This window comes from Thermobia domestica, chromosome 7 (assembly GCF_964235325.1).
Source record: "Thermobia domestica chromosome 7, izTheDome1.hap1.1, whole genome shotgun sequence".
Taxonomy (NCBI): Eukaryota; Metazoa; Arthropoda; class Insecta; order Zygentoma; family Lepismatidae; genus Thermobia; species Thermobia domestica.
Window position 1 is genome coordinate 145,759,014 of NC_137460.1, and position 144,179 is coordinate 145,903,192.

Genomic DNA, 144,179 nt, shown 5'->3' on the forward strand with positions numbered 1-144,179 from the left:
TACCCTGCAAAATCATTATCAAATTATATTCTTAGAAGATGACAGTTATAGATATACAAAAATCATGTTGGACATGAGTGTACATATGGGAGAGCCTTTTGTCATTTAATTCAGAGGAAAGAGAATATCGATTAGAGTTGTGTCGGCGTGTATCGTGTCTTACGTATTTGAGAACACTGCCTATGAAATTACGAAAGTGCCCTTTTGCCTCTTCAGGAGTACCATTTGGTCGTGAGTCATGTTACAAAATATTATTAAAAATAATTATTAAGCGGAATATCAGTTACCTGTACAATCTTCTCTCACTTTCGATAATTGTTTACTTCTTGCTGTTTCATTTCCCATTGTCGCTGCAGCAAATACAAGGTCGTTTGCATCAAGAGTAGGAAGAGTAGAATGCGGCAAGAACATATCAGGTTCTTGCACGCTAAAATCGTTACTTCCAATTTTTGATACGATATGCGTGACAAGTTTTGTGGACTTCTAAACTTCCCACAACTCTGCATTTTTTCAGAAAGTCGAATGACTTTTCGAGCCTTATAACGTTAACGTTATATATACTCTTCAAACAACTCTCGTATACGCAACAGGATTTCTTAGAATCAACACGCAGCAAGACAGAATTCTTGGAAATCAAAAAGCTGTTAAGTCTCTCGCTCACAAGTTTTTCTGTGTGTGTGGTTGCTCATCCACTTCTCTCATCGTATGATCTAATTTGGAAGAAAAATTCATCTCAGCTTAGCTTTCTCCCCACCTCTGTGCAAGCTAAATTGTGAGGCAAAAAGGCAGCACCGGACTATATGTTGTAATTTGCAAATTTTGTGATAAATATTGATTCATATTACCATTTGTTTAAAAGTTGTTAATACACTCTAAGTAGTGCAATTTCTAATCAATCAGTTCCTAGTAGAGGAGCAACTACCTAAAGACTAAGTGCTTTGTGGGAACCATCTTTCGTTCTAATAGTGTATTCATACGCGTCCATTGTGTGAGAAAAGAGTAGCATTCACTGCGCGCGGTGAGTGGGATTCCAGCAAAGAGAACGGGTTATACCACTTCGTTTACACTTCAGTTTTCCTTTATAATTTATTTCGTGATCATAGTGACATGGAAATTTTCAACTTAGTAGATGAAATCTACGTAACCATTAATTCCTTAATATAAAAAATGATTTACAAAAAGTTTTTAACGTTAAAGTGCTTCGAAAGTTCCAATTGTCTATAAAAATGTACCAAACGACGAAATACAGTAGTCTATGTTAACTAGAATTGATAATGGAACCAGCATGCGGGAGGAGTGAAAATATTTTTAACAAACAGTGCAAAAATTTTTCATCTCCAGTGAACAGTGTTTATGCCTACGTCCTCGATTATTCGACTTTTGTTGCCGTAAATACGCGCGCAGATACGTCTATATTCGGTTGTCAGCGCTATACGGGGCCAAATTACTACACCCTGAAAAGTAGTTTAGTGTTTGTAAAATGTGAAGTGTTATAATAATTAAAAAGCTTGAAATATACGTATCAAATATATGTTTTGTGGGTGATACTCCAAATAATCACAATAAATATGTGAAATTGTGCATGTTACATAATAGTATTTTGTGTCAGGGGATAAGTATTGTGCATGTATATATTTCATTACGTTTACAGTTCCACAGTGTTACAGGGAATTACCACGAACACGATATAAAGTTAATGGCAATGGTCTATGGTTCGAATCCCGACTTTCACACTTTTGTTCTTAGTTGGTTAATGTTTACTTGTGGGTTGGTATCATCTAGTCCAAGAGTCTGTTTTCTTTCATGAACCAGTACAAGGACGTTCAGGGATCAAACCCGATACTATTAAATCTGTTTACACAAACAGTAACCCACAGGGAACGAACCCGGATACACTTATAGCCTTCATAAATGGCGATAACTCACTTTTTACAAGAAACAGTCACAGCATGCACCCACAGAATTGAGGACATACTTTAAGTTGTAAAAATGAAAAGTTGAAGTTGCTTATTTTATCCATTTATATGAATCAGAATTTCGATTATAATATTCAACGAGGTATCGTTTAGTGTTTTATGTAAGTTTGATTGCAATTTGCACCAAGGATATCAAGAAATAATAATAATAATAATAATAATAATAATATATCAATACGAAAGAAAACTACTTCGTTAAATGAGTTGTATTTTACCCTACTTTGGATCTTTTTTTATTGGTTTTTAAAACAGGACTATTCAAATGAAGATATGAGCGTCACTTGTTCTCCCTGTGACAGTACAAAGCGGCTAACTCTTTGTAATAATGTCAACATCCGACTCATCGATAGACCGCGCCTACCCGCTAATGCCCTTTTGATAGTTTTATTCCTGATAAAAAAAAAAAGGCGTTAGCTCGCCCAGTATACCTTTAAAGGTACAGTTATATTTTGGTTGAAAGAGTGCTCCATTTATGTCGCTGCCTTGCAAAATCTCGTAAATGAGATCACTGTGGTCTTATTGTTAAACTTAAATGATTTCAGTTTTAAACTTCGGGACGAAAAGGATGCAGACGACACTTTTTCCTTAACAGTCAATCTTTTTCAATTTCACAACTTGTTTTAAAAGTTTTACAATAATTTCGTAGAAAGATAAGAACAATTGTTTTTAATAATAATGATATGTTTGTAATGTCTCTGTAGTGGTGTTCGTTGTGTTAGAACAGTATTCACTTGTGTTGTATGCAAGTGGGATAGTGAGAAATAAAGGAGTGTCTCGAAAGGTACACTAGTCACTAACGATATCAGTTTGAGGCTCCCTTCTTGGTAGTATATATGTGAGAGAATATTTTGCACACTATTACTAGCACTAACAATAACTTTCATATCACATTCGGTGATGTTTTATGATGCCTAGCACAAGCCGAGTTTCTCATCAGCGTCACCTCCTGTCATTGCAAGAAGTTCATTTCAGGTGAAGCTGAAAATCATGGTCTAGAAGGTACCGAGGATAATGATTTCAAGAATGAAGAGGATGTTCTTAAACCTAAGAAGAATAAAACTTCCCAAAGTGAACGTCTCCCGAAGTGTAAGAAAGGAGATACTGAATATGTGACTAATTGGGAAGGTAAATGTAGAAATGAAGTTGAAGAAAGTTTTCAGAAAATGAAGGAAGAAATTGAAAATCTTTCGCCCATGATATATTTTGTTTGCTTATGTCCGATGAAGTATTTGAACAAATTGCCGAGTAGACAAAACTATACGCTCAGCAGAAAAACAATAATGAGTTCAGTGTTACTGCTGACTTGATTAAGAATTTCATTTTTATTTTACGCTTATCGGGATATCGCACATTGAGAGGGAAAGGCAATATCTGTCTCCGATATGAGTATCTTCATGTAAAAATAAACAAAACAAAAACGGCAAGTAATCTGGAGGTGGGCGGAACAAATTTCCAGAAATATCCCAGAATCTGTGCACTTTAGCCCATTTGGACACTTTGCCGCCAAATTAGCAAATCGTTCCAAGTGCATCATGTGTTATGTGAGAACTCCTAGGAATGCAAAAAAAGTTATGTGTAACTGTGTCAGGAAAGACACTGTTTCGAAGAATTTTACACAAAGTAGAAAGTCCTTTCGAAAGTATGTAATGTTAAAAATGTCACCTTAAAAGCCCAGTGTACCTTTTAAGGTACATATCTCTATCTCCGGAAGGATATAATATATTATCCTGAATAAATGCGTACATTCAAATTATAGTGTTCTTAGTATACATATAAAGTTCCATTAAAATATCGAAAGTATATTGTTACCTTATACTTTGGTATAATGTAACATGGTCCGAGAATTTGGAATATCCTACATATATATTTGCAAGATTTCTATTAGTTGAGATTTCAAAAAAATATATATATATCTTTCGACTTGTCGTGGATTTATAGGAGTGAATCACAAACTTTGCATGTGAGTTCATCAGTCAAAATTAATCCGAAAAATAATGAGGCTATCCGTCACTTTCCTCTTCCACGGACCAAGAAAGCTTTACTAAGATTTCTCGGTTTCGTAGGATGGCGAAAGCGACATTTTCCTTACTGCTGGTTTAATAGCTCCATTCTATGATCTTAAGAAGGACCGAAAGAATCAATACTCTCCGGAGTTACTTCAGAAATTTGATCATTTACGAGAGCTTTTAAGCAGTCCTCCCGCACTTGCGCAACCGGACTTTAATCTTGATTTTCATATGTTCAGTGATGCCTCTGCGGAGTCATTCTCTGGTTACGCGGCGCAATATCCACCAGGACAGGATGATCCGGAGGTTATTACGCATGCGAGTCGACGAATAAAACCACACGAGGCTTCCTTGTCAGTTTTTAAACTAGAATTGGCAGCTGTCCTTTTCCTTTGGGAGAAGTTTTCATATTTCATTTTGGGTCAACGGACTACGGTCCATTGCGACAATGCCGCAGTTACATATGCTTTCAGTCTTCGAAATTTTGATGCTAAAACCACTCGTCTTCTACTAAAGGTACAGCGTTATGATCTCCAATTTGAACACATCCGAAGCTCCGACAATTGCAGATGTATGGAGTCTTTATCCTCCAGAAATTCCGCAAGCAGAAGAGGATCATTTTATAAATTTCATGACTGCGGAGGACGCTGATTTTTTGAATGTCGCGAAACTGAGGTGAGAACAGCGGAAAGATTCGTATTGCAGAAAGCTACACACTATTTGGAAGGGTTCTCAAAACAATAATAGGGTACGTGTGGAGAATAGTTTGGTTTATGTTAGAAATTCACAAAATTCCCTCGGGTTGCTCGTTATTCCTGCCAGCTTAGTGGAAAACGTTATTTCGGCAATTCATAACAAAGGTCATTTTGGGGTGAAGCGATGACTGTCGTTCGCTAAGGCCATGTTTCAATGGAAGGGCATGCGTAAGACATTTACTAAGTATATACAAGAATGTCTTCTTTGTGCGCGTACTAGGTACTCCTACAGGGTGATTAGAAAGGAGCCCTGTCATATTGAGGCGTCTTCTTGCTTTGAGAAACAATGCTTACATCTGGTAGGACCTCTTCCTATGAGCCAAAGATATAAATATATCTTGTCTATCTTGGACGTCTACAGTCACTTTGTGTGTTTCTTCCCATTACGGACGGCACACACAAGGGAGATTGTGACAGTTCTTGAGAAAAGATATTATTATAATTTGCCATATCCTAAGTATTTGGTGAGTGACCAAGGTCCACAGCTCTTATCGGGAGTTTGGCGACAATTTTGTCAAGAACGCTGTATCAAACATATACTTACTTCACCAAACCACCCTGCCTCTCATGGCATTATTGAACGAAGACATCGTGACATTCATCGTATTCTCTTCCTTTACTGCAGTGAGAACCAGTCCAGATGCAGTAACTTTCTGAAAACAGCGCAAGATCTATGTAATCATTCTTGGTGTGATGCACTTGGATGTACTCCAGTGGAACGTTTTTTTTATCGTGTTTAGCATCCAAACACTTCAAGGATAATTTCATCTGGCCAAAGGGATCTTCACAGGTAAATAAAGAGAAGAAATTTGTAAAATCAGTTCCAGCAGTAGTACCGAAGAAGGAAAGAAAGCAACCTAAACAGCAGGATACAATTACCGAAGAATCGTTGGTCATGGTGAAAACGCATCACATCTCCTCAATACCCAAAAAAGTATTCGCTAGGTTCATGAACACCTATGTTGGGTCATATTTGGTAACTTCGTTATCTAGAAATTCAGCTAAACTACGTACGTTGAAATGCGAAGAAATTGGAATCCAGAGTTTTGACAATTTGAAACTATTTCGACGCTCCGATCAAAAAAGACAAGAACTATTAAAAGAATAGATAGAAGAAAGTTCTCTTGAGAAAAAAGCTAGAACCAAAGACGAAACTTCTTGTTGCAGATTAGGTTAAGGTTAAGATGATAGCATGTTAGTATATAGAGTATTCATATATTCATGTTTAGGATTAAGTCACATTTAATATTTAGTTTTTATTCTTTGTTTCTTTTCTTCACTTTATATCTTGTATAATACCTAATATATTTTGTAATGGTGATGTTATCGACGAAAAAAATCAAATTATCGAGAACTCATTAGTGCAGATTTTTCCCCGAAGCTCACGGAGGATGTTACCATATACTTTCGTATAATGTAACATGGTCCGAGAATTTGGAAAATTCTATATATATATTCGCAAGATTTCTATTAGTAGAGATTTCAAAAAAATATGTTTCGATTTATCGTAGAATTATAGAAGTGAGTCGAGAAATTTGCATAAATTTTGCCCCAAAAAAATAATATTAATTTATATGCCATAAAAATATATATGTAGTATTATGATTTTTGAATTTCGTTTATTTAATCGAAAATATTGCATTATTTTAGGAAATAAGAGTATATTTGTTAGTTTTAGTAGATTTTTAGTTTATTTTCAATGATATCTTGAAGTAAGGAATCTTCCAAAGAAAATCAAAATTTTTATTTCGTATATTCTTCGAAACTTTTAGTTCAGAAAAGTCAACCATAATGTCTTCTTGACACATCTCTTTGTTTCAGTCTGAATTATCTTTCATTGGATCATCCGCAATCACAGCTGCGTTTGAGATTCTGCGATTCTTTTGATGTCTAGTAGAAAAATTAGCGTCCTATAGTTACGTCGTCAAAATATCCAATTAGAAACCTTCTTCCTATTATCTTTGTCTTTTACCAGAAGCAGTGTTGAAAGTTGGGCGTAATGTTATCTTCGTCTGTATAAAACGTGAGAGAATAAAAAAAATTTGAAGAGTGACAACAAGGAAAAATAAGTTGTAGGCTTTTACATCTTTGAACAGTGAAATAATGCAGTGAAAAGTTGCTCTGCTCAATGGACATTGGATTTTCTGTAGTGAGAGCAAATCTTTCACGTCAGGACGCGAGTGGTTGGGGTAAGCTATCTTGCGCATATCCGAATTGTATGGCATAGAAGCAACGGCCAGGAAAATTTATTTTTTGTGTGCAACGTAATATCCATGTTTTTCTTAGTTTGACCGGAGACGAAAGTAACCGAATTCTGAAGAAATTAATTATTTCGGTGTATAATCATTTTCCTTTTTTCAAAATTTCAGTTTGGAATATTTTTTTCGTTGCGCTAAATTCAGTTTGGATTGTATTGAAAGTATTTTATTTTGTCTGGTAGGGCCATTAAGACTAATTCAAGATTTCCATAATCCTCATTGCCAACTCTACTGGGAGATCGACTTCCTGTATCGGTGGTTTGTGGTTTTCAACCTTTTGCTCGAGGGGTCGCGGATGACAGACTGCAGGCCTGGAGGCCGAGCTGCGAGTTGAGATGGAAGAGGACCTGAAATCGTATTCTTAGGGGCAAATTTGAATTCTTTTTTCCGGAGACAACTGGGTTGGAGAATGGATCGTTGATTCTTGGTGGCACACCTGTACCGGGCCCAGTATTTCGCGACCACTTTCAGTCATATATTTACGTATTCCACAGTCCGAAGGAAAGTGATCATCATCATACACAGAATACTCATTATTTTTATCATTATTTTCATTATTTTATTTTTCATTTATTTATTATTCTATTTATTTTTATATCAAAAACATTTCCCTTGGGCGTTATGAATAGCGCAAGTTGAACAAGCATTCGATAAGAAAAAATCATTGCTAACATCAATAAACGTGTCATTGGGCTTTAGAAAAGGATTTGTTAAGACTCTGGTATGGAGCGTGGCACTTTACGGATCAGAGACCAGGACATTGAGAAAAGCTGAAGTATCCAAGCTCAAGGCATCTGAAATGTGATGTTAACGCAGAATGCTGCCCATATCATGGATCGAGAGGAAAAGAAATGAAGACATACTAGAGTAAGCTAATGAAGAACGACAGATCATGAAGATAATAGAAAAAGGAAGAAACAGCATGATTTGCCATCTTATTCGACACTGTGATTGGATAACTGTGTTCTTAGAGGGAAATGCAGAAGGAAACTTAGGAAGAGGGAGACCAAGGAAGAATATCTAGATGCAGTTACGAGAAAGAGGCCTTATCAAAGCATAAACAGCTCTCCAAAGGGAGACAAAAGTTTTAAAATTTCCATGTTGCCCACCAAGCTATGGTGCAGGAGAGAAAGAAGAGTCCTGATAAGAGAAATTCTGCAAATTATAAACTGTGAATAGACTATATTTGTTAGTGTATTGTTAGTATTAGTGTTTACCCATGTGTTAGTAACTAACTAGGAAGGTGTATGATGCAATAGGTGAAAGAAATACATAAATATAGAGCGAAAGCACATAAATCCAAAGTTCCATGTATAGCAAGTAGGTTTAGATTTACTTTATCAGTGCAATGGTATATGCCTCTCGTGGGACAATGTTTGGATACACAAAAGCCATCCTTTGATTATCGCACAAACAACCAAGAAATATCCCCCAGGAATCACAGTAAAGTCATATTACCCACACCTAACCGGACCTATATATTAGTTCAAGATGTCTAGTGGAGGGAATAGACGTCCCAATCGTTCATTCAACAGACCACTACCATCTTATTGTTTCAGGAATCAGTAGAGTTCACTGATGAGGCCATGATTGGACGGGATGGTATCGTCAACATGCGTAACACACACTCTTGGCAGATGCATATTATTACCCCATGCGTCAATAGACCATCGATGGACAACTAGCGAAATCTAGCCAAAAATTGGCGGTACCGCAGCGACGATCCGCAGTGACCCCATTTCCTTTTGGAAATTTTACCACCAGAGGGCCACCAACGACAGAGACGAAACGGAACGCCAATAAACGAAAAAATTACTACCACAAAATATGTTAAATCACCTATATGCGTGATTTGTTTACATGAAGGTGAGGCTAATACACACGATAAGAAAAATGAAAAGTACACCGGCTGGGCACGAACCATCAACCTTATGAACACTAGGCATGTGTTCTTCTGATTTTGCCACAGAGGCGATGGAGAAAGCCTGGAATGTAGAGGAGTAAATCATGGAGGTGTTTTTCGCTAATAAAAGTGCTATTTTAGCATGTATATTCGACAACTACCGTTTGGGATCAGATAAAACGCGTTCACCATATAATTCTATATTTAAAAAATGACGAGCTTCTATTTCCTATATTTCATAGTTCTCCCATATTCACTTTCCAATGATCGGCGACAGTTGACATCTAAATTCATACAATTATGCACACTCATCTCAAGATTCTTCAATTCATGATGTAGAGGCAGGGGTCGTTCTTGACACCCGGAGCTCGTTAAGAAAACATGATATATAATAATAACAGCATGCACATGATTGGAGACAGTTCGTTTCGGGCCCTTTCCGATTCTCCGCGACTAATCGAAGGAGCGTAGACCTAAATGAAGTCCTCGCTGCTACGCGGTGGTAACTTCAACACCCCGACTCAAGATATCTGTTTCGACCTGACGAAACCCGCCGCCAGTGGCATAGTAGGGGAATTTCTTCGACGCATCGCTATACGGGCGATCGATATTTACCGGCAAGTGGGACACTAGTTGTTGGTGACTCTTACGGCATGGGATATGGTACGGTTGTTACTCAACACCAACACCAATTTCAACTCAAATATGCTGTCGTATTGGTCATGATCAATTGATTAGCCCAAACATGCTACCCCAAAAATTGAATGGAGGGTGTCCAATGTACAATGCAACCCGGAATTAGGGATTGTAGAACTTTTGAACGTGAAGTGATACACGAATAATGGTTATACCAAAATAAAGCCTTGTTCATGGATATATTTTAAACTAGAAAGCAACGATTGTAGTACACAAGGAACCACACAGTGTTGCCAGATGTAACCGAAGGTGTAAATCAATTTTTTTGCAAAACATGTAAATTGACTCATAACTCATACGTATGGATGTTCTGTCGTATAGCTTGGAGACTATGGAGCAGAAAAAGAATTTTTCATTTCCACCGATACCTAATCGGATGAAGCCTCTGTAATGAAGAACTAGGGAATAGTAGTTTTCATAAATTAACACTTTGAATTGGAAACTTTGCTTATGTTTCAGTGCATCAAAATGTGTGTTAAGAATCAGTCTACATTATGCAATTCCTGAAAAGGATGAAAAACAAGAAATCAGAAATGAGTTACCAGCTCTACAGTAGATGCTGGGAGTGTCCCCTGGTTTGATTCAAACACTGGTTCACACGTTTCACCAGGTTGGCAGCTACTTTATGAAGATTAGAAGTGTTAATGTTCTTAATGGCACTGTGAACGTTCGTTTCCAGGTCTTGAATAGTTATAGAAGGTAGGTCTAGAATTGTTAGACGTCTAGAATTATTCTTGTATACCTCTTGCTTTAATTAGCCCCATAGAAATGTGTAGCAGTTTTGCCGGGTGCATGTAAGTAAACATTTTATCATTATAATTTCAAAGTTCGTTTCTCATTGTTTCCAGGAATTGCATAATGTAGACAGATCCTTAACACACCTTTTGATGTACTGAAACATCAGCAGAGTTTCCAATTCAGAGTGTTAATTTATGAAAACTACAATTTCCCTAGTTCCTCCTTACAGAAGCCTCGTCCGATTAGTTATCGGTGGAAATGAAACATTTTTTTCTGCTCCATAGTTTCCAAGCTACTGCAGCTAAACAAACTGAAAATTAAAGACAGAACATCCATACAAATGAGTTATGAGTCAATTTACATGTTTTGCAAAAAAAAAAAAAAAAAAGATTTACACCTTCGGTTACATCTAGCAACACTGTGTGGTTCCTTGTGTACTTAAATCGTTGCTTCCTAGTTTAAAAACATATGCATGAACATGGCTTCATGTTGGTATAACTATTACTTGTGTATCACTTCAGGTTCAAAAGTTCTACTATCTCAAACTCCTGGTTGCATTGTATATTGGACACCCCGTATTTGAGATTCCTGTAAAATACAGTGCCCAAATTATTGGAAAATTTTCAACTGGCCATCCGCCATATGTATACATCCCGCACACTTCAGTGTGAATCTTCGCTACTGATGGTTCAACAAGAACATCTCAACACGTTGGATCGGACGTGACAGACGAGTGCACGGCCTTCCCGGTCTCCGGAGCTGAATCCACAGGATTTTTATCTGGAGATACACTATAATTGTGGTATATATTACTCTAGTCAACGATATTAACGACTTGGAACAGCGTATCCATAACTGTTTCCCATGACAGAGGTATATTCGAACGGGTTCACCCATCTATGAACTGCCATTGTTTTATATGCATTGCTGTCCATCGCGGACACTTTGACATCTCTTGTGATGTGCCCGGTGAATGTATATATGTATGTATGTATGTATTATGTGTGTTTTATGCATATATTTAAAGCACTTTTTGTTTATTATCAATTTTATTCAATTTTTTTTAGCGGAATTCAAATTAAATCAAAGTATTTTATTGAAATCCATGATCAGTCGGTTGGCTGAAAATACGTGTAGCACGCAGTTTTTTCCTTCATCTATCGTACAGTTTGTTATACTTCAGCATTATAGTTCTGGTGTTCACTTTTAACGTTCTGTTTGTTAACTTTATATTTACTTTAATTTACTATTGTTTGTTTCTGTTGTCTATGTATTTCTTAGAGGAACATCAATTTTGAACTATTTTCAAATGAATCATCAGTTTATGAATATAAATTTTGATGTTGAAACATATCAATGATTTCAACGGCATATTATATAGCTGCACCGAAAGTAACTCTAATGAAATATACTAGAGGAACTTGATCTTTGGTCTGTACCGGATAGAAAACAAACACAAGAAAATCGATTTAGAGATATAACACTGCTGACCGTAAGATTAAAGAGTCGGTAAAATTCTCTTTTAAAAAGTTGTGATTAGTGGTCTTTTCAAGGTAGTATTAATTTTATTTCATTTTCGTTTTCTGAAAACTGTCTTAATCATGAAGATATTAGACATGTAGAGTTAAGTCTTGAGAAAGGTTTGCTTTCTTCTTTTCCTATACACTTGCATAGCCATGAAACTAATTACATCTAAAATACATAACTACTAATTCGAAATATTTCTCAATAATCGAAATTGCCACTTTCTTGTTTCTCTGTTTTATTCCTATTCGACTTGTTTCATGTCAAAACAGATTCTTGTTATTCTATACATGACGACACGGGACGAGCCAAAAGAAAATACTAAAAATAACTTCAAAGGTAATACTTTACAATGCTGATGTGGCTATTGTTGTATATCTGGATATCACATATCGTTATGGTATAAGTAAGCAAACCATACTTTTTTTCATGTGAATACAGGATACCTTTGAAGCCGTCCCCTGTCCCGAAAATTTTTCATTACAATATGAACTTTGCTCTGGTTATGAACAACAGTATGACAAGTGAAAGCTCCCTCAGCTGCAGCTAATTTTCTCTCTTCGTTCCCTTCAATTAATTGTATGGAGTGAAAATATTTACAATGTTACTACAAAAGAATAACTTTAAAAACTCAAAAGACGTCTTATAAAATTGCTTTACGAGCAAACATGCATATAATCTCGTTTTATTTAAATCAGTGATACTAATTACCTTCGGCGTTCTTAGCTTGTTTAGCCTGTTTATGTTTTCCATGAAAGTATTCGCCAAAATTTTTGAGTTACGTTTGTGAGTTTAATCTGATGAAAACTTACTTGATCTTTTCCTTGCGTCTTGTGTAATTGTCAGGGCTGAATTTACACATTTCTAAGCACTATACCAAAGCACAATTCTGTGTTCCTAGCCGCTCAAAAGGATCATTTATAATTTCTGTTAACTTACCTAATGTTTTGCTGGAGAAAAAGTCACTTATCTTCTCTGTGCTTGTAGATGTAGAAAAGCACTAGAAACCTATATCTGCATGTTTTTGGTGTTGAAGTATGTCCAAGTTTCCATCATGGAAAGAGTAGCATTACAAATTTGGCAGTCAACTTCATAGTTCAGATTCGTTGTTTTCAGAAAAGGTACTTTTCCTTCACGTTGGAAGAAAACTTACATTTCGGTTTAGGCATTCTCTTGGATACAAAATTGGGATACTTGATTTGTAATGTATTATCAACAGCAGCTCTGCTCGCCCACTTTACCAAAAATTGCAAATCTCCTTGACTGCAAAGGGCAAACACAATTCTGCGCTGCGAGTCTATTGGCTTGCTTGCTAAAAAAATCGGAGAGGGTGGTGTGATAACTTGCTCCAAAGTCTTTCATGTGACAGCTTATTATTCATTCACTAATAACAGAGTAAACAGCCAATGTCAACATTTTTGGTTTTTCACTTTTCGACAAGCTAATATTGAGAGCAGAAATGGGATGGAATTGAAATACGGGACTTTTGCCTGTCCCCACTAATTTTATGGGGACGCAAGGCATTCGGGTACAAAAGCAGGACTGTCCTGTTTTAAACGGGATGTATGATAGGCTTAGGTATAAGTATTATCGGTTCCTTATTATGAAAAAATGGTAACATGACATGTTGGCAATCAACAATGAACCAAGTTACCACCCCATAGAAAATAAGGAACCATGAATACAAATAGCACAACGATATGGAATCTCCATGCGTACATCATCATAATCATACTGCACACATCCTGCACAAGTGATTTACACCTACAACACAGGTGATTTACACGTAGCACGTATTCGATTTACATGTAGTACACAGGTGATTTACATGTAGGACAGAGGTTATTTACACTTTGCACACAGCTAATTTACATGTAAGACAGAGGTGATTTACACGTAGCACATAGGTGATTTCCTAGTAGTGTAGAGGTGATGTAAAAGGCATATTCGAGATCCAACGAAAATAAGTTTATATATTTGGTGCCTTACGCTGTAACACCACAGATTTTCTTTGTCTGTCGTCCCGATTAAAGGGTTTTGCCCTTCCTTCGGGAAAGTGCTTCAAATATAAAAGTTGGATTGAACTTTAATATGGTTGGTCTAAGAGGTATACATATATTTAATATTTATTCATTCATTAAGCACATACAGAGCCGTGTTGGCAAAATCAACTGAAATCAATTGCAGTTGATCAATCAATTGAAAGTAATTGCTCTGAAAATTAATTTCAATTGCAATTGAATTCAATCATAAAATTTGCAATTAAATTCTCGTCAAGTGTTAATAGTTCATTGGTCACCAGGCAATTGAAACATTTAATTGTTAATTGTCAATCGCAAAGGGTGCAATTGAAACATTTAATTGTTAATTGCAATTGACAATTGAAACTTGTAATTGTTAATTGCAATTGAAATCTGCAATTAAAACTGAAGATAAAAAGATGTGTTTATAGTGTTGTAAATAGAAAAAAAACAGTTCGTATTTTTTCAGAAATGTACGTTTTTTTTAGAAAAAAAACATTGCCTCTCGTTTTTTTTCTAAATTTCGTTTTTTTTCAAATAGTCATTTGTAATGCATCTTACGTCTATTTAAGTATGAGATATTTTTATGTAGGTGTAATCACCGTAAAATGCAACATAAATTAAACGCTAGATACTGATACGCTACAAATATTTTACAATTTACATGAATACCATACCTATTAACAATTCGGGTTTCAGCAGTTTTCATCAATCTATATATATAAAAGAGAACGCACAAAATCCTTTGTCCGCTCATCACGCTAATACGGCTGAACCGATTTCTTTCATTTTTGGGGGGTTGTTAGGATTTGGACCCTAGATGGTTTTTATCATATCACTTTAATTTTCAATTACCAGTGTCTTGAGATAATTGACCAATCAGGTGTCAATACGTACAAAAAATCCTTTGTTCGCTCATCACGCTAATACGGCTGAACCGATTTCTTTCATTTTTGGGGGGTTGTTAGGATGTGGACCCTAGATGGTTTTTATCATATCACTTTAATTTTCAATTACCAGTGTCTTGAGATAATTGACCATTCAGGTGTCCATACGTACAAATCCTTTGTTATTAGTTCATCATAGGTATAAAAATAAACGTATTTATATGCAACCCGCATGACCCTGTGACTCGGCGGGTTAACATAACTGACAGGCGCTATAAATCACTTGAAAGCGAAAAAGTAAAAATTATCTAAGTAACAAAGTTTATTGCGTTCCGGGATGACCGCAGCGAAGCGGGGCGGGTTGGGGTGACCGCAGCGAAGCGGGGCGGGTTGGGGTGACCGCAGCGAAGCGGGGCGGGTTAACATAAATGACAGGCGATATAATGTTAACATTTACTGCAATCTACTATGGTTTTTATCATATCACTTGAAAGCGAAAAAGTAAAAATTATCTAATTAACAAGGTTTATTGCGTTCCGGGGTGACCCCAGCGAAGCGGGGTGAACGCTGCTAGTATCAACTAAGAAATAAAAGTAGAAATGGAATTTTGTTTTTTCGTGAATGCAGGCCTTTAATAAGTACGAAAATAATGTTACGAACAGTATAAAATTCCAATAATTTGACTAAAGATAGAAACTAATACTAATTTGCCTAATAGTATTTTTCTAAATGTCATATATAAATAATTTGTCGACTAGATATATATGATATGCAGAGCCTGCTCTACCACATATGCAGTGGCGTATTTACGATTTTGTTTCGGGAGAGGCTTTGCTAACTTTCGGGGGCATTTGCCTGAAAATGTGAAAATTCTGCAAAATATTTCATATACTTTACTATAGTAAGATTTCGGGGGGGGGGGCTTAAGCCCGGAAGCCTCCCTAAATACGCCACTGTATATATGCAATACGTGCATTTGCGTGGAACGGCAAGCTTGGATGGTACGACAAATTCTGTCATAAGTATATTATTTAAATTAATTATTTCTTGTTGGAAACAGACTTCATGATGATGATAGTTACATTTACTAAACTGACCTTCTATTTGAATACAACATTCATAAATTATGTTTAGGTTGCATTAGTTTAAGGCCACATGGACAATGCTAAAACAAATGGTCGAATAAATCCGAGCACAAATTGCTTGATTGTTGTCAACTTCAAAAATTCAATTCTCAAATAGTAGCGAATATCTGTTCCATTTAGTAAGTTATCACAGTTTTGATATGAAAGTAATCTTGTTTTTGTCAGAAGCAAGTTCCTTATCATTGAAGATAGAAACAAGTTTTTCTTTAAATGTTAGAAGATGTAGAAGAAAAATCAAGAAATAAAGATAAAAGAGCTAGTTGCACTGGAATTGCAAACTGATACATTGAGATTGAAGCTCGATAGTGAATTCTATAAAAAGGATTACCATTTTTTTTTTCTGCTTTATCTTTCACTATCATAATAGATTAACATTTAAAGAAAAAAAAACAGACACAACGGAATTGCATTTTTAGTAAGTATTTAAGCCTTTCTGAGTGCGACTGCACTTACCCTCACCTTTGTTGTTCATGCTGGAGTAGCATACTTAAAATCATGACTTCTAAGATTTGTTGTTTCTGGAGAAAGGGGGAGGCGACAAATTATGCCATTGCACGAGGCGACAAATTGACTAGGACCTGAATATAGGATGACTCAATTTGAAGTAATGCAGGGTGTTTCAAAATTAATATTAGGGTTTTGAAACTTTGTAGTATCTATTACAATTAACTTACAATTATAAATATTATATCAAATGAAAGAGCAACTCAAACAGTTTTGTACGCACGCATGTACATGCGTTGTTTCTTCTATCTGCCGTTAGAAAGAGCAAGTAGCAAAGATGAAGACTAGAGAGCAGAAAGCTTTTTGTTTTAATAAAGACAGAACCTGTACAGTGCAACCGTCTGTGTGAAGAATATTAAGGAGACGCTTGCAACTACGTCTTTATTGTTTGCAGTTGCTACAGGTCTAAAGCCTACAGAGTACGGTTTACGTGCCAATTTTGCAAGTGAAATATTATTGCATAACAATGAAGATTTTCTGGATCGTGTCGTCTTCAGTGATAAATCGACTTTTCACCTAAGAGCTAATGTGAACACTCATAATGTTTGCATCTGACCGTCAGCAAATCCTCAGGAGATGGTCAAGGTGACCAGAATTTTTACTTGCAAAAACGGGACGCATACGAATCGGCGACGGGGGGTAAATATCTGAGTTCCAGGTTGCATTTTGGGACTCACTAGTGTTTTCAATTATAAAATACACAAGTACGGGTATCGTTTCTAACTTAAGTACTATCCAACAGTACTTGCAACTACTAATAAACTACTTACCTAATTATTGAACATCCGTTATTCTTTACTCTTTACTATCGTAACTTTCACTTGTATTTTGGGGGAGGGGCACAAACATTCATGTGCAAGAATACACGTTCAGTTGGATCATTAGTCCCGGGTAAACAGAGAAGGAACTCCACAACTTTTAGAAGATTTGAGTACGGTACGTTAGAACAGAAATGGGAAAATACTTCTACCCAGAACTTGTGAGAGCATACTCTATTTGAGTTCCACTTAGTCAATAATTCTGGTGTCAAGTATTCTTTTAAATACATGCAGTCGTCGTAAAGAGCAGTAGCATCATTCTGAACGAAAGGACTATTTTACTGAATAAAGTCTACAGTTTTTGTATATCCTGCTAACATGGTACACCTTAAAGCGTAATCTAACTAAATTGCTTCAAAAGTTTCATGGGCTTTTTATTCACTTATGTAAATATTCCACTGCAGTTTGATAGAAAGTGTGAACATACTGGCGAATCTTAGCTCCTTCAGAAATAAAACTTCCCCTATCCAAATTCTCAGAAGTTTTCCTCGCAGCTACCGAAATGAAGCAATCTAGAGATTTTGAAGCTAAATTTTTCTTTAAATCATATAAAACAAAAATTACCTCAAAAACTGTAAATGTTTGACCTCGCATTTTGTCTACTGCGGAATGGAAAGTTGATGGCTGATGAAGTAAAGCCATGCTTGGAACATTCAGAAATTCCAGACACAGCTGAACCTTCCCAATGAGTGTTGGTACGAAAGGGTGTAGAATTTGCATTGACCATTTATATTTTGAATAATAATTACGGGACACCTGGATCACTTTTGCTTAGAAACGGGACATTTAGGCGTCCCGTTTGAGAATCAGAAAAAAACGGGACAGCGGTTGAGAAAAAGGGACTGTCCCGGCTAATACGGGACGTCTGGTCACCTTGGAGATGGTACAATTGAAACGAAACTCCCCTAAATTGAATGTGTTTTGTGCCATATGGCGGAAAGTTTATGGGCCTTTCTCGCCTATCGACTAGATGTGTGCCGTGTGACGAATGAATCTCACATTGAACACTTGTAGCAAAAACTGTTTGAGGTGCTCTTTTACTTGATGCATTGCTTATAATTGTACGCAAAATGCAATAAGTACTACTAAGACTTAAAACCCCAAAATTTATTTTGAAACACCCTACATTTCTCACCAACAGTGTTGGAACTAAGATGTAAAAAGGAGAGAAAATTTTCCTTATAAAGTTATTGTTTACAACGATATTATTATTAGTCGAGACTATAACTACAACAACAACACGAGTTAGTAGTCAAAAAATGTAATCAAATGTATACTCGGTGGCCCAGGTGGCCAAAGTGGCACACACAGGTGTGTCACTTGTTTAATCCGCTCAAGTGTGGACACTAATTAAGATATCGGGATATTATTCTTGCAAAATGTGGTTGGTTTATAGTTTATCATATTAATTTCTTTTTCTTCTGGTGTCGAATTTCTTTCTCAAATTTCACCCCAGTAAAAAATTCGAGAATTTTCTAATTTCGAATTTCCTTTACTTTTTTTCCTGTAGCTTCCTTCGTTGTACAAAGACATCCTTAAGACTTGCCAGGTAGATACCTCGGATGGATACCTAACTGTTGACATCAATTGGACGGGCCTGCGCGCAGTGTTGCCATTTAGGAAAATTAAAATTCTCCTATATTTGGACAAAAAATTAGAAATTTTTGTTTATAAATCCGTACCTGTACGTCCGAGTGCAAGTCAACTTACGCCAATCGAACATTTGTCCTTACTTAACAAACCAAAGTACAGATCGTTACAATGGCGTAATTAGGGGGCGCACGTAAAATTCGTATTTAGGTTCTAGCCCTTGATTTTTCTAGTTTTCCCTTACTTTTTTGTTTACCGTAATATATTTTTGGTAATTAGAAGCTTTATTCCTTAAATATCGCCATAATAGTTGTAGGATATATCAGTGGTGTACCAATGTTTGATTTAAGATAGTTTGCGTCTGTTTGGTAGCAGTGTTGCCAGCTACAGAATATTTTAATTCCAGATTTTAGGGGGAAATTTTGAAAAAATTATATGTTTTGTCTCTATTATTTCCCTCTTGTTGGCTATATCGGAACAAACGTACCAGTGTCTGGAAGTCTCGTCTTTGCTCTACACAATGCACTATAGAATGTTTCAATAGAATAATTAGGGGAAATACGGTTGAGGTTTACAGTGGACCTTGTCCTCTAATTGGAAAGATAACTGTGATTTTTTTAAAGGTAGAATGAAATATTTTTAATTGACATGCTTACTTTATTAGATATCGTCACAATACTTGTAGGATATATTAGAGGGATACCAAAGCTTATTTTAAGATAGTTTGTGTGTGTCTGATAATAGTGTTGCTAACTACAACAAATTTTAATTCCAGATTTTAGGGGCAAATTTTGGGAAAAATTCCCTTTTTTATTTCTATTATTTCCTTCTTGCTGGCTACATTCGAACAAATGTACGAGTGTGTAACAGCCTCACTCTTAGCCTACACTGCACACCATAAAAACTTTTACTAGAATAATTAGGGGAAGTACAGTTGACGTTTATAATAAACCATGTTCTGGAAATGGTAAGAAAATGGTGAATTTCTGAGGTAGAATGAGATTTTTCTTTTAATTTCATGCTTACTTTGTTATATATTGCCATGATACTTGTAGGATATATTCTTGGTGCAATAAGGTTTATTTTCAGATAGTTTTCGTCTGTCTGATGGCAGTGTTTCCAGCCAAAACAATTAATTTCCGCTATTAGGTAAAAAATTCGGAAAATTTCCCTTTTCCCCTCTATTATTACCCTCTTACTGGCTACATTGGAACAAACGTACCACTACCTGAAAGCTTCCTCTTTGCCCTATAGAACGCACCACAAAAAGTTTCAATAGGGTAATTAGAGAAGCTGTACCCCGGCATATTTGATTTTTGCTTCTGAGGCGTAAAAAGTGTCAAAATTTCATGTGTATGACAGAATTTTTTCTTTCCCTCTTTGAATGGAAGCCAGCGACTTCAGGACTTCACTGTACCTTGTCAACACACCAAATATTTGTTTAGGTGACTTGAACCCATATAGCAGCAGTGGTACTAGATACAAAAAATTTTTGAAATTCGGTTAGGGATTTTTTGTAAATTTTCACCCCTATATTTCCCTCAATAATTTCCCACCCGTTGGCAACACTGTAATACAACTTACACCAAAAAATAGCCACATCCATTTTCTTAAAAACAAGGCCTTAACCATATCAATGGAATGAATAGTTTTTGAGCAATAAGTGACTAACTGGGAATGTAGGAAAACGCCAAAAATGACCTGGGGCCGAAAGGAATAATCACACAATTTTGCTCGTATAGGTTCAAAGAAACAAACGATTTGTAAGTTACGAGGGCTTCGACTCAAGTTCTGTTGATTATTTCAATAATCTGCAACATAAATCAATAAATAATAGTTGCCAGAAAAAAAACAGACTTTTGAAAAAAAACATGAAAAAGAACGATGTTTTTTATTGAAAAAAAACTTCACAGAAAAAAAACCGTTTTTTTACAACACTATGTGTTTATATTGTGTTGTCCACTTGTTACTGTTTTATATATTTCAAATAAGGTACTTATAAGAAATGCTGGGTAACTACCATGTTTTCACCCCTCTGGGAAGAAAGCCGTGAAACTAAGTATTTTTTAAAAATATATTATGTTTATGGTTCTATCCCCCTCGAAAAAACTCTGTGTGCCCGTCGTGCTTACAATATGGATGGGCACGAGCGAGTTCGAGCGATTCGACTCGAAACAGACATCTTTGAGCTCGACTCGAGAACACGGCTCGAAAAATCCCCCCCACTCGACTCGAATTCGCATCAAGTTTCGAGTCGAGTCGAGCCAAAACGAGCCAATTCGAGCTAAATTCTTTGCGTAGTTTCAAGTACTACTCTCTTCAAGAATCTTACATAGACAATATAATTATCAATGATACTACTACTCCTCCTATAACTAATTATTATTATAACACCGTGTATAAACATGTAATATAGGCTATTTGTATCTGAATACTAAAATTTAGTCGTCTGTCGATCTCGGTCGTCAAGAAATCTTCAGGAGGCAAGGACAACGGTCACGAGGTTCTAGGTTTGAGTTCAGGAAGAGCAAATATTTGAGCTCGAGCCAAAAAATGTTAAAATTATAGGACTCCAGCCAAACATGTTCAAAACTGCTCGACCCGGGATTAGGGTTGTCAACAACGCAAGCATCTCGCTCACAGCTCATTCACTTATCGAGCCGAACCGAGAAGTGAGCCGAGCCAACAGCTCACCCAACCGAACCAGCTCGAGCATATGGCTCACACGAGCCCAACCGAACCGAGCTGTTTGCTTACCCCAACCGAGCCAGTTCGAGCCATCGGCTCAGTTGAGCTCACTCGAACCCAGCCAATGGACTCGTTTCAACAGAGCTGGTTGGAGCCATTGGCTCCAATCAAGCAGAGTCGATGACGTCCCTACCGAGCAGGCTCAAGCCATCGGCTCAATTGAGCCCAGTCGATGGGTTATACCAACCAAGCCAGCTCAAGCTGTTCGCTCAGTTGGACCGAGCCGAGCCGGTTGACATTATTATCCCGGTTGGGCTTCTGCTTTGGCTAAAAAATTGTACCATGAAGTTCTTAGCCTTGATGGTAGGACCTACAGTATATATTGGTGCTCATGGCGTCAGTAACTTGTTCTGCCACCAACGAATTTCGAGGTACTTTGTTTTGCATCTTTTGTGTGTTGTGTCGCTTTGTGCTCCTATTCCCACATTTTTTGCGTCACCGGAAGTGGGTCAAAATGGGTCTACAAATGTGGCGGAACAAGCTATTGCTGTTCCGCCACCAATGAATTTCAAGGTCGTTTCCTTCACATCGTTTTGTACCGTTTTGTGCATTCACTTCCACGTTTTGTGTGTCATGGGAAGTGGGTTAAAACAAGTCTCCAAGGTGAGACGAAAATGACCCACTGTTCTGCCACCACCGAATTTTGAGGTCACTACTTTCGCATCGTTTAATGCCAGTTTCATGCCGTTTTGAGCGCGTATTTTCACGTTTGTGCGTCACCACAAGTGTGTCAAAATGGGTCTCCAAATTCTGACGAAAATGACCCACTGTTCCGCCACTATCGAATTTCTAGGTCGTTTCTTTCGCATCGTGCCTATCCTTTTAAAGTTTTCTGCGCCTACCTCCTCGTCTTGTGCGTCACCGGAAGTGAGTTAAACGGGCCTTCAAAGTGGGAGTTAAATGACTCACTGCTCCGCCACTACCGAATTTGGAGGTCGCTTCTTTCGCATACTGGTGGGACAGTGGGTCATTTGTCTTCCCACATTGAATGCCCGTTTTGACCCACTACTATTGATTCACAAAACGTGGAAATAGGCTTACAAAACGGTAAAAAAAAGCACGCATAAGACGATGTAAAGGAAACGACCTCGAAATCGTTCTTGACGGAACAGCATTCACTTGTTCCGCCATATTTGTAGGATAGCATTGATCCATTTCCCGTGATGCACAAAACGTGGAAATAGGCGCACAAAACGACACAAAAATGGCACTAAACGTTGCGCAAAAACGATCTCGAAATTCGATAGTGGCGCAACAATGGGTCATTTTCGTCCCACCTTGGAGGCCCATTTTGATCCTCTTCCAGTGACTCAAAACTTCGAAATAGGCGCACAAAACGGAACAAAACAAGCATGAAAGGATATGAAATTAAATTAACGACATCGAAATTCGAAAGTGGCGGAACTTTTGGTCATTTTCGTCCCATCTTGAATGCCCGTTTTGACCCACTTCCGGTAACGCACAAAACGTGGAAATAGACGCACAAAACCGCACAAAACAGGCACTATGCGATCTGAAGGAAACGACCTCGAAATTCTTTGGCGGCGGAAGAGCATTAACTTGTTCCGAAATATTTGTAGGCCCATTTTGACTCATTTCCGATGACGCACAAAACGTAGGAATAGGCGCACAAAACGGCAGAAGGCACGCACAAAACGAAGCGAAAGAATGCAGATTGAATTTCGTTGGTGGAGGAACAGTGGGTCATTATTCTTCCACCATGGTGCCCCATTTTGATCCTCTTACGATGGCACAGAAAACGTGGAAATAGGCGCACAAAAGAGCACAAAACACGCACAATACGATGTGATGGAAACGACCTCAAAATTCGTTGGTGGCAGAACAGCATTAGTTTGTTCCATTACATTTGTAGGCCCATTTTGACCCACTTCCGGTGACCCACAAAACGTACAAAACAGGCACTAAACGATGTGAAAGAAACGACTTCGAAATTCGATAGTGGCGGAACTGTGAGTCATTTAACTCCCACTTTGAAGGCACAATTAACTCACTTCCGGTGACGCACAAGACAAGGAAATAGGCGCAGATAACTTAAAAAATAGGCACTACACGATGCGAAAGAAACGACCTCAAAATTAGTTGGAGGCGGAACAGTGGGTTATTTTCGTCCCACCTTGGAGACCCATTTTAACCCACTTCCCATGACACACAAAACGTGGAAGTAGGCGCACAAAACGACACAAGACGATGTGAAGGAAACGACCTTGAACTTCGGCGGAGGCTGAACAGCAATAACTTGTTCCGCCATATTTGTAGGCCTATTTTTACCCACTTGCGGTGACCCACAAAAAGTGAGAATAGGCGTACAAAATAGCACAAAACGATGCAAAAGGAACCAGCTCGAAATTCGTTGGTGGCGGAACAAGTTAATGACGCCGGTGCTCCGGCATTTAGCGCTGTCTCATAAAAATCTATAGTCGTTTCGCTATCGAGACGAGACGAGATGCACTAAAAGTATCTCTCGAGATGCACTAAAATACGAGACAAAATGCAACTCTGTCGTGAGCAGCATTAAAAGTATTGCACATTACTGCTTACATTTCTCATGGCTTTCGCTTTCCAGTATAATCAGATCATGATTTCAAAACGAGTTAAAACGAGCTGAACGAGGGAGCTGTTTGCCAAACTCGGCTCGACATGAAACTCGACATCAAGTTATGGAGGTAAAAATAAACAGAACGTGTTCTTGCATTTTTTAAGAATCTCTTTTATGGAAGGGTGACTTTCTACATATGGGAAATTGGTAGTGGATTGACTTGTAAAAAATAATTGAAAACGATTGACATTAGTTGAGAAACAAATTAAGAAACAAAAAATACAGTGCTTCGCATTATATATCCATTGCTTTCTATTATAATAATTGCTGAAGCATGTGTTTAGCGATCAGAGCTCAAAGAAATCAAGTTGTGAGAAAAGGGGACATAAAATTTGAACCGTAAGCTCAATTACATGGAAATTTTAAGTTTGTACGCACGCTTAATTATATGGAAAATTTTATACTATTTTCCCTTTACGTTGGTCTACTTTAACTAGATTTCGGACTTTCTAATTTTATTCTTTTTCCACTAAAAAGTATCTATAATTCAACAAGAAAATACTTATCAATGATAGTTATAATAATTATCTATATAATTTAATTCATTGTAATTTGGTCCATGACAAACACTTTACCATTTCGTACTAGCTGTTATGCCGGTTCTTCGCACGGATCAGTTAAAATATCAATGTAAACAAACTGAACAATGGGAGAACAATTAAGAAACATTTCTAAAATTGTATATATTTTGTGTAAATATATATCCAACAACGTACTTGTGTTTTCAGTGGGAAGGCGTATGGGAACTGAATTTGAACGTAAACACTATCGGGAGTGTCACTATACATCTGAGCAACCCCGACAAATATGGATTCGACACAAATATTGGTTATTTTCAACTACTTTTACATGTCCCGGTAAACGCCCCCTGAGACCCCCTTGGTTCGAATTGTGAAAAAAATATCCTCTAGCCCCAGCCGATACCACGAAAACTATGAATGTGACACTAACTTGGTAACTTCGTTATCTAGAAATTCAGCTAAACTACGTACGTTGAAATGCGAAGACATTGATTTCCAGATTTTTGACAATTTGAAACTATTTCGATGCTCCGATCAAAAAGACAAGAACTATTAAAAGAATAGATAGAAGAAAGTTCTCTTGAGAGAAAAGCTAGAACCAAAGACGAAACTTCGTGTTGCATATTAGATTAAGGTTAAGATGATAGCACGTTAGTATATAGAGTATTCATATATTCATGTTTAGGATTAAGTCACATTTAATATTTAGTTTTTATTCTTTGTTTCTTTTCTTCACTTTATATCTTGTATAACACCTAATATATTTTGTAATGGTGATGTTATCGACGAAAAAAATCAAATTATCGAGAACTCATTAGTGCAGATTTTTTCCCCGAAGCTCACGGAGGATGTTAACCATATACTTTCGTATAATGTAACATGGTCCGAGAATTTGGAACATTCTATATATATATATTCGCAAGATTTCTATTAGTAGAGATTTCAAAAACAATATGTTTTGATTTATCGTAGAATTATAGGAGTGAGTCGAGAAATTTGCATTAATTTTGCCCCAAAAATAATAATATTAATGTATATTCCATAAAAATATATATGTAGTATTATGATTTTTGAATTTCGTTTATTTAATCGAAAATATTGCATTATTTTAGGAAATAAGAGTATATTTGTTAGTTTTAGTAGATTTTTAGTTTATTTTCAATGATATCTTGAAGTAAGGAAACTTCCAAAGAAAATCAAAATTTTTAATTCGTATATTCTTCGAAACTTTTAGTTCAGAAAAGTCAACCATAATGTCTTCTTGACACATCTCTTTGTTTCAGTCTGAATTATCTTTCATTGGATCATCCGCAATCACAGCTGCGTTTGAGATTGTGCGATTCTTTTGATGTCTAGTAGAAAAATTAGCGTCCTATAGTTACGTCATCAAAATATCCAATTAGGGACCTTCTTCCTATTATCTTTGTCTTTTACCAAAAGCAGTGTTGAAAGTTGGACGTAATGTTATCTTCGTCTGTATAAAACGTGAGAGAATAAAAAAATTTGAAGAGTGACAACAAGGAAAAATAAGTTGTAGGCTTTTACATCTTTGAACAGTGAAATAATGCAGTGAAAAGTTGCTCTGCTCAATGGACATTGGATTTTCTGTAGTGAGAGCAAATCTTTCACGTCAGGACGCGAGTGGTTGGGGTAAGCCATCTTGCGCATATCCGAATTGTATGGCATAGAAGCAACGGCCAGGAAAATTTATTTTTTGTGTGCAACGTAATATCCATGTTTTTCTTAGTTTGACCGGAGACGAAAATAACCGAATTCTGAAGAAATTAATTATTTCAGTTTATATAATCATTTTCCTTTTTTCAAAATTTCAGTTTGGAATATTATTTTCGTTGCGCTAAATTCAGTTTAGGATTGTATTGAAAGTATTTTATTTTGTCTGGTAGGGCCATTAAGACTAATTCAAGATTTCCATAATCCTCATTGCCAACTCTACTGCGAGGTCGACTTCCTGTGTCTGTGGTTTGTGGTTCTCAACCTTTTACTCGAGGAGTCGCGGATGACAGACTGCAGGCCTGGATGCCGAGCTGCGAGTTGAGATGGAAGAGGACCTGAAATCGTATTCTTTGGGCAAATTTGAGCTCTTTTTTCCGGAGACAACTGGATTAGAGAATGGATTGGTGATTCCTGGGCATACCTGTACCGGGCCCAGTAGTTTCGCGACCACTTTCAGTGATACATTTACGTATTCCACAGTCCGAAGGAAAGTGAACATCATCATACACAGAATACTCATTATTTTCATCATTATTTTCATTATTTTATTTTTCATTTATTTATTATTCTATTTATTTTTTATAGTAAAAACATTTCCCTTGGGCGTTAAGAATAGCGCAAGTTGAACAAGCATTCGATAAGAAAAAATCATTACAAACATCAAGAAACGTGGCATTGGGCTTTAGAAAACGATTTGTTAAGACTCTGGTATGGAGCGTGGCGCTTTCAGAGACAGCTGAAAAGCTGAACTTTGGGAAAAGCTGAAGTATCCAAGCTCAAGGCATCTGGAATATGATGTTAACGCAGGATGCTGCTCATATCATGGATCGAGAGGAAAAGGAATGAAGACCTACTAGAGTAAGCTAATGAAGGACGACAGATCATGAAGATAATAGAAAAAAGAAGAAACCGCATGATTTGCCATCTTATTCGACACTGTGATTGGGTAACCATGTTGATAGAGAGAAATGCAGAAGAAAACTTAGGAAGAGGAAAATCAAGGAAGAATATCTAGATGCAGTTACAAAGAAGAAGCCTTATCAAAACATAAAACAGCTCTCCAAAAGGAAACAAAAGTTTTAAAATTTCCATGTTGCCCACCAACCTATGGTGCAGGAGAGAAAGAAGAGTCCTAATAAGATAAATTCTGCAAATTATAAACTGTGAATAGACTATATTTGCTAGTGTGTTGTTAGTATTAGTGTTTACCCATGTGTTAGTAACTAACTAGGAAGGTGTATGATGCAATAGGTGAAAGAAATATATAAATATAGAGCGAAAGCACATAAAACCAAAGTTACATGTATAGGAAGTATGGTTTAGATTTACTTTATCAGTGCAATGGTATATGCCTCTCGTGGGACAATGTTTGGATACACTAAAGCCATCCTTTGATTATCGCACAAACAACCAAGAAATGTCCCCCAGGAATCACACTAAAGTCATATTACCCACACCTAACCGGACCTATATATTAGTTCAAGATGTCTAGTGCAGGGAATAGACGTCCCAATTGTTCATTCAACAGACCACTACGATCTTATTGTTTCAGGGATCAATAGAGTTCACTGATGAGGCCATGATTGGACGGGATGGTATCGTCAACATGCATAACACACACTCTTGGCAGATGCATATTATTACCCCATGCGTCAGTAGACCATCGATGGACAACTAGCGAAATCTAGCCAAAAATTGGCGGTACCGCAGCGACGATCCCCAGTGACCCCACTTCCTTTTTGAAAATTTTACCACCAGAGGGCCACCAATGACCGAGACGAAACGGAACGCCAATAAACGAAAAAATTACTACCACAAAATATGTTAAATCACCTATATGCGTGATTTGTTTACATGAAGGTGAGGCTAATACACACGACTTTCAAATTTTATTCTTTTTTCCACTAAAAAGTATCTATAATTCAACAAGAAAATACTTATCAATGATAATTATAATAATTATCTATATAATTTAATTCATTGTAATTTGGTCCATGACAAACACTTTACCATTTCGTACTAGCTGTTATGCCGGTTCTTCGCACGGATCAGTTAAAATATCAATGTAAACAAACTGAACAATGGGAGAACAATTAAGAAACATTTCTAAAATTGTATATATTTTGTGTAAATATATATCCAACAACGTACTTGTGTTTTCAGTGGGAAGGCGTATGGGAACTGAATTTGAACGTAAACACTACCAGGAGTGTCACTATACATCTGAGCAACCCCGACAAATATGGATTCGACACAAATATTGGTTATTTTCAACTACTTTTACATGTCCCGGTAAACGCCCCCTGAGACCCCCTTGGTTCGAATTGTGAAAAAAATAACCTCTAGCCCCAGCCGATACCACGAAAACTATGAATGTGACACTAACATCTGTAATTTTCGACTACTTTTTACATATCCCGGTGAAAGCCCCTATGATCCTCTGGTTCCAATTAAAAAAAAAAAAACGCCTCTGGCCCGCAGCCGATGGGGAATGTATTTGGAAGTCAACGCCTGTGGAAGTATCACCATTCATCTCAGCGACAGCGAAAACTATGGTTTTGACACTAATATCGGTCATTTTCCCTTATTTTTACATGTTTCGCAATTCTCCACCCCCGGTGGATACCGGTCCGCATACATTAGTGGCTAAATTTGAAAATAATCGCTAATGAAAGTATTACCATTGATCTCAGCGACCGTGAAAACTACTTATTTGACACTAATATCGGTCATTGTGAATTATTTTTACATGTCTCGTCATCCCTTTTATAGCTGATGGGAGTTAAATGTGAAAGTAAACGCGGTGTTGAGTTTCAGCATTGGACTCAGCGACACCGAAATCTATGGATTTCACATTAATATCGATCATTTTTGATTACTTTTACATGTCTCGGAATTCCCCCCTCTGGTGACCCAAAGCCCGGATACAAGGGTGGATGAATTTCAAAGTCATTGCTAATGGTAGTGTCACCATTGATCTCAGCAACCGCGAAAACTATGTATTTTACACTAATATCGATCATTTTGGATTACTTTTACGTTTCGGTATCCCTCCCTCCCCGTTGAGCCCCAGCCTGCATACGAATAGGGTGAATTTCGAAGTTAATGCAATCGGAGTTTCACCATTGATCTCAGCGACCGCGAAAACTGAAATCGACACTAATATCGGTCATTTTCTACTACTTTTACATGTCCCGGTAAACGCCCCCTGAGACCCCCTGGTTCGAATTTTGACAAAAACGCTTCGCCTTGGTGTGGGACCTGAACCAAAGTATACGTGACCAAAATTTGGTAACTCTCGGTCAACTTATCTGGTCCCCAGGTCGGTCCCGGTAAACGTCCCCCTGAGACCCTCTAGTTCGAAATTTGAAAAAAAAAACTTCATCTTGATCTGGGGCCTAGACGAAGCTACCCGTGACCAAATTTTGAAAACTTTTGGTCCACTCCTCTGGTCCACAGGCCACAGATAAATGCAAACAAACTCTTTATTTTATTTATATGTATTAGAAAGGTCTGATCCACCGTTATTGTAATGGAGCGGTGCTTGAGAGATTGATCGTAGAAATTCAAACTCCTATTAGTGATAATTTCATAGGCCTGTCTTTAGTCAGTAGAGAAGAGGGCGTGAATCATGGGTCAGAGTCGATGACAATTAGTGATGAGCGCAAGAGTCTTGGTCTTGCAGTTTTTGCAAGAGTCTTGCATGCAAGACCAAGACCAACACCAAGACCAAGACCAGGAATACCGATGCAAGACCAAGATCAAGACCAAGGGGTGCAAGACCAAGACCAAGACATTGCGCCAGAGTCTTGCACAAGTACCAGCACTACTTGCATTTTTATATAGAATGCAAAAAAGAAGGAGATGAATTTCTTGGCTTCAGTAAAAATGCTGCTGGAGTAGATGTGTTCCCAGTAGGTTATGCAATCCGTGTGAGTCGATATGCCCCTGTAGCATATAGCTACAGTATATCGTTTTCTGAATTTGTTTTTCGCGTTTTCTGTAGATATTGCTCGTTTTAAAGCCACACAGGTGTCATCTTGCGCCATGTGAGCTTTTTTGGTGGACAAACACTGTGTACGTGGATTTTATCGGAGTTTTTCCGTTTCCTCCCACTTGCTTCATTCTACCATTTCAGTCATATATCATCATTACCGTCTCCCTTAGCCTTGGTGCATAATCGTAGAACGTTAAACTAGATACTTCATTTTATTTCAAAGCATATTAGTGGTGTTCTTCTTCCAAAACTAAAGAGAAATGTAATAATGAACATCGGTAATACCGTACACCATAGGTGTCGACTACATGGGTATGGTCTTGGTTCCGAGGCTCAAGCATCCGTTGGAAATCTTTAATGTGTGCTCCTCATAAAATTAATATCAAAATAACATTTTCATGACATTGGCAAAAACTTAGTGCATATGACCGCAAGTTTGATTTCATGGGAGGATGCTCATAGGTTGAATAATTGTTTATTAATATAACTTTTAGCCTCCTTAGGTACACGGCACATCGAGGATTGAACGATATAACCAGACCCGCAACCAGAGGGTAAGGGCGCCGATTTCTATGTAAATTTGGGGGGACCCATTCAGATGCAGAAGCCATATATGAGGATCTTAAGACAAATTGCATTCAAATTATGCCAAATATTGTATATTCTTAAATAAAATAAGGGGGACCACATCAGCTTTCGGGGCCTTGGGCCTCCTTAGTCCCCAATGATCGGCGTCCTTGCCAGAGGGGGCTAGGAGGCCTGGCCCCCCTAAACTTTTCGTGACATAAGTACAAAAATCACAAGATATTTTTAAGGAAAATTTTAATGACTTTTCCCCCTAACATATTGGTGCCCCCCACAAACCTCTGTGGCCACGGGCCAGGATATAACATTATACTATCTATATTATAAAATTGAAAGTGACTATTTTTGTGACTCGATCAAATTTTCAACATAGATGAGGTTTGCGCCTGAAAGTGTTTTCATCATTTCACTTTGACCGTAAAACTTAGGGGAGGGGAGAAGGGGGAGTTATAAAATAATATATAAAACTTAATAACTCTTGAACCAAATGACCAAACTCGATCAAATTTTTAACATAGATAAGGTTCAAGCCTGGAATGTTATTGTTCAGTTCACTTTGACGGAACAACGTAAGGGCGAAGGAGGAGGGGTAGATGTACAAAAATCAATATAAATAAAAATAAAAGTGACTAAGTTTGTAACTTTATAACTCTTGAACCGATCTCAATCAAATTTTTAACATGTATGAGGTTCAGTCCTGGAAAGTGTTTTAGAGTTTGTTTCAATTTGATGGTAGAATCTAGGGGAGAAGGAGGGGAGGGGGAGGTATATATAAAATAAATAAAACTTAATAACTTTTGGAACACCCGACCGATCTTAATAAAATCTTCAACATAGATGAAGTTCAGGCCTGGAACGATTTTTATCATTTTACTTTGACGGTGCAATGTAGTGGAGTTAGAGGGAGAACATATATGTAAAAATAAATAAATAAATCTATATATATAAAAGAGAACGTACAAATCCTTTGTTCCCTCATCACGCTAATACGGCTGAACCAATTTCTTTTATTTTTGGGGGGTTATTAGGATTTGGACCCTAGATGGTTTTTATCATATCACTTTAATTTTTAATTACCAGTGTCTTGAGATAATTGACCATTCAAGTGTCCATAACGTACAAATCCTTTGTTAGATCATCATAGGTAAAAATAAACGTATTTATATGCAACCCGCATGACCGTGTCACTCGGCGGGTTAACATAAATGACAGGCGCTATAATGTTAACATTTACTGCAATCACTTGAAAGCGAAAAAGTAAAAATTATCTAAGTAACAAAGTTTATTGCGTTCCGGGGTGACCGCAGCGAAGCGGGGCGGGTTAACATAAATGACAGGCGATATAATGTTAACATTTACTGCAATCTTCTATGGTTTTTATCATATCACTTGAAAGCGAAAAAGTAAAAATTATCTAAGTAACAACGTTTATTGCGTTCCGGGGTGACCGCAGCGAAGCGGGGTGAACGCTGCTAGTAAATAAATAAATAAAAATATAAGACTGTCTTTGTGACTTCATCACTCTTGAACCAACTGACCGATCTCAATCAAATTTTCAACATAGATGAGGATCGGACCTGCGATGGTTTCTGTCATATCACTTTGACGGTGCAATTTAGGAGAGGGGGAGGGGAAATATATTTAAAAATGATCGAAAATGACCGATATTAAAATGGAATCTATAGTTTTGGGGTCGCTGAGATAAACAGTGACACTTCTGATGCTGTTTAAATCCAAATTCAGCCCAGGAGCTTGGCGTTGGGAAGGGAAGACATATAAAAATTATCGAAAATGACATATAATACGTAGGTAGTGATAAAAAAAATAACCAAATATTAGTGTCGAATCCATAGTTTTCGGCGTCGCTAAGGTGAACAGTGATACTTCCGATCCCGTTTAAATGTAAATTCAATACCACAACTTGAGGAAGGAACGAGATATATAAAAATGATCAAAAATGACCATTATCAATGTCGAACTTATAATTTTCGAGGTAATTGAGATGAACAATGACATTTCCAATGCCGTGCCTCGCAACATGGGGGAGGAGGAAATATATAAGTGTATTCAAAATGACCGATATTAGTGACAAATGCATAGTTTTCGGGGTCTCTGAGACGAAGATTGAAACTTCTGATGCCGTTTAATTAAATCCAAATTCAGCCCCGCAACTTGGGTAGAAGGACGGGATAGAAATATAAAAATAATCGAAAATAACCGATATCAGACAGCGCTTTACTAATAGTAAAAAGTGACTAACGAAATATATTATTATTATTATTATTATTATTATTATTATTATTATTATTATTATTATTATTATTATTATTATTATTATTATTATTATTATTATTATTAGTTTAACCCAACGAAGTGGGTAATTGATGCTAGTAATCCATATTCAGAAGTAAGACTTCAAATAACTTGGGGTTTGATACTGTTATTATGTATTTCTAATATAGGGCAAAAGTATTTATATAAATTGAGTTTACACAAAAGACAGACAATTGAGTCGTTTTCAGTTTTCACTCAAATTATTCTAAAATATTAAGAGTTTTTATTATAATCATTATTATAATCATGGGCGGCGATTAGGGGGGCAAAGGGGGGCAGTTGCCCCCCACTTTTTTGAAATAACCCATTAATGTATATAGTTTCATTTGGAAATATTAAGTTTTTATATGTATTAATGGTTCATAGAATAACAATTGTGCCATAAAATGTTTGCCGTCTCGTGAGTACGTATTGGTTGTCTTTCGGTTCAGTTAAGAAAGCTACAGGAATTGCGTTTTAATTATCACGAAAAATGGCCCAAAAATTAAACTATTGGAGCGCCATAATTCAAGTATATTTTCATTCTTGTTACAAGGGCTCAATATGTTAGTCAGCCGTTTTGGTACAAATTGAGGTAACATTTCGTACAAAAAAGAAGTCCTTCACAACTTGTGAATCACAAGTTATTCTTTAATTGCACAAAAATCGAAAATTCCTAAAATGTCTTTCCATCTTTCTAATACTAAGGAATGTTTTGATTTGATTTGATTTTTTTTGAGTTTAACATCCCGTTCAGCAGTGAGGCTATATGAGACGAGGACCTACTGATTAACGTGGAATACGAACCACATGAGCTCCCGCCAGGAATCGAACCCGGGTTTCCTCGTCAAAGGCAATGTTTGCAGTGTAATATACGAGTTTAGGGGTGTACATATACAATTTTGTATATACGATTAAATTTAGTGAATTCAACATTAATTCTATGTTTTAGGATTATTTTGTATAACTGGAGTGATTCTAAGTATTGTTGAGTTTTGATGTATGCATTCCAAGAAAGTGAAAATTGTACATGCAACAAATATGCTACGGGAAGCTGCAAAAGTACTTCTTTAAATGTCGCAGCATACGTTTGTAGTATTTACTATCTTTCTAAGAGTAATAACATACAGTTAATAGCATGTGTGGAATTAAAAATATAAGTTGTTCATTAATTCCCGGTTTCAATGTAACTTTTGCAAAACAAGCCTCATTTTTCATTACTATTCGATTAATATTATTTTTTCTGTTTATTTGTGTTGCAAATTTATTAAATAGGCCCCTAATCTGATCACACAATTTTCTAGACAGTTCTTGAGCAAGGAATCAAATCTCTTCTTACACCTTCGTTGTTTAAGAGTAAAAAGGGCTAGTATTTACTTGTGTTGCTCTTGCCAATTTACTTTAAAAAATATGAAACATGATATATGGTATTTTAACTGGAAAAGAGGGTATCCTAATAGTTATACAACGTTTCGTCAAACAAAATGTTAGAAGAAACCAGGAAAACTAACATTGATATACAAATATTGAGATCATGTCTTGCCCCCCCACTTTTAACGTCCAACCGCCGCCACTGATTATAATCATTAAATTTACCCAACACTGATACAGAGGGGGTGATTGAAGGGTGAGAAATAACATAATGAGATACAGGCATAATATAATGGGAGGCCAAGTGTGCAACAGTAATATTGTAGAAAAAAATACATTTATCAGCACGCCGTGCTGAGTTATGACGAATGTAAAACTGGAATGAATATAGTGCAGGGTGCAGTGGGCAGAAAAATAGATAAAGATGAAATGTAGTGCTCTGAAAGCCACACCACAGGGATTTGTTAGTACTCACGAATGCAAGTTATCTTCTGTTCCTGGAGCGATTCAGGAACTGATGAAGACTGAGGAAGCCCATGTTAATAGGTAGTTACGGTGCACATGATGGGTAGATGAATTATGAAAGCTCACGTGGTTCGTAGGTGTGAAAGATTTCCGGATTCACTATAGCATCATGGAGTTGCAAATGATAAAGAGTCATGAAGTGCTGTCCAATGTTCTCGGGATTGCTGCCAGAGTGAGTGTTGCTGGGCTGAGCTTTCGTTACCATACAGCGGCAACATCTTCAGAGGTATGTGTTGAAGTGTGCTGGTCGTACACTTGCTTTTGTCAAAATAACACGAAAATACCGGTACACATTTTCTTTGTAGCAAGAATTGACAACAAAGAACTAATTCTAAATTTGTAGAAAAATAACATTAAAAAATTTATTAAGAAGTCGTGTGATTTCTTACCTTACAACAATAGCTTTGCTGCGTTGCCAATCATTAGCTACCGTAATTGATTCCTGGAAAAATGCTGTTTCACAAACAGTTTCCGCGTGCACAAATTACGCGAAGAAAATGAAATATACAGAAAATTTCCTTCAAAAATTGGGATGCGAAAATTATGCGAGGGCGAAAATTACGCGCGTATTTACGGTAGTTCTACAATCCTCGCATCTCTCTGGGTTCGATTTCTTAGCCATCGGTAAATCGGTCGAAGTCTTTTGGCCACTCTCCTGTTTCATATATTTCATTGTATAGTCGGAACAATTCTTTTCTCCCTTGTCTCCCATATTTTTAATGAATTCGGTTGGTATGTTATCTATTCCGGTTGCCTTGGTTACATTAGTTATATACATAAAACTGTGTGTGTAAGTGAATAATTCATTCCTTTGTAAATATGGCCCAGTAAAATATTAAGTATAAACTTTGAAAATCGATGAATCGAAGTAATGTGTGTCCCAATTAGTACCCTGTCGGGTCGCGGGACAAGTAAGGGATTTTTATATGATGCATATATTCATGAAAAAAATAGTTTCTACTTGTTAGGTATTCATTTAGTGTTCCCCTAGGGTTACTAGGAATTGAAATCAGGATCTCTAACTCCGCGGTCCAGTATGCTAACCGTATGAGCACAGAGCACGGTTCTGGCAAACCACATTTTCATAGCGATTTGGTAGCCCTCCTTTTCCCGTATCGATTAAAGTGCCATCCGTGCAGGAATTGTTTCAATTCTGGGTGAAATCAGTCACTTTTTCTGGAGAATCCAAATGTACCATAAGAAATGGGAGTCCCACTTTAAAATTTTAGAGTTACCCCCTATCGCTGAAGTGGTGAGGATAGGGGGTTGTATTTGGTATCATTGAACTATACATATAAAGCACAAAACATGTATTCTCATTTGGGGTGTGTAGTTTCAATTTGATATTAACTTAGAAATCTATTTGAACTTCGGTAGTGCTAGGACATTCATAGTGTCATCTTCGTATACAAACATATGGTGATTAAAGTGACAGAGATACAACTATGAGCAAAATAAATGACGCGTCTCTTTATTTTGAAGTTTTTTGAAAGTATCTCCGTTTCCTTTATATGTTCCAAATTTCGGAAGGTTTCCTCAGCAGGCTTTTGTGAATGTCCAAGAGGTTTCACGTCGAAAATGGCCTGAAACAAGGAGATGCGTTGTCGCCATTATTATTTAACTTTGTTCTGGAATACGCTATAAGGAAAATCAAAGATAGCAACCAGGGCCTAAAGTTGAACGGTATTAACCAGGTTATGGCATATGCTGATGATGTAAATTTAATAGGGGATGATAGGAGAACAATAGAAAGAAAAGCAGAGATCTTATTAAACGCTTGCAGGGACATGGTTTTAGAAGTAAATGCAGAGAAAACTAAATACATGGAAGTCCGTGGGGACCGTAGTACAGCAAATTGTGGATGCGTTAAAATATTAAATAATACTTTTGATAAAGGGGATACTTTTAAATATTTAGGATCGATATTAACACACGAAAAACATATTCACGAAGAAATTAAATGTCGACTAAAAGCAGGGAATTCGTGTTACTATTTGGTTCAAAATCTCTTGTCGTCGTGAATTCTGTCGAAGAATTTGAAGCTAAAAATATATAAAACGATAATCATGCCTGTTGTTCTGTACGGTTGCGAAACATGGTCGCTTACTCTGAGGGAAGAACATACACTAAAAGTATTTGAGAACAAGATCCTGAGAAGAATATTCGGACCCAAGAGGAACGGGAATGAGGAATGGTGGAAACTTCATAACGAGGAACTACATAATTTATACGGTTTACCCAACATTTTTACGGTCGTCAAGTCTAGGAGGCTTAGGTGGGCGGGTGATGTATCTAGAATGGAAGAAAGTAGAAACGTTTTCAAAGTCTTCACTGGAAGACCCATCGGAAAACGACCATTAGGAAGACTTAGGCGCAGATGGGAGGACAATATTAAGATGGATCTCTCAGAGATAGGAATACAAAGTAGAAACTGGATCCAATTAGCTAAGGATAGAAGTCAGTGGAGAGCTTTTGTGAACGCGGCATTGAATCTTCGGGTTCCATAGGCCATAGAGTTAGTTAGTTCCTCAGCAGGAAGCGTTAATTACAAACCCGTTTTTAATATTTGTGTTGGATATTAGCTTAAAATAAATAAGTTAGAAGCAAAAAACTTTAAATCGACCGAAATTACGAGAATTACCAACTCTGCTAAAGTGGGAAATTTTCAAGAACGCGAGGGAATTGTGCAGTTCAACACGAAGCAGCGACATCTATGTCATTGAGAGAAATGTGGATTAAATCTACAAACGAAAATTTTAAGGAAATATTTCTAATATGTCTTATGACATGCATTCTGCGAACTCCAAATATATGAATCTATACTAAGTATCAACGTATAGATAGAGCAAAAAAGTGGAAATTACCTATGGAAAAGGACGAATTGGTAGCACGATCGTAATGAAAAATCATCTTTACCGTAGAACAGGTTTAGTTGACGTAAGAAAGCAAATAGCTCAGTTAGTTAAAGTTACAAGTCTGTCTGCTGGAGTTAGTTGGTTCGACTCCCATAGAAGTACAATTATCATTTTTATTACTATGGTTATTTTATTTATTTTTTTATGTGAGAAAGAATCAAATTGTAGCATATGTGTAAAAGTCATGACAATACCAAAAAAAGAAAAAAGTGTCGTTGTCGCACTTGCATTAGTGTCCGTAATTTTTGTTTCCAAACAGTTACGTAATAATTTCCCCTGTGCTTACTGCTCACTACATGCTCACTCGTGCATAACGAATGTGTTTCCAGTAAATGTTACTTCTAATTTGGAGAATTTTATAAAGTTTCACAATGTTTATCACTAGATAGTCTTCTGTCTACTTTTTTGGACACTTTGATAACAGATTTTAATTTTCATATATATATATATATATATATATATATATATATATATATATATATATATATATATATAATTACGGAAAAGTTTTACAATGTATTTGTTTTAAATTGAAATTGTTTTGAATTTACCACATGAGGTAAGTAGCCCGAAGGAGGAGAACTCAAGTAACTGATATTCTACGTAAAAGCAACCAATTATAGATTGATAATGCTTCTTACCTTCAACACATAATCTTTACGTTAGAGAGTCAGACAGAAAAATCCTGTTTTTTCCTCCCCTATGACCACTCATCTTAACGCTCTACATGTAATGATTCGTGTCACATAATTTCGGGTCTTCAAAGACATTCATATTTAATAATAATAATAATAATAATAATAATAATAATAATAATAATAATAATAATAATAATAATAATAATAATAATAATAATAATAATAATTACTATTATTATTATTATTCCTGAATATGCCACCCTTACACAATGTAGTAACCTTAAACATCTTAGTTTAAAGTGCTTCCTTTAGTAATAATTTGAGCAACCACGTAACAAAATTTAAAATGTAGGAGGGGCACGACGTTTTATTTTGCCCCTCTATTTTCAGCACCCTCCAGAAAAGAAATAATTTAATTTCTGATGGTTAAGTAACAAAAGAAATACGTAATATATTTATAGCGCCCCTTGTCTGTAATATTACCGCTTCTTTATTTGTTCGAGGGCGCCCTACACAACCAAGGTTGAAGAAAAGAATAGGAAAAAGATTACAAAACACTTTATATTTTGTCAGAAGCATGGCAGTGTATACACAGCATTGCTTTCGTTGACAAATGTTTCACCCTTGAGTCGCTTATAAAATTAGCCAGAATAAACTTTTGCCGATCGTTGCTCTAGACAAATTTGTCCAGGATGGTTTGGTGTCGGGCTAATAACGATGAGTATGTTTATTTACAACACCGTTAAAGAAATAGCAAACTTTCTGAAAGGAACTTACTTAGATCTAATCAGATCCTCCTTATACGTAGCCAGAGCCCATTCTGAAATATTGCATCTGGTGTTCTGGGTGAAAGTTCTATGGGACTATTAGAAATATATATATACCCATTTCCACGCTAATGGTAGGATTTCTGAAACAGTTATTGAATTACGTTCGAAGCATTGGCGTAAATAGCGCCCCCACAACCCTGTGGCGTGGGGACCGCATAAGCTGCAAAGCCAAAAAATATAGAGAAAGTACGCAGGGGCGGACCAGGCCAAATTTTCACCTGGGCAAAGTGACTTTTTGGTGCCCTCCCCTCCAGTACTGGCCTATATTTTACATTTTATCCTAGTGTTTTTAATAGTTTAAACCCATTTTTCAAAAAGACATTCATTACCTAGGAAAACTTCACAAAGAATATGGCTTGCTATAAACAATACGAACACCACCCTCTAGCTTGGTCTAGTGGCTAGCACGCCTGCCTTCTGTGGTCCCGGGTCCAATTCCCGGTGGGTAACTGTTGAACGATAAACTTGGTTCGCATTTCACTATAATCAGTATCTACACCTCATTTGGCCATCAAGGCATAACCGTGGAACGCTAAACTCAAGCAAACAAACAAACAATACTTACTCCCCCTCCACTCTTTATTCTACATGCCATCTTCCCATTTGTCGATACAGTTCCCTTAGTGCTATGAAACTTTCTTCTTCCATGGTGAAATGGAAAAAGATTATATAATTGCCGCTACTTTACAAGAATATAAACCAAAAAAGTCATTAGGAAACACATTATAAAATTTACTTTTTGAATCTCGTTTTGGCGCCCTTCTGAATCTGTCGCCCCAGGCAGTTGCCCGGGTTGCCCGGCCCTTGGTCCGCCCCTGAAAGTATGGACTCATAACTAAGGGCTGCGGACGTGAGGTTAACCTTCATGTTATGCTACTGGTTTGACGTGTTTGAGATGTTCAGTAAATGGTTAGTGAAATAATTTCGACGGTTACTGATATTTAAAGTTTAGCTAAGACAAATTTACCTAACCAAATACATTTGATATCGCGATGTCACCATTTGATCTTTCCTCACATAAAAAAAGAGAAAAACAATAGTAATAAAAACTCTTACTCGTATTAGGCTCGAACTAACAACCTAATTCGTACAGACTAGTTGCTCTCACCAACTGAGTTTCGATTTCTTACGCAAAAGAAGTCTGTTATATTACGAGGCATGCTTTTCATTATGATCGTGCTGTTAATTTATTCTTTCGATAGGTAATTTCCACTGTTTGCTTTATCTATATAAATAAATTTATAAATTCATATATTAAGAGTCTTTGCGTAATATGTGTAATAATTTCGCGACAAATATACTTGCTTAAATCATTGTATGCTATGATTTGCCCTGATTGTCTGTTCATATGGTGGTTGGTAAACACACGTCAGAACTGTTCGAAGTAATACGAACACGGCTTAAGAACAGGGACTGAACTGAGTTATCACTCGACTGACCTTGAGAGCAAAAAACACCAAAGAGTAGCTATAAACGAAAGTTCAGCATGCATTTCTGTGGAGCTCTGTTCAGTATCACAGTTCTCTGGCAAACACGTTTGATCTTAGGAATATATTTTACAAACCTAACCTATCGATAGAGCGCAATGGCAGAGAACCACAGGGAAGGGATTCTTGCCCTTGTTAAGGTGGGGTACCATGTGCCATAAAAATGTCACGTCTCCTTGAAGTGATACTTTATCAAAAATAACTCGTTTTCCTTTATATATTCGAAGTTTCTGAGGGTTTCAAAATGAGGAAACAAGGACGCATTTAGGGGTGGTTTCAGGGGGCCCGGACCCCCTCTGAAATCCCAACTTTTCTGTAAATTTAACCTAATTTTGGGTATTATTTTTAAAAATTTTATTACAATTTATCCTAATATTGAAGTCGGACCCCCCAGATAGCTTTGGACCCCTCCCGAAATAAATTCCTGCATATGTGCCTGCTGACAAATGTATTTTCAATATATTCTTTAAATAATAAAGTAAAATAACTAAATTAGGACCAAAAAGCTTCAACACGCTCTAACCTTTGTCCACTGCTAATATTGTTAGGAGGGATATTAATAGCAAAAACTCCTAGTCAATGCTGAACCTTGGAACTTCATCCCGAACACAAGCATATTTTCGAAACACTCTAAGGCCTAGCCAGAAGGCATTGTAAGCGAGTTACGTTTGGCAATATCACACGGAAACAAATGAATGCTGGATTGCATTCTAACCCGTTCCTACTACTACTACTTTTACTACTAACTTCTGTATAGTACAAGGGCAATCTTATTTTAATGAAAATTTTAAAACTAATCGTTAAATCACTTTTTGAATATTATTTTAATCTTTTTTAACGAAAGAAGTGTTATAAACTTTTTAAAAATATTAAAAATAACTCTCCTTATGCAGGGTTTTAACCCACGCCAAAACCAATCTTCCTTACTAGCATGTTGCGTTAGCTCACTTAGCTACGAGAGAAGACAGCACTTGGCGTTTACTTTGTGCTATATTTACGTCATGACTCGTGATGTCACCAACAGGATCACGATATAGACGGCATTATTTTTCCTACATTGCAGAGTCCCTCGAGATTTGATCATTGTCTACTCGGACTGGAATTGTCATTTGGAACAAACATTTTAATATGAAGCCAAAAATTCTTTTAAAATAGACGAAAACTTCGAAAGTTTTAAGAATTTTAATATTTTTGCCTTTTCCCATAAGGGGGTCATAGCCTCTACACCGAAGACTCCCCCGAGATTTGATCATTGACCACTCGGACTGAAATTCTCATTTGGAACAAACCTTTAAGTAAAAACTTAAACTTTTACATCAATTTGCATCAATTTGAACTGACTGGATTCCGGTTAACCACACTATTATGTTTAGTTTAGTTAAGTGGTAATTTGTGACAGCTTCACATCATCAAAAGAATCATTCACTTCATTGCCCCCCCCCCAGGAGTCCGTGCTGGATCAGCCACTAGAATCAATAGACGCTTTTCCTATTCTTTTTGTCACCCTTGGTTGTGTAGGAGCTCCCTCGAACAAATAAAGAAGTGGTAATATTACAATCAAGGGGCGCTATGTATTAGGTATCTCTTTAGTTACCTACCCCAAACCGCACAGGGCCATCTTCGGTAGAATAAAAATGCTACGTGATATTCCAATCATGATGGGGGAGAGCATGCTATAAATATATTTCTTATTCATTTTGTCTGCCCTGCTTATCAGAAATTACGTAACGTTGTCCTTGTTTGTCAGTAACGTTGTCCTTGTCTGTTGGGAGGGTACTGAAATGAGAGGGGCAAAAAAACATCGTGCCGCCTTCCACATGGTTGCTCAAATTATTACTAAAGAAAGCATTTTAAACTAAGATGTCTAAGGTTACTACATTAGGTAAGGATGGCATATTCAGGATTATTATTATTATTATTATTATTATTATTATTATTATTATTATATGAATGTCTTTGGAGCACCGAAATTGTGTAAGACGAACCATGGTATGTAGAGGTTTAAGATGGGTGGTCATATGGGAAGAAAAATCATAATTTTTCTCCATCTGACTCTCTAACGTAAAGATTATGTGCTGAAGGTAAGAAGCATCATCATTCAACAATAGGTTGTTTTACGTAGAATATCAGCTACTTCAGTTCTCCTCCTTCGGGCTACTTACCTCATGTGGTAAATTCAAAACAATTTCAATTTAAAACAAATACACTGTAAAACTTTTCCGTAATTAAACATCTAGGGAAAATTAAACATTTAAAAGGGAAATTTATCAAAATGTCCAAAAAAGTAGACAGAAAACTATCTAGTGATAAACATTGTGAAACTTTATAAAATTCTCCAAATTAGAATTAACGTTTACTGGAAAACATTCGTTATACACACAGGGAAAATAATTACGAAACTGTTTGGAAACAAAAATTACGGACACTAATGCAAGTGCGACAACGACATTTTTTCTTTTTTGGTATTGTCATGAGTTTTACACATATGTTACAATTTGATTCTTTCCCGCATAAAAAAATAAATCAAATAACCATAGTAATAAAAGTGACAATTGCACTTCTATGGGGTTCGAACCAGCTACCGGTGGTTTATAGGCTTATTGCTTTAAATAACCTTTTTTAAAAAAACTTCCTGACTTATTTTCTACTTTCACCACTTTTCAGGACTACTAAACTCGACAGGGACACGAACACAGAAATATCGAGGACAGTTAAAATTCCACCCTTGCTCTTCAGAGGGACTCGAACCCCCAATTGGCTTCACCTTACGATCATCAGTCTAACGCCTCAGACCGCTCGGCTACACCCATCGGCTAAATAACTGAGCTATTTGTTTCCTTAGGTCAACTAAGCCTGCCCTACGGTAAAGATGATTTTTCGTTAGGATCGTGCTACCAATTCGTCCTTTTCCATAGATAATTTCAACTATTTGCTCTCTCTATACGTTAATACTTGGCATAGATTCATATATTTGGAGTTTGCATATAATGCACGTAATAAGACATATTAGAAATGTTTCGTTAAAAGTTTCGTTTGTAGATTTAATCCACATTTCTCTCAATGACATAGATGTCGTTGCTTCGTGTTGAACTACACAATTCCCTCGCGTTCTTGAAAATTTCCCACTTTAGCAGAGTTGGTAATTCTCGTAATTTTGGTCGATTTAATGTTTTTGCTTCTAATTTATTTATTTTAAGCTAATGTCCAACACAAATATTAAAAACGGGTTTGTTATTAACGTTTTCCTGGGGAAACCTTCCGAAATTTCGAACATATAAAGAAAACGGAGATAGTTTGAAAAAACTTCTAAATAAAGAGACGCATCATTTATTTTCCTCGTAGTAGTAGTACTATGCTTGAAAATGCAAATACATTTTTCGCTACGGTGTCCAGAAATACTATTTTAACTAATCGTAAAACAGAAATCTTTCGGTGAAGTAATAGGGGTAATGTGTGGTATTCTAGTTTCATACCGAGTTCCTTCGTAGCTAAGCGGTTAGCATACGCACCTTTGCCGGTTCGATTCCCAGTGTGAGTTCATGTGATTCGGATTCAACGCTAGGTAAACGCTTCATATAGCGTTGCTGCTGAAAGGGATGTTAAAATCAACTCAATATTATTTTTATACCATCAATAGAAGCAAAAGGTAAACGATACTATCCTGCTAAAAACATGCATTTATTTCTTTGGCACATATTACATAGCATCGGACTATTTGCGACATTAATAACAGAAACTTCAAGAGAAAGAAGCTTTATGAACATTAAGTCGCTTCAAGCGTTCAAATCGCTTTGTAGAATCAAGATTATGAAATACAATAACTTTTTACGTTGTAATTAAAAATACAAGCATTTATTGTTTTCTATCTCTTTCACATACTCTCTCTCTCCCTTTCTTTCTCTACATATACACCTGTATATTACAATAGGTATCTGGAACATGAATAATTTTCAGTTTGGACGTGTGATTTAAGGTTGGTATTCAAATTAGAAATCTGTTCCCATTATAGCAATGTTAACGTTCCTCATTGTAGCGTCTTTGTATATAATTGATGACAGGGTGGATAAATGTAACTGGACTTTGAAACGTGATAGTTCATCCGATTTTGTGTTTTTTCAAGCACTTAAAAACAGAACTTTACATTTAAAGAAATATTTCCATATATTGAATAAAACTTCCGGGACACAGATTTGAACTGCCGCCCTCCAATGCCACATTTTCAAGAGCAATACTAAACACGTTTGACCACCGCAGGGACGGCGCCAGGAACGCTTGATGGGGTGGGCGGAAAGAGGCGGACCTAGTTGCTGGGTGGGCGGACAATGAAAATGAGAACTGGACAATGTAGACATTTTTTTACAATGATTAAATTTCAATTTTTATACTGTTTAGTTAGCTAAGGCTTAGACCGAAATAGGGGAGAACAAGGATGTGAAAAACAGTTGTCTTGGACTTATAGAAGGTACAATTCCAGCATTCGCCTGGTGGGACTGAAGAAATGCAGGACGTAGGATGGACTGCGGGAGTTTGTGGCTATATGCTCGACCTACCGAATTCCGCGTGGCAGACACACTACCTCTATGAAGTTCAAGACAGCTTTACCTCCTCTCCCTCCAAGAATGCACATGAATGCATAGAAATAAAAGAAGGTTCGAACAACACAGACTAACAGATAATTCTCTACTTTTCGTTAATAACATAAAATACTCAACAAGTAGGTAAAGTAAAACAAGGATAAAATAGGCTACTGGAAACATTTTTACCTTTGAAGGATTTATTACAAGAAAGCAAGAGACAAAAAATATAAACCAGTATCTTCAGAAGCAATGCTGTCGTCTTCGCTCTCTCCAGCGCACAGTGGGCCAGAATCAGAATCTGACTGGAAAAAATTAGTTTTGGCAACTACGTCTAATCTACATTCGAACACCACAGTTGTGTTAAGTAATAAATAAGGTTTCTTGCTGCGTATCAGTAAACACGGATAACAGCATATAGTGGCGGCAGCAGCACTTCAAAATTGATAGTTCATTATCTGTTTTATAGCGCGCTGAATTGGGGTAGTATGAACGTAAGGTTTGCGGTTTAATTGCGCATGTGAAAAGGCAACGAACGATCGCAAAATAAGCTATGAGTAAACGTATGTATATGTACTTGCTGTTTGACTAAAGTTTTGATTGATTGGTTTACGTTGCTGTTCTGTAGAAGCATTTCTAGAGAGTCGAAGTATTCATGTATTGAAGAACTGCTATTGGAAATTGAAATTGAGATTTAAAAATGTACGTTCATGTCTGTATTGAGATCTTTCGTCATGGTGTAGTTTGATATATGTATTTCGAAATACAGTTGTAGTCTACTGCCCGTTCTTGCCCGATTTTTATATTTATCGTCTTTTCAAAGTTAGGTGTAGCGAGCCGGATACGCTCTTCGTTACGTGAAGAACCTGTACTGGATAGCGGGATACTAGGGGATAATTTGGGATAGCGGATACTGGATACTTTAGGCAGTGTTATGAGAAGTCATATAGTTTCACACTTGTTTAGTCGTATTTCTGGTCATTCTAAGCTATGTTGTCGGGTGCCTGCTTGTTTATCTGAAACCGTAATAATGCGACTAATCGAATGAATCGCTGATTAAAATATTTGAGGTCTATTAGTCTACTGGTACTCATAGCGAAAATACCTGCAATAAAGCTAGTCTTAACACTGCAACAGAATATCGATTTATGAATATCTTAAAAGGACATGGATGTTTGTTCCAACTACATCTTCAAAGCGTGCGAAAACTCAGCTATAAAATTCAAGAAGTAGTTTTTTTTTTTTTTTTTTTTGTAATATCGAATCCTCTTCTGGTGTTTTGTTCAATACATGACAAAATTGGTAATTGGGTCAATATATATTGCCCAGCAAGAATTATTTACTGGATCTAGCAAGAGGGCATGCTGGACCGGCAAGGACCTCTAAATAGTGAATCGGTGTGGTAATTACCTTAAATCTTGTACGGTAATAACACACCTGTGCTCTTTTTTAAAAAACCGACCTCTAAATATTACGGTAAATTACCGTAAAATATACGAAATTTGTTTCCAAACACGGTCAATATTATTTTGCTTCTAAATATACGGTCTGCCGTTTTTATGAAAAAACGGTGGTCCGTAAAATTTAGGGTAATCGGATGGCAGCGAGAGTTGACGGTAATCGGTCAGTAAATTTAAGGCGAAATTTTTACAGTGTACGGGAAATAACTCGTATTCCTGTTGAGGAAATAGTGTGGGTTGATGAAACATGGGTGAATGCAGGACACGCTAGGTCTATAGGTTGGATAGACAACTCAATTCGTGGTACTTCTAAAACCCCAATAGGAAAAGGCGGTCGTCTCATTCTTTTACATGCAGGGTCAATAAATGGGTTTGTTCCACATTGCATGCTTCTTTTCCAGTCGAAAAAAACAGTGGACTACCACGAGGAAATGACATCCGAAAAATTTAAGTCGTGGTTTCAAGACTCTCTTCTGGCGAATAGTCCTCCTCACTCCACTATTGTTTTGGACAATGCATCGTTTCACAATACAAAGGTACATAAATAAAGCGCCTGCCACGTCTACAAGGAAAGAAGCGGTGTTAAAATGGCTTGAAGAAAATCGAATTCCTGGTTTTTGTTCTTCAATGAACAAAGCTGAATTATTTCAGATTGTTCGACGTTACAAAGACACGGTAGAACGTTTTGAGATCGACGAATTAGCCAAGACAGCAGGAGGCAATAAAGTTATCAGGTTGCCCCCTTATCATTGCCATTACAACCCAATTGAGTTGATTTGGGTTCAATTAAAAGGTTACGTTGCGAAAAACAACAAGACATTCACCATGCAAAGTGTTCGCGGTTTAATATTGGAAGCGATTAAAGAAATTACTCCAGCAAAGTGGAAAAAGGTCGTGGATCATACTTGGCAAATAATTTTGAACTCCAAGGAGGAAGAAGGTTTACTTGAAAACACTGTAGAAGAACTGGTGATCTCGTTGCAAAACAGCTATAACAGCAGTGACGAAGACGCAACAGATGATGAAACAATGAGTGATAATTCAGAGACATCATACGGAAGATCTGATGTACAGGCTTTGATGGACTATTGCAAAGTAGGATTTCTACAGTAAATGGCATTAAACTGTCTACAATTGAATGTCGTTCTATAACGTAAGTAGTTTTCAGTTGTTTTTTTTTTTTTTTTGTTTTTTTTTTAAGATATAACATTATGTGTTTAGAAGTAGTGATAAGTGTATTTATGATTTTGTAAACAATCTTAACACAATGCTTTCTGTTTGTTTCTTTTGACTGATAGTTTCGTCAGTTATGATGCTAAACAACATTTTTGCTGTAACACATAGGTGATTATTCTCCCAAAAAAAAAATTCCCTTGTATTGATTTTTTTTAAAGTTAGTTAGTTTATGGTGTAGCTAGCACCCATTGCGAGGGCTACACCCTATAGTAGGGAAAGAGATTTGATATTATTATGGGGGAAAAAAGAAATTTCTGTTGTGCAAAGAAATTCTATGGTTACGGAAGGTAAATGTGGCAACCGCGCTAGATCGTACGTGAGAGTTGTCAGAGCTCTTTTTAGCGCGGCCTCACTCTAGTTGGCTGTTGCTCTCTCCACCCACTTTTTGTTGCGCGCGCAACCCGCCTATATTTTTGGCGTTTGCTTTAGTTACTACATAGCAAGGTAAAGTACCAACATCTTTTCACGTCGCAGTAAAAAGATGCTGCCTACATTTATAGGTCTTATAATAATTTTATTGCAACAGTTAGGTTTTTCAACGATACTTTTATGATTTTCAGCCAGAGACCGGAGTGGTCCAATCCCCCAGTTTTTTGCATGACAAAAATAATTGAAGCCATTACTTACATACTTTTGGAAGTTTATAGTAAACTCACGATATATCTATCATAATCTGGGTTTTAGTTGCCCTCCTCCAGTTTTAACCTTCTAGATTCGCCTCTGCTTCCAGCGTATTTATGTCTATTACACCTTGTGTAATCTTCGAGAATTGCTTGCATTCCATTTTGAGTTACTCTAGTAACCTGACCTGGAAAAAGTTCACACGATTAGTTGAGCTTCAGGCAGTAATTACAAACCCTGGATGATATTCAGATTGTATTTACTTACATCGGATCCCTGGGAACATTTCAAACTTTACCCAACTGAATACAAACAACTAGAAATGAGAAATGATGCGGCCTCCACATATTGTAGAAGCATGGCGTGGAGCGTTGACCATAGTTAGTGCAAAAAGAAAACAGAGAAGATCGGCAAGGGGCTTTATTGGGATCAAATTAAACTATCGTTAATTCATAAATTTTACAGTTTTTCTGTAATGTCTTCAAAACATTAAGTTAACGAATTATATACGAAAACGTATTTAGATATGCATTAGATCCATAAATTACCATATAGCATACGTATATTCAAACAAAAAAGGGCGAAATATTGTCGCTCAAAAAGAAAGCTAGAAATACAAAGAGCCCCATTATCTTCAATAGCTTAGGGCCCCTTCTAACCTAAATCCGGCACTGGTCACCTTCATTATTTTACTTCTGTTGGGGTGGGCGGATGGGTGGGCGAGGACGGGTGTTTCTCGGTGTCTTCCATGTCGGCTTGTTTTCTGCTAGGTTGTTTATAATCATTACCAAGTGTAGAGCTGACACGTGCGTCTGTTGTGATGTGGGGATCCTTGCAATATTGACTGATTTTGCATATTGGAACTGTGTATGAAGTGTGAATTACATATTCAAGGCAGAAATACGTAGTTAACTGCTTAGTTCATATTTCTGTTCAATAGCTTCACATGTTAGTGAGTGTTCTTAAAGCCTGTGCACTGTGTCGTCATTTTCCCTGTAATTTCCCTCGGGATGTTCTTCGCGTAATTATTTGACAGAATAAGGTTTCATAACAATAAAGGTTTTTTGCTTATAATTTTCTTAATTTGTTTTATTTTTTATCCAAAATAATAAGTAATTATTCATTATTACACCTCTTTGTTAAGGAAAGCACAAAGAAGCGATAATATAGTAAGAAAACTGAGTTATTAATCAAAATGTGGAACTTACAGTATATCTGAACTTTTTATTGCAGATGACGATGCATAGAAACATAGTTGATCAACCGCGCTACACGTCTCTTTACTTCCCTTAGTGTGTGTTGTTGCAATTTCTTCAAATATTGGTGTGTTACTGCTTTCACTTTCCTTTTCCTAAGTTCGACAATGAACGTATCAATGACAACAGTTTTCTTAATAAGTTTATCTTTCATATTGCATATGTAACCTTAGAAGAATCAACTGCTATGATTTCCAGACCAAGTGTCTATAAGGCAAGATTTCCCTTCCCAGGGCAGTCACTACATTACTGAAATAAACAGGTTTCTCATTGCATATCACAGACTTCAGACGTCCAATCAAGATGTCATATTACTCGCCTTCAAGTAAGTTCTTCAAAGGTACACAGAAAGTTTAAAATTGGCACAATATATATATATATATATATATATATATATATATATATATATATATATATATATATATATATATATATATATATATATATATATATATATATATATATATATATATAGAGAGAGAGAGAGAGAGAGAGAGAGAGAGAGAGATGGATAGATGTGTGGGGAACCACCCACTTAGATCGTAGTGTATAAGATTTTGATCTTCCAATATAAAATAAAGAATGTTCCTTTTTATACCTTCATGTTACGTATCTTTTCAGTCAACACATTCTCCTGCAGCTGTTTTAGTGTTAGTATCTTTTCTTGTTGGGCCTCTGTCGAGAACAGTTCATTTATCTTCCAGATAATATAGCTATGAAATTTGAACATGTTCTCCATTCACAGTAATGGGGATTCGGTTTTCCAAACACTACTCTTCTAGATCCCACATTTCTTGTTTTGTCTATCATGTATTTTGTTGCAGGCGGAATATGATGCAAAATTTATATCTTTGAACACTCAGTGTTGAATTCAGGCATTTCAAGGGGGGACGAGCCCCCGAAGAATATATATGTGCCACCCAAGAATATCTATACACATGCATTGAAATATACTCTCTTTGTATTTTTCTGTTTATTTTTTTTCGGAAATTAAACTCTTAAAGGTAAAAGAATTTGTTTTTTTGAAAAAACTAGATTCTATTTTTGCCCAACCTAATTGTTCTAATCACCAAACTCCGTTCTCGTATAAAGTCGAAGTGAAATAAGAACTTGGAAGTTAGATACTGACTCACACAAATGCTTTACAACGTTAACTTGGGGAAAAACCGACCAGACAATAACAAGTCGCGAGTTTTGTTGCGCCAGATTCCTGCTGCTCTATTACAATCTATAGAACAGAGATCCCCTTAAATGTTTATTGCCCTTGTCAAAAGTCTGAATTCAACACTGGGGGCACTGGGATAATTGATAGACCGTGCATGTTTTCATTATAGGATCCACACGATTCTACAGCTGAATTTATGTTTGATATAAATTCCCGACAAGTTTCACTAGATTCCTTTGGTTCATTTTTTTCTGAGGATGTCTCTTCTACTTTGAAGAGATTGATCAGCTTTGATTTGGTGTCCTCACCCACAGCTGCAGTAATTTCGCTATGCTTTTTCGATGGTATACACTTATGACCTGACTGCACTGACCACCTATCTATCTATCTATCTATCTATTAAAATGCTGGAATAGCAATTAAAAGCGTTTTTTATGACGAAGACTTTTTTGTTAGCCCAAGGCTAGCTCCCTTGCGAGGGCTACGCCCTCTATCCGGGGTGAGTGGTGAAATTATTGGGGTAGTAAGGGGATTGGAGCTGGTCTATGGGATGTAGGAAAACTGGAACATCATTTATTTAAGTAGCACTTTATTATATTTCAACTTTATCTCATTTTATTATAGTATCCATTGGACACTGTGATATTGTGATCATAATCATTTGGTCAGAAGAGATGAGGCTGAGGTGCACTTGACAGGACAAACACAAACAAGTTGTTAAAAACACGAATGCTGGTTATTTTCTGTCCAGGGACTACTCTGGACAGTGATGAAGACGAGTGAAGCCCTGTTAGTATAATGAGTTTACAGTGCAACATATGTGGGTGAAACGTGATGGCGAAGAATGTCGGAAGAGTAGGCAGAAGCGGCAAAATGATCGGGGTGGTCAGGTGAAAAAGTTTTCAGATAGAGGGAGAAAAGCAGAGATAGGGGGCAGGTGACGAAATTATATCCCTGATCGTACTGACGGTTGATGTCCATTGTGTCCAGAAGTAAAGGATGTCTTTGCTGAAATAGGGTGGTAATGAATTTGAGCCGTAGCTTTTCTATGTGATGAGGTATGGTAGGAAAAGTTATGCGGTCATACAACCCCTGCGTTTGACTCGGAAGCTTGATTCGGTAAGCTAAGCGGAAAGTATGACGTTCGAGTGCTTTCAATATGTCATAGAAGAAAAGCAAAGCACTAACCCAAGCAGGATCGCCATACGTCAAGATGGGGCGCAAAAATACCTTATAGATATTCAGGACTGTAGTAGGCTGTAATCCCCATGTGGTGCCAGTAAGACATTTAAGTAGATTTAGACGTTTGCGAATAATTGCTTTCAAATATGGCCGTCAAGTTAGATGATGATAGATAGTGAGACCTAGGTAAGTGACCTGTTTGGTGGGTTGAGTTCGTGTGCCGTCGACACGGCTGTTAAGAAGATTCGAATTTTTTGTACACGAGAGCGTTTGCGAGGTGGAATAAAGAATATTGCCTGCGTCTTGGTGGAGTTGATGTGGAGTCGCCACTTATTACACCATCGAAAGAAGGAGTCAATCGCTATGCTGAGAGAAGAGTTAATCTGTTGAATGGTCCGGGCTGTACAGAGACAAGCAGTGTCATTGGCATATTGAAAAGTGTGCACATTGAGAGGAAGTGCCGGCATGTCAGCTACAAACAGAAGATAGAGTAGGGGCGAGAAAGCGGAGCCTTGGGGTACACCAGAGTGAATAAAAATCGGATGAGAGAAGGAGCTATTGATGGTTACATAAGAGAGGCGGTTAGAAAGAAAATGAAATATGAATCGGAGATAAAAAAAAAAGCGAAAGTTGGAAGCGGTGTACTTTGAACAGGAGAGCTAAATGCCAAACTTTATCAAAAGCTTTTTCGAGATCGAAAAGGATGAGATAAGACGGACGAGCAGTATTATAATGATTCGTAATGAGATTTAAGAGTCTGAACAGTTGGTCATTAATTCTAAAATTAGGTCTAAATCCAGCCTGATGCACAGGTAGCAAATTAGGGATGAGAGATGGAGATTAAGTCTGGCGACAATGATGCGCTCGAGAATTTTACTAAATACGGAGGTTAGCTGTATTGGTCGATAAGATGCAACAGCATCTGGAGATTTGTTAGGCCTTAGAAACATTAGAGTAGAGGATGTTTTCCAGTCTGGGGGGAAGTAGCCGGTGCGAAGAATAAATGTATAGATATAAGAAAGAAAAAGAAGAAGACAGTAAGGTGCTTCTTTGATGTGGCGGTAAGTTATCTTATCCAAACCAGGAGCTGTATTACGCTTGCGATTCACAACAGATGAGATATCATCAGTAGAGATAGCAGCGGTGAGAGGATTATTGTCAGGAAGACTGTGAGTTTCACTCGGTTGTTGGTAAGGTGCTGATAGGTTTAAGATGTCCGTAGGATGACTCCGGGGAACGTCTGGTGAAAAGGGGGTGAATGTAGTTTGCAGGTGGTCGGCAAAAGCGTTGGCTTTCTCTTCATCGGTATGTAGCGGACAATCATTGATAAGCAATGGATAACGCGTCCGGGTAAGCTTGCCCGTCAGCAGATTAAAGCGCTCCCAGCACTTAGTTGGGTGCGAAGTTTCTGCTAAGGTGTTGCAATTCTTTACCCAGTTCCGAAGTTTATATGCCTTAACATAGTTTCGGACTGTGCGCTGGAGTTTGAAAAGATGTTGCAGAACTTCCAAGTTCCCAGTGCGCTGAAACTAGCGGAAAAATTCACGGGAGCGGTGTATAAGAGGTAAATAACTTGGTGGTAGGCGTGGTTGGTAACGTGATATTTCAGTGATTGGGATATGAAGCTCAGGTGCGTGACGGATAGAGTAGGTGATGTCAGAAATACAATTATACAGATCATCTTCTGTGGTAGGCGGCTCAAAATTAGCTTAATCGGCAGTGATTGTTGAGCGATAATTATCCAATTTTGCTTGATCAAAACTTGTAATTCGACGAGATTCTGGTAAGATTCGAGGAGTGTGAGCCTGTGGTTGATCAATATGTAGTATGATGGGTAGATGAATCCTTGACCTTTGACCCCCAAAGTTATGTACTCATGCCAAAATTTGCCATGAGTAAAGGGTGTGTTGACCTGGGCCAAGGTCCTCTGATTCATTCATACCATATAGGAGTCACTCTTTCGTGCCAAAGCCGATTCCTACTACTACTTTCTTCTTTCAACTCATAGTGCATATCTCAGTCAACAGAGTTTATTCATGGTATTAAGAGACATAATTCAGTAGTTGTTTGTATAGTCATGTCTGAGAAAATAGGAGATGGCACGGTGACTTAGTGGCAGAAAACTTACTTCTGGTGCGTGGGATCCTTGGTTCGATTTCTTGCCAAATAAGTTTATGATGGATAACATCATGTCCGTGAGTTTTCTCTGCGTACTCCCGTTTCCTCACACTTTCTCAATCCACCGGTTCTTCCGTCACCATTAATTAGCCTTAATAATCTTCTCCCTGAGCCTAAAGGACATTTACGTGGGATGGTAAACTGAAAGATGAAAGAAAAGATTGAGAAAGTTAGTTTTTCTTCCACTTAGTAGAAGCAGACAAAGTATTCTACAGGTACCGTTAGGTACTATAATTAATATAGAAAGTACTGGGCTGTGTTGGCAGCCGGTTGGGTTAGGTTATTAGGGTTTGTTGACCTGTTTACGTGTATTGGAAAGTTGTTATATTTCTGTTTTTAGTTGTGCTGACATGGAAAGGTCTTTTTTGAGTTTGTATACGTGTCTTTCTATACTGGTTATTTTTAAAAATAATAATAATAATGGAAAATTGAATTAAATCTGTTGATACGTCATTCTGAGAGAATATTTTATTCGTTCACATGTATAACATGTTGAACAATATGTGAGAGAGAGAGAATAAAAGATTACACGAACAATATGTGAGAGAGAGAATAAAAGATTACACGAACAATATGTGAGAGAGAGAATAAAAGATTACACGAACAATATGTGAGAGAGAGAATAAAAGATTACACGAACAATATGTGAGAGAGAGAGAATAAAAGATTACACGAACAATATGTGAGAGAGAGAGAATAAAAGATTACACGAACAATATGTGAGAGAGAGAATAAAAGATTACACGAACAATATGTGAGAGAGAATGTGTGATACGCACTGGGATTGAACCCAGAACCCTTAGCAACAGTGGTGAACACTGTATTGTACTGTGAATAAACCTGGTACCCTTAGCACAAGAGATGAACGTTGCATTGTACGGGGAATGAATATGAGACCCTTAGCACAAGAGATGAACGTTGCATTGTACGGGGAATGAATATGAGACCCTTAGCACAAGAGGTGAACGCTGTATTGTACTGGAATTGAACCCAGAACCCTTAGCAACAGTGGTGAACAATACATTGTATTGAGAATGAGCCTGGAACCCCCAAGCACCAGAGATGAACGTTGCATTGTATGGGGACCCTTAACACCTGTGGTGAACGCTGTATTGTACGGGAATTGAACCCATGGTTCTTAGCAACAGAGGTGAATGCTGTATTGTACGGGGACTGAACCCGGGACCCCCAAGCACCGGCGATGTATATTGTATTGTACTGAGAATTATTGCAATTCTCACATGTAAATTGGCGAGAAAAAAAAAAAAATATGGGAAATACGAAGTGTGTATGTATGTATGATTTATTCATCGTTTTTTATTCCTTATAGTTAACTCCGTGTTTACAGCCAAGTTTGAAATACGGAGCGAGTGAATTGTTCTTCCGTCTCTTACAGAAGACTAGCTTAGAATGCCATTACTTCCGGGTCGTTGCCTCACACGCTTTCACCTTGCTCCCGATAGAACTATGAATTGTGACACGCATGTATAGAGTGTCAATGCACTTTCTAATTTTTATTTCCGCTTGTACTGGAATAACCTTAGACACTTTCTCCCTTGACCATGAGAAAACTGTTTGGCAACATACTGAAATATTTTTCCATTAACGATGGTTGTTACAGCGATAGTTATCGGCAGTGATGAAGAAGACAGATAGAAATTTTATGTTTCTTCCCCCTTTAAAAGATGTTTTGGGACAAACACGTAAATGTATTTTTGTGGCAATATCTGATTTTGGCAGAATATCTGATGAACATGTAAGCATTTTTCCTTAATTAGATGAAAACCGTACATAGACTGTCCTGAATGTCGATACCCTGTCTGAATGAGATTTCTCCAGCGGTTGACGAACTTGAAAATAAGAAATTTTTAGATTTCTCGCTGTGGCAATGAATAAACAATGTTAGCGGACCTTATTTATTTATTTATAATTAATGAAATCGGGTTGAAAACCCGCTGAAAAAACATGATGCTTGGGGGAGGGACATAATGAAATCCTTATATATATATAGTATTGAAATAAAGTTTGTTATTATTGTTTTTACAGAGTTCCATAGTGTGTGTGTGTTGAACTTTTTTGTGAGTGATTTTAACAGAGCGAAGTCTGATTTTTTAAGGTGAGAACTTTTTAAATGTCATGTATTATTCACTTCATTATAATTAAGTAAATAATACACGATTTGCTTCTGAGAAACATTATTGGGGGAATAAACCTACGACCATTTTTTTGTAATTATGCAAGAGGATAAGCTTTGCGATATACTGAAAACGCTTGAAATGTAATTGCGATTTTCGATTACTAAAGTTATTATTATTATTATTATTATTATTGCATTCTTTTATGCTTCTTATTTTTATATTCTCCTTTCTTATAGAAAGTCGTAAGACCAGCTACGGTGCGAACTATTAAAATATTTTATTGGATCATTTGCTTTTTTTTTTGTTCAATCACTTCATATTTTTACGGATCGTATGTTATACATACTCTGCTTATGTATTGGATCGTTTGCGGTGCAAACTAATTGTTAAAATAGATTGTGAACGTTTTAAAATTGGTGTTATTTATTGGGTCGTTTGCGAAGCAAGCTCAGAACACTTGTAGAGTTTTATTTGCTTAATTATAGGATGCTTAATTATAATATGTTTGATTCATTTGTTACAATTTTTAACTGTTATACCGATAACTTTAAATCAGTTATACCTAATATATATATATATATATATATATATATATATATATATATATATATATATATATATATATATATATATATATGTACGTTGTACAGATGGGACTTGAACTGTTTAAGTAAGCTCATTTACCAATAGATGGCATAAAAGTACGCTTTGGTAATATAGCTGATAATCTTTTAGGAACGCAAATATTTGAACTAAGACTAGTATTTGCAGAAAGAAAGAAAGAAATGTTTTAGTTTTGGGGGGGGAGCGCTTTTCCCCATAACATTATTGTGTTTTAATAGTAAATATTACTGAATGTTAGTTATTTGCGTTGGGTGGTAGTTACATAACGCATAGAATAGCTTTAATGTCAAGAAAGAAAATTTTACGGAACCCCCTAAATACATTGGTTATTGAACACTGTCTTTTGACTTGAAAACCTGTTGTGTATCCGCGAAGCAAAATGAAATGATGTACTCCTATTTGTACCATGATCCTCAATGAAGGGGGCTTTGCCTGCCAAATAGATTGCCTAAATTTTAACAGTATTATCTTATAGCAAAAAAAAGAGAATTATGTATGACTATTTGTAGTATATTTTACAAGTAACGGGGGCCCTTCCCCCCATTAGTTATGGGTTCCTCTAGATTTTAGGAGTATTGTATTATAATGAAGCGAATTGAAATTATGTATGGGTATTCCTATTTCTACCATGTCCCTCAACGAGGGGCTTTTGCCTGCAAGATAGATTGCCTAGATTTACCAGTATTATCTTATAGCAAAAGAGAATTACGTACGAGTATTGTAACACATAGCTATAACTGTCGGAGGCCCTACCCCTTAGTTAGGGGTTCTTCTAGATTTAAACAGTATTGTATTACAAGGAAATTATGTATGCCTAGTGTAGTATAACCGTATAATTGGCGGGCGACATTCCCCCCATTAGTTATAGGTGCCCCATAGATTTAAACAGTATTGTATTACAAGGAAATGATGTAGTCCTATTTGTAGTATAACTGGCGGGTCCCAGTCACAGGATTATTTAGAAATTTTTGAGTCCCCACGGTTATGCCGGTTTTTTTTTTTTTATATTGCTTCGCTTTACAAAGAAATCTCTGAACACTTACAGTGTGATTATTTATTCTTTCGTTTGTTTCTACAAACTTGAACTAAATATGGGAGCTAAAATAAACTCTTAAAAGTATATAGGAAGTGGGAGGAAACCCACGCACACTGTGTTTGTCCACCACAAACTCACTTGACCAACCAGAGGTGAACGCTTTACCACCGAGCCACCGCGGCCCCCAGGCTTACTTAGATTTTTTAACAGTATTATATTATAGCAAAAGGAAAATCACGTAACTATAACTGGCGGGACCCATTAATTATAGGCGATCCTAGATTTTAACAGTATTATAGCAAAAAGAGAATTATGTGTTTTACCATATACATTGACATGTGTTAAAGTTCCCCATTAGTTAATTCCTACAATTGCGGTTTTTTTTTTCTGAATAGGTAATAACATAATGATGATAATTATGTTCAACTGAAGGGTCCCCCTTAGGGATTTGTAATATAATGAACGTATGGTGGTTTTACTGATAGAACAAGAATCAACTATGCCCTCACAAATTATGTTTTATTAACAGAACACAACTGCGAGAAGGGTACTTATTTAATGCTATCAGTAGTATTTAATGGCTAAAAAGAAATATATATCATACTGTACCTTTAAAATATAAATATATATATTCAGGACTAATAATAAATACGTCAACACGGCTTAAACTAAACTAAAGTTAATTTAAAATTTTTCCGACAGATGGCATAGAACTACAATTTTCTATTATAGGTAATTTTGTATTAAAGTAATGAAAACAAATGATTGAAGAGAATTATATATAATGATTAGTACGGGGTTATTCGATGAAAGAAAGAAAAAAAAATAAGTATAGAAGAAGAAGAAATGTAATTTTACTGTTTTAATATGGTTATTGAAAACACATACACAATCTTATTTTTTGTTTCTTGTTGAAAGAATATTTATAAGTTTAAAAATTGATATAGAGATGCATAAGAAAACTGATACACATTTCGTTTGTTCATTTATGACCGACTCATGGTTTGAACTAGAGACAATGCTTATATGAAGCGAACGTATTTTATTTTTAATAATCACTTTGTTTGAGTTTGTCCGGGTGGAAATATGATTTATATACAGTGAAAAAATAAAATAATAACTTAATTTGTTTAGTCCGTCATATTTTGAGGGAAATGGCGTGAAAGATATATATTTAAATATCGCAGAATACATTTGAATGTGGGAGAATATTTTATAGCTAACTGGATTGGAGTAACATTGAATAAAACCCGAGATTAAATATAATACTTATTATTGAAAATTAATTTCCAAACCTTTGCAGTGTTGTTGTTGTTGTAGGGCATTTAAGGCTAATTGCTTATACGAGTAAGCGCACCTGGGATTTGAACCCGAATACCGCTGTTAAGGTGACTTTGCTTATATGCGTATGCCCGCTCGGAATTTGAACCCACGTACCAGTGTTAAATTTATGCGGAAATTAAATGGGCATTTTTAATGTTAAGATGCCTTTGTTTATGCCCGTAGGCTTGCCCGGAAATTAAAATTGTACGCCTTAGCACGAAAGGCAATAACATTAAAAATTATGACATGCGAAATTTGTACTTGAGAACGGAAATATGTTTGCAGTAAAGATGGTAGCCTTAGTGAATACGGCACCATGGTTTTGTTTGCACCAATGGCAGAAGCATTAAGGGGTTAGAACATGTTGAACCATTACAAATTAAAGTGTGATTCATTTTAACAAAATGCACCATCCTTAACGTGAAACTTTTAGGATACAACCGGAAATTGAATTTGTGTTTGTTAGCAGCGTTTATTAAAATATATAACCATACTGTAAGATTTAATAATAGTAGCTTAATTTCAGTTAACCAAGGCGTTCAGCAGCATTGGTATATGAAACATGAACCTATTAACTAACTAACAATTACTGGAAACTTCGAGACGTATGCTATTGCCTAAGTTAATTTGATTTTGAGTTTGTTGTTGTTTCGTTCAGTAACATGGGTATATGAGACGTGTAACTACATAAAGTGAATTGATTTTAAGTTGCTATCCCGTTCAGTAGCATGACTATATGAGACGTGTACCTACATAAAATGAATTGATTTTAAGTTTACTGTTTTGTTCAGTAGCATTGCTATATGAAACTAGTATTTTACCACCACCGGAAATTAAATCCGGGACAGTTTGTACCAATAGCGTGATTATTAGCATTAATCACTATGTTAGGCTACACAGGAACACTAGACTTGATTTAAGTGTGTTATTTTTCTTATAGGTTTTTTCAGAACAAAAACTGAAAATTAAACACAAACACAACTTTAAACTTTGCTCCTGGAAAAAAATTTTTAGCACTAATTGGAACCATAAAATCCACACCGGAAATCAGATATAACTTCTTACATAGCGATCAAATCTTTGTGAAGTTAACCCCTTTAAAATTATATATAAGTTGTTGTTCAACTTAAACAATGTAATTGAGTTTGTGATTAGAATAATAGAATTTTATTAGTGTAGATTATAATTGATTTTATTCTGGTGAAAATAAGTTGTACTAATAATACTTTTCTTTATTTTGCAGAAGACAATGGCCGAAATTATTTTTGAGGAATATACGCCATTTGATTTTTACATGGAAGAGCGTAGAAAAGATAAAGAGAAATTTAAATTTACGCCGTATTTTTCACACGAGTGCCCAAAAAATCCACTGCGAGAAAGGTGGCACATATGTAAAACCTGTGAAAATTTCGACCTAGCAAGCTTAATTTTTAAACATGACATGGAGGAAAAACAACGGGTGAAGGAGATATTAGGATTACAGTGGGAGTTAGAGGGACGGATGAGGGAAAAAGAAGAAGAAAAGCAAGACGCAGAGAAGGAGGCAGAAGAAGAAGAAGAAATGGATCAGGAAGAAGAAGGGGAGGGAGGGGAGGTAATTTTGGGGCTCTAAAATTTTGTAAATAGTTGTAAATATAATGTAAATAAATCATGTTTTGGGTGAATGGGAAAATTTTGAGTTTCCTTTCCTTTGAATTTTTAAAACCTGTGTAAGAAAGGTCATAAAAATGTCTAACTTTTTTTTTTCCGTATCATATTGAACTTATAGATGCCTTTTATTAAGAGTAACGTTTCGAAGCATAGAAAAAGATATTTTCAGAATAAGAATTGTTGTTAGAATTTTTAAAAGCAAGAAAAAATCTTTATGCTTTTCAGTACGCCGCACTATTCAGTTAACAGTTACCATTGAAGAGTTTTTAAAAGCAGGAAAAAAAATCTTTATGCTTTTCAGTACGCTGCACTATTCAGTTATCAGTTACCATTGAAGAGTTTTTAAAAGCAGGAAAAAATCTTTATGCTTTTCAGTATGCGTCACTATTCAGTTATCAGTTTTAATTGAAAAGATTTCAATTTTTTGCTGTCATAACTACTTTGATTTCCCTCCAATATCAAATTGTACTTGAGTTTTCCTTTTATTTTTTATTTTTTATTTTTTAAATTAATATACATAATTGTAGGGTGAAACAAGTTTAATGAGATATTTGCTGGTGTCCATAAATAAGAATTAAAACAACATTCTCGTTTACTAATTAGTTGTTGCTATTAAATGATAGTATACTGAAAGAAAAGTCTGAATTTTTTACTTTTTGATTAAATCCGTTTAAGACGAGTGAATGAATTTATTTTATTCACTCACATGTATAAGATGTTCGAAGAATATGTAAAGAGAGAATAAAAAGATACTCTCCTAATAAATTACTCAGAGCAAATTGTATTTGCGAACATATTAAAAACAAGATAGAGAATTTGAATACATTTTCTTTCTGTGAACACTAAAATGTAGTTGGTGTCAGGGAACATACATTGAGAACAGTTTTTTATTCCTTGAATAATTAACTAGGTATTTCTTTTGGGTTTGAAGCTGTGGATTTGCGAGCCACGGCAGGTGCAAAAACACGATAATGTCCAACTATTTAAGGTAAATATAGATAAAGGGTTTCAGTGTAGAATGACATATATGTTAATTGGCATACCATTATCTATTTGGATGAAATGGAGTCCCATACACTTAGGTCATGAAGATTTGTTGTCTCTTAGACACTTTATAAAAAAGCGGCCATGAGAAACACAAATACTTGTCATAAAATGTTCAAATAATTGGAGCATCCTAGGATCAAACCCCAAGCACTAAAGGTGACCACTAAGCCATTGCAATTGCCAAAGAAGAAGAACTTTAGTTCAGTTCAGTTCAGTTTAGATAGTTAATGCTGCCATCAGAATATTTTCTTTGTGCAGCACGGAATCGAACTCTGAATAAATGTAAAGATTAAATAGCAAATTGTTTCTTAGAAATAAAAATTACTTACTTACTTACTATTGTGTCTGTGTACGGTTAATTATGAAATTATTTTGAATAATAAATGAAATTTGTGAGTCCCACGATTATGTCGGATTACTTTAGAAAAGGTTATGAAATTGGTGGAATGAAGAAGAAGTGGGAGAACACGTTGTTTGTTCAGCACAATTTATAAGAAATAAATCCAAACTTAATGTTGTGATAAAAATGTTGAAACAATTGATGCATGCGGTAATCGAACCAAAAACCCTAAACAGTGGAAATGAACGCCTTACCACTGAACCCTTATGGCTCCGCTATAAGAAATAAAATAATTGATGCATGCGGTAATCGAACCAAAAAACCCTAAACAGTGGAAATGAACGCCTTACCACTGAGCCCTTATGGCTCCGCTATGATAAATGAAATAATTAATGCAATCGGTAATTGAACCAGGGACCCTAAACAGTGGAAATGGATGCTTTACCACTGAGCCCTTATAGCTTTGCTATGACAAATGAAATAATTAATGCAAACGGTAATCGAACCAAAAATCCTAAGCAGTGAAAATGACTGCTTTATCATTAAGCCATTATAATCCTATATTGATAAATGAATACCTAATGAAAAAAAAAAAAGTCTAACTGTAGAAACCAACTAGCACTGAAAAAACTAAACATTGAAACTTTGTCAGCATAGTAATCCATATAATTTTATTGGATGCTCAAGGAAATTGTATTTTCAAAAGTGTTAAAATTAAATGTGAATCATTGAGACGGACCTGTTATGAAAGAATAAAAGTTTGGTCTCGATAAGAAAACAATAGTGAACTATTGCTAACGTACTTATCATCAAATCTTTGAACAAATCTTTTCTGTTTTGAACAGTACATAAGTAAAATTAATGAACAACTGTGTGTCAAATAAGTAAGATTAATACATACTAAAAGATGGTTGTTTTCAAGAACTTGAACTGAAAATTGATTCTACTTGCCTTCTTTTTAAAAAACAAGTGGTTAAATGAAATGATAGGAAAAGGTGGTAGTTTAGTTGACCTCCCCTTTGAACAGTAATGGGGTATTTTATATATATATAGTCTCACAAAGTTATTGTTCGTGGAGAAAAGTGTAAATAAAATGATGATTTCCCACAGGACTATGGTTTGTCACCGCCGCTAACATGTACGCTATCCGCTTAGCAAAGAGGAGGAGGGTCATGTTGGGAGATTGAATCTAATTCAATACAATAGAGATATATAACCTATCGCATTGATATAAACACCCGTTTAAATAAGTAAATGATCTTTGAATATATGTCATATAGACATGAAAAAAGAATACCGATAAATAGGGAATAAATCAGTGATTACTTGTACAAATAAATAAATTTTACTTTCATGAAACTTCAGACATAAGAAGAAGAAGTTTGTGAAACAGTTTATTCTCCTTTGCCATTGCAAAGTTGATGTTAGTTTTTTTTTCTTTCCTATGCTTTTTAACATATAGCATACCTAATGAAAATTCACAGGAATTTCTAGCATTGATCAAATACATAATGTAGGCTTCAGTTTTAACATATATTCACAACTTACTATATGGATTGTCTACAAGATTCCTTAACATTTGCCGAATTTTCGATAGCATTTGTTTCTCCTTATTGTAGGCGATACTTTATTTGTAAACATATTTAGCGAAAGTTCAATAATTATTGTCTTATGATAACAACAGTAATAAATTTTTCAAGTGCGGAGTATTTTGTAGATAAGATAGCACCACTCGTTGCTAAAAGTTGTCACAAAAGGAAGTAATCCACCATGTCTTAAATGTAAAATAACCAAAAGCATATTTTAAAAGGATTTAAAAGCATTTTTATCAATACGTTGGAATCCAACAGGCTAATTTAAAAAAAAAAAAAAAAAACAAGTAAATACAAAGGAGCTATTGGGGTTCGGGTATAGTAATTTCTAATTATTGTTTTCAATGTTAGTATATAAAAATTCAAGCACGCGCAGTAAACGGTTTGGGTGACTTTGTCGCTTGTAAAACTGATGCAAAGATGAAATATTCAAGCTAATTTGAATAATAAAAGAATAGTATCTAAAACTAATAGGGGGTGGGAACTATGAGTTTCAGGTCTACCTTAAACTTGTTTAAACCTGTTTTCATTGGTTAATTCAAACATGTCATTACATCCCACGGTGAAAAGTATAAATACCGCGGTTAAGAAAGCTACATAAGAATATTCTTGTTCTGGTTGTAGTCGATGAAAAGATTTTTTCTTCTTCGTATGGTGGTCAATGAAGATATTTGTGCCTAGTGTTTTTATTTTAATTTGATCACTTCTTATTTTTTTTATTGGTTCGTATCTTTTACCGATTGCTTGGTACACAAGCTCAGAGCAGCTACGCTGCGAACATTTAAATTCCTATGGAAACTCCTAAGAACAGCTACGCTGCGAAATATTAAAAAAGCTCGTAATAAATTACTCGAACACTTACAGTGTTATTTAAAATTAAAAAGTCGTAAAAGCAACAACGTTGTGATTATTTTATTCGTTCGTTTGCTAAGAAAGCTGAGAACTATTATATAATTCGTTTACTCTGTCGAACTGAAAAATGTCTAATGCTGAAAACGTATTGGTTTGTTTCTGCGATAATATTCACATCACCATTCAGTGCTTAATAAATGCTTTTCAAATGTGGGAATCTAAAAGAAGAAGTATGCTTCTTTGCAGTGGGTGTGCACGTGGATTGAAAGACGCAATAAACCATGACTGCATTCTGTTACATAAAAATATATTGAAAACAAAAGTACTAAGTGTTATTATGGATATGAACACACAAAATGAAATTTGGTATACGTTTCAAAAAATGCACGACAATACTTTTAATAAATTAGAACAGTTTTTTCATATATATGATGATGCCATTCATAATGATACATTTGTTAATCAACTGATAGAAATATTTTTGCAGAAAGATTTTAAGAAATTCTTAATTTGGAATAAAAACCAACGTGATAGTGATAGTGATAGTGTTTGTGATTGAAAAAAATATGAAGACGTATGGATGAAAATGTTACTCTTCTGCAGGTATATTACATGTACAAACTGTAAAAAAGGCACATTTTGCCATGCTTTTTTTTTCTGTGAACGTTACAAGTAAATTTTACTCAAGTAAATATCTAAGAAAAATACTTACTGTGTAGTGCAGTGCAGTGCTATCATACTAAACATTTCTTCAAATATTTATGTGTATGAGTTGAAAACTAATTAACACAATACAAATTTTTTTAAAAAAAAAAACTTGTGTAAAAAAAACCAATATAAACTAATGAAAGATGTTTCATATTGCTGAATAAATGAAGACTTTATACTAATAATAATAATAAAATCGGAGATTTTTTTTATTGTACTTTTTGCAACAATAATAATCGCAAAAGCCTTCGGCTAGCAAGAGTTTACGTACACTAGTTATTAATTGGTAGTAATTATCTTTGTACAGTAAATATATTTGCTTACTACCCTTTATTCCAGGATACATTCCATAAAATTCACGACTATTAAGTTTCTTTTCAAAGACAATGATTTGGTACTTGGATACCAGGTATTGTTGAAATTTTTTCACATCATTAATAGTACACCCATTTTGATGTCCAATAGTAACATTAGCATCATCACACAAATCCTTAGTATGCTTCAACAATCGCTCAGGATTGTTTTTAACTTGTATACTTGAAAGCAATTTTGATTGGCCTTAACCTTCCCGAGGATGATAGCCTTAGAAAGACATTATATGTCCTTGTTTAATGGGATAGTACACTTTTCCAAAAGAGTTGTATATTCCTCATATTTGGTCGATCCACGGGTTCGACATCTTCCCTTGCATGGATTAACAATGTGGATCTTAAAATCCACCTTTTTTCCCAAAAGAAAATGTTCGTTACTATTTAAAACATTTTCAACTGTATGGAATAATACATCAGGGTTCAATTTCTTTTTAGGACGTCATGTTGTGTACATTGTTTTAAGTTTAAGGTAGTGCTCTCGATAGTTATTCCTATATAGGTGTTCTTGTCAACATCCTTTAATGCATGAGTCATTCCGAAATCAAACAGATTTCGTATATATTTTTCCGGATCCATACACTTAATGGTTATTTCTGTCCCTTTTAACCCAAAGTAAACATATGTTTGTGATATACTCTTTACTATTTCAAATTCTGATGCATCCATTATCTTAGGTACTTCTTGAAAAACCCATTTTAGTTCTTAGGTTCCCCAGAACTAGGAGAACTTGGTCGTGGTAAGCTTGCCTAATAGTAGTTTAGCATTGTCCTTAACAAATAAGGCAGCTGCTTGAACTTTTTCACAAGCCTGATTTTTTATATTATCCTCTCGAAAGAACCCTGTTCAATATAAATCAGAAATATCAGCAGTGGTTTCACAGCTTGTCAAAATAACATCCTGTCTTCCTTTAAATTGTTTTAATAACTCTGTTAACATTTGATAATATTTTTCATTGGGTACACGCACACCCTTAGAATGATAAGTATCTACCAAACGCTTCCAAAAATCGTTTCTACTCAAAACTACGTACATGCACCCATTGCTATAAAATTTATCTACTATCATTTTCCATCTGTAGTAAACAACTTCGGATGCTTCATATCCGAAACGTTTTGCCATGATTACCACTTGAGTTAGTTCGTTTTCACTTGTAGAAGTCATCTGTAATCGAAATAATGTATTCTTCTATTGAAATAATAATAATAATAAAAAAAACCTATAAATTTGTCTATTTCCCACCCATCTTTTACTTCGTTGGTTAGTTCACCCAAGTAGGATCCGATTGTAAGATTGGATTCTCTATTTCGTTGTTGTATAAACATAATGCTGTCTGTGTCACAATATAATATGGCTTCAGGACCTACAGCAGTCAATAGGTCATGAAGACGAAGTCTTGCCCACGATGTGATGAACGAAGCAAGCACAACGTTTGAAAATTTCCAGGGCTTATTCTTATTCTCTGTATTGTGATACGTAAGAATAAGATGTTTATCTCCAATGGGTAATACGCTTTGTACTTCGTATTGTTGTGCCCATAGATAATACAAAAATTTTCCAATGTGTCAACAATCATGAATTGCAACAAGTCCGTTCTTTGTCCACATTTCCCATAAAGCGAGTTGAGGAATATCTTGGAGATATACCTCAATCCTGGGTTCAATCCAATATTATTTTCCATTAACTCTATGCCTTCGTGGGTATGATACTCTTTAATGTATTTTTGTTTGTCTCCTTTGGTTTTGCACCAAACAGGAAATCCTGAAGATTCCTGCTTCATTTGAAGGAAAGAATTCACATAGTCTTTAAGCAAACTATCTGAATTACTAAGTTTGTAAGCACATGAAATAAAATCCAATCTTGTTTTCTCTGATATCATAATTTATTTATTTATTTATTTATTTATTTTTCAATATATATATCGTTTGTACCAAGATTGCTTTAGCAAACACTAAGTGTTAGTAAATGAGTTACAAAGTATGAAATTGTTAATATTATTAATTTCATCCCTAACAAATCACGTACATGTCTATTATTACATATAAATGTTCTAATGATATAATAATGGTATGAAAAACTTTATATAATTACACCTATTTCTTTTCACGATGTATTTAGACATAACAATATAAATTCTATGCGTGCGCATACTCGTGCTAAATTTTCACGCATGTCAGATACATGTGTATACTTGTACTTGGTCTTTGCGCATGTCAGATGCGTATGTATACTTGTACTTGGTCTTCGCGCATGTCAGATGTGTATGTATACTTGTACTTGGTCTTCGCGCATGTCACAATATAATATAAAAGCGCGCATGCGTATAGATGTAGTAAATCATATAAAGGAAGTGATACGTTGTTACAATGTACAGTCAAAAGCATTCTGTTTCCGCAGTTAAAAAGCAAAAAACAAATTCTGGTTCTTCATCTTATAATAATAATAAGAAACGAAAAGGTGAAATTGAAACCAATCTTTCTTTATTGCAAAGTGAATGTGTAAAATCTAAATACATTTCACCACGTGAAAAACGTTTTCAACTTGAAAAACAAAAGAAAATTATTCTTGTACATCCAAATGATCCTGACATTCCTGAAGAAGACGCTGAAAAATATAGGATTATTTATCCAACACAGGAAATTACCATAGACGATACTGTGTATAGACGAAATTTCAGATATCCAAATGAAATACCCTTTGAAGAGGAAGTTGTAGTAAATCAAAATACAATTTCTAATGATATTCTGATATTCAATGGTGTGAAGTGTGGTTGTACTCCTAATGAAGTAAATGAAGTTTGTGTAAAACAGTTACTAAAAAAATATAAACTTTCTGAACCATTACTTTGTGAAGGCTGTGCAAATCGTAGTGAGAAAGAAACTGATCATAAATGTGTGAGTGAAAGTGATGAAGAATTAAATACTATTGTGTGGAATTTCCTAATCAAGAAATCAACACGTGATCAAATATTAAAACAATATCTAAAGATTCATGTGAAATATATAGATGTAAACATTATTCCCCATCTTATAAACAAATTTAATTATTCATATCAAGAAATCACGTTTAATGATTATCATATTTCTGACTTAAGAGAAGCATATCTTGAGCACGATAAAGATGTGTATCAACAATCCAGACTGTGAGTACCAATGTCGTTTCCTAAAGACATACGACAATTGCGAATATCAATGTTCTTCTTTTTCTATAAAAGAACAATGTGTATTAATGTGTATTGACCGTTGGAAACCACCACGAGAACTTTTGTGTTATGGGTGTTTTCAAAACAGGAGCAAAATAGAAGAACACGATTGTATTACTTCGGACTATAATATGTTATGTTATAATGCATGGCGTACAATGGTAAACGGACAAACTTTTGATGATTTATATGAAGAATTTGCAAGAGTGCATTGTGATACTGAAATTGATGATTGGGAATTTACATGGACATTATATAACATTTTATTAAACAAAGATAACATTCAGTTAATTACAGAGTTATTCTTAGTAAAAGATTTACATTATAATATGCATAAGAAATAGTAATAATGGAAAACAAAAACTCTTCTGTTAATCAATTACAAAATAATAATAATAAAAACAATGTGTATAAATTAACAAAGGCACATGATAAAGACTTTCAGCAATAAATTGGCCAGTATGTAATTGTGCATATACTAATATAAATATAGATTGTATTAAACAATATATCAAGGAATGTATCTGTATGTAAACTATATATATATATATATTATTGAAATTTGTAAATAAAATTTTTTTCTCATTTTATATTACATGTTTTATTTATTTCCTTACACATCTTATATATTTTACTTCAACGCGAAAATTTTTTCAATACACTTACAGTGTAAAAGTAAACTATGTTTCAAATATGACTTACAATTTATACGTAGGGAAAAATTCTTTAAAAAATTTTTTCATGAAATTAGAACTTTAACAAAAATCCGTATGTTATGATTCGCCTACATAAAATTTGTTTGTGCATTTTATATTGCATGCATGTGAAAAAAAAAAAAAAAACTTTTCACATTTTTTAGTTTACGGTTTTGAATTTTCACAACTTGCATTTTCATTTTGACAACTTGCATTTTCATTTTGACAACTTGCATTTTCATTTTGACAACTTGCATTTTCATTTTCGTAACTTGCATTTCTAAAAATTTTTTGAAAATTACATTTTCACTTTTAATTTTGTTCAATCACTTCTTATTTTTTTTTATTGGTTCGTATCTTTTACCGATTGCTTGGTACACAAGCTCAGAGCAGCTACGCTGCGAACATTTAAATTCCTATGGAAACTCCTAAGAGCAGCTACGCTGCGAAATATTAAAAAGCTCGTAATAAATTACTCGAACACTTCATGTGAACTTAGAAAAAAATCTTATTTTTTTCATTATTTCGCTTCTTATTTTTATTGGTTCGTATCTTTTTTATTATTTCGCTTCTTTTTTTTTATTTATTGGATCGTGTTATTTAAAATAACACTCGTTTTTAAAATAAGAAGCTCAGAGCATGTACCCTGTAAACTTGTAAAATATTCATTCTCTCCTAATAAATTAGTCGAACACTTCGTGTGAACTTGTAAATAATTCGTTTGCTAAGCAAACTCAGAACACTTACAGTGTAATTATTTTATTCGTTCGTGTTATTTAAAATAACACTCGTTTTTAAATATAGAAAGTCGTAAAAGCAGCTACGCTGCAAAACTGTAAATAAATCGTATGCCAAAGCATACTCGCTAGAGCAACTACAAGAAACTATGTTTTCAAAAATCGCAAACTTGTCAATGTAAAATACTCATCAAACTTTTAAATACTTCAAAGTATTAGTAAAAAAAAATATATATATATAAAACACTCATCAAATACCTATTTTAAACGCTTTTCCAAAAAAAAAAGTAAACGATAGAAAGCATAAAGGAGTTTCACCTTGTAAAATGTCAATAATACCTTTTATTTAGGAAAGTTTTAATATTAAATAAGAATCAAGAAATGAAATTCGTATATATTTATTTCGGTAATATTATATATATACAATCAACATAATAATATACAAGCAAATAATATATACAATCAACATAATAATATACAAGCAAATAATATACAAGGAAAATAATAATATATACAATCAAAATAATATACAAGGAAAATAATAATATATACAATCAAAATAATATACAAGCAAAATAATAATAATATTACATAAAAGTTAGACAATATATACAGAATCACCGAAAATTAATATTTCTTATTCTTTGACAGTAGAATATCTACTAATTCATTCAAATATCTTGGGTTTCTTATTAATTTGAAATATTCTTCTTCAAATATGATTGTATTTACACACATTCTATGTGAGTTTCGAAATATGTTATAAAGGTCTTTTCTCACATTTTCTTTAATAAAAATTAACCATGTCTCTGTTTCTAAAGCTTCAATGTCCATAAAAAGGCAGCGGTGAGACATTTGTTGTGGACATTCAAAAAAACAACCCTCACATAATAATGCACAATTAGGGTTCCAATTTAAAATAGTGTTTTTAATACACTTTTCATCCACAAACACTTGTGTACACTTACACTTTTCTTCTTCTTCTTCATTCTTCTTCTTCTTCATTGATAAGTCTAAGGGCTCCGTTTGTGGTGTTGGTGGTGGTGGTGGTGCTGGTGAAGGTGAAGGTGAAGGTGTAACACTTGCATGTGGTGTGTCGGGTTTACACTCGTCCAGTTCGTCAAATAATCGCAAAATTTCTTCTTCCTCCCCTTCACTAAATAAGTCAGGTGATGGTGTTCTTTCTTCTTCTTCTCCATCCACTTCCTCTTCTTCAATAAATAAATCAGGTGATGGTGTTCTTTCTTCTTCTCCATCCACCTCCTCTTCTTCTGCGGTAAATAAATCAGGTGATGGTGTTCTTTCTTCTTCTTCTTTACTATCTAGTGTCCACTTTAAAGATGTTGGTTGAATGTTTTTTACTCCTAATAATGACGAGGATGCTGGAAGTGTTGGTAAAGATGTCCTCACTCCAACAGGAGATGATGGGATTAATACTGGGTCTTCTCTTAAGTCAATAATTTCTTCCTCTATAATAATTTCTGAGGATACTGGTGAAGCTGGAGAAAAATACTGAGTTTCCTCGTCAATAAATATATCTGGTAAATCTCTCGCAGTTTTAAACTTTTTCCTTGGAGATTCTACAAAGTCAAATGTAGAATCCCAATCTACTTCGTTGCAAAGTTGAATTTCTCGCTGTACTATACTGCCAGACGAATCCATGATGATACTATGCTAGTCTTCTCATCATACCCAGTATATAAGGAAAACTTTATCGATAACATCATATCACGTGGTACTTTAAACATTTTTCAAACAGTCCTACCACGCCAATTAAAATATTTTCACATATACTTTTCCAATTCTCTATGGAATTTTTATAAATATAGAAATAGCAAACATGTTCTCATATAATCTTTTAAAATATCAACATTTGGTATTTTCACTTTGGTAAAATCATTCCACACATTTTACAACGGTATTCATAAGGCGTACTATTTAATCATCTGTCATCTATGTGCAGATTTAGATACATCACGTGTAAATAAATAAATAGTTTACATGCTTTTAAAATAAAATCTGTTATTTACAACTTCTATTATTATTCATGTCCCTACATACACCAGCATGTTGTCCATGTAAAATAACGGATGCCACAAACTATCTTTGTATTTGCATTCATTCATTCATTATTATTACAATAATATAACAATCTTCTATTGCAATCGTATTTAACACCCCTTCATGTTTCAACATGATCATCATTCAATAGGTGAATGTTCTTTTGCATTCGCGTTCAATAACCTCATATGTTTTACCATTCGTAATGTAAAACTTTCTTTGTATTCATTATTAACAAACTATCATAAAACTTGTTTTTTATTAGTCTGTCTCCAACCTGTGATGTTTATCTTCCGCGTGCCCAAACTTTCTTTTATGTTTTCACCGACATCGTCAAAGTTATTTCTATTAGTTTGTCCACAATTTCTGATGTTTTACATGTGCAATCTTTCTTTTATGTTTTCACCGACAATGTCTTTTGTTCATCTACCACGATACCAAAGTTATTTCTATTGGTCTGTCTGTCCCCAATTTGTGATGTATATTTCCCACGTCCGCAATCTTCCTTTTGTTCACCTACCGCGGCGCCAAAGTTATTTCTATCAGTCTGGCGGTATTCTGTAATGTTTACCAAACGTGTCAACGGTCTTCCTTTGTATTTGAATTCAAGTTTTAGCAAGGCTCTGCAAGCACACATCATCACTCCTACCCAACCGGGTTTTCCAAAAAAGCGCGGGAAAAGTTCAGTTCATGTCTTAAGTTCATCAGCAGCAAACGTACGGAAACCACGCTCTGTATATACACCGTCATAGTGTATCATACCGTACACAAAGTTTTGCCACGTTCACAACATAGTTGCTTTTAGGAGTATGCTATGCATACAAACCAACAAATTTAAAAAAAAAAAAAGTCACGCATGAATAAATATTTCCCTCCCATCATACAGTATTCAACTCCAATGATAAGGGTCCCGGGTTCGATTCCAATGCGTATCACACATTATAAGTGTTCTCACCTTCTTATTTTTAACAAATAAAACAATTTCCTACCACTTTATGAGATTTCATAGAAATCGAACCGTTAAAATGTATATTTCTCGAGTAAATATATTACAAGAGGTTAAATTAATAAAAATCGAACCGTTAAATGTATATTGCACGTGTAATCTTTTATTCTCTCTCTCTCACATATTGTTCAACATGTTATACATGTGAACGAATAAAATATTCTCTCAGAATGACGTATCAACAGATTTAATTCAATTTTCCATTATTTTTAAAAATAGCCAGTATAGAAAGACACGCATACAAACTCAAAAAAGACCTTTCCATGTCATCACAACTAAAAACAGAAATATAACAACTTTCCAATACATGTAACCAGGTCAACAAACCCTAATAACCTAACCCAACCGGCTGCCAACACAGCCCAGGAAAGGACATGACTTTCTATATTAAATATAAAACATAACGGTACCTGTAGAATACTTTGTCTGCTTCTACTCCACTTCAGGTTTCTTTTCCGATCCAATTGCGAATATTAACTTTGCACTCGACAGTACTAAAGTAAATATCCAGATCAAGAGATCGATATGTAGACATGGTAGCGAGTCGTTCCATCGTCTTTTATCCTTCTACAGCGGGAAGTCAATAGTTCAGTGCAAGAAAGATGCAGATATTGTCAATGAAGTCTTACACACTTTCGCCTTTGATGTATATGGTGTTGGATTGCATGTATTTGATGAATAGATTTCGACGCATCATCCTACACTATTTTGGTTACGGTATTTCGTCACGCTGTCAGGTGAACTTTGAATAGGACCTGATTGATTATTTTCCGTAACTTTTGTTGAACGATATTTTGCATTGAAGTATGATAAACATTGAAATATGAACCTTTGTTGAAATGTAGATTAAGTGAAGATATAAGACGTGTAGACAGATACTGAAATAAAATTGCTAAGTTTGTTGATCTAGTGAACCAACTGCATATAATTGAAATAGTATTTTAATGTTACAGGAACAGAAAAAACGCTCGGAAAAATTGAGAACCGTGAGCTGAGGGCTTTCTCAGAAACAATTGGCATATAAAACACCATTTACACTTTTATGTATCTTTATTCCACTGACAAGTTTTTTACGAAATGTTCAATATATTGGCAGTTATGTATCCGATGTGTTCTTATTGGTATACTGTCCATTTTGTATGTGGAATGTTTGTAGCGGTGAATGTCAGCATGAACTATATTGCAACAGTGTTGGTAGATTCAGGCATATTCCGTACAGCTATAAGGGAAGCACCTAATGGCAGATGGAAATTTTGTTCTATCTGTAATCGATGGGAACCACCAAGGTCATGGCATTATGCAAAGGGTGTATATAGAAAAGAGATCACCATTTTGTTTTGACAAACTGTTTTATAGGTCAATATAATCATCGACATTTTATAGTGTTTTTATTTTACTTGTGTTGGAACTATTTACGCAACTACATTCAATATTAAGTATGTTTATCTTAACTATACTTAGAGTAATCAAGTACCATTTTTACAAATTTTAATGCCATTACTGATATATATCTTCGGATACGAAACTCCTTGTAGTTATTTCTTAATAAATGTTATTTTCACCTATGGTATTCCTGCTGGGGTACAAATGTTGTTGATTTATGGGAAACTGTTGTTACAGGTTGTACTCTTCTATGAAGGACACCATAAAGTAACAGAGTACAATTTAAGTCCAAACAGTGCATCAAGGAAGTGCTTGGTGAAAATTATATATTTTCTATCTGTTTTTATATGGCCATTTACTTCATCTCCTTTGCCTCATCATGGAATTGATTGGGATTCAGTAAATTTGCCATAGTCATGTGATTGAGATTGCTCTTTAAATTGATCCTATATTATTACTTTGATCATAATAAATATCATACTTTGTGCATATTTTATAATCTGTATTTAAGTTAAATAGTGTTATAGTTTATTTATATTTTGCTCTTAGTTCTTTACTTAACATTTTTGGAATTTTAATAAATTCGTTTGTAGTTAATGCAAGAATGTGTTTTAACAATATTAGCCAACAGTAACTTATATTAATTCTGTTTCTTCATGACTGAACTCCAGAAAATTTTCGTTACTATAATTTGAGTCGTCCAATCCCAAAACTTCTCTTGTCCACTTTTCTGGAAGATGTATTTTTTTCGTGATTTTTGCTTTGCTAATACCTAATTTTAACTCATCTATAGCATTTAATGGTTCAGGTATTTATTTTAGAGTTTACAAAACTTAGTTTACTCGTTGTCAGATGTACTAAGTATGATGATAACAAAGTAAAACAAGATTTACTGAAAGGGTTGCGAAATGGACAAGGGACCTTCTGGAAAAATCCAAACATTTTATCGTATTATGTTTGTTTCCTGAGCAGTCCTCTAGATTTTATTATTGAAGTAGAATACCGGGTTGACATATTTCAGCATGAAAAATGATATTCTTACAGACATCGACATACACATTTCTCTAATAACGAGATTTCAAAATGTTGATATAATTACGCTACTCAAAGAGAGTAGTCCACTTTAATAGTGACTTTACGTCAACAAATTTACGAAAATAACACTTCCACCACATACAAACTAAACTAAAGAGTATTTATTTATTTGTAGAATTGAAAAGGCTTTTGTAACTTCATATTTATAGTAAGCATGTCCTTACCATGACTTGTTTTAATATTTCAGGAGAAGCTAGCCACCATGAGCATAAGGAAGAATATTTTTCCAAAAGCTTTAATTGATAGAGGATCTTTTCTGTTTATTTCCTTAATGATCCCGCTCACTTACTGGTTTGAGCTGTTTGTGGTGTTACCGTCGACGTATCCTCAATGGTCAGTGTGGTACATTATTCATTTCTTATTGGGCAATTTCTTAATGGTAAACATCACGAGCAACTTTTTGGTCCTGATACTCACTGACACAAGTATTCGTGGTAAGATACTTGTAGCAGATTCTAAGTGGTCTTTCTGTTCGGTATGTGAAACGATGATGCCTCCGCGATCTTGGCACTGCAAGATATGTAATACATGTATATTAAAAAGAGAACATCATTGTATGTTCGCAGGGTATTGTGTAGGACATTACAATCATAGATATTTTTTTATGTTTTTGACACACTTTTTTGTTGCAATGCTGTATGCTAGCTACTATAATGTATTATTTTTCTGGAACAATTTTGAATTTGATTATTTCATGTCTGTTATGAATCATGATTTTCCACTTACGAAGCAAAAATCTGAATCTGATTATTCTAAATATCCATTTTATATACTAATTAGTGTCATAATTTTCGTTGGAATGTTTTTCACCGTAGGTTTGTTGTACATTCATATGGATTTATTAAAATCCGGTGAAGTTACATACGAAAAGAATCACCATATTAAAGATTATGATTTAGGAGTGAAGCAAAATATTAAAGAAGTGCTTGGGGAGAATTGGTTTTTTACTTGGATATCCCCGTTTATCATATCACCTTTACCCCATAACGGTATTACTTGGGACACAAGACAAACGAGGAAGAATAAAGGTATAAAACATACGTAAAATGAAAGTCGTCGAATTAGTCAAATTATTATAGTGCTTGTGTTGAACTATTAATTTATCTATGTATGTCGTTTGTCTTTTTTTTTAAATATACGGTAGGGAAGTATATTATTATTTTTATAAAATATAATAAATTTTATGCGAACGTTTTGTTTTGTTCTTCTTCTATGATACTATCCTGTTTGAATATTATGTATTGTGGTATGCAATTGTTTACATTAATATATTTAAAGTTCACTACAACTTCAATCATTCATTCATATCAGTAAAATTTTAGTATCATACTTATTAATGAAATATGCGTTCTTCTTCTCTCAGAATTTAGTTAGGCTTTTTCGTCCAGCTATAATACATTTTACATTAGAAGTAATTTGAAACCTAGAGGGAAGGAAAACTAGAATGACTTATTATGGGTAAATAAAGCTTTAAAGATAATTTGATTTTGATGCACCTTTTACCAACGTCCACATCTGTAATAGTAATTTATATACCTTCACATAAGTAAATAAGGCGATGTCCGAAAAACCAGTAAGTTAGTGACTGTTATTGTAGGCCAGTCCACAGATGAAACCACTCCTAGTGCTGGAGTTGATACTTGGAGTGCTTTTTGGCAGCACCTGAAACTTCAACAATATGTGAAAAAAGACTACAACCTTTAAACTTGAACGCACTTCGTATGCGCATTCGTACTCAGCGGCATTCCAGCTAGTCGTTGAAAGAAAGAAAAATTCATTATGTGTTTCATACGTTTTTATAGACCATAATTTACTTCTGCGTCCATCTACTTTGGAATATCTTTTGGTAAACAAGTTGAAAATTAAAAGAAATTATTTTATTTTTTGTGAAAGCCTGTTGACGTGAAGCGTACTAGATCTAGAACAGTAGGTTGTTAAGTGTGTATTAAACAAGTTATTTTTTATGTGTTAAGGTCTGTTAAATAAGGGATGATGTAAGAGTTGCTGTGTGGAAATGTTTTAAGTTTGGAGATGATACTTCACTGTGATATTAGGTTTATGAAGTAAATTAAGTTCAACACTGATTTCTTTACTTAATTTTACTAATCTCGTCAACTTCGTAATATTAAATGGCATTACTATTAATGTGATTTTGGTTTTGTGTCAATAGTATGTAATTGATTGTATTTCAATGTTTTGTTTAATATTGTTATGGAGACTAAAAAGAATCAAAGTAATTACCAAATTCACTAAGAGTATAGTGCTCATCTCTGACGCGTGGCGTCTCTGTTTCGATCTCAGCTCCCACCAAGTGGGTGGAGTTTGTCGTGGACGAAAATCGTGTTCGTGAGTTTTATCGGAGTTCTCTTGCTATCAGAGTTTCACTTATATCACCATCACACAGGACTGTGAATTTCAACTTAGGTATGTTTTCCAAGGTTTTATTAGGGTTACTATGTATGTTTGGGCGGTGATTTCAAAAAGCAAGACTGTCTATTGCCATGTAATAATTTACCGCTTAACAAAATGAAAATGAGAAAGAAAAAAACAATTATAGTAAAACCATGTATTTGAAGGAAATTGTTGAAATCACAGTTTCGTGTTACATTTTCTTACAAAAGTTTTAAACTATTGCATCAGCTGAAATATTTCCTAGACGACTTGAGACCCCCAAAGTAGGACGAAAACCTGAGATCATTGCGAAAAAAACTAAATTGGCGTCTGAATTGGAATGTTTTATTAGTTTTTGTGTTACGTTCAGCCTGGTAGTAAATTTATGTCCCTTATGCTTCCATAAACATTCTCCAAATCACACTGAAGGTAAAAAATGATATTAAGTACTCACAAAAAGAACTACTGTATGACATTTTCCTTGGCATTCGATACTTCTTTTCGAACATTGCATTGTTTTTCTGCTGTGTATTATCTTGGTACATTCTGCAGTTACCAGCCATAATTGAGAAATCCCTACGATTTTGATACCCTCGTTCCATCTTCTTTATATCGTTGTGAAAATGTCTCCTTATTTCTTCAGTCACGGCATTTAAGTTCTCACGAAAGTAATGCAAACGATAGTTTGAAAAATGTAATTTCATACTTATTCATCATCCTAAATTCCTGTTTTTCCGTACTCTCGACGTTTGTCTTGTAGTTTGGGTCTGTGTTGTTTCCTAAAGGTATGGTAGCTACAGGTTGAAATGAGTTCTATGCGTTTTGCTCAATATTTGATACATTTTTCTCAAATTTCTTGTCATTTATAAGTTTTCGGATTTCAGGTTCAGTGTAAATGCTTTCTTTGAGTTTTGCTGGTGATAGCCTTGGCAGTGTTCCTCCTCCACTTTTATTATATATATTTTAAAGGCTTTAAGAAATTGTTTCATCACTAAAAGCTTGATTCTGTAAGGGTGATAACAACACTTAATTGACTCAATCAAACTGTCGCGGAACACATTTTTGGTTCCAGTTTGCAGTGATATCCTTGTGGACTACAGTTTTGTACCCAATGTTCTCTATCTCGACTGTTCGATTCGCACAAAACACATGGATACTTTATGTATCCTCTTTGTTGTCTGGTATCGTTGATTTTATTTTTAAATCGTCACTCAAGTGCCATTGGTGGTCCTTGTATCAAGTATGATTGACAAATTATCGTATTCTCTCTCATCTGTACAGAATGACCTACAATAGAGAATAGTCAATGAATAGTTGCCACTCAGTTTTGTCATACTCATTATTACATTTGTCCACTAGTCCAGGAAAATTGTTTCAGTGCGCGAATGCAGATTCCTAGAAAATAATGGTAACGAAGTTTTCTTTCTTGATCCGTGCCAGAAGAAAGAACTACCGCGAATGAGAAAATACTTTTTTCTAACCTCGATCCAAGTAATTCAGCACTTGATTGTGGCAAGTATAGATGTTTTACCAAAACTTTAAAGTCGTTTGAACAAAATGCTCTATCGCCAATACTAGTTGTGTACTCCTATTAGTTCGTTGAGTTTCATCTGCTCTTGAGGCACTAGAAGACAGAAACTCTAAAATTTTGTGAGGTTTTGACACAATGATTGAGAGACCATGGTCAATTGGGCAAATTGCAGAGGCCAAATTATATTTTATATATATATATATATATATATATATATATATATATATATATATATATATATATATATATATTCCATATTCTGTATCTTGAAACCATGAAATCATTCGAGCAAAAATAGCAATTTGTGCTATGATTTTAAGGCTCGCGCCAAACCATCAGGATTATGAAACGAAAAGTGCTTTGTTCTCCTTTAGACCACATTCTAAGTCCCTCCGCACACGTATAGCACACTTTATGAGGCGTCCAAAGTTTATCTTGATGACCGAATTTTATACCAAAGTAGGTTTTGTACTTGCTTCACAAACGCAGTAGTGTTTCTTTATTATCTTTAAACCATGAATTCACCACTTACGTAACGAAACAAGCCTTAAGTCTTAGTACATGTTAACGCCATTGTAAAAGTTACACAAAATACAGTGTCTGTAAAAAGTGTCAGATCTGAAGCAACTATCATCACTGGCAACATACTGCAATTACACCCCTGTACATGAGTCTCTGTACAATGTGCTATGATGTATAGCTATGAGTCACCTAATTTTGTAAAGAAGGGCCAACATTAAACTGTATTAAGCTGAAGATGTTTTGCACTGGTCCCTTTCCCCCAGCTTTTGAAGCTGGAGCAATCGAGCGGGTGCACAATGCCTAGAATTGCGATTGCTTCGGTTGAACGATTTGCTCTCGATGGCGCTGATTAAGAAATAAATAAACATAATAAATAGCAGAAATAAACTAATAAATACATGGTGACATATAGGTCGAAACAATTTTCTTGTCCTTTCATAATATATAGAGGACTTCACTACTTTCAGGCGACGTTTTATCCCCACTTAAAGCTTTAAACTGTTTAATGCTTTTTGTGTGGTCGCTAGCAGTCTTCTCTGTTTCGTAAATTTCCCAGGTATAAACTTAGTTTTCCGGAACGAGTGAGAACTGACATTTTATGTTAATCAGAATTTAATTGGAAATTCTACAAGTATGAAATATAAATCCTTGATTTGTGCAAAACTTTACGCGGTGGACTATTTTCCGACTTCAACACCCAAAAATACATAGAAATCAGTTGAGAAAATTTGAGAAGCACAAACATTGTATTCCTGTGTTATCATTCAAACCATCATCACCGACCCGATTACGTTCTGCGCATAATAGTGGATTGTTAAATTACACATATGAGCGGCTCAGGGAAGACAATGGTAAACACCAATTTCCTAAATTTGTAGTATACTGACAAAAAAATTTCAACATTTCTATGTAATGACACATACTGATCAAGTTTCCCCTGCTGTATCCAGATACAATTAAATGCAAGAACCAGGTGAGTCCAATTTATGATTTTTTTTTTCGGAGCTCCCTCCTTCCTGCTCTAACTTCACAGTACCTCCTTTGCATTATAACACTGAATATAATAATCGCATCCACATGATTCTTGCACACAATGCATAGCGTTTTTTTCCCACTGGAACATTTGAAAATCTCAAATTTGCTAAAAGATGGACCAACCTGGTTCTTGCATCCAACCCTTCAATTCTCAACTCAAAATACATACTATTCTGAGATCCAGTCGTAACCCATTTCACTTAATAACTCAATTTCGCCGGAAGTGGCGCTTACCATTACCTTTCGCCGAACCGCTAATGTAAAACTTCATTGGTTATTCCTCCGTTTTTTTTAAAAAATTAAGAGTACACTGAGCAAAAAATGTAGGTGGTATACTTAAAAACGTAGGTTACATTCGTAATTTCTGTAGTTTTCGGACTTAACGTACAACCGTATATACAACGTATAACCGTATATAACGTACAACCGTATCCTGTAGAAAACGTGTAGCTGAAAACGTATGTGTGATACGTACTGTCCGTATAAATGTAATGACGACAGTTATGTGACGTCATCTGCAGTAACAGTATATATGAAGGGAACATCTGGCTTTGTGATATCAGGCCTGTTTGTAGCATGTGAGTAAATAATGATGACACACGCAGACTATCAGGGCGGAACATAATTTCAAGAAGTATGTAATATACGTTCTGTACAGCGAACCACCAAAGTATCCTCCCACCTAAGTGCTCTAATTCCATTACTGGAGGTCCAGGTAATTTGCAGTTGTGAGAACGCCTGGACAGATGCAACCCAACTTACACGTAACTCTTCTGGGCACTGACAGCTGTTGGTAGTACTGAATCAGGTCTTTAAGCAAGTAAAATTGTGAGTAGGTGACCCACGAAAGAGTTCTCCATTATGAAATGAATCTCTCCAATGAAGTTCAGACCATGTTGTCTAATGAATACCATATATTTAATATCAATATTGGTATGTATTATTTCATTATATACTGCATGTTCAAAGAAATAAAAACACTGATCACTCGTGATTCAGAAAATGCTTGAAAGCAGTCGAAAATATCAAATCTAGAACGACTGCTGGAAAAAAGTTTGTAAATCACTGTCTCCATTGATGACCTTCTCGAATTCTGCTTATTCCAATTCTCCAATGCATTTTGTTTCCCATTCTTCTAGGTAGAAAGGTGAGATGGCATTGTAAGTTGGATCATTCTCGTGACTAGAGTTGTAAGTTGGATCACTATTTGCAATTTTTGCACAGCTGGAAATCATTTTTGGCCCATACTACAGCAGTAAGGAGGTATTTAGCCTTTATCTATTCATCAATTCTTGTCCAAACACGTTATATTCCCAGACAGGAGGAATTAAGGTTGATACGGATGACGTAACTTGGTGTTGTTGGCACTTCACTTGTGAAGGAAATCGTCTCAACTCTCAGACCCAGACAAATTGAATATTGTTCATGTTAGTATACATCAGCAGTATCAATATTGCAAATTATAAATATTTCCTTAATTGCCTCAGCGGGAATCGAACCCTGGACCCCAACATTATGAAACTAACGCCTAGGCTACTACTCTAAGATATCACTGTTCTGGGAGAAGTAAAAAACTCGGTATGCAGTGAATTTAGTAATTGCACACTTTAACGATTCCAATGTAATAATCGTGAAACTTTCTGATTTCAGTCGTGATAAAATAGTAAAGTATTATGCAGAAAGAATAATCCAGGAAATTAAACTTTAAGTTGACAACTAGAAAGACATACAAACACGCAAGACAATGAAGGATAAATTGGCTTTTAGAGTGGATCTAACTCTCGACAGGCACAGTGTCGTGCCGTGAGGTGAGAGAGCGGGTTAAGGGAGCGGGACCAAGGAAGGGAGCACAAAGTTCGGAAGGAAAAAAGGAAAGAAAAGAAGGAAAAAGTATTAAAAGTGCTCAAAGTGAAGGAAAGCCAGGGTTCAATTTTGAAACTTTTCTTATGCCAATCATGTTGGCGCTTTGCGGCTTTTCTAGCGACCTCACTCATATGTACGGAGGCACTGCCTTATGCTCTCGCCTCGGTTCCTGATTTCCCACGGCACGGCACTGTGCAGAAAACTCATATTGATTGGAATCTGGTTTTTCAGGGCACTGGATTATTCTTTTAAAAATTAACTATGTTAAGGAAACTTCTTCAGTATCTTATGTTTCCTATTTTTACGCGTTTTATTCACTTTCATAGTTTTAACAGTAACTCTTTAAGAACAGGGACAAAAACACAAAAAACATTGAGGACAGTAAAAATCACAAATATTATTTGCACGTTCTTTCCTTGCCTGAAGTAAAACAATAAAATATGGTAACAAATAGCAATATTAATATACAAAACTCTCAACATGTTAGCTATTCATGACATAACTATTGCATGATCCGAATAACTCTAGTATATCCAAAAATCGTCTTTGTCTTATTTTACCGAAATATGTCATGAATTTTCTGACAACCTGAAACTTTAAATACCTGTACCTGTTGTTAATACGTAAAATTCATTGATGTCGCCACTCATTCACTTACTCTCTTGTGATCGAGTTTTAGGGTACTTCCCGTAGATATAAAAAGGTGAAATGTAGTATTCAGGCTTGGTGGTATAATAATAATAATAATAATAATAATAATAATAATAATAATAATAATAATAATAATAATAATAATAATAATAATAATAAAGGAATAAGAGAATTACAACATCAATTACGTAAACAATTCCTTCCAATAAAGAATAATATAATAAATGCAATGACGGGATTCGAACCCGGGTCGCTGTAATGGCAGTTTTCTGCTTTCACACTTTTCCATCAATTCCTAAAACAAAGATTAGAAAATAAACTAGTAGTTATGTTAGGCACACTATTTCTACACGTGTTGATATAATTCAAAGAAGGTGAAATTAATTTCTACCGTCTTCTCTTCTTTGTAAATTAGAAGGTCAAAAAGAAATATACTGTAAATCGGAACCATGGCTGAAAACGATGAGGTGACTTTAACGTGAAGAAAGGTTCGTGATATGTTACTCATTGAGGATCGTCTATATAACTTGTTTTTGGGTTAAAGAAAGAAATCTCGAGTAAGTCATTGTGACACTCACATAAGCAACGCCTCCTTATGGACGGACAAATCGTTCAGTCTTTTTAATTTGACCAACAAAGTGCTCCTTTAACCGTGTATATTCGACGATAACCGATTGGAATAAGAAAATATGCATTCGCCATATAATTGTATAGTTAAATTACGCTCATCTATTTACTTTATTTCATACTTCTCCCATATTCATTTTCTAACATTCGGCGACAGTTGCCATCGAAATTCATGTAACTATACGTATAATAATAATAATAATAATAATAATAATTATTATTATTATTATTATTATTATTATCATTATTATTATTATTATTATTACTTATTCACGGGGCAAAGGCGGGTATCGCCACCTTCCCTCCCGGGTCAGGCTGCCCTGGCAGCGAGGACTTTATTTTGGACGCGCACCTTCGATTTGTGGTCAAAAATCTCTAAGGGACAAATACGAACTATCGCCAGGTATGTGCATGCCGTTATTATTATATATTACCTTTCCAAACGAATTGAGCTGCGGGGGCAAGAGTAACCCCTGCCTCCTCCATCAGGAAGTCGCGGTCGGAAAGAGACATTGCCGTCGTTGGTGGTGGCAGACCGCCGGAGGCAGCCGGCACCCATTTCCAATGGCACGACGATCTACTTGTTCAAAGTAGGCGACCTTTTGCCGAGGCGGTAAGCGGTCGAAAATCGTAAAACAAAATGCCCTTTGCCGACTCTTTGCCGACTGTTGCTACCGTCAGATTCGGCAAAATAGTTGGGAAGGCCTCTTTCCAACCCTCTGCCGACTCCTTTTGCCGGCCTCTTTTCGAAGGCGACGCCGGCGCATTTACTGCGCCTTTACGGCTGTTTGCCGACTGCTCGGCAAGACAACTTTCCGGCGGCGGCGCCCGTGCACTTAATGCTAATTTCCGGCTGTTTGCCGATTGCTCGGAAAGGCAAATATTCAACGCGGTCGAAAATCGTGCTGAAAGACGCTGGCGTCCGGCACCGGTAATCCGACCGCAGCATGTGGTCGACATGGACAAATTGTCCGACTGTAGACGGCAGAATCCTGATGGGGTCTACATCATGAAGTGAAGAATATTGAAATGAGTGCGTATAATTTTATGAATTTCGATGGCAACTGTCGCCGATCATTAGAAAGTAAATATGGAAGAACTATGAAATAAAGTAAATAGATGCGCGTAATTTTATTATAAAATTATATGGCGAACGCATTTCTTCTGATCCCGAAATGGTTTTCGTCGAATGTACACGGTTACAGGGACACTATGATTGACCAAATTGAAAAGACCTCAATGATTTATTCCTATACACGCGATGTCTCCTTCTTCGCCTCCGTGGAGAAGTCGGAAGAATACGCGCCTTCGGGTCGTAAGGTTGTTGGTTCACGTCGGGGTACTTTTTAAGAGTTCTCTAGACTCACCGTAATGTAAATAATCACGCATATAGGTGATTTAACATAGTTTGGTGAAGTAATTTTCTGGTTCATTGGCGTTTCGTCAACTTTTATGCCACTCGGGGTATAATTTTCAAAACGGAAGCATTGCCACAGCGGATCGTCGCTCTGGGGCATCTACGTTTTGCTGGGAGGTGTCTAGTTGCCCATCGCAGGTCCACTGACGCTTTCAACATGGGATATCTTGAGTTTCAGGTTGTTTACATTATCAGTTTTTTTTTCTACCTGTCACAAAAAGTTCCATAGAAAATAACGTATTAAACAGAAAAAAATATAAAATGTACGTTGGAGTGTTCGGGCCACACATCACGTCTTCGGGGGGGGGCAATGGTTAGAGGTTTTTATTTCCCAATATCGAGTAAACTGGATAAAACGTTGAACTCGACGATATGTAATATATATTACTGGCTCGTGAAAAAATATAGTTATAAAGAAATACTAAAGAGATACATTTAAACTCCAGTTTCACGTAACATTAGCCTCGATTTTGAAGCAGGACGTTAAACTTTCTTATATCTAAATGCTGCAACAAATACACTAATACCACTTCAATCACACATTTTCAATAATTTATTTTGCCAATTTAGATTTGCATTTTCTTGACTATTGTTTCTACATAACACTCTCTATTTTATTATGGCTGAAACAAGGGTTTTACAATATTGAAATGGTAAAAGTGTGGAGTTTGCTTAAGACACTTCAAACCAAGTTATTCCCCTTTTAATTGACAGCGATGTCTTAGAGTAGGGGGATAAGCGTTAGTTTTACATTCCGGTGGTCCTTTGTTCGATTCCCATCGGATAATTATAGGAAATTTTTATCATTTGTAATGTTGATACTTCCAATGTAAGATAACAGAAAATATTTAATTTCTCTCGGTCTTAATCTTGATAGGACTTTTTTCCAGGCACTCGCAATAGAACAGTGACCTACAAGGTGACGTCAGCCGTATTAACCTTCATTCGTGCTGTCTGGGAATGTAACGTGTTGTGCGAACAATTGATAAATACATAAGACATATCGTTAGTATACGTAAAAAATACGATTGATCAAAAACAAAGATTATTATTTCACAGACATTGCTTATGTTTCTTCTACTACTACTTCTTTTACTACTACTAGTACTAGAAATATTAAAATTTTAAGAAATTCGCCAGTTCAGATACGTTCCATATCAACAAAAAGACTTCAAATTGAATAATCAAAAACTTAATATAATATAAAATATTTTGCCAAGTCTCAACGTTCCAATAATAATAATAAAGGAATAACAGAATTACAATAGCAATTACGTAAACAATACCTCCAATTAAGAAAAAATAATTGCCACGATGGAATTCGAACCCGTGTGTCTGCCATACGAGTTTCATAACTTGTCCATCTACCACAAATTCCTCATGTAAAAAACTTAACTACTAGCTACGGAAGATAAAATAGAACTTTCTTTTTCTACACATGTTGATGCAATTCAAGGAAAGTGAAAATAATGTCTGCGGGCTTGCATTTTTGCGTTTCCCAAGAGTTTACGATTTGCTCCGATCTTACGAGTAGCTCGCGAAAAATAATACGGAGTAGCGCACGAATACTGAAACTCTTGGGGCGTAAGTGCTGCCGGCTTTTCTTCTTTTGAAATTAGAACTAACGATGGAGAAGAATAGTAGTAATGTAAATCGGGAGCAGTTACATACGATAAGGTAGCCTTAATTTGAAGAACGTTTCGTGATATTTTCCTCATTGACAAAGGTCTACATAACTTGTTTTTGAATTAAAGGAAATCTCCAGTAAGTTATTGTGAAAAAACGTCTCCTTATACGAGCATTAGTATTTTTTATTGTATTACACGCAACGATTTTCACTAACTAATATTTTAGATGAAAGATGAAGTGACGCGGTAGAAGTGGTTCGTAATACCTGCAACACAGTCCTCATTCTGAAATCCCGCGCAGCGCATTATGTTCAGGACTATGGACCTCTTTCTTTATTGCCCGTCGATCTTAAGTTGTTCATATAAGTGCTTAGAGCCCGACTTCGACCAATCATCCGTCACTACATTAGTCCCTATCAGGCAGCACTCCATGCTACGCATAACCTTTCATATACTCTTCGCTCTTTTCTTATTTTAATTTTCGGCAGATTCCCGCGGGTTCCTTAGCTGTAGATTTACAAAAAGTGTATGACAGTTTAGACCACGGTTTTTTTGCAGGTACATGAACCCTGGAGGTTTACTTTAGCCTTCGGCACGGCCATTAACACGAATGCGTATACCACGGCCAATATCCGCATCCAGATTGACGGACACCTGTCCTATCTTATTCCGCTTAACCGTGGATTACGACAAGGCTGTTGTCTTTCCACGACACTTTTTGCACTCGCATTAGATCCTTTACTGAGACAGTTCGCCACCATGCACTCACCTGGACCCTCTCGTTTCTTGAGTCAAAATATATTTGGATATGCGAAAGACGTCACAATCACCGGGGTGGATCATTTTCTTATGGTGCTGGTTTCTGCAGTGTTGCAGCGTTTCACACTTTGTTCCGGATTACAGTATAATGTACACAAAACTAACCTATTAGAGTTCATTCGTTTTCATTTACCACCTAACGAGTATGGAGTGCCGTGTGTACCTCACGTTACTACCGGTAAGATCCTTTCGGGGAGATTTGGTATCCGTTGTTCCTACAAATTCGCTAGCTTTTGATTTCCCAGCATTTCAGTCGCCTTCATGTAATCTTCGTATCTACTTTATCAATATTTACATTGCATGGGCTCGTTTTTTTCCATGACCAGAATTGTTTGCTAAACGGTTTGACTCTTAATTCCTATGAAATATTTGGCGTGGCTTTTATTTTCGTATTCCATGTACCGGGCTCTATCATCCCCGTTCGCAGGGAGGGTTGGGTCTCGTCCACCTCAAATTGAAATGTCAAACTCTGCTTATGATAGATTTCTATACCGCAGTTCTATTAACGAATTCTTTACACGCCAGTGGATACGGTTTCTGGCCTAGTTATGAATTGTCTGTGAGCCCCCGTTTATTAAGTTTGCTGATTGTTGTCCGGAGCATATTAGTTCATTAATTCGTTTTTGGACATACGCCGGCGTGGTTCTCTGCACTACGGGATAAACTTCGCGTACTTTGTATAGCTTCCTTCTCTCGTTTACTAAAGATCAGATTATTCTCCGAATTCATCACCGATAACCTTAGACTATGTGGTCCCAGGTATTAGCTAATATCTTCGCCCCGGTATTATCATCATATATACAGGTTGAATGGTTTCAAGTAGTTCAACAGTTGGTCCCTACGCGCGCTCGTTTATTTTAGCTGAATCGTGTTCTTGACCCACTGTGTTCTCGGTGCGCCAAAGACGATACACTTGCCTTTTGGTACAACCAGTGTGTGGTCGCTCGAGCTATCTGGAACTGTCCCAAGTCCTTCTTAAGACAAAGTTGTAGACGACTTCCACACCAGTACATAGTATCAAATGTTTTGTTTCCGGATTTTCGATATTTCCGACAGACTAAACACCAAACCTTTTTCTGCAGCGTGTACATTTGTCTATATCCATCATCCTGTACCTTTGCTGGATGCTCGCACCAACTTGGATTTTTAAAAGGTACTCGCCGAAAGCTCTTTTCCCCCGATTTGGACAGGCATTATTTTAGTCGGTTTTTAAAAGTAGTGTTGCAGTAAGCACTTCCTTCTCGTAAAAAAAAATCGAGAGTAACTACTATTGATGTACAATGTTTATCGTTTCGTTTTTACTTTAATTTTATAGATTATCGTTGTGCATTTCGTTGTTCCTTTTCTTCTATGTAAGAATTAATGTATTGTATTAAACCCTGAGTAAGTCCGTTTCTTGTACACCATTTGTATGAAGACAAGCACTTGAACAATAAAAACTAAGTATATAAGTGGTTAAAGTATTGAACTTCTATTCCGCGGACCCGGGTTCAAATTCCGGTCAGGTTGAAACTTTTTCCAATGATTCAATTTCAGTACATACTCAGTGTGACAAGCAAGATCTCTCCTTCAGAAAGAAAAATATGTTGGAATGAGGAGAATTGGAGAAGGTATGTCAATGGAGGCAATCATTTACACATTTATTTGCAGCAGTTGTTCTAGATTTGATATCTTCAGCTATTTTCAAGCATTTCCTGATTCATGCGTGATCAGTATTTTTATTTCTCTAAACATACAGTATATAAAGAAATAATACATTACATACACAGCAATATTGAGATTAATATACGGTATTCTTTGAAACCACGATCCGAACCTTAGAGATCCATCTTAGAATGGAGAACTGTTTCGTTAGTCACCTAGTTTCCCTGCATAAACACCTGGATGAGAAGTATCAACTGCTGTCAGTGCCCAGAAAAGTTACGTGTAAGTTGGGTTGTATCTGTCTAGGCGTTCTCACAACTGAAAATTACCTGTACCCCAAATAATGGAATTAGGGCACTTAGGGGGCAGACACTTTTGTGGTTCGCTGTACCAGAATATATGATATTTTTTGTTTTTGTTATTTCTGGCCGCCACAATAATCGGACCATGCTATTAGTTTCCTCCTTCCTTGAAGTACTTCATCATTACTTTTTATATAGGCTTTTAGACATGAGGGTACATCTCGCGAACCTCGGCTACATCATCTTGCCAGACATGCATTGCCGAAGTTGCCTACAAAAGAAAACAACACAAGTGGATATATATATAGATATAGTGTAGGCAGTGTCTGCTGCATATCAAAAGCTATTGTGAACATCTGTGAGTTCTCTCTTGCAACAGGAAAATCGTGTTCCATCAGGGTCTGAGCGGCTTCAGCTTTTCGGAAGTGAAGTTGCCTTTCTTGCTCACTTGTCTTTAGTATATCTGCATCCCTTGCACTATCTATATCTATAGCAAGTTAATCACACGTTTTCAACTATCCAGTTTGGGATGTCCAAAATGAAATTTAAAATCTTTTACGAAAATCTCCGTGAAAATTCAGAATGTTGCTGGCGGAATGGCTTTATGTTGAATACTGGACGTACACTCATATCCAAAATTACTGTCACATGTCTAAATATTTGTTGTAGGAATAGAATTCGATAACGAATTCGCCCAGTATTTCTTATAATGTTAGTATGTGTATAATCGGCAAAGTCATGTATGTGGCAAATTCCATGTCAAAAGAGCAGGAAATGAGGACAATAAAACTTGATTATTCATTTAGCAACATTTTGTTTTACTCATTCTAATTTCCGTATTTATAATTCTTTTCCTATGAAATTTACCACAAATATACATTTCTCGATTATACACATAGTATCAGTATTAAAAGTACCCTGCAAAATCATTATCAAATTATATTCTTAGAAGATGACAGTTATAGATATGCAAAAATCATGTTAGACATGAGTGTACATATGGGAGAGCCTTTTGTCATTTAATTCAGAGGAAAGAGAATATCGATTAGAGTTGTGTCAACGTGTATCCTGTCTTACGTATTTGAGAACACTGCCTATGAAATTACGAAAGTGCCCTTTTGCCTCTTCAGGAGTACTATTTGGTCGTGAGTCATGTTACAAAATATTATTAAAAATAATTATTAAGCGGAATATCAGTTACCTGTACAATCTTCTCTCACTTTCGATAATTGTTTACTTCTTGCTGTTTCATTTCCCATTCTCGCTGCAGCAAATACAATGTCGTTTGCATCAAGAGTAGGAAGAGTAGAATGCGGCAAGAACATATCAGGTTCTTGCACGCTAAAATAGGTACTTCCAATTTTTTTTACGATATGCGTGACAAGTTTTGTGGACTTGTAAACTTCCCACAACTCTGCATTTTTTCAGAAAGTCGAATGACTTTTGGAGCCTGATAACGTTAACGTTATATATATTCTTCAAACAACTCTCGTATACGCAACAGGATTTCTTACAATCAACACGCAGCAAGACAGAATTCTTGGAAATCAAAAAACTGTTAAGTCTCTCGCTCACAAGTTTTTACTTCGTTACTTCCAATTTTTGATACGATATGCGTGACAAGTTTTGTGGACTTGTAAACTTCCCACAACTCTGCATTTTTTCAGAAAGTCGAATGACTTTTGGAGCCTGATAACGTTAACGTTATATATACTCTTCAAACAACTCTCGTATACGCAACAGGATTTCTTAGAATCAACACGCAGCAAGACAGAATTCTTGGAAATCAAAAAGCTGTTAAGTCTCTCGCTCACAAGTTTTTCTGTGTGTGTGGTTGCTCATCAACTTCTCTCATCGTATGATCTAATTTGGAAGAAAAATTCATCTTAGCTTAGCTTTCTGCCCACCTCTGTGCAAGCTGAATTGTGAGGCAAAAAGGCAGCACCGGACTATATGTTGTAATTTGCAAATTTTGTGACAAATATTGATTCATATTACCATTTGTTTAAAAGTGATTAATACACTCTAAATAGTGCAATTTCTAATCAATCAGTTCCTAGTAGAGGAGCAACTACCTAAAGACTAAGTGCTTTGTGGGAACCATCTTTCGTTCTAATAGTGTATTCATACGCTATACTTCGCGACCACTTTCAGTGATATATTTACGTATTCCACAGTCCGAAGGAAAGTGATCATCATCATACACAGAATACTCATTATTTTTTATCATTATTTTCATTATTTTATTTTTCATTTATTTATTATTCTATTTATTTTTTATATCAAAAACATTTCCCTTGGGCGTTATTAATAGCGCAAGTTGAACAAGCATTCGATAAGAAAAAATCATTGCTAACATCAAGAAACGTGTCATTGGGCTTTAGAAAAGGATTTGTTAAGACTCTGGTATGGAGCGTGGCACTTTACGTATCAGAGACCAGGACATTGAGAAAAGCTGAAGTATCCAAGCTCAAGGCATCTGAAATGTGATGTTAACGCAGAATGCTGCCCATATCATGGATCGAGAGGAAAAGAAATGAAGACATACTAGAGTAAGCTAATGAAGAACGACAGATCATGAAGATAATAGAAAAAGGAAGAAACAGCATGATTTGCCATCTTATTCGACACTGTGATTGGATAACTGTGTTCATAGAGGGAAATGCAGAAGGAAACTTAGGAAGAGGGAGACCAAGGAAGAATATCTAGATGCAGTTACGAGAAAGAGGCCTTATCAAAGCATAAAACAGCTCTCCAAAGGGAGACAAAAGTTTTAAAATTTCCATGTTGCCCACCAAGCTATGGTGCAGGAGAGAAAGAAGAGTCCTGATAAGAGAAATTCTGCAAATTATAAACTGTGAATAGACTATATTTGTTAGTGTATTGTTAGTATTAGTGTTTACCCATGTGTTAGTAACTAACTAGGAAGGTGTATGATGCAATAGGTGAAAGAAATACATAAATATAGAGCGAAAGCACATAAATCCAAACTTCCATGTATAGCAAGTAGGTTTAGATTTACTTTATCAGTGCAATGGTATATGCCTCTCGTGGGACAATGTTTGGATACACAAAAGCCATCCTTTGATTATCGCACAAACAACCAAGAAATATCCCCCAGGAATCACAGTAAAGTCATATTACCCACACCTAACCGGACCTATATATTAGTTCAAGATGTCTAGGGGAGGGAATAGACGTCCCAATCGTCCAATCGTTCATTCAACAGACCACTACCATCTTATTGTTTCAGGAATCAATAGAGTTCACTGATGAGGCCATGATTGGACGGGATGGTATCGTCAAAATGCATAACACACACTCTTGGCAGATGCATATTATTACCCCATGCGTCAATAGACCATCGATGGACAACTAGCGAAATCTAGCCAAAAATTGGCGGTACCGCAGCGACGATTCGCATTGCCCCCGTTTCCTTTTGGAAATTTTACCACCAGAGGGCCACCAACGACAGAGACGAAACGGAACGCCAATAAACGAAAAAATTACTACCACAAAATATGTTAAATCACCTATATGCGTGATTTGTTTACATGAAGGTGAGGCTAATACACACGATAAAAAATGAAAAGTACACCGGCTGGGCACGAACCATCAACCTTATGAATACTAGGCATGTGTTCTTCTGATTTTGCCACAGAGGCGATGGAGAAAGCCTGGAATGTAGAGGAGTAAATCATGGAGGTGTTTTTCGCTAATAAAAGTGCTATTTTAGCATGTATATTCGACAACTACCGTTTGGGATAAGATAAAACGCGTTCACCATATAATTCTATATTTAAAAAATGACGAGCTTCTATTTCCTATATTTCATAGTTCTCCCATATTCACTTTCCAATGATCGGCGACAGTTGACATCTAAATTCATACAATTATGCACACTCATCTCAAGATTTTTCAATTCATGATGTAGAGGCAGGGGTCGTTCTTGACACCCGGAGCTCGTTAAGAAAACATATATAATAATAACAGCATGCACATGATTGGAGACAGTTCGTTTCGGGCCCTTTCCGATTCTCCGCGACTAATCGAAGGAGCGTAGACCTAAATGAAGTCCTCGCTGCTACGCGGTGGTAACTTCAACACCCCGACTCAAGATATCTATTTCGACCTGACGAAACCGGCCGCCAGTGGCATAGTAGGGGAATTTCTTCGACGCATCGCTATATGGGCGATCGATATTTACCGGCAAGTGGGACACTAGTTGTTGGTGACGTTTACGGCATGGGATATGGTACGGTTGTTACTCAGCACCAACACCAATTTCAACTCAAATATGCTGTCGTATTGGTCATGATCAATTGATTAGCCCAAACATGCTACCCCAAAAATTGAATGGAGGGTGTCCAATGTACAATGCAACCCGGAATTAGGGATAGTAGAACTTTTGAACGTGAAGTGATACACGAATAATGGTTATACCAAAATAAAGCCTTGTTCATGGATATATTTTAAACTAGAAAGCAACGATTGTAGTACACAAGGAACCACACAGTGTTGCCAGATGTAACCGAAGGTGTAAATCAATTTTTTTGCAAAACATGTAAATTGACTCATAACTCATACGTATGGATGTTCTGTCGTATAGCTTGGAGACTATGGAGCAGAAAAAGAATTTTTCATTTCCACCGATACCTAATCGGATGAAGCCTCTGTAATGGAGAACTAGGGAATAGTAGTTTTCATAAATTAACACTCTGAATTGGCAACTTTGCTTATGTTTCAGTGCATCAAAATGTGTGTTAAGGATCAGTCTACATTATGCAATTCCTGAAAAGAATGAAAAACAAGAAATCAGAAATGAGTTACCAGCTCTACAGTAGATGCTGGGAGTGTCCCCTGGTTTGATTCAAACACTAGTTCACACGTTTCACCAGGTTGGCAGCTACTTTATGAAGATTAGAAGTGTTAATGTTCTTAATGGCACTGTGAACGTTCGTTTCCAGGTCTTGAATAGTTATAGAAGGTAGGTCTAGAATTGTTAGAGGTCTAGAATTATTCTTGTATACCTCTTGCTTTAAATAGCCCCATAGAAATGTGTAGCAGTTTTGCCGGGTGCATGTAAGTAAACATTTTATCATTATAATTTCAAAGTTCGTTTCTCATTGTTTCCAGGAATTGCATAATGTAGACAGATCCTTAACATACCTTTTGATGTACTGAAACATCAGCAGAGTTTCCAGTTCAGAGTGTTAATTTATGAAAACTACAATTTCCCTAGTTCCTCCTTACAGAAGCCTCGTCCGATTAGTTATCAGTGGAAATGAAACATTTTTTTCTGCTCCATAGTTTCCAAGCTACTGCAGCTAAACAAACTGAAAATTAACGACAGAACATCCATACAAATGAGTTATGAGTCAATTTACATGTTTTGCAAAAAAAAAAAAAAAAGATTTACACCTTCGGTTACATCTGGCAACACTGTGTGGTTCCTTGTGTACTTAAATCGTTGCTTCCTAGTTTAAAAACATATGCATGAACATGGCTTCATTTTGGTATAACTATTATTTGTGTATCACTTCAGGTTCAAAAGTTCTACTATCTCAAACTCCTAGTTGCATTGTATATTGGACACCCCGTATTTGAGATTCCTGTAAAATACAGTGCCCAAATTATTGGAAAATTTTCAACTGGCCATCCGCCATATGTATACATCCCGCACACTTCAGTGTGAATGTTCGCTACTGATGGTTCAACAAGAACATTTCAACACGTTGGATCGGACGTGACAGACGAGTGCACGGCCTTCCCGGTCTCCGGAGCTGAATCCACAGGATTTTTATCTGGAGATACACTATAATTGTGGTATATATTACTCTAGTCAACGATATTAACGACTTGGAACAGCGTATCCATAACTGTTTCCCATGACAGAGGTATATTCGAACGGGTTCACCAATCTATGAACTGGCATTGTTTTATATGCATTGCTGTCCATCGCGGACACTTTGACATCTCTTGTGATGTGCCCGGTGAATGTATATATGTATGTATGTATGTATTATGTGTGTTTTATGCATATATTTAAAGCACTTTTTGTTTATTATCAATTTTATTCAATTTTTTTTTTAACGGAATTCAAATTAAATCAAAGTATTTTATTGAAGTCCATGATCAGTCGGTTGGCTGAAAATACGTGTAGCACGCAGTTTTTTCCTTCATCTATCGTACAGTTTGTTATACTTCACCATTATAGTTCTGGTGTTTACTTTTAACGTTCTGTTTGTTAACTTTATATTTACTTTAATTTACTATTGTTTGTTTCTGTTGTCTATGTATTTCTTAGAGGAACATCAATTTTGAACTATTTTCAAATGAATCATCAGTTTATGAATATAAATTTTGATGTTGAAACATATCAATGATTTCAACGGCATATTATATAGCTGCACCGAAAGTAACTCTAATGAAATATACTAGAGGAACTTGATCTTTGGTCTGTACCGGATAGAAAACAAACACAAGAAAATCGATTTAGAGATATAACACTGCTGACCGTAAGATTAAAGAGTCGGTAAAATTCTCTTTTAAAAAGTTGTGATTAGTGGTCTTTTCAAGGTAGTATTAATTTTATTTTATTTTCGTTTTCTGAAAACTGTCTTAATCATGAAGATATTAGACATGTAGAGTTAAGTCTTGAGGAAGCATTGCTTTCTTCTTTTCCTATACACTTGCATAGCCATGAAACTAATAACATCTAAAATGCATAACTACTAATTCGAAATATTTCTTAGTAATCGAAATTGCTGCTTTCTTGTTTCTCTGTTTTATTCGTATTATGCTTGTTTCATGTGAAAACAGATTCTTGTTATGTATTCTATACATGACGATACGGCACGAGCAAAAAGACAATACTAAAAATAACTTCAAAGGTAATACTTTACAACGCTGGTGTGGCTATTGTAGTATATCTGGATATCACATATCGTTGTGGTATAAGTAAACAAACCATATTTTTTTTTTCATGTGTATACAGGATACCTTTGAAGCCGTCCCCTGTCCCGAAAATTTTTCTTTAGAATATGAACTATAGCTCTGGTTATGAACAACAGTATGACAAGGGAAAGCTCCCTCAGCTGCAGCTAATTTTCTCTCTTCGTTCCCTTCAATTAATTGTATGGAGTGAAAATATTTACAGTGTTACTACAAAAGAATAACTTTAAAAATGAAAAGACGTCTTATAAAATTGCTTTACGAGCAAACATGCATCCCCTCGGCATTCTTAGCTCGTTTATGCTGGCTGTATTCTGTACATGACAGTATTCGCCAAAATTACTAAATTACGTTTGTGAGTTTAATCTGATGAAAACACTTGATCTTTTCAAGTGATGAGCGCAAGAGTCTTGGTCTTGCAGTTTTTGCAAGAGTCTTGCATGCAAGACCAAGACCAGGAATAAAGATGCAAGACCAAGATCAAGACCAAGGGGTGCCAGACCAAGACCAAGACCAAGACCAAGACATTGCGCAAGAGTCTTGCACAAGTACCAGCCCTACTTGCATTTTTATATAGAATGCAAAAAAGAAGGAGATGAATTTCTTGGCTTCAGTAAAAATGCTGCTGGAGTGGATGTGTTCCCAGTAGGTTATGCAATCCGTGTGAGTCGATATGCCCCTGTAGCATATAGTTACAGTATGTTGTTTTCTGAATTGGTTTTTCGCGTTTTCTGTAGATATTGCTCGTTTTAAAGCCACACATGTGTCATCTTGCGCCATGTGAGCTTTTTTGGTGGACAAACAGTGTGTACGTGGATTTTCTCGGAGTTTTTCCGTTTCCTCCCACTTTCTTCATTCTACCATTTCAGTCATTTATCATCATTACCGTCTCCCTTAGCCTTGGTGCATAATCGTAGAACGTTAAACTAGATACTTCATTTCATTTCAAAGCATATTAGTGGTGCTCTTCTTCCAAAACTAAAGAGAAATGTAGTAATGAACATCGGTAATACCGTACACCATAGGTGTCGACTACATGGGTATGGTGTTGGCTCCGAGACTCAAGTATCCGTTGGAAATTTTTAATGTGTGCTCATAAAATTAATTTCAAAATAACATTTTCATGACATTGGCAAAAACTTAGTGCATATGACCGCAAGTTTGATTTCATGTGAGGATGCTCATAGGTTGAATAATTGTTTATTAATATAACTTTTAGTCTCCTTAGGTACACGGCACATCGAGGATTGAACGATATAACCAGACCCGCAACCAGAGGGCAAGGGCGCCGATTTCTATGTAAATTTGGGGGGACCCATTCAGATGCAGAAGCCATATATGAGGATCTTAAGACAAATTGCATTCAAATTTTGCCAAATATGATATATTCTTAAATAAAATAAGGGGGCCCACATCAGCTTTGGGGGCCCTGGGCCCCCTTGGTACCCCATGATCGGCGTCCTTGCCAGAGGGGGCTAGGAGGCCTGGCCCCCCTAAACTTTTCATGACCCCTCCAGACATAAGTACAAAAATCAAAAGATATTTTAAAGGAAAATTTTAATGACTTTCCCCCCTAACATATTGGTGCCCCCCAGAAACCTCTGTGGCCACGGGCCTGGATATAACATTATACTATCTATATTATAAAATTGAAAGTGACTATTTTTGTGACTCCTAATCTTTTGAATCACCCGACCGATCTCGATCAAATTTTCAACATAGATGAGGTCTGAAAGTGTTTTCATCATTTCAAGATTCAAGCCTGGAATGTTATTGCTCAGTTCGCTTTGACGGAACAACGTAAGGGCGAAGGAGGAGGAGTAGATGTACAAAAATCAATATAAATAAAAATAAAAGTGACTAAGTAACTTTATAACTCTTGAACCGATCTCAATCAAATTTTTAACATGATGAGGTTCAGTCCTGGAAAGTGTTTTAGAGTTTGTTTCAATTTGATGGTAGAATCTACGGGAGGAGGAGGGGAGGGGGAGGTATATATCAAATAAATAAAACTTAATAACTTTTGAAACACCCGACCGATCTTAATCAAATCTTCAACATAGATGAAGTTCAGGCCTGGAGCGATTTTTATCATTTTACTTTGACGGTGCAACGTAGTGGAGGGAGAGGGAGAACATATGTTTAAAAAAAAAATAAAATATAAGACTGTCTTTGTGACTTCATTACTCTTGAACCAGCTGATCGATCTCAATCAAATTTTCAACATAGATGAGGATCGGACCTGCGATGGTTTCTATCATATCACTTTGACGGTGCAGTTTAGGAGAGGGCGAGGGGAAATATATTTAAAAATGATCGAAAATGACCGATATTAAAATGGAATCTATAGTTTTGCGTCGCTGAGATAAACAGTGACACTTCTGATGCTGTTTAAATCCAAATTCAGCCCCGGAGCTTGGCGTTGGGAAGGGAAGACATATAAAAATGATCGAAAATGACACATAATACCTAGGTAGTGATAAAAAATGACCAAATACTAGTGTCGAATCCAAAGTTTTCGGCGTCGCTAAGGTGAACAGTGATTCTTCCGATCCCGTTTAAATGTAAATTCAATACCACAACTTGGGGAAGAAACGAGATATATAAAAATGATTTTAAAAAATGACCATTATCAATGTCGAACTTATGATTTTCGAGGTAATTGCGATGAACAATGACATTTCCAATGCCGTGCCTCGCAACATGGGGGAGGAGAAAATATATAAGTTTATTGAAAATGACCGATATTAGTGACAAATCCATAGTTTTCGGGGTCTCTGAGACGAAGAGTGAAACTTCTGATGCCGTTTAATTAAATCCAAATTCAGCCCCACAACTTGGGGAAGGAGGACGGGAGAGAAATATAAAAATAATCGAAAATGACCGATATCAGACAGCGCTTTACTAATAGTAAAAATTGACTGACTAACGAAATATTATTATTATTATTATTATTATTATTATTATTATTATTATTATTATTATTATTATTATTATTATTATTATTATTAGTTTAACCCAACGAAGTGGGTAATTGATGCTAGTAATCCATATTCAGAAGTAAGACTTCAAATAACTCGGAGTTTGATACTGTTATTTTGTATTTCTAATACAGGTCAAGAGCATTTATATAAATTGAGTTTACACAAAAGAGAGACAATTGAGTCGTTTTCACTTTTCACTCAAATTATTCTAAAATATTAAGAGTTTTTATTATAATCATTATTATTTTAATTCTCTCTCACTTTTTTGGTCAATACTGCTAAACATATGATCATCATAATAGTTATTCTGTCATTATTGACAGGTTACTTGCTGCAACTGAGAAGGTTCGACGTTCGGTGGTCCTCAGCTAGTCTCTTCGTCTTGAAGTAGCAATTCCTGTTTAAATACCTTCCTTCAACTAGTCTCCTTCGCTCACTCCTCCTCTTTCCTTTCACAATATCCTCTAGCACGTCCCTCATAATACAGTTCCTCCTCAGCCAATATCCTAATAAGTTCCTCTTCCTCCTCAGCCAATATCCTAATCAGTTCCTCTTCCTCCTCTTAACAATATCTAAAATTCTTCTTTTCTCCTCTACTGCTAATATTTCTAACATCTTCTCATTTGTCTTCCGTTCAACACAGCTAATTCTCTTCTTTTCTCTAGATGCCCATTTTTCGAAAGCCTGCAATTTTTTCATCCGTTTTGCGTAATGTCAATGTTTCTGTTCCATAGAGTACATATTGGAATCAGTAAAACGAAATCTCAATATTTAATACAAGGATTAGCTAATTGTGGTTGAAATGTAAGATCTGACACCTTTAGAGTGTAAAAATAATTTTGCAATTCATGGTATTTCAATAATCTGTGCCGTCTTGTTTTTCTTTCATGCGTCTAAACGATAGCCTCCCCAGTTTGGGAACAAGTGGAGTGTTGGGCCTGTTAAAAAATATCGAAAGCTTAAGAAACGTTGTCATTTGGGCATATCTTATAAGCAGTGAAGCGTGGGCACCCATTAAAAAAAATAATGGTCATCACTTATGTTGTGCACTATCATTATACCTACACGAAGTTAATCTATATTATATTTAGAAACATACATTATTATTGGCGCATTGTAGAGTTTATTATCCCTCATATCCAGAGTAAAATTTACGTATGAAAAGCATAAGATTTCTTAAATGCAAGACTTGCAAGACTCTTGCGTGCAAGACCAAGACCAAGACCAAGGCCAAGGATTCCAGTGCAAGACCAAGACCAAGACTGGATGTGCAAGACAAAGACCTATCACTAATGACAATGGGTTTTGGTGGGACTGTGGGTCACAGTGGGTGAGACTGGTTCATGGTGGGTAGTGGGTCAGAGTGGGTCACGGTGGGTTGTGGGTCACAATAGGTGGTGAGTCAATTGGTCGTGGCTAATGTTTTCATTGCCCCACGCCCTCTCTGAACTACACTGTTGAAAATTAATCAGTGAAAATCAATTGCAATTGATCAATCAATTGAAAGTAATTGCTGTGGAAATCAATTGCAATTGAATTAATTGCCAATTAATATCAATTGCAATTGAATGACTGAATTCAATTGCAATTACTTTCCACTGCAATTACTTTCAATCGATTGATTAATTGCAATTGATTCTCCATTATTAATGGCCAACTGCAATGAACAATTAACCATTACTTACTTCAATAGTTAATTGCAGTTATTAATTAAATTTACAGATTAATTGTTAATTGTTAATTCAATTGAAATTTGCCCAACACTGATACAGAGGGGGTGATTGAAGGGTGAGAAATAACATAATGAGATACAAGCATAATACAATGGGAGGCCAAGTGTGCAACAGTAATATTGTAGAAAAAATACATTTATCAGCACGCCGTGCTGAGTTATGACGAATGTAAAACTGGAATGAATATAGTGCAGGGTGCAGTGGGCAGAAAAATAGATAAAGATGAAATGTAGTGTTCTGAAAGCCACACCACAGGGATTTGTTAGTACTCACGAATGCAAGTTATCTTCTGTTCCTGGAGCGATTCAGGAACTGATGAAGACTGAGGAAGCCCATGTTAATAGGTAGTTACGGTGCACATGATGGGTAAATGAATGATGAAAGTTCACGTGGTTCGTAGGTGTGAAAGGTTTCCGGATTCACTATAGCATCATGGAGTTGCAAATGATAAAGAGTCATGAAGTGCTGTGAGGAAGTATCGACGTAAGTTAGAACAACGAAGTCGGCAACATACAATAGGTATAGTAGAGGAGACAGTGACGAGCCTTGAGGAACGCCAGATTGGAGGAAGATTGGATGAGAAAGTGTTCCGTTAATAGAGATATACATGATAGCCGCCCTAATAAGAAAGAATAGATGAATCTGATATATGAGGGTGGTAGAAAAAAGTTAGGAAGTTTGAATAGTAAACCAGGGTGCCAGACTGTGTCAAAAGCTATTTCTAGATCAAAGGCTACCAAACAAGAAGGAAAACCTGTGTTGTATTGATTGTAAACAGCCGTAGATAGTCGTAATAACTGATCCAGCGTACTAAAATAAGGTCGAAAACCGGCTTGATGAATAGGAAGTAGGTTATGAGTTGCAAGATGAGCGTGCATGCGGCGGACTAGAATGCGTTCCAATATTTTGCAAACGCAACTGGTGAGATGAATAGGGCGATACGACTGTACGTCAGATGGAGGTTTCTTAGATTTGGGAAATAGAAGAACTTTTGAGTATTTCCAGTCGATTGGAAAAATATCCAGTGCGCAGGATGAAAGTATATATGGTGCTGAGAAAAAGTAGAAAAGCAGGTGATGCTTATGATCTTGAAGCTTTGCTGGCGTCTACTATTAATCCAATGTTCTCGGGATTGCTGCCAGAGTGAGTGTTGCTGTGCTGAGCTTTCGTTACCATACAGCGGCAACATCTTCAGAGCTATGTGTTGAAGTGTGCTGGTCGTACACTTGCTTTTGTCAAAGTAACACGAAAATACCGGTACACATTTTCTTTGTAGCAAGAATTGACAACAAAGAACTAATTCTAAATTTGTAGAAAAATAACATTAAAAAATTGATTAAGAAGTCGTGTGATTTCTTACCTTACAACAATGGCTTTTCTGCGTTGCCAATCATTAGCTACCGTAATTGATTCCTGGAAAAATGCTGTTTCACAAAAAGTTTCCGCGTGCACAAATTACGCGAGGAAAATAAAATATACAGAAAGTGCCCTTCAAAAATTGGGATGCGAAAATTATGCGAGGGCGAAAATTACGCGCGTGTTTACGGTAGTTCTATAATCCTTGCATCTCTTTGGGTTCGATTTCTTAGCCATCGGTAAATCGGTCGATCGTCTTCAGAAAGTCTTTTGGCCACTCTCCTGTTTCATATATTTCATTGTATAGTCGGAACAATTCTTTTGTCCCTTGTCTCCCATATTTTTAATGAATTCGGTTGGTATGTTATCTATTCCGGTTGCCTTGGTTAAATTAGTTATATACATAAAACTGTGTGTGTAAGTGAATAATTTATTCCTTTGTAAATATGGCCCAGTAAAATATTAATCAACTTTGAAAATCGATGAATCGGAGTAACATGTGTCCCAACGAGTGCCCGGTCGGAACGCGGGACAAGTAAGGGATTTTTATATGATGCATATATTCATGAAAATAGTTTCTATTTGTTAGGTATTCATTTCGTGTTCCCCTAGGGTTACTAGGAATTGAAATCAGGATCTCTAACTCCGCAGTCCAGTATGCTAACCGTATGAGCACAGAGGACGGGTCTGGCAAACCACATTTTCATAGCGATTTGGTAGCCCTCCTTTTCCCGTATCGATTAAAGTGCCATCCGTGCAGGAATTGTTTCAATTCTGGGTGAAATCAGTCACTTTTTCTGGAGAATCCAAATGTGCCATAAGAAATGGGAGTCCCACTTTGAAATTTTCGAGTTACCCCCTATCGCTGAAGTGGTGGGGATAGGGGGTTGTATTTGGTATCATTGAACTATACATATAAAGCACAAAACATGTATTCTCATTTGGGGCGTGTAGTTTCAATTTGATATTAACTTAGAAATCTATTTGAACTTTGGTAGTGCTAGCACATCCATAGTGTCATCTTCGTATACAAACATATGGTGATTAAAGTGTCAGAGGTACAACTATGAGCAAAATAAATGACGCGTCTCTTTATTTTGAAGTTTTTTGAAAATATCTCCGTTTTCTTTATATGTTCGAAATTTCGGAAGGTTTCCTCAGCAGGCTTTTGTGAATGTCCACGAGCTTTCACGTCGAAAATGGCCTGAAACAAGGAGATGCGTTGTCGCCATTATTATTTAACTTTGTTCTGGAATACGCTATAAGGAAAATCAAAGATAGCAACCAGGGCCTAAAGTTAAACGGTGTTAAGCAGGTTATGGCATATGCTGATGATGTAAATTTAATAGGGAATGATAGGAGAACAATAGAAAGAAATGCAGGGATCTTATTAAACGCTTGCAGGGACATGGTTTTAGAAGTAAATGCAGAGAAAACTAAAAACATGGAAGTGCGTGGGGACCGTAATACGGCAAATTGTGGATGCGTTAAAATATTAAATAATACTTTTGATAAAGGGGATACTTTCAAATATTTATGATCGATATTAACAGACGAAAAACATATTCACGAAGAAATTAAATGTCGACTAAAAGCAGGGAATTCGTGTTACTATTTGGTTGAAAATCTCTTGCCGTCGTGAATTCTGTCGAAGAATTTGAAGCTTAAAATATATAAAACGATAATCATGCCTGTTGTTCTGTACGGTTGCGAAACATGGTCGCTTACTCTGAGGGAAGAACAGAGACTAAAAGTATTTGAGAACAAAATCCTGAGAAGAATATTCGGACCCAAGAGGAACGGGAATGAGGAATGGCGGAAACTTCATAACGAGGAACTACATAATTTATACGGTTTACCCAACATTGTTAGGGTCGTCAAGTCTAGGAAGCTTAGGTGGGCAGGTCATGTAGCTAGAATGGAAGAAAGTAGAAAGGCTTTCAAAGTCTTCACTGGAAGACCCATCGGAAAACGACCATTAGGAAGACTTAGGCGCAGATGGGAGGACAATATTAAGATGGATCTCTCAGAGATAGGAAGACAAAGTAGAAACTGGATCCAATTAGCTAAGGATAGAAGTCTGTGGAGAGCTTTTGTGAACGCGGCATTGAACCTTCGGGTTCCATAGGCCATAGAGTTAGTTAGTTCCTCAGCAGGAGGCGTTAATTACAAACCCGTTTTTAATATTTGTGTTAGATATTAGCTTAAAATAAATAAATTAGAAGCAAAAAACATTAAATCGACCGAAGTTACGAGAATTACCAACTCTGGTAAAGTGGGAAATTTTCAAGAACGCGAGGGAATTGTGCAGTTCAACACGAAGTAACGACATCTATGTCATTGAGAGAAATGTGGATTAAATCTACAAACGAAAATTTTAAGGAAATATTTTTAATATGTCTTATTACATGCATTATCTGCGAACTCCAAATATATGAATCTATACTAAGTATCAACGTATAGATAGAGCAAAAAAGTGGAAATTACCTATGGAAAAGGACGAATTGGTAGCACGATCGTAATGAAAAATCATCTTTACCGTAGAACAGGTTTAGTTGACGTAAGAAAGCAAATAGCTCAGTTAGTTAAAGTTACAAGTCTGTCTGCTGGAGTTAGTTGGTTCGACTCCCATAGAAGTACAATTATCATTTTTATTACTATGGTTATTTTATTTATTTGTTATGTGAGAAAGAATCAAATTGTAGCATATGTGTAAAACTCATGACGATACCAAAAAAAAAAAAAGAAAAAAGTGTCGTTGTCGCACTTGCATTAGCGTCCGTAATTTTTGTTTCCAAACAGTTACGTAATAATTTCCCCTGTGCTTACTGCTCACTACATGCTCACTCGTGCATAACGAATGTGTTTCCAGTAAAGATTAATTCTAATTTGGAGAATTTTATAAAGTTTCACAATGTTTATCACTAGATAGTCTTCTGTCTACTTTTTTGGACAGATTTCCCTATTAAATGTTTAATTTATATATTATAAATTAAATGTTTAATTTATATATAATATAATTACGGAAAAGTTTTACAATGTATTTGTTTTAAATTGAAATTGTTTTGAATTTACCACATGAGGTAAGTAGCCCAAAGGAGGAGAACTCAAGTAACTGATATTCTACGTAAAAGCAACCAATTATAGATGGATAATGCTTATTACCTTCAACACATAATCTTTACGTTAGAGGGTCAGACAGAAAAATCCTGTTTTTCCTCCCCTATGACCACTCATCTTAACGCTCTACATGTAATGATTCGTGTCACATAATTTCGGGTCTCCAAAGACATTCATATTTAATAATAATAATAATAATAATAATAATAATAATAATAATAATAATAATAATAATAATAATATTATTATTATTATTATTATTATTCCTGAATATGCCACCCTTACACAATGTAGTAACCTTAGACATCTTAGTTTAAAGTGCTTCCTTTAGTAATAATTTGAGCAACCACGTAGCAAAATTTAAAATGTAGGAGGGGCACGTTTTATTTTACCCCTCTATTTTCAGCACCCTCCCGAAAAGAAAGAATTTAATTTCTGATGGTTAAGTAATAAAAGAAATACGTAATATATTTATAGCGCCCGTTGGCTGTAATATTACCGCTTCTTTATTTGTTCGAGGGCTCCCTACACAACCAAGGTTGAAGAAAAGAATAGGAAAAGTGTCTAAATATTACAAAGTACTTTATATTTTGTCAGAAGCATGGCAGTGTATACACAGCATTGCTTTCGTTGACAAGTGTTTCACCCTTGAGTCGCTTATAAAATTAGCCAGAATAAACTTTTGCCGATCGTTGCTCTAGACGGATTTGTCCAGGATGGTTTGGTGTCGGGCTAATAACGATGAGTATGTTTATTTACAACACCGTTAAAGAAATAGCAAACTTTCTGAAAGGAACTTACTTAGATCTCATCAGATCCTCCTTATACTTAGCCAGAGCCCATTCTGAAATATTGCATCTGGTGTTCTGGGTGAAAGTTCTATAGGACTATTAGAAAAATGTATATACCCATTTCCACGCTGATGGTAGAATTTCTGAAACAGTTATTGAATTACGTTCGAAGCATTGGCGTAAATAGCGCTCCCACAACCCTGTGTCGTGGGGACCGCACAAGCTGCAAAGCCAAAAAATATAGAGAAAGTACGCAGGGGCGGACCAGGCCAAATTTTCACCTGGGCAAAGTGACTTTTTGGCGCCCTCCCCTCCAGTACTGGCCTATATTTTACATTTTATCCTAGTGTTTTTAATAGTTTAAACCCATTTTTCAAAAAGACATTCATTACCTAGGAAAACTTCACAAAGAATATGGCTTGCTATAAACAATACGAACACCGCCCCCTAGCTAGGTCTAGTGGCTAGCACGCCTGCCTTCTGTGGTCCCGGGTCCAATTCCCGGTGGGTAACTGTTGAACGATAAACGTGGTTCGCATTTCACTATAATCAGTATCTACACCTCATTTGGCCATCAAAGCATAACCGTGGAATGCTAAACTCAAGCAAAGAAACAAACAATACTTACTCCCCCTCCACTCTTTATTCTACATGCCATCTTCCCATTTGTCGATACAGTTCCCTTAGTGCTGTGAAACTTTCTTCTTCCATGGTGAAATGGAAAAAGATTATGTAATTGCCGCTACTTTACAAGAATATAAACCAAAAAAGTCAGTAGGAAACACATTATAAAATTTACTTTTTGAATCTCGTTTTGGCGCCCCTCTGAATCTGTCGCCCCGGGCAGTCACCCGGGTTGCCCGGCTTGGTCCACCCCTGAAAGTATGGACGCATAACTAAGGGCTGCGGACGTGAGGTTAACCTTCATGTTATGCCACTGGTTTGACGTGTTTGAGATGTTCAGTAAATGGTTAGTGAAATAATTTCGACGGTTACTGATATTTAAAGTTTAGCTAAGACAAAGTTACCTAACTAAATACATTTGATATCGCGATGTCACAATTTGATATTTCCTCACATAAAAAAGAGAAAAACAATAGTAATAAAAACTCTTACTCGTATTAGGCTCGAACTAACAACCTAATTCGTTCAGACTAGTTGCTCTGGCCAACTGAGTTTCGATTTCTTACGCAAAGAAGTCTGTTATATTACGAGGCATGCTTTTCATTATGATCGTGCTGTTAATTTATTCTTTCGATAGGTAATTTCCCCTGTTTGCTTTATCTATATAAATAAATGTATAGATTCATATATTAAGAGTCTTTGCGTAATATGTGTAATAATTTCGCGACAAGTATACATACTCGAAAATAACTCGTTTTCCTTTATATATTCAAAGTTTCTGAGGGTTTCAAGATGAGGAAACATTACTGACAAACAAGGACGCATTTAGGGGTGGTTTCAGGGGGCCCGGACCCCCTCTTAAATCCCAACTTTTCTGTAAATTTAACCTAATTTTGGGTATTATTTTTAAAAATTTTATTACAATTTATCCTAATATTGAAGTCGGACCCCCAGATAGCTTTGGACCCCTCCCGAAATAAATTCCTGCATATGTGCCTGCTGACAAATGTATTTTCAATATATTCGTTAAATAATAAAGTAAAATAACTAAATTAGGACCAAAAAGCTTCAACACGGTCTAACTTTTGTCCACTGTTAATATTGTTAGGAGGGATATTAATAGCAAAAACTCCTAGTCAATGCTGAACCTTGGAACTTCATCCCGAACACAAGCATATTTTCGAAACACTCTAAGGCCTAGCCAGAAGGCATTGTAAGCGAGTTACGTTTGGCAATATCACACGGAAACAAATGAATGCTGGATTGCATTCTAACCCGTTCCTACTACTATTACTACTACTACTACTTTTACTACTAACTTTTGCTATGGATCTGTATAGTACAAGGGCAAACTTATTTTAATGAAAATTTTAAAAACTAATCGTTAAATCACTTTTTGAATATTATTTTTAATCTTTTTTAACGAAGGAAGTGTTATAAACTTTTTAAAAGTATTAAAAATAACTCTCCTTATGCAGGGTTTTAACCCACGCCAAAACCAATCTTCCTTACTAGCATGTTGCGCTAGCTCACTCAGCTACGAGAAAAGACAGCACTTGGCGTTTACTTTGTGCTATATTTACGCCATGACTCGTGATGTCACCAACAGGATCACGATATAGACGTCATTATTTTTCCTACATTGCAGAGTCCCTCGAGATTTGATCATTGTTACTCGGACTGGAATTGTCATTTGGAACAAACATTTTAATATGAAGCCAAAAATTCCTTTAAAATAGACGAAAACTTCGAAAGTTTTAAAAATTTTAATATTTTTGCCTTTTCCTATCAGGGGGTCATAGCCTCTACACCGAAGACCCCCTCCCCCCGAGATTTGATCATTGACCACTCGGACTGAAATTCTCATTTGAACCAAACCTTTAATATGAAGTAAAAACTTAAACTTTTACATCAATTTGAACTGACTGGATTCCGGTTAACCACACTATTATGTTTAGTTTAGTTAAGTGGTAATTTGTGACAGCTTCACATCATCAAAAGAATCCTTCACTTCATTGCCCCCCCCCCAGGAGTCCGTGCTGGATCAGCCACTAGAATCAATAGACGCTTTTCCTATTCTTTTTGTCACCCTTGGTTGTGTAGGAGCTCCCTCGAACAAATAAAGAAGTGGTAATATTACAATGAAGGGGCGCTATGTATTAGGTATCTCTTTAGTTACCTACCCCAAACCGCACAGGGCCATCTTCGGTAGAATAAAAATGCTACGTGATATTCCAATCATGATGGGGAGAGCATGCTATAAATATATTTCTTATTCATTTTGTCTGCCCTGCTTATCAGAAATTACGTAACGTTGTCCTTGTTTGTCAGTAACGTTGTCCTTGTCTGTTGGGAGGGTACTGAAATGAGAGGGGCAAAAAAACATCGTGCCGCCTTCCACATGGTTGCTCAAATTATTACTAAAGAAAGCATTTTAAACTAAGATGTCTAAGGTTACTACATTAGGTAAGGATGGCATATTCAGGATTATTATTATTATTATTATTATTATTATTATTATTATTATTATTATTATTATTATTATTATTATTATTATTATTATTATTATATGAATGTCTTTGGAGCACCGAAATTGTGTAAGACGAACCATGGTATGTAGAGGTTTAAGATGGGTGGTCATACGGGAAGAAAAACCAGGATTTTTCTCCATCTGACTCCTAACGTAAAGATTATGTGCTGAAGGTAAGAAGCATCATCATTCTACAATAGGTTGGTTTTACGTAGAATATCAGCTACTTCAGTTCCCCTCCTTTGGGCTACTTACCTCATGTGGTAAATTCAAAACAATTTCAATTTAAAACAAATATACTGGAAAACTTTTCCGTAATTAAACATCTAGGGAAAATTAAACATTTAAAAGGGAAATTTATCAAAATGTCCAAAAAAGTAGACAGAAAACTATCTAGTGATAAACATTGTGAAACTTTATTAAATTCTTCAAATTAGAATTAACGTTTACTGGAAAACATTCGTTATACACACAGGGAAAATAATTACGAAACTGTTTGGAAACAAAAATTACGGACACTAATGCAGGTGCGACAACGACATTTTTTCTTTTTTGGTATTGTCATGAGTTTTACACATATGTTACAATTTGATTGTTTCCCGCATAAAAAATAAATAAAATAACCATAGTAATAAAAGCGACAATTGCACTTCTATGGGGTTCGAACCAGCTACCGCTGGTTTACAGGCTTATTGCTTTAAATAACCTTTTTTTAAAAAAACTTCCTGACTTATTTTCTACTTTCACCACTTTTCAGGACTACTAAACTCGAAAGGGACACGAGCACAGAAATATCGAGGACAGTTAAAATTCCACCCTTGCTCTTCAGAGGGACTCGAACCCCCAATGGGCTTCACCTTAAGATCATCAGCCTAACGCCTCAGACCGCTCGGCTACACCCACCGGCTAAATAACTGAGCTATTTGTTTCCTTACGTCAACTAAGCCTGTCCTTCGGTAAAGACGATTTTTCGTTAGGATCGTGCTACCAATTCGTCCTTTTCCATAGATAATTTCAACTATTTGCTCTCTCTATACGTTAATACTTGGCATAGATTCATATATTTGGAGTTTGGATATAATACACGTAATAAGACATATTAGAAATGTTTCGTTAAAAGTTTCGTTTGTAGATTTAATCCACATTTCTCTCAATGACATAGATGTCGTTGCTTCGTGTTGAGCTGCACGATTCCCTCGCGTTCTTGAAAATTTACCACTTTAGCAGAGTAGGTAATTATCGTAATTTCGGTCGATTTAATGTTTTTGCTTCTAATTTATTTATTTTAAGCTAATATCCAACACAAATATTAAAAACGGGTTTGTTATTAACGTTTTCTGCTGGGAAAACCTTCCAAAATTTCGAACATATAAGAAAACGGAGATAGTTTCAAAAAACTTCTAAATAAAGAGACGCATCATTTATTTTGCTCGTAGTAGTAGTACTATGCTTGAAAATGCAAATACATTTTTCGCTACGGTGTCCAGAAATACTATTTTAACTAATCATAAAACAGAAATCTTTCGGTGAAGTAATAGGGGTAATGTGTGGTATTCTAGTTTCATACCGAGTTCCTTCGTAGCTAAGCGGTTAGCGTACGCACCTTTGCTGGTTCGATTCCCGGTGTGAGTTCATGTGGTTCGGATTCCACGCTAGGTAAACGTTTATATAGCCTTGCTGCTGAAAGGGATGTTAAACTCAACTCAACATTATCTTTATACCATCAATAGAAGCAAAAGGTAGACGATACTATCCTGCTAAAAACATGCATTTATTTCCTTGGCACATATTACATAGCATCGGACTATTTGCGACATTAATAACAGAAGCTTCAAGAGAAAGAAGCTTTATAAACATTAAGTCGCTTCAAGCGTTAAAATCGCTTTGTAGAATCAAGATTATGAATTACAATAACTTTTTACGTTGTAATTACAAATACAAGCATTTATTGTTTTCTATCTCTTTCACATACTCTCTCTCTCCCTTTCTTTCTCTGCATATACACCTGTATATTACAATAGGTATCAGGAACATGAATAATTTTCAGTTTGGACGTGTGATTTAAGGTTGGTATTCAAATTAGAAATCTGTTCCCATTATAGCAATGTTAACGTTCTTCATTGTAGCGTCTTTGTATATAATTGATGACAGGGTGGATAAATGTAACTGGACTTTGAAACATGATAGTTCATCCGATTTTGTGTTTTTTCAAGCACTTAAAAACAGAACTTTACATTTAAAGAAATATTTCCATATATTGAATAAAACTTCCGGGAGACAGATTTGAACTGCTGCCCTCCAATGCCACATTTTCAAGAGCAATACTAAACACGTTTGACCACCGCAGGGACGGCGCCAGGAACACTTGATGGGGTGGGCGGAAAGAGGCGGACCTAGTTGCTGGGTGGGCGGACAATGAAAATGAGAACTGGACAATGTAGACATTTTTTGACAATGATTAAATTTCAATTTTTATACTGTTTAGTTAGCTAAGGCTTAGACCGAAATAGGGGAGAACAAGGATGTGAAAAACAGTTGTCTTGGACTTATAGAAGGTGAAATTCCAGCATTCGCCTGGTGGGACTGAAGAAATGCAGGACGTAGGATGGGCTGCAGGAGTTCGTGGCTATATGCTCGACCTACCGAATTCCGCGTGGCAGACACACTACCTCTATGAAGTTCAAGACAGCTTTACCTCCTCTCCCTCCAAGAATGCACATAAATGCATAGAAATAAAAGAAGGTTCGAACAACACAGACTAACAGATAATACTCTACTTTTCGTTAATAACATAAAATACTCAACAAGTAGGTAAAGTAAAACAAGGATAAAATAGGCTACTTCAAACATTTTTACCTTTGAAGGATTTATTACAAGAAAGCAAGAGACAAAAAATATAAATCAGTATCTTCAGAAGCAATGCTGTCGTCTTCGCTCTCTCCAGCGTCTAGTTCATTTTAACTTTCTTCGAAATCGAACACTTCAAATTGCGAATCCTGGTTGTCGCATGTATTTGTATTTTTTTCTTTTGTCTTTTTCTCTATTGAAGAAGTATTATCACTAACGTTCAACAGATTGAAAATCGCGCTTCTTTGAACACGAGGAAGTCACTGACAGTGAGAAGCGATCGCTGATAAAATTTTCGACATATTAGCTGAACAAGCACCGGCCGCCTAGACTTCTGAACGCAACAGAGATCAACTCAACAATCTATAACAAGGGTTTTTACAAATCTGTTTAATGCCACACGGGTAAGACATGCGGTACATTGCTGTAAGCAATTGCAAGTTACAACCCTTTTATAAGAAGCTACAGCGCCGACACAAGGCACTACTCCCCTTCCATTCTTTCTGAAATGAGACAATAGATAATACTGGCCAGTCCTATCCATTATTTAATCGGCTTTTTAAAAAGCACTTCCTTTCTTTTTTCAGTGCAGCACATACAAACGCTGGAGTTTCAATAGCACGATTGTGTGTGTGTGTGTGTGTGTGTGTGTGTTAAATTTTAATTCGTTAATCACGTCTTTTGGCATCATTATATTACAAATATCTGTCTTAAAATCAATGTTCATTGCAGAGTTAAACAGAGTCCTAGAATCTATCACATTACAATCGAAAGTAATACCTGTTGCTTTTGAAGTACAGGATGTCACCTTCAGTGCCGGATTTGAGTTGATTTTGAGTGATTGATTGATTTTGAGTTTTACGTCCCGTTCAGCAGCGAGGCTATATGAGACGTGGACCTACTGATTAACGTGGAATCCGAACCACATGAGCTCCTGCCGGGAATCGAACCCGGGCCTCCCACGCCAAAGGCGCGTACGCTAACCGCTTAGTCACGGAGGAGCTCATATAGTGATCTATAGAGTAGGGATGGCCATTTCCGGAAAAAGAGTTTTCCGGTTTCCGGAAATCACATTTTCCGTTTTTCCGGAAAATTTTCTGTCTTCCGATTTTCCGGAAAACTTTCCGTTTCCGTTTTTCCGGAAAAAGAGTTTTCCGGTTTCCGGAAATCACATTTGGCGTTTTTCCGGAAAATTTTCCGTTTTCCGGAAAATTTTCCGTTTTTCCGGAAAACTTTCCGTCTTCGTTTTTTTCGGAAAATTTTCCGTCTCCCGTTTTCCGGAAAATTTTCCGTTTCCGTTTTCCCGGAAAATTCTCCGTCTTCCGTTTTCCGGAAAATTTTCCGTCTTCCGATTTTCCGGAATATTTTTCGTTTCCGATTTTCCGCAAACTTTTCCGTCTTCCATTTTCCCGGAAGATTTTCCATCTTTCCTTTCTAATTTTTCAGTTTCCGGAAGAATTATATTCCGTTTTCCCTGAAAATGTCATCATCCCTAGTCTGTAGGAAGTTTGACCTTTTTAAGAGTTCTAGTATATTTATATACCATGGCGTACTATCGTCTCTGACCGCTTATTTAGGTTCTATAACAGGTATTTAAGCCGGGATTTTTTAAAATTATTTTTCAAGTCAAGGATGGACCAAAGAACACCGGAGATGCGTTTTGGAACCGGATGGTCAACTTGGCGGCGCCAAGTGGTACAAAGGGACGTGACTTTTTTTTCTTAAGGCAAATTTCAAAACTTTTTCACGCCTTTAGTTTTCAAGATATTAGATTGAAACTTTGCATAAGGATTGTGTGTACCTTTGGGTATTTATATATATATTTTTAGATCCCTACGTGAAACTGGGGCCGGGCCCGATGGGCGCAAGTGTTACGAAGGGGTGATTTTTTTTTTTTAGAAAAAATCCGTTTTTTCCCCATTTTTTCGGTTAAGTTTTATGATACGGACACGTGGTACCGTTGGTAAGTATGCTTTTCGTGAGAAAAACGAGGTATGAACCATGATCCTACGATAAATAGTAAGGAAGCAGTAGCTGTTTGAGTAAAAGTCTAAAATTTACCTCATAAAGTGGAAATCCTTAAAGGGTTAAACTTCTTGCAATCTGACGCCTTTGTTACATTTCTATCTGATAATTCATTGTTAAGACCTCTTCTTTGTTCTACCAATCTCTCAAGCATTCCATGTATGCTATTCCACCGAGTTTTAACTTGCTGTATAAGGAAATGTACTGTCAATCCTAATAACCTTTACTGTTTTTCCAGTTCTGACATTGCCAACGTACTATGTTTAAAGTGGGAAACAATCCGACACTTAACGTTTTCTCGATTTTTTCTATTGCAAGACCTTTATTTATAGAGAGTTGTAGGGTCTGAGCAAACCAAGATATGCTTGAATACGGAAGGTCTCGTACTGCACTTGTGATAGTATTAGCATTGTCATAGACAATTGCATGTGTTTTATCTGAAATGTTCCACTACTCTGCAACATGTGCTAAGTGCAGAGTTATGTTTACCCTTGTGTGCCTCACTTCTATTTCAATTATTTAAAGGACTGCACATATTGAACTTAGATGGAAGCATATAATGGGCTGTGATTGTAATATAACTTTCCGTAGCCTGCGAAGTCCAGCTATCTGTTGTCAAATCAATCGATTCCGCAGCCACACTTCTCCTTAAAAAACAAGGCCTCAATACGGCGAGTCACAGTTTGCCTGGATTGTGAGTGGTAACTTGGTTCTACTTCATTCATAAATTCAAGAAACCGAATTGCTTCAACGAAAGGCAAAGGAAGAAGATCCTTTGGTACTATATTACTTATTTTACTATCAAGCACCTCTGCTCTTGCAGAAGAACAAGGTTTAGGGTCTCTAAGATAAGACAGAATTCTTTTCTGTTTCTTACATACTATATGTTCCCTTATTTGTAAAACATTTTTTCTGGGATATTTCTGTTACTTTGAGCGTACGCCAGGTGAAGCGATAATCTGAGATATAGAGGTAGCAACACCTAGATTATCATCTACGTTTCTGAAATAATAATAATAATAATAATAATAATAATAATAATAATAATAATAATAATAATAATAATAATAATAATAATAAAAGAAATACTTTGATTGCATTAGGAGTTTACAATTTAGTAACAAAACATGGATATAGAATAATAAGTAGAGCAACCCACATTATGCTTTATTTTTGTTTAATTATGCTTTATTTTTTAAATTATGCTTTATTATTAATTTCAATGATTGTTTTACATTAATCGTGTATAACGTATAATATTTACTATAGGCCTACATTAAATATTCTAAATATCTTGATCTATTTATTAATATTTTATGCAACCAGTTTCTTTCATATTTAATGAACTTTCTACCTGCACTGTAAAGAGATGCTTTACTCGAGTCAGTTTTTTTTTTTTTTTTAATAACTTGTGTGCGCCTTAGAGGTGCATATATTCAGAAAGGGAAAGTAAAAGATGCCACCAGAAGGTACAGAAAGTGCTCGACTTCAAGAGGTACACATAACAATATAGTGTGGAGTTCTTGTGTACTATTCATTGTTTGCGGAAGTTTTCTTCATCTTGTCCTTTTTTTCTTTTCTCCACGTCAATAGATTAGACCAAAAAGTTTACAGAAATAAAAATAAGCTTTTCATTGTTGCATTGTTATGTTCTCAATGATTTTGCATTGCAAATACTGTTTTTTAAAAATATTAATACAATATATTAAACTTGTAGTTAAAGAGATTTTTTAAAGAATTGTGCTAAATCGTTTAAATTATGCTTTATGCTTTATTTTCTAAAATTATGCTTTTAAAATTAATTTCTTCTGGACCTTTAGATAGCCACAACCATGTTCAAGGTACCAATCATATGTGTAAATAGCTATTATGCTTTCTATGCTTTGTATGCTTTTGGGTTGCTCTAATAATAAGTAAAACTTTCAAATGCATACAGAAACATAGATAATAAGTCAGCATTGAGAACTGAATTGATGTATCGATGACTAGGTGGAATCGTCCTTCAGTTTAAGAGAAATTAGCGGAAAAAGTTACAAAGAGAATTATGTGGAATAGATCATTATAAGAATAGTGCAATCATTTCAAGTAGTGCTACATACTATGGTATTTATAGTCAGTAGTACCGGTATTTGGAATTCGTGACGCTTATAGTTGCAAGATGGTAACACTAGGGTAAAGTGTAAAATTGAATTACATCAATAGGATTGAATTTATCTCAAGGTTAAAAAGTCTATGGCACAGGTCGGATGTAACTGAGCAATAAACTTACAGAAAAAAAGAACAGTTGGGACGGTAGGGTGCTCGAATCGAACATCGGTCTTCTGAATGTTAATCCGATGTTCTAACGCTTGAGCTCAGTTGAAATACGTAGTGTACTCCCGCCCATGAAATAATACAAGACTACTGCGTATGGATTCTATAGAATCTATGGCGCCGATTTCTTTATCTTTGGGGATCCATTCAGATGCAGAAGGTATATATGAAAGTTTTAAGACAAACTGAATTCAAATTGTGCAAAATATTGTATATTTATAAATACAATGCGGGTCCACATGAACTTTGAGGGGGCTGCCCCCGGCCCCCCAGGATCTGTGACCTGGACAGATCACCGTGGTCATGATAAGCGATGAAGAAATGGTTGGAATATAAACATACCAGTTGTACTAATAACACACTGCCAGCTCTCTTTACTGCCAGGGTTCTGCCCTCAGGTACACGCATAATCGGGGATTCCCCGAAACACACGCATGATCGGAATTTCCTGGTGCAAACGAATGATCCGCAAGCCCTCACGTAAACAAAACAAAAAAGTACATGATTAAGCAAGTGTACAAATAGATGTAGCAGGAAGGAATGTTTCGTCGCTGATTTACTCGACCTTTCCTCTCCTATCCACTGTTAAGTTTGAGTTGCGTTTCTATAGCACTAGATGGAGAAGATCATTGCCTCATTTACTTGTTTTTGCGTAGCATTTTTCGTTATATTTCTTAATGTAAGACGACCAATGTCACTATTCCAAGTGAACATTTTCATTTTCCAGAAAATATTTCGTCTTCCGTTTCTCCGGAAAATTTTCATCTTCCGTTTTCCGGGAAATTTTCATCTTCCGTTTTCCGGAAAATTTTTCGCCTTCTGCTTTTCCGGAAAATTTTCCGTTTTCGTTTTCAATTTTCCGGCTTCCGGAAAAAATATTTTCCGTTTTTCCGGAAAATGTGGCCATCCCTACTATAGAGTGCAATTGAATAGATTATTGAATGGATCACTAAAGGCAGGGGCAAATCCAGGGGGATCGCCTCCCAGAATTGAATATTTTTTAAAAATAAAACCTATTGACTTCGAACGACTGCCCCCCAAACATTCATAATGGATCCGCCCCTGACTAAAGGAAAGAATACGAGCACGAATCATAGTAACTTCATCCATTCGTTCTAGGCATATGAGTGGTTCGTTTGTATATATTAACAGTATTTTATGTATTGTTACATTCAGAACTGCCCAAATTTACCTCGTGTAAGTTAGTATGCAGGAGGCTGAATGCATTAGATTATCGGCATTAAAGCAAACGCCAAAAATATAGGCGGGTTGCGCGCGCACCTTACAGCTCGCTGTTGTCAACTCTCCCTTGTCATGTGCCACCTCCTTCCCCTCCTGTTGCAGGAGTAAGCAGACGACAGCCGTTTACCTAGCCACAGCTCAAAGCCTGCGTTCTGCTGTAACCAATCTTCAACAAGCGCGCGAAACATGAAACCCTGACAGTGACTGAGCAAGACAAATGTAAATGTGGCAAATGCGTAGGTTGCTAGACTAAGGCCACCATAACCTGAGCTCTGACAGGTCTAACATCGTGTAAGCTGACAACAGTGTTCCGAACTGTCATAGTAACAAGAATCAAAGCGAACATTGACATCACGAGAAGGGAATCGAATTACTTTATCAGTGATTGAATCAGTTTATAAGTTGAAATATTTACAAAGTAGATTTTCTTTAAAAGAAAAATATAATAATAATCCTACTTTACTTCTCAGCGCTCCAGCACAACGTAGTTCCATTATGCCTGACGTTCTGGCTATAGTAATAATTACATTTTTTTCCTTTTTCCACTTGTATTTATACAACTCTGTCCTTTTGACAAGAATGTTATGGAAATAGAAGGAGGGTTACATGGAACAACAACCGGTCCACCTCCCTGTCACCGCAGAGAGTAGGTTTTCGTGGAACTGAAAGCGAAGAGGGTAGCGAGTGTGTCTGTATACGATTCTTTTATAGTTCAAGGGCAATGATCCGTGATTTGGAATGTCAAGCTGAAATTTGTAGACTTTCTAATGGTCTTTGTAGGCAATTTGTTGACATCCTAAAAAAATATACAGTCTATATACTATAGAAACCGTTATAAAGAGCTTTTCACAAGGACTGATTTAGAAAATGAATAGTAGGAAAGTAACGAACATGATCCAGCTATGTTTGTATTTTCGTAGAATACTTTTAAAAATCATTATGTGAAGGGCAAGATAGGTTTAGATTCACAAAAATATATTTGGAAACACTAGGTTGTCTCCATGGTAACAGGACAGTGTTGTCGGATTTATACCTACTCAGTACTGTGAAAGTTTTTCTGTTGTCAGATTGTTTTGTCTTTTAGTGCTATGTAATGTAGGCTATTATCTCAGTGCATTGATGTGAATATCGTGGTGTAATTGTTATTTTCATTCGTCAGTGGAACATAGTTTGTTTTCGTATTATTCATATAGATTTAACGTATAAATTTAGTGTGTGTATGTCTGTGTGTTTGTGTTTATGAACACAATGGCTGAAGTGCGTAAGAAGTGTGGAAAGGGGGTGCCCTTAACAAGTCAGGCACGGGAATTTGTGTTTAATCTTAGGGAGTATTTCGAAAAAGAACGTGACAACGACGGTCCTTTATTGCCATTAAATAAAGTGATTGAAAGAGTAGCTTCAGCTTTACACATTAGCCCTGCAACTATAAAAAGAATCACAAAAGAGAAGTGTCCGAAAGACCTCGCTGAACCGACAGAAACTTTATCTACCCCAGGAAAAAAGCGTAATAGGCCATGTACAGTCACAAATTTGGATGATTTTGACATAGATTCTATTCGACGTCCTATCCAAGATTATTAGAAGAGGAAAGAATACCCAACAAGAGAAAAACTTCTGGTGTCTTTGAAGGAAAGTGGATTGTTCAAGGAAGGGAAAAGTAGTCTGAGTAAAATTTTGCACAACTTAGGCTTCACTTCGAAAAAATTTTCCGGAAGAACTGTTCTTCTTGAGAGGGAAGATGTAGTGGCGCATCGTGCCCGGTTTGTACACTGTAACCAATAACCGTGAAAATAAGTGCCTCCTACCGTGAAAAATATACGGTTTACCGTTTTTCTAAAATAATGGTAGGAGACCGTTATCCTGTCAGATGCTTGTGTCGGGCATGCGCATTGGAGAGAAAAAGCACATGTTCGAAGCGAGGATTGATGGCACGTAGGTTCGGATGTGTTGTGCTTTGTTTTGTTTTGTTTGTTTCTTTTGTTTGTTTGTTTGTTTGTTTAGTGTGTGGTTTTCTGATGTGATATATACAGTAGACTTACTACTGTTGAAGATATCCTGGAAATTCAACATTAAGCAAGGTAATGTATGGGAAAGCACCATGCTAATATTTGAACTTTGTTCGGTGACAAACAAAACTTTAGTTGACTATCGTGGGAAGCAGATCGCTCCAAAGTGCAACGATTCGAAAGCAAGAAGCTGCTGGATGTATAAACTAAAGTCTTATGATAATGTAGCCAACTACGAGTGGTGGTGAAGCTAGAATTAGAATCACAATGATGAAATACTTAAAAAAAAAAACTTTTAGGAAAAGTGCTTCGTAGTTTACCGTACTTAGTACAGCATTACATAAATTGTGTTGCATCAACTGGAATTTTTCATGTTACAGAAATAAAAGTATACTGTCACTCGTGTGTGCCCGAAGGAGGGGCAGGAGGTCGCTCCCCGAGCTAATGAAAACGTATTAAATTTCTTAATACAAATAAAAAATAAATGTAATAGGGTATATAGTAACCAGGGAGATGAATCCCTAGATAATTTTCATCGGGCGCCCAGGCTGTCATTCTTTTTTCTGGATATATGAATTGTTAGATTTGAAAAATATTTATGTAAGTGTTTCTATCTTCAATTTGACTTTTTGGGGGGGAAAGCAAAAATGCCACTATTACATAATTATGCAAACACGTATTTATTAATTTGGGATAGCGGATACTGGATACTTTAGGCAGTGTTATGAGAAGTCATATAGTTTCATGTAGCGCCCCAGAGGGCCCTAATCCCTGGAAAGCCACAGCTAAGTTTAACGCCCAGTGCCGGAGCACCGAGTTAATAATTATCTGAAAGGGGTCGCCACCTGTGAACTACCAAGAACACAGGAACAAAGTAAAATACAACATGAAAGCGAGAACAGGATAAACCTGCATCAAAGATAACGTGAGAATAAATTAAATAAAATGCAACGATGAACGAATCCAACTTAAGCGAGGCTGCTGCCTATACACTCTACGAGTGTACAGAAAGCAGCCTTCTTCCTGTGTCGTGATCTTCTTACCTGATAACAAACTAAGACTCTGATTATATATAATAAAAGATACACTTATGAGGTTTAGCTTCTTTAAAGATAAAGAATAGGATTACAAGAGTTGTAATATTTATTTAACTATATACTTTCACATATAAAATATTCAATAACTATGGCTTGCATGGAAATGAGATAATGTTGTTTACTTGCACTCAAAATAAGATCAAATAAAATAAAGTTCACATGAATATCAATCTTGTGCATCTATGCACCAAAACACATTTATACTATATGTTGAGAATGTTAAATGTATTGATTGGATAATCAATTGTACTAATAATACACAAATAAAATAACAAAACACTCAATTATAGTGATCAACTTACCATGGTTTTAATACACATTTAAATAAGCTAGTTTGAGTACTCTGTAGTTCGAAACCACGACTAGTCGGGTGGACATTTTATTAAATTAAGTATTATTATTATATATTATGCTTGACTTTGTTTTGATACAAAAAGGACAAATTAACTTTTACCATCGAAAGAAATATCATGTTTATTACTGGAAGTCGTATTCAATATAAAATTTAATAATACAGACAGAAAATGGACAAAAGTCTGGAATGGCTGTAATTAGCATAGCGACTTACGTACGATAAACCCATGTAATCAACACTTTGTTCTTTAGGACGTTACTAGCCAAGAACGTGGCTGGGACACCTATGGCAGAGATTGAGTAGAAAGAGCTAGAATGAGATCAATAGACTTCAACAGCGGACAAGGTTAGCTATAAAGTAGCTAACAAGACACAAGAGGAGAAATGAACCAACCTGTGCTAGGTGGACAAGCAAACTTTAAATGAATGAGAAGCACTCGCAGCCAAAGAATGATAAATCGAAAGACAAATTGATAACTCTGTGCATTATTTTATTCATAAAATACTAGCAAAGTGATGAAATCGCATGTCAGGTAACTACAATTATCTGCAATGACAATATTTCGATAGCGTACGTGCATATCCACAAACGGGTGCAAATCATACACAAACAAGAAAATAAATCACTGGAAATATCGGTGATTATACTGTAAACTCTGTACAAAGCAGAGCAGTTAGCCAGCTACGAAGGTGGCTTGTGCGATCTTTGGGGTACTTACCCTTACTTGCAGACACTAAAATAAACATGCTTCACTTCTTATTTCACAAATACACTTACTGCTCGGTCGAATGGAACTTTTGGAAAATATAATAATGCACAAAACACGCAGACTGAGGCTTCACTCACGTATCCTGTTGTAATAAACTTGAACTGGTGAAAGAATCACTACTAAGCTATTGATCCTCTTGACTGTAAATATCTGGCATATGCTCGGATGAAAATACCCTCACGGTGAAGAAATCACTCTGGGCAGAGAAAAGCCGGTGACGCATCCACGTCCTGGACAGTGCTATGTGATGCAGATGAAAAGGTTACTGCATACTGGATTTTTGTGGTGTAATATCCACACTCAACACATGCAGGAAAATCCAATAATTAGATTGTCAGAACGAAAATCGATCCTGGTTGCTTTAACCATATTGTTGAAGAGATAACTAAGAATATATGCATATAGATACCAAACAAGTTCACAATTATAGAAGTATATACATTCAGGGCGCAATACTGTTTCTCAGATATATACTACCTTACTTCATCTTAGTCTTTACTTCACGTAAATGCGGTGGAAAGTTCATGTTGTTCTTGCAGTTGCACGAGACCAGACTGTTAAGATGCAAGATCATACTCGAATTGTTATACGAAGAAATTACATGCAAGCTGACAGATTGTATAATATGCCACATTGAATGCTCACTAAAAGTGCGCTTGCTATGAACAACTCGTCCCTGTTGAGATATCAAAATGACCACTGTAGTTTTATCACTGAGACTAGAATTAGTGTTGGCTGCAGGTGAAGGCAAGATGAATAACTTAGCCATTGTGTTCCTTGGTGGTTAGCGTCGATGGATTGGGGACCGCTGGGTGGAGCTTACTCACACATGATGAAACTTAAATTCTGCTGAAACTGAAATTTATGCACTACAGATGACATGATGAAAAGTTCACAGCATAAATAGTACACTTAATACGTGGAGGAGTTTCTATAGAGTCACAATACAGTGATGCAACCAATATCACACAATGCGAAGTCACATGGTGGAATAAAAAGAACAAGATATGCCCCCTTTACCACTTGATACCACTTCGATTCACAATGGACACAATAACCAAATATCGAGAAATGCTCTATATAGCGTAGAGAGACTTAAACTCCTTGGGCAGATTCAGATGAGAGCTATAACCTAAGATCTACGGAAATAAATTGACGAGCCATCACCATTAAGTTTCTACGTACAGCCATGTTTCCTTTTGGGTTCCCAGAATTCCCTTCGCGCTACCGCGAGCATGATGTTCTTACAGTGTTGCTAACTACAATTTTGTTACAGGTTGTATCTTGTAAAGCATACTAGTATTTACAACTCTAGTAAAATTATATAGGGGCGTTACATTCACACTTGTTTAGTCGTATTTCTGGTCATTCTATGTTGTCGGGTGCCTGCTTGTTTATCTGAAACCGTAATAATGCGACTAATCGAATGAATCGCTGATTAGAATATTTGAGATCTATTAGTCTACTGGTACTCATAGCGAAAATACCTGCAATAAAGCTACTCTTAACACTGCAACAGAATATCGATTTATGAATATCTTAAAAGGACATGGATGTTTGTTCCAACTACATCTTCAAAGCGTGCGAAAACTCAGCTATAAAATTCAAGAAGTAGGTTTTTTTTTTTTTTGTATGTAATATCGAATCCTCTTCTGCTGTTTTGTTCAATACATGACAAAATTGGTAATTGGGTCAATATATATTGACCAGCAAGAATTATTTACTGGATCTAGCAAGAGGGCATGCTGGACCGGCAAGGACCTCTAGATAGTGAATCGGTGTGATAATTACCGTAAATCTTGTACGGTAATAACACACCTGTGCTCTTTTTTAAAAAACCGACCTCTAAATATTACGGTAAATTACCGTAAAATATACGGTACCAAATTTGTTTCCAAACACGGTCAATATTATTTTGCTTCTAAATATACAGTCTGCCGTTTTTATGAAAAAACGGTGGTCTGTAAAATTTAGGGTAATCGGATGGCAGCGAGAGTTGACGGTAATCGGTCAGTAAATTTAAGGCGAAATTTTTTACAGTGTACGGGAAATAACTCGTATTCCTGTTGAGGAAATAGTGTGGGTTGATGAAACATGGGTGAATGCAGGACACGCTAGGTCTATAGGTTGGATAGACAACTCAATTCGTGGTACTTCTAAAACCCCAATAGGAAAAGGCGGTCGTCTCATTCTTTTACATGCAAGGTCAATAAATGGGTTTGTTCCACATTGCATGCTTCTTTTCCAGTCGAAAAAAACAGTGGACTACCACGAGGAAATGACATCCGAAAAATTTAGGTCGTGGTTTCAAGACTCTCTTCTGGCGAATATTCCTCCTCACTCCACTATTGTTTTGGACAATGCATCGTTTCACAATACAAAGGTAAATAAAGCGCCTACCACGTCTACAAGGAAAGAAGCGGTGTTAAAATGGCTTGAAGAAAATCGAATTCCTGGTTTTTGTTCTTCAATGAACAAAGCTGAATTATTTCAGATTGTTCGACGTTACAAAGACACGGTAGAACGTTTTGAGATCGACGAATTAGCCAAGACAGCAGGACATAAAGTTATCAGGTTGCCCCCTTATCATTGCCATTACAACCCAATTGAGTTTATTTGGGTTCAATTAAAAGGTTACGTTGCGGAAAACAGCAAGACATTCACCATGCAAAGTGTTCGCGGTTTAATATTGGAAGCGATTGAAGAAATTACTCCTGCAAAGTAGAAAAAGGTCGTGGATCATACTTGGCAAATAATTTTGAACTCCAAGGAGGAAGAAGGCTTACTTGAAAACACTGTAGAAGAACTGGTGATCTCGTTGTAAGACAGCGATAACAGCAGTGACGAAGACGCAACAAATGATGAAACAATGAGTGATAATTATAATTCAGAGACATCGTACGGAAGATCTGATGTACAGGCTTTGATGGACTATTGCGAAGTAGGATTTCTACAGTAAATGGCATTAAACTGTCTACAATTGAATGTTTCTCGGTGTCTTCCATGTCGGCTTGTTTTCTGCTAGGTTGTTTATAATCATTAGCAAGTGTAGAGCTGACACGTGGGTCTGTTGTGATGTGGGGATCCTTGCAATATTGACTGATTTTGCATATTGGAACTGTGTATGAAGTGTGAATTACATATTCAAGGCAGAAATACGTAGTTAACTGCTTAGTTCATATTTCTGTTCAATAGCTTCACATGTTAGTAGGTGTTCTTAAAGCCTGTGCACTGTGTAGTCATTTTCCCTGTAATTTCCCTCGGGATGTTCTTCGCGTAATTATTTGACAGAATAAGGTTTCATAACAATAAAGGTTTCTTGCTTATAATTTTCTTAATTTGTTTTATTTTTTATCCAAAATAATAAATAATTATTCATTATTACACCTCTTTGTTAAGGAAAGCACAAAGAAGCGATAATATAGTAAGAAAACTGAGTTATTAATAAAAATGTGGAGCTTACAGTATATGCGAACTTTTTATTGCAGATGACGATGCATAGAAACATAGTTGATCAACCGCGCTACACGTCTCTTTACTTCCCTTAGTGTGTTGTTGCAATTTCTTCAAATATTGATGTGTTACTGCTTTCACTTTCCTTTTCCTAAGTTCGACAATGAACGTATCAATGACAACAGTTTTCTTAATAAGTTTATCTTTCATAATGCATATGTAACCTTACAAGAATCACCTGCTATGATTTCCAGACCAAGTGTCTACAAGGCAAGATTTCCCTTCCCAGGGCAGTCACTACATTACTGAAATAAACAGGTCTCTCATTGCATATCACAGACTTCAGACGTCCAATCATATAGATAGATAGATAGATAGATAGATAGATAGATAGATAGAGAGAGAGAGAGAGAGAGAGAGAGATGGATAGATGTGTGTGGAACCACCCACTTAGATCGTAGTGCATAAGATTTTGATCTTCCAATATAAAATAAAGAATGTTCCTTTTTACACCTTCATGTTACGTATCTTTTCAGTCAACACATTCTCCTGCAGCTATTTTAGTGTTAGTATCTTTTCTTGTTGGGCCTCTGTCGAGAACAGTTCATTTATCTTCCAGATAATATAGCTATGAAATTTGAACATGTTCTCCATTCACAGTAATGGGGATTCGGTTTTCCAAACACTACTCTTCTAGATCCCACATTTCTTGTTTTGTCTATCATGTATTTTGTTGCAGGCGAAATGTGATGCAAAATTTATACCTTTGAACACTCAGTGTTTTTCAAGGGGGACGAGCCCCCCAAGAATATATATGCGCCACCCAAGAATATCTATATACATGCATTGAAATATACTCTATTTGTATTTTTCTGTTTATTTTTTTCGGAAATTAAACTCTTAAAGGTAAAAAAATGTTGTTTTTTGAAAAAACTAGATTCTATTTTTGCCCAACCTAATTGTTCTAATCAACAAACTCCGTTCTCGTATAAAGTCGAAGTGAAATAAGAACTTGAAAGTTAGATAATGACTCACACAAATGCTTTACAACGTTAACTTGGTGAAAATGGTCACATGGTGGTTATTCCAACCGACCAGACAATAAGAAGTAGCGAGTTTTGTTGCGACAGATTTCTGCTGCTCTATTACAATCTATAGAACAGAGATCTCTTTAAATGTTTATTGCCCCCTTGTACAAAAGTCTGAATTCAACACTGGGGGCACTGGGATAATTGATAGACCATGCATGTTTTCATTATAGGATCCACACGATGTTTGATATAAATTCCCGACAAGTTTCACGAGATTCTTTTGGTTCATTTTTTTCTGAGGATGTCTCTTCTACTTTGAAGAGATTGATCAGCTTTGATTTGCTGTCCTCACCCACAGCTGTAGTAATTTCGCTATGCTTTTTCGGTGGCATACACTTATGACCTGACTGCACTGACCATCTATCTATCTATCTATTAAAATGCTGCAATAGCAATTAAAAGCGTTTTTCATGACGAAGACAGTTTTTTGCTAGCCGAAGGCTAGCTCCCTTGCGAGGGCTACGCCTTCTATCCGGGGTGAGTGGTGAAATTATTGGGGTAGTAAGGGGATTGGAGCTTGTCTATGGGATGTAGGAGAACTGGAACATCATTTAAGTAGCACTTTATTATATTTCAATTTTATTTCATTTTATTATAGTATCCATTGGATACTGTGATCTTGTGATCATAATCATTGGGTCAGGAAGAGATGATGCTGAGGTGCACTTGACAGAACAAACACAAACAAGTTGTTAAAAACACGAATGCTGGTTATTTTCTGTCCAGGGATTACTCTGGACAGTGATGAAGACGAGTGAAACCCTGTTAGTATAATGAGTTTACAGTGCAATATATGTGAGTGAAACATGATGGCGAAGAATGTCGGAAGAGTAGGCAGAACCGGCAAAATGATCGGGGTGGTCAGGTGAAAAAGTTTTCAGATAGAGGGGGAAAAGCAGAGATAGGGCAGGTGACGAAATTATATCCCTGATCGTAGTGACGGTTGATGTCCATTGTGTCCAGTAGTAGAGGATGTCTTTGCTGAAATCGGGTAGTAATGAATTTGAGCCGTAGCTTTTCTATGTGATGAAGTATGGTAGGAAAAGTTATGCGGTCATACAACTCCTACGTTGGACTCGGAAGCTTGATTCAATAAGCTAAGTGGAAAGCACGACGTTCGAGTGCTTTCAATATGTCATAGAAGAAAAGCGAAGCACTAACCCAAGCCGGGTCGCCATACGTCAAGATGAGGCGCAAAAATACTTTATAGGTATTCAGGACTGTAGTAGGCTGTAATCCCCATGTGGTACCAGTAAGACATTTAAGTAGATTTAGACGTTTGCGAATAATTGCTTTCAAATATGGCCGCCAAGTTAGATGATGATAGATAGTGAGGCCTAGGTAAGTGACCTGTTTGGTGGGTTGAGTTCGTGTGCCGTCGACACGGCTGTTAAGAAGATTCGAAGTTTTTGTACACGAGAGCGCTTGCGAGGTGGAATAAAGACTATTGCCTGCGTCTTGGCGGAGTTGATGTGGAGTTGCCACTTATTACATCATCGAAAGAAGGAGTCAATCGCTATGCTGAGAGAAGAGTTAATCTGTTGAATGGTCCGGGCTGTACAGAGAAAAGCAGTGTCATCGGCATATTGAAAAGTGTGCACATTGAGAGGAAGTGCCGGCATGTCAGCTACAAACAGAAGATAGAGTAGGGGTGAGAGAGCAGAGCCTTGGGGTACACCAGAGTGAATAAAAATCGGATGAGAGAAGGAGCTATTGATGGTTACGTAAGAGAGGCGGTTAGAAAGAAAATGAAATATGAATCGGAGATAAAAAAGCGAAAGTCGGAAGCGGTGTAGTTTGAACAGGAGAGTTAAATGCCAAACTTTATCAAAAGCTTTTTCGAGATCGAAAAGGATGAGACAAGACGGACGAGCAGTATTATAATGATTCGTAATGAGATTTAAGAGTCTGAGCAGTTGGTCATTAATTCTAAAATTAGGTCTAAATCCAGCCTGATGCACAGGTAGCAAATTAGGGATAGAGAGATGGAGATTAAGTCTGGCAACAATGATGCGCTCGAGAATTTTACTATACACGGAGGTTAGCTGTATTGGTCGATAAGATGCAACAGCATCTGGAGATTTGTTAGGTCTTAGAAACGTTAGAGTAGAGCGTGTTTTCCAGTCTGGAGGGAAGTAGCCGGTGCAAAGAACAAATGTATAGATATAAGAAAGAAAAAGAAGAAGACAGTAAGGTGCTTCTTTGATGTGTCGGTAAGTTATCTGATCCAAACCAGAAGCTGTATTACGCTTGCGATTCACAACAGATATCATCAGTAAAGATAGGAGCGGTGAGAGGATTATTGTCAGGAAGACTGTGAGTTTCACTCGGTTGTAGGTAAGGTGCTGATAGGTTTAGATGTTCGTAGGATGCCTTCGGGGAACGTCTGGTGAAAAGGGGGTGAATGTAGTTTGCAGGTGGTCGGCAAAAGCTTTCTCTTCATCGGTATGTAGCGGACAATCATTGATAAGCAATGGATAACGCGTCCGGGTAAGCTTTCCCGTCACCAGATTAAAGCGCTTCCAGCACTTAGTTGGGTGCGAAGTTTCTGCTAAGGTGTTGCAAGTCTTTACCCAGTTCCGAAGTTTATATGCCTTAACATAGTTTCGGACTGTGCGCTGGAGTTTGCAAAGATGTTGCAGAACTTCCAAGTTCCCAGTGCGCTGAAACTCGCGGAAAAATTCACGGGAGCGGTGTATAAGAGGTAAATAACTTGGTGGTAGGCGTGGTTGGTATCGTGATATTTCAGTAGTTGGGATATGAAGCTCAGGTGCGTGACGGATAGAGTAGGTGATGTCAGAAATACAATTATACAGATCATCTTCTGTGGTAGGCGGCTCAAAATTAGCTTAATCGGCAGTGATTGTTGAGCGATAATTATCCAATTTTGCTTGATCAAAACGTGGGATTCAACGAGATTCTGCTAAGATTCGAGGAGTGTGAGCCTGTGGTTGATCAATATGTAGTATGATGGGTAGATGAATCCTTGACTTTTGACCCCCAAAGTTATGTACTCATGCCAAAATTTGCCAGGAGTAAAGGGTGTGTTGACTTGGACCAAGGTCCTCTGATTCATTCATACCAAATAGGAGTCACTCTTTCGTGCCAAAGCCGATTCCTACTACTACTTTCTTGTTTCAACTCATAGTGCATATCTCAGTCAACAGAGTTTATTCATGGTATTAAGAGACATATATTTTAGTAGTTCTTAGTATAACCATGTCTGAGAAAATAGGAGATGGCACGGTGACTTAGTGGCAGAAAACTCACCTCTGGTGCGTGGGATCCTTGGTTCGATTTCTTGCCAAATAAATTTATGATGGATAACATCATGTCCGTGAGTTTTCTCTGCGTACTCCCGTTTCCTCACACTTTCTCAATCCACCAGTTCTTCCATCACCATTAATTTGCCTTAATCATCGTCTCCCTAAGCTTAAAGGACATTTACGTGGGATGGTAAACTAAAAGATGAAAGAAACGATTGAGAAAGTTAGTTTTTCTTCCATTTCAGGTTTCTTTTTCCGTACATAACATGTTAACGTTGCACTCGACAGTACTAAAGTAAAAATCCTGATCAAGACATCAGTATGTAGACTTGGCAATTTATCCCTCTGCAACGGGAAGTCAATGGTTCAGGGCAAAAAAGATGAAGCACACTTTCACCTTTGATGTATATAGTGTTGGATTGCATGTAGTTCATGAATAGGATTTTGACGCAGCATCCTACACTATTTTGATTACGATATTTCAACACGCTGTCAGGTGAACTTTAAATAGGACCTGATTGATTATTTTCCATAACATTTGTTGAACAATATTTTTCATTGAAGTATAATAAACATTGAAATATGAACCTTTGTTGAAATGTAGATTAAGTGAAGATATAAGACGTGTAGGCAGATACTGAAATAAAATTGCTAAGTTTGTTGATCTAGTGAACCAACTGCATATAATTGAAATAGTATTTTAATGTTACAGGAACAGAAAAAAACAGTCGCAAAAATGGAGAACCGTGAGCTGAGGGCTTCCTTTAAAACAATTGGCATATAAAACACCATTTACACTTTTATGTACCTTTATTTCACTCACAAGTTTTTATGAAATATTCAATATATTGGCAGTTATGTATCCGATGTGGTCTTATTGGTATACTGTCCATTTTGTATGTGGAATGTTTGTAGCGGTGAATGTCAGCATGAACTATATTGCAACAGTGTTGGTAGATTCAGGCATATTCCGTACAGCTATAAGGGAACCACCTAATGGCAGATGGAAATTTTGTTCTATCTGTAATCGATGGGAACCACCAAGGTCATGGCATTATGCAAAGGGTGTATATAGAAAAGAGATCACCATTTTGTTTTGACTAACTGTTTTATAGGTCAATATAATCATCGACATTTTATAGTGTTTTTACTTTACTTGTGTTGGAACTATTTACGCAACTACATTCAATATTAAGTATGTTATCTTAATTATACTTAGAGTAATCAAGTACCATTTTTACAAATTTTAATGCCATTACTGATATATATCTTCGGATACGAAACCCTTGTAGTTATTTCTTAATAAATGTTATTTTCACCTATGGTATTCCTGCTGGGGTACAAATGTTGATTTATGGGAAACTGTTGTTACAGGATGTACTCTTCTATGAAGGACAACACAAAGTAACGGAGCTCAATTTAGGTACAAACAGTGCATCAAGGAAGTATTTGGTGAAAATTATATACTTTCTATCTGTTTTTATATGGCCATTTACTTCATCTCCTTTGCCTCATGATGGAATTGATTGGGATTCAGTAAATTTGTCATAATCATGTGATTGATATTGCTCTTTAAATTGATCCTATATTACTACTTTGATCATAATAAATATCATACTGTGTGCATATTTTATAATCTGTATTTAAGTTAAATAGTGTTATAGTTTATTTTTGTAAACCTGCTAAAATACAATCTATTACTGAAAAAATCATAACATAATGATATGATTATTTCTTGCAGCTACTGGTCAAACAATTGATAAAAATTAAATTTTAACTATTACAAGAATAAATAACATGTATATAAACAGAACAACCCTAAAGCAAATCTCACAGTAGAGATAACTTTATATACAAATCAATTTCTTCTTCTTCAAGCATAAGAAAATCAGATAACATAAAGAAAGGTGTTTTAAAGGAGAAAAATCTCCTCTAGCTCTTTACCTGGTGGTATGGTTCCTAATATAGAGGTTACATTACCTCTTTGCATTGCCATACTTATTCTCTGAATTAGGAAGGTGCTTGCTCTATCATCACCAGATAATTGAGTGGCGCGTTTACCTACTTCCTTTATGAAGCTGAGGCCTTCTTTGCCCCAGGATCCACTGGATTCAATGGCAATGGTAACAAATTGGTACTTCTCTGTTAGGTTACTGTATTTTCTTCTTTTTTCTGTTTCCTTTCGACTGGCTACATTGCCCGCTTGGAGTGAGGAGAAAGGAAGGTTGGAAGGGGCGAAAGTATCTGTGCATGTAAAATCCCAAATCAATGATTTGCCTCTCTTCCAAGGTATTAAGGTCATCCCATCTGGTCTTTTACCATCAGCTCTACTACATCCATTTGGCTCCCTTATTGCCGTTATACCTACCGAAATGAGTGCTTTCATTATAATGTCATTGACATTCGAGTGTCGGGAATATCTACCTGTACTTTTTATGCAAGACAGTCCATGCAGTCCTTTTTTATCTACTGGATTCTTACATGACTGACATTTATGAGGTTCACATATATTTGCTCCCAACCGTAACGCAACAGCTATTCGAAAACTCTCATTACTGAGATGAAGGCCTAGAGTGGACAAAGAAGGAGAAGTGTGATTTAAAGATAGGTTCTTCCCATGTGCATTGCTTTGCTCTGGTACTAAATTCAGGTAATTCAGATCCAACTAGTTGTGACCAAGTGGAAGAGCAATCTTTTATTTCAGAATCCATGTGGAAGCATATATCCTGTTGTAGAAGTGACTCTATTAGACATTGGGAACCATAGAATGATGCCAAGAAGGCGGGAATAGCCAAATCTATGGCTCGTCGGATGCCTAATCCACCAAAACCAACTGGCAGAGAAGCCTGAAATGTATATTTTTCTGTTTGTTCGTTACTTAAGATTTTTGGAATTTTAATAAATTCGTTTGTAGTTAATGCAAAAATGTGTTTTAACAAATATTACGCAACAGTAACTTATATAAATTATGTTTCTTCATGATTGAACTCCAGAAAATTTTAGTTACTATCATTTGAGTCGTCCAATCCCAAAACGTCTTTTGTCCACTTTTCTGGAAGATGTATTTTTTCGTGATTTTCGCTTTGCTAATACCTAATTTTAACTTATCTATAGCATTTAATGGTTCAGGTATTTATTTTAGAGTTTACAAAACTTAGTTTACTCGTTGTCAGATGTACTAATTATGATGATAAAGTAAAACAAGATTTACTGAAAGGTTTGTAAAATGGACAACGGACCTTCTGGAAAAATCCAAACATTTTATTGTATTATGTTTGTTTCCTGAGCAGTCCTCTAGATTTTATTCTTGAAGTAGAATAACGGGTTGACATATTTCAGCATGAAAAATGATATTCTTACAGACATCGACATACACTTCTCTTTAATAATGAGATTTCAAAATGTTGATATAATTGCGCTACTCAAAGAGAGTAGTCCACTTTAATAGTGACTTTATGTCAATAAATTTACAAAAGTAACACTTCCGCCACATACAAATTAAACTAAAGAGTATTTATATATTTGTAGAATTAAAAAAGCCTTTTGTAACTTCATATTTATAGTAAACATGTCCTTACCATGACTTGTTTTAATATTTCAGAAGAAGCTAGCCACCATGAGCATAAGGAAGAATATTTTTCCAAAAGCTTTAATTGATAGAGGATCTTTTCTGTTTATTTCCTTAATGATCCCGTTCACTTACTGGTTTGAGCTGTTTGTGGTGTTACCGTCGACGTATCCTCAATGGTCAGTGTGGTACATTATTCATTTCTTATTGGGCAATTTCTTAATGGTAAACATCACGAGCAACTTTTTGGCCCTGATACTCACTGACACAAGTATTCGTGGTAAGATACTTGAAGCAGATCCTAAGTGGTCTTTCTGTTCGGTATGTGAAACGATGATGCCTCCGCGATCTTGGCACTGCAAGATATGTAATACATGTATATTAAAAAGAGAACATCATTGTATGTTCGCAGGGTATTGTGTAGGATATTACAATCATAGGTATTTTTTTATGTTTTTGACACACTGTTTTGTTGCAATGCTGTATGCTAGCTACTATAATGTATTATTTTTCTGGAATAATTTTAACTTTAATGATTTCATGTCTGCATTGAAACATGATTTTTCAATTACGAAACAAAAATCTGAATCTGATTATTCTAAATATCCATTCTATGTACTAATTAGTGTCATAACTTTCGTTGAAATGTTTTTCACTGCAGGTTTCTTATACATTCATGTGAATTTATTAAAATCCGGTCAAGTTACATACGAAAAGAATCACCATATTAAAGATTATGATTTAGGAGTGAAGCAAAATATTAAAGAAGTGCTTGGGGAGAATTGGTTTCTTACTTGGATATCCCCGCTTATTATATCACCTTTACCCCATAACGGTATTACTTGGGACACAAGACAAACGAGGAAGAATAAAGGTATAAAACATACGTAGAAATGAAAGTCGTCGAATTAGTCAAATTATTATAGTGCTTGTGCTGAACTATTAATTTATCTATGTATGTCGTTTGTCTTTTTTTTAAATATACGGTAGGGAAGTATATTATTATTTTTATAAAATATAATAAATTTTATGCGAACGTTTTGTTTTGTTCTTCTTCTATGATACTATCCTGTTTGAATGTACCTCTGCACATTATGTATTGTGGTATGCAATTATTTATATTAATATATTTAAAGTTCACTACAACTTCAATCAGCCATTCATATCAATAAAATTTTAGTATCATAGTTATTAATGAAATATGCGTTCTTTTTCTCTCAGAATTTAGTTAGGCTTTTTTGTCCAGCTATAATACATTTTACATTAAAAGTAATTTGAAACCTAGAGGGAAGGAAAACTAGAATGACTTGTTATGTGTAAGAAAAGCTTTAAAGATAATTTGATTTTACGCACCTTTTTCCAACATCCACATGTGTAATAGTAATTTATATACCTTTACACAATTAAAAAGGCGATACCCGAAAAACCAGTGAGTTACTGGCTGTTATTGTAGGCCAGTTCAGATGAAACCACTCCTAGTGCTGGAGTTGGTACTTGGAGTGCTTTTTGGTAGCACCTGAAACTTCAACAATATGTGAAAAAAGACTACAACCTTTAAACTTGAACGCCCTTCGTATGCGCATTCGTGCTCAGCGGCATTCCAGATAGTCGTTGAAAGAAAGAAAAATTCATTGTGTGTTTCATACGTTTTTATAGACCATAATTTACTTCTGCGTCCATCTACTTTGGAATATCTTTTGGTAAACAAGTTGAAAATTAAAAGAAATTGTTTTATTTTTTGTAAAAGCCTGTTGACGTGAAGCGTACTAAATCTAGAATAGTAGGTTGTTAAGTGTGTATTAAACAAGTTATTTTTTATGTGTTAAGGTCTGTTAATTAAGGGATGATGTATGAGTTACTGTGTGGAAATGTTTTAAGTTTTGAGATGATACTTCACTGTGATATTAGGTTTATGAAGTAAATTAAGTTCAACACTGATTTCTTTACTTAATTTTAGTAATCTCATCAGCTTCGTAATGTTAAATGGCATTACTATTAATGTGATTTTGGTTTTGTGTTAATAGTATGTAATTGATTGTATTTCAATGTTTTGTTTAATATTGTTATGGAGACTAAAAAGAATCAAAGTCATTACCAAATTCACTAAGAGTATAGTGCTCATCTCTGACGCGTGGCGTCCCTGTTTCGATCTCAGCTCCCACCAAGTGGGTGGAGTTTGTCGTGGATGAAAATCATGTTCGTGAGTTTTATCGGAGTTTTCCTGCTATCGGAGTTCCACTTATATCACCATTACACAGGATTATGAATTTCAACTTAGGTATGTTTTCCGAGGTTTTATTACGGGTTACTATGTATTTTTGGGCGATGATTTCAAAAAGCAAGACTGTCTCTTTCCATGTAAAAATTTACCGCTTAACAAAATGAAAATAAGAAAGAAAAACAACTATAGTAAAACCATGTATTTGAAGGAAATTGTTGAAATCACCGTTTCGTGTTACATTTTCTTACAAAAACCTGTTTTAAACAATTTCATCAGCTGAAAGATTTCCTTGGGGACTTAAAACCCCCAAAGAAGGTAGAAAAACTGAGATCATTGCGAAAATAAATAAATTGGCGTCTGAATTGGAATATTTTATTAGTTTTTGTGTTACGTTCAGCGTGGTAGTAAATTTACATCCCTCACCCTTCCATAAACACTTTTCCAAATCACACTGAAGGTAAAAAATGATATTAAGTACTCACAAAACAAACTACTATATGACAGTTTCCTTGACATTCGATACTTCTTTTCGAACATTGTATTGTTTTTCTGCTGTGTATTATCTTGGTACGACATTCAGCAGTTACCAGTCATAATTTCGAAATCAGTACGACCTTGATACTTTCGTTTCATCTTCTTTATATCCTTGTGAAAATATCTACTCATTTCTTCACTCACGGCATTTAAGTTCTCACGAAAGTAATGCAAACGATAGTTTGAAAAATGTAATTTCATACTTATTCATCATCCTAAATTCCTCTGTTTTTCCGTATTTTCGACGTTTGTCTTATAGTTTGGGTCTGTGTTGTTTCCTAAAAGTATGGTAGCTACAGGTTGAAATGAGTTCTATGCTTTTTGCTCCACATCTGATATAGTCTAGGAGCTAGGAGAGTCCTGTTGGGAGTTTGGGAGACAGAAGGTTTGTTTATTTTACCGAGTTCTACTATCTTTAGTGTTTAAAAAAATTGGTCACATTTTCTGAATCATGGTCATTATTGCGCAATGGCCGCCATCTTGAATATTCCTTTCGTATTTACTACATTTTTTATAAATACATCTAGCTCAAACTGTAATTGTCGCAAAGTTATCAGTTATACCTCGTTCGATTTGCAATAGTATAGGATTTTAGGTGACGTTATTCACTTGTCAGTAATACACACAAGAGGGAAGTAAAGGAGGGAAATTTTGAAAATTTCCCTAAAAAATTTCCCTTTTACCGATTTTTAGCTATTGTTATATGGCAACGCTGAGTTCTAGGCAAGAAAGAAAAAATACATACATTTCCTGTAATGTGATAAATATATGCTGATAGTTTTGTCTTGATTGGTTCAGTAGCAGAGAAGTAATAAAATATTTTGTATTTTATGATTTTTGTCGCTCTAACAATCTTTGGTTAATGAAAGTACTTTTGTCACATAGAAAGACCTCCAGCTCAGACTGTAATTTCCGCAGAGGTACAAATAATATTTCGTTTTATAATTTGTTTGATTAGAGTAATAAATGGCGTGGATTAATCTAACATATGTGCCATTATAACTTATGACAAGGAAGTATAAGGGAAATAAGTATAAAATTCACACGAAATATTTTCATTTAATGATGTGGAAACACTAAAAGATAGAAGTGGAACTACTAGAAATTCACTAAACATTAATATCCAATATTTAATTCACAAGTGAAGACATAGATATTTTTAAAAATCGTAACATTTCATGTTTCGTAATTAAGAAATGTGTTCCAAATTTGATATCAAGTGATATTTTCAAACAGCAATTTATTCTTCTTCTTACATAACAGTCCACAAATGTCTGATAAACTGACACTTTCATCCCACATTTACACACATAGTCTTCACTTTACATTTACAGAATGGACAACCCGGTATTTGTTTCACTCTGCAAGGACAAACATTAACTTTTGCATATACAAGGAGAGACAAATTCAGGAGGTCTGAAATATCCAGTCGTTATTATTGGCTTAAATACCCTGTTTCTTCTCTGTGCCATACTCTAATGGATTTAGTTCTTGGGTATCATCCAGCACAATCATCCACATGTAGCATTGAAGATATACAAGCTGTATATGAAAGACTATCGTTGATAGCTTTCGCTTTGTGGTATTGTTCAAATCGTACAATATCACAGTTTGTTTTAGATGAACTAAATACTTTTGCGGTAAAAAGCTCAGCATTTTGTGTTATTCCTTCATCCAAGGGAGCAACCCCAAAATTGTTCAACAGGGTTCCTGATGTCATTGCTGTTTAAGTGCCACAAGTTTTGTCCCAACCTTACTTGTGGTATCGCAACCAGTTAAACTGTGAACAGCAGGAAGAACATATAAAAGTGTGCCGTCCATGTTCTCCGTCATTTTGTGAAGTGGTATGTACGTCATAGATGGTCGTGTGTCTTTGACAACCCACAGTTCTTTCAGGCCACATTTTTTATAACTCTTTTTGAAATGATATAGTGCGGAAATCATAACATCTGTATCTACTGAGGCAATCATAACTCTTTCAATGGAATCAGTTTCAACCATGTGTTGGATGTGTTTCATGATTCTGTTATTAGCTTCCTCATATTCACAGTAAAGATATGGTACCAAACTAACAGATCCTTCGGTTAATTTCAAGCATAGCTTTGGGTTATGTTTGTGACCTCCTCCCAAATACAAAGATTTTATAGAATTTCCTTTATCGACAATCCACTCAATGAAGAGTTCTTGCAAACTTGCTTTGTTCTTTCTTGAAGCCCAAAAAGTATCCATGTTGACAGGAAGGGGTGCATTTGGGTTACTAGGAATCACATCAATAGGATCAACAATTTTTGTCGCCTCAGTTGCTCCCAGTTTTTGATACTTTTATCTTGATACAAGTAAAACACTATGTCAGTGTACAAACAACCTTCGGAGAGTTTTAGAAATATTTTCCACAAATAATCAAAGTAGTCTCCAAACGTCTTACACATAAGTCGTTTGACATAGACTTTTCGCGCGTACACCGATCACCATTGCTGCTCTCGTTTCCTGCGTTGGTAGATGACTAACTACATTATTCTTATTTAAAAAGTGTTTTTCAAGTTCTTTGCTGAGTTGTGCTTTATCTGCTTTCTTTAAGAACCCATCATTTGTTAGATAATACCATGTAGATGTAAACTTGTATTTTAGTACTGTCTCAATATCGAAATTTCTTGAACATGCTATTTCTATGAACCGAATAGCATTATTTGTTTCTTGCAGTACCGTCTCGGTTGCAGATATGTGTTTCTTTGTCTTTGAGAATTGTTTATATATTGGATCTAGAATACCTTTGGATTTGTCAATAAGCGTTTATTGAACGAAGTTTTTGTAGCTAGTATCTCCTTTTCCTTGTATAGAGAGTAAGTACTCAGCTATTACTTGATCAATTTTTGTTCCACTTATAATCTTAGAAATTCCACAACTATCAACTTTCGAAAAGGGATTTCCTCTCTCAAGCACAAGAGTTACCATCTCTGAAATATTTTGTTGCTCTTGAATTTTTAAAGACTTCGAAAAGTCATAACGAAGAGCATATTCATCGTCTTCATTAAGGCCACAAAACCGTCTCAAAAAGTATGTTATTTTTTTTCTCATGTTTGATAAGATCGTGTTTTGTCACGGGTTCTTTTCGTCTGGTTACTCCGATTATGCCTCCAGTTCCCTTGGCTGGCTTATTGTAGTGTTGCTCTAGTGCTTGATCCAATGCAACGCTGCTAAATCTATTGTTACTATGTTGAACTGTGAAATGACCGTTCTTAAACTCATTATAGATCACAGGATGTTCTTGTTCTAGTTTCAAGCAATCGTGATAATATCCGAGTACATCACCGTGCATAATTTGTTCTGTCAAATGAGAAGAAAAGTGGCAAAAACTCTCTTAGGCTGCACACATGCAAGCCCGTTATTTTCTCTGTCCGCTTGAATTAAGTCTCAGAGAAGAGGAGCAAGTGTGGAGACAAACTGATCCCAATAAGCAAACATTTCACTTTTTTGTGCTCCACTTTCTCTAAATTTCTCAAAGTCCATTCTGATCGCACTCTGGTTTTCGATAGCACATTTAGTTTGTTTAGATAAACTTTGTTCTTCATACACTGATAACTGTATGCGTTTTACTATTGAGAACAATTCGGAGTATTTAGTTATGTTATTCTGTTCCATGTACACTTTCCACTCCAGTGTTTCCATTACTTCACAAAGCATTCCTATTGCTCTAACTCCCCTGCTATAGTGGTTTCCTTTTAAAGCGCTTTCAGCAGTGTGTGGACCCATGGTTTCAGTCTGAACAAGAATTTGCAAAGCTCCACTGCTCTTGAGATATAGACCAATACATGCAAGCACGACTTTCTGAAGATGAAATCCTCCAAGGCCAAGAAATATGTTGGAAAACTTTTCGGGTTGAAGAAGCTGAATTTCTTTAGCTATATGATATACGCCTTCGCCACACCACAGTGAACTCTCTTCAACATTTAACTGGTGCCAGATATCTTGGAAATTACACATTGTTGTATAAATAGAGTCATACTGAGTTACAGGATAGGGTAGTATTGGTGTATATACCGTAATGGTCCTGTGAGATGGATATTCAGACAGTGCACTCATAAAAGCGTTTCTAGAGGGAATCTCAACTTCCTGAGGGAAATCTAATTGAGGTGCGTTGGATTTTTTAAGAAATCTTGAAAGAAACAACATGAGATCTAAATTTCTGTCTTGCTGTTTTATTTCATTTGCTGTAATTAGGTCATTGCTAGGAACGAAAGTACTGAGGATACTGCACCTTGTTTTTGGCTTTGTGTAGTACAATAGTTTTTGGGCATCTATATCTTTAGTGAGAGTTCGTGAAGTGACATCAATGCGAAACGTTCCCAGGTATCTCACTGGACTGTCAGGTTCTTCTAACGAGACGTTAAGTTTATCACTCAGATGATGGTCTTGAAACAAGACAAGTTTTGTGTTGTGTGTTCCATGCATTCCTGAAAATGTAGCTTCTTCTCTGTCGAAATTGTCCATAGCACCTCGAACAGGAATGTTGGGTTTTATTGATGGAGATGTGGGAACACGGTGTCCTTTAGCCCTAATAGTAGTCCTGTCTGCTAGCATTTGATCTTGACGCTGTACATCATCATAACTGCAACATAGCCCTTGACGGTTCAACATGGTGATGAGAGTTTTGGATCTAAATCTTTATCTTTCGTAAATTTTGGACTTCGGTCAATGTGTTATATTCTATAGATTAAGAGTAACAACCAGTACTTTATAAGGAAGAAAATCTTGAAGCAGTTACCTTTAAATCATTAATCTTTGCTTTATTGACGGCTTCGACGTTAACCTCGACTTTTGGTCATAGTCAAGACTCCAACAGGGCTGCCAATCTATGCACCAAGAAATTTCCTCTTGTATTTAGTGTGCTACAGAGAAAAATTGAAACTTTTAAGCGTATTTTCCACATTTTTTGATCCTTCCCATACGCACTTCTCGCAAGCCACCTAAAGGACTATATCATTAAAAGTAGATCTTGATATTATTTGTATCTCTGCGGCAATTACAGTCTGAGCTGGGGGTCTTTCTATGTGACAAAATTACTTTCCTTAAATCCAAAGATTGTTAGAGCGACAAAAATCATAAAATACAAAATATTTTATTACTCCTCTGCTAGTGAATCAATCATGACAAAACTTTCAGCATATATTTATCACATTACAGGAAATGTATGTAATTTTTCTTTCTCGCCTAGAACTCAGCGTTGCCATATAACAATAGCAAAAAATCGGTAAAAGGGAAAATTTTGAGGGAAATTTTCAAAATTTCCCTCCTTTACTTCCCTCTTGTGTGTATTACTGACAAGTGAATAACGTCACCTAAAATCCTATACTATTGCAAATCGAACGAGGTATAACTGATAACTTTGCGACAATTACAGCTTGAGCTAGATGTATTTAAGAAAAATGTAGTAAATACGAAAGGAATATTCAAGATGGCGGCCACTGCGCAATAATAACCATGGTTCAGAACATGTGACCATTTTTTTAAACACTAAAGATAGTAGAACTTGGTAAAACAAACAAACCTTCTGGCTCTCAAACTCCCAACAACACTTTCCTAGCTGCTGGATTAATATTTTTTTCTCAAATTCCTTGTCATATATAAGTTTTCGGATTTCAGGTTCAGTGTAAATGCTTTCTTTGAGTTTTGCTGCTGATAACCATAGCAGCGTTCCTTCTCCACTTTTTGTTATATATATTTGAAAGGTTTTAACAAATTGTTTCATCACTACAGGCTTGATGATAACAACACTTAATTGGCTCAATCAAACTTTCGTGGAACACATTTTTGGTTTCAGTTTGCAGTGATATCTTTGTTGACTACATTTTTGTACCCAATGTTCTCTATCTCGACTGTCCGATTCGCACAAAACACATGGATACTTTATGTATCCTCCTTGTTGTCTGGTATCGTTGATTTTGTTTTTAAATCGTCACAAAGGTGCCATTGGTGGTCCTTGTATCAAGTATGATTGACAAATTATCGTGTTGCTCTCATCTGTACAGAATGACCTACAATAGAGAATAGTCAATGAATAGTTGCCACTCAGTTTTGTCATACTTATTATTACATTTGTCCACTAGTCCAGAAAAATTGTTGCAGTGCGCGAATGCATCTTCCTAGAAAATAATGGTAAGGAAGTTTTCTTTCTTGATCTGTGCCAGAAGAAAGAACTACCGCGAATAAGAAAATACTTTTTTATATATATCTTCCACATT

At 36.0% G+C, this 144,179-nt stretch overlaps 2 protein-coding genes and 1 long non-coding RNA gene across 3 annotated transcripts; all 3 read left to right on the forward strand.

Annotated features, from left to right (window-relative positions):
• Window positions 1–11,749: 11,749 nt before the first annotated feature.
• On the forward strand, window positions 11,750–77,826 carry LOC145688951 (uncharacterized). The gene is made up of 2 exons (XR_014132035.1): window positions 11,750–11,885; window positions 76,819–77,826. It is a non-coding gene; the product is annotated as an uncharacterized LOC145688951 (long non-coding RNA).
• A 19,717-nt stretch (window positions 77,827–97,543) lies between these two features.
• Window positions 97,544–136,225, forward strand: LOC145688952 (putative palmitoyltransferase ZDHHC24). The gene is made up of 2 exons (XM_081763113.1): window positions 97,544–97,640; window positions 135,219–136,225. Exon 2 carries the CDS (start codon window positions 135,234–135,236, stop codon window positions 136,074–136,076), a length of 843 nt encoding a protein of 280 aa, XP_081619239.1. The 5' UTR covers window positions 97,544–97,640; window positions 135,219–135,233; the 3' UTR covers window positions 136,077–136,225.
• LOC145689363 (uncharacterized) lies at window positions 126,086–126,532 on the forward strand. Its single transcript, XM_081763516.1, has one exon. It carries the CDS (start codon window positions 126,086–126,088, stop codon window positions 126,530–126,532), a length of 447 nt encoding a protein of 148 aa, XP_081619642.1.
• Window positions 136,226–144,179: the final 7,954 nt, after the last annotated feature.

Bases quoted from the DNA above. Each gene is read 5' to 3' on its own strand.
- LOC145689363 (XM_081763516.1), top strand. From the start codon at position 126,086: ATGACATCCGAAAAATTTAGGTCGTGGTTTCAAGACTCTCTTCTGGCG.
- LOC145688952 (XM_081763113.1), top strand. From the start codon at position 135,234: ATGAGCATAAGGAAGAATATTTTTCCAAAAGCTTTAATTGATAGAGGA.